At 34.7% G+C, this 144,179-nt stretch overlaps 1 non-coding gene across 1 annotated transcript; it reads right to left on the bottom strand.

Annotated features, from left to right (window-relative positions):
- Positions 1–71,472: 71,472 nt before the first annotated feature.
- LOC124891011 lies at positions 71,473–71,579 on the bottom strand. The gene has a single exon (XR_007049489.1). It is a non-coding gene; the product is annotated as a small nucleolar RNA R71 (small nucleolar RNA).
- Between the last annotated feature and the right edge of the window lie 72,600 nt (positions 71,580–144,179).

Here is a 144,179-nt window from a genome sequence, read left to right on the forward strand (position 1 = left end):
TACAGCATCAAGCCGTCAGCAGGTTGTTGAGTTGGAAAAGAGTAAGGTAAAGGATACCGAAGTGGTGGTTACCATACTTCTAAAACCACCTTCTCTATTTCCTCATCGGTTGAAAAAGAAAGCCAACGACATAAAGTTTGGAAAGTTTATGGCCATGCAGCTGACAATCAAGTTGTCATTGGTAGAGGCATTGGAGCAAATGCCTGGGTACGAAAAGTTCATGAAATACCTTGTTACAAAGAAGCGAACAGTTAGTTATGATATGGTAGACAATCTTCATCATTGTGGTGTTATTTACACAAGGTAATTGGTGCAGAAAAAAGCCAACCCAGGAGTATTTACTATTCTGTGCTTGATTGGGACTCCTGATTTTGCAAATACTTTATGTGATTGGGGAGCCAGTATAAACTTGATGTTGCTTACTGTGCATAAAAAATTGGGTTTGGTAGATCCTACTCCCACAAACATGAGATTATTTATGGTAGAAAGGTCTATAAAGCGGCCCGTGGGGATTTTATATGATGTATTAGTGAAGGTGGCCAGTTTTATTTTTCTAGTTGATTTTTTCATTCTCAATTATGAGGTGGACTTTGAGATTCCCGTAATCTATGGTAGACCGTTCATCACAATCGGGAGAGTACTTCTTGATCTAAAGGCAAATAAGCTACTATTCAGGCTGAAAGATGAAGTCGTTCAATTTGATGTGTGCTAGTCCATGAAACCACATAAAGATATAAGCATATTTTCTATTTTGGATGTGTATTATGAGAAGGAGAAATAAGTATCTATAAAGGAAAAATTTGATGTGGAGACTTTAGCTGCCGTATTAACGAATTTTGATCAAGACGGCATTAAAGATTATAAGGAGACTGTATGTGCCCTGACAGGCATGGGGTCTTATTCCTATGCACCTAAGAAGCTGGGCTGGAATGGAAAAATCATCCAAGTCCACCAGCCAAGGCATCTATTGAAGAGCCACCTACTTTGGAATTGTAGAAGTTGCCTGGTCATTTAAGGTATGTGTTCCTAGGCAGCGGGAATATGCTACCTATAATAATTGTGGCTGGATTAGGTAACCAATAGATGGAAGCCCTCATTTTTTTCCTTAAAAGATATAAGAGGGCTATTGGTTAGATGATTACAAACATTGTCGGCATTCCTCCTGGTATATGCACACATAAAATCTAGCTAGAAGAGGATTGCATCTCGACTATAAAGCATCAGCATCGTCTAAACCTACTTATGCAAGAGGTGGTGAAGAAAGAAATCATCCAATGGCTAGATACAAGAGTTGTGTATCCCATCTCAGTTAGTAAGTGGGTAAGTCCTAATTAGTGCATGCCCAAGAAAGGTGGCATGATAATTGTGGCTAATGAGAAGAATGAGTTGATCCCACTCAGTCCTGTTAATGGGTGAAAGGTATGTATAGATTATAGAAAACTCAACTCCTGGACACTAAAGACTCATTTCCCTATGTCTTTCATAGATCAGATGCTTGATTGGTTAGCGGAAAGAAGTTGGTACTGCTTCTTAGATGGGTATTCTAGTTACAACCAGATTTTTATTACTCCTGAAGATCAGGGAAAGACGATATTTAATTGCCAATATGGCATATTTTCTTTCAAAACAATGTCTTCTGAGTTGTGTAATACACCTGCCACTCTTCAGTGGTGCATGATATCGATACTCTAATATGCTTGAAGATAACTTAGAGGTGTTTATTGATGATTTCTCCATTGTCGGTGATTCATTTGAGTTCTGCCTACTGAATCTTACTAGGACTCTACAGCGGTGTGAGGAGTTTAGTCTTGTTCTTAATTGGGAGAAGTACCATTTCATGGTGAAAAAGGCAATTATTCTCGGACACTAAATTTCAGCGAAGGGGATTGAAGTTGATCGAGATAAAGTTTAGGTTATAGAGAAGCATCCACCTCCTATTTCAGTGAAGGAGGTGCGATGTTTCCTTGGTCATACTGTCTTCTATAGGAGGTTCATAAATGACTTCTTACAGATTTCAAATCCCCTTTGCAAACTTTTGGAGAAGGAAGTCAAATTCTCCTTTGATGATGATTTCTTAAAGGCATTTGAATGCCTTAAAGATAAGATGGTTGATGCTTATATTGTTGCGCCGAATTGGTCAAAACTGATTGAGATCATATGCGTTGCAAGCGGTGTTAAACTTGGAGCTGTGCTGGGACAAAGGAAAGACAAATTGTTTCATCTAATTTATTATGCCAGCAAAGTGCTGAATAGAGTTCCAAAGACCTACACCATCACAGAATAGGAAATTATTACAGTAGGTGGTGGTCAGCACATACCACATAACCTTGATATATTTTACGGAAAAAAAGGATGGAAAATCAAGGTTGATCATATGGGTACTGCTACTTTAAGAATTTGACTTTGTAGTCAAAAATAGAAAGGGTTGCAAAAACAATGTTACGGATCGTTTGTCCAGGCTGGAAAGCGAACAAGCAGTTAGAGATGAATTTGAGATCAATGATGCATTTCCAAATAAGGAAATCTTTGCTGCTGTTATGGAGAAAATACCTTGGTATGCTGATTTCACAAATTATGTGGTGAGTGAGGTGATACCAGAGAATCTTTCCTTTCATCAAAGGAAAAAGTTTCTCCATGATGTCACCCATTACTTCTGCGATGAGCCGTATCTTTTTCTGCAATGTACGGATGGCATTATTAGATAGAGCATACTAGAAATAGATATGTTGAGTATACTGGAAGCGAGCTATGCTTCCCCTGTTAGAGGTCACCAGGCAGGTGATTGGACTATAAGTAAGGTGCTTCAGAGTGGCGACTATTAGCCCTCTTTATTCAAAGATGCCTACAAGTTCACGAGGAGGTGTGACCAATGTCAAAAGCAAGGGTCCATTTCAAAGAACCATGAGATTCTAATATCTAAAATACTAGAGGTAAAATTATTTGATGTCTGGGGGATTAATTTCATGGGATGAAGTACATATTAGAAGTCGTTGACTACGTGTCAAAATGGGTTAAGGCAGTGGCTTTGGTAGATAATGAAGGAAAATAGGTTGTTGCATTCTTAAAGAGAAATATCTTCTCTCGCTTTGGGGTACCACATACCATCAAAATCAACAGAGAATCACACTTGTGTAAAAAGATATTCAGAGCTGCCTTGGCAAAATATAGAGTCAAACATCATAAGATGGCTACCCCATACCACCTACAGACTAGTGTGAAGGTGGAAATCTCTAATTGGGAAATCAAAACTATCCTTGCCAAGACTGTAAATGCTAGCAGGAAAGATTGGTCTAGGAAGCTAGATGATACCATATGGGCATATAGAACAAGTTTGAAGAAACCAATTGGCATGTCACCATACCAATTGGTTTATTGAAAGGCGTGTCATCTACTGATTGAACTGGAGTGTAAAGCACTGTGGGCACTCAAGTGGCTTAATCTAAAAAGGATTGAGATAGCGGATATAAGGCTGGGGCAGCTGAATAAGATGGATAAGTTCCTTATTGGAGCTTATGAAAGAGTTGACTTGTACAAAGAAATAACGAAGAAGTACCATGACCGCAGAATTGAAAAGTGGGATTTCCAGAAAGATGACTTGTTGCTCCTCTTCAACTCCAAATTCAAGCTATTTCTAGGTAAGCTCAAATACAAATGGTTTGTCCCATTAAGAGTTTACCAAGTCTACTCTTCAGGGGTAATGAAACTCAAAAATAAAGATGGAAGTATCTTCAAGGTTAATGGGAAATGAGTCAAATTGTACATTGATCCATTGGACACAATAAGAAGTATTGATACTATCTATCTCGAGGAAGTCTGAGTAATCAAGATAAATGAGTCATGCCGCGATGATAAATCTGGCACTAGTGGGAGGCAACCAACAGTGTTTTGTTGTAAAGCATTAGTTTTAGTTATTTCAATTTTTTGTGAAAGCTAAAGTATTTGTGTGAGTGTACAGGTCTGACTGCACAGGAAAATAGAATTTGAGAAAAATTGGGGTGACCGACGTATCAACGATGACTAGATGGACCATCGCGGTAGCCATTGCAGCATAGTATTGAAACAAGGTTACTGGAAGAGCAATAATGGTTTGACAGACATACCATCACATACTCGATGAATCATCGACTCAACTGTCGCCAGTATGCCTCCGGGTAAATTCACTTAAAAGGGACGATGGTTTGACCAATGAACCATTGCTTGAACTGTCGCAGGAACCGTATTTTAGTAGGTCTGGCAAAATTAATTTAGCTAGTTAAATTTTCATTCTTATCCGACCCAAATGGTTTTAAATTGATAATTTAAGGCAGATAAATAACGCCCCAAATATTCAAGTACCTAAGGCTATTTAGTGTCCCATTATTCAAAACATTTGAGACTTTCCATTAAATCCTTAAACTTCTCATGCTCCCTTCCCCCATCTATTTAAACTTTATCTCCTCTTTAGTCATAAGAACCAAGAACTCTTCTCAAAAGCAAAAGTGTGAACTTATGTCACGTGTTTAGAATGCAAAGGGTGATATTGTTCAAGTATAGCAATACTCAGGTATGATCATTTTGTTGTCTACATTTTATTCATCTCTAAGAACAAAGAAACCATGTGAAATCTATAAATATTGAAATACTTCTTTTGATTTTGATTTGGTACTGTGAGTGGCCTGAGCAAAGCTGACACTTTACAAACATTATCCAGGGTGAAGTCTAAGTAACCTATAGACAAAAGATGGAAAAATATGGTGACATACTATTGATAAAAATTCTATAAAAATTATCCTTAATGGAAGTGTATGCAAGGTATTTGATAAAATGCCAAAATGAGACTTGGAAGTAAAAATAGCAGGCGATGGCCAGCCAGACAGGACGTCGGATACCCGACGACTAGTTGCTGGAAATTGTTGCCACTTTATCTAAATTGGTGTTACTGGAATGACCCTAACGGTTTGGGTTAATAGACCATCATAGGACCAACGGACCGCCGCCTGAGCCGTTGTAGGTTAATAATTTTTCCTGGCATCTGGTTTAAGTCTGTGAACTGATAAACTTATAACTTGCAGGTATCATGGTGAACAAATTACCACCCCTCAAAGGTAGAGGTAGAGGTCAAGGGGCCAGAAAAGGGCTATAACAAGATTTGGACGCACTGCAGGCAACACCTGGTAAAATCACCAGGTGATTTCTTCATCCTCCTAGTCTGAAGATAAGGGTGAAAGAAGTAGCAGCAACAACTCAATTTTAATTCCAACTGAGGAAGGGGTTAAAGTATCAAAACCCCATCAAAGAGCAGAGTCCAGAACAAGAGGAGCCAAATTTGGTTTGACGCAAGAATCCATAAGTGCGGGAAGCTATAAGATAGGAGGTTGAGGGTGCTAGAGAGCATTTCCACAAAGGGTTGGAACCAATAAATAGGGTATCCATAAAAAGGTCTATTTTTGAAGAACATCAGATTATGACAACAAACATGCATGAGTAACCAGAACTTGAATGCCGATTCTATGAATATGAGTTGGCATGGATGAGCAGACCACTAGGATCCTATCGACCAAACTTGGCACGTGAGTTTTTCCCCAATTACTTGGTGTTACTAGAGAAGAATTGTCTCCCTGGAAAGTCAGTTGCTGACATGAACAAGATGGACACAGTTCCTATTTATGAAGTTAAAATAGACATCTTAGAGTGTATGTTTCCCAGACTTGGAGCATCAGTTGTTCATGTAGACTCAATAAAAGCCATGGTTATCTAGAATATCAATAGAAGAAGAAGATCCTGCATGGCTACACAACCCCCGCAAAAAGATATCTAAGTCATCTCTAAGCTTTAGGCCCAAGTTCTTGTGGGCAATTGTGAGGACGAGGTTGATGACAATAGGTTGTGATGACTGCCGAGAACTCACTAGAGTTGTGATTGTTGCTACTTTTATTTAGGGGTTGATAGTGGATTTTGGCCACATCATTGCAAGCTAGTTGTTCTACTGCGCTCATAAGACTCAAACTGCACTGCCATTTTAATACCTTGAGACAGAATTATGCAAGCAGGCGAAGGTACCTTTTATTAGTGGAATAGATAATGAGATCCAGGCAACACATTAGTAAAATATTGAAAATAGTAGGGATGACTCAAAGTTTGACATGCAAGTCCACATACCCGCAGCTCAGCAAACTTAGTCAACGCTAATTCTTGAGTCATTAGAATTCTCTTTAGGTATGTAACTATCTCTTGCTATGTACGTGCCTCTTACCATATCTGCAGGTTCAAATTCGATGCCTATGGGCGGGACCACATATTCTGCATCTGTTCCACCCTAATATTCTAAGTTGAGGCTGAACTAAGAGAACTTTGTAAAAGTTGTCCGAGCACAGAAGAGGTTTGCAAAGTAGTTGGCTATATTGGTGGAAGATTTCAAACCCTTCCTTAAAAGAATTGTGGAGAAAGCAGTGAGATCTTTCAAGAAAATGTATATAAGTATGGACAGTATAGAGGAGCAAATCAACAAGATGTTGGATGCCATCTCCATTTCGGATTTTGCAAAATTAATTGGTAAAGTTAGACAAAGATAGGCTGACATAGACAACATAAATTAGCAGCTGCAGTAGACTATTTTTGATCCAGTCCAGATCAAAAGTTATGAAGATGAAGGTCTTGTTAACTCAATGAGGCGAACCATTAAAGATAAGGGTAAAAAAGTAGCGGAGACTGATGAAAAAGCTGCTTAGAAGGCTAATAAAAGAAATAAACTTAAATCTATGTAGCCAGAGGAGCGAGAGCAACATGACATGATAAAAGAAATAAGAAAATCAAGGAAATATGAAGAGAGAAGAAGGAAGAGAGTATAGGACAAAGCAACTGTAGTGCCTACCAGTTGTGTCCCAGCTAGGAGGGAAACTATAGATCTTGATTGAGATATTGTACCTCCAATTTTGATAAAAGATATTGTAAGCAGCCCTACCACCATGTGGGGTAAACATTGCACTAGGTGAGGATACAGAAGCCTCACTGCGTTTCACAGGTCCCTCAGATGAATATGAGGCACCATAAGTATTTCCCCTCAATTGTATTTAAATTATAGACATTGACAAAAGAACATGATTTTTCTGTGGGGGTGGGATGTCTTGTACCATGGGGGGTTGTGTTTTAGATATTCTTTTCCTCCCATGTCCTATCTAGGAGAATCGGCATGTCTTTGTTGTTATTAAGTTGTTGCAGTTTCATTTTTTGTCTAGGATTAACTGTAGATTTGAAATTTCTCTTTCCCAAATCATATTCAGTTGGTAGTGCTATTCCATCAAATAAAAGTGACATTTATGTTAGTATCAGTTTCTATATGTAAATGATAAGTGACTGCGGCAAAGGATTTGTGTACATTTGTTATACAATTAGTTCTCCTTTTCTTGTTGGTAAAAGTGTTTTGTGACCATTTGTGACTTTGAAACTGGCATACGAATATAAGTAATTATATCCCTATGTTACGAATCCCAAGACTTAACAGAATAGAAATTAACTTAGTGCTTGTGTGTGTGAGTTTTTGTATAGTTATCACATAGATGCTACACCCAAAACTTGCTCGGTTCATTAGTTGTTTTTTTGTCTTTGAATCAATAAGACAGAATAGTACGCCTCCTTTTTTGTTAGTCTATTTAGCAAAAATAATGACACACCAAAAATGTTTTGTTCCAGACGCAACCGTGTTGAGCCATGTTAATGTTTTTCCTACCCAAATAAATAGGCATTTACTCTCTAGAAGGTGTTAGCACTTATCTTTGGACCTGGTCCAATTTTGGACATTTTTTATTTTAACTTGGGAAAATTGCCTAAGTTGAGGGTGGCTACAGTTGGATTATTGGTATCCTGGGAGGTTGTGTTGAAATTGATTTGTAAGGTAGCATCTAGCCCTAATCTAGTTAGCTGTCTAAATAGATATTGTACACCTCAACTTTCTTCATCAACATATGTTGGGGGTTGTTGATTCTATTATTCTTAAAAAAAATCTGAGTTATGATAAGGGCTCAGATGGATAATATTGATTGCGATTGAGTGAAAGAAATTTTAGTTTTGGTGAGTAGCTACAGAAAATCATAAAGAGAGTGAAGTCTTGTACTTTAAGTTACATATCAAAATGAATAACCCTTAACATGCCTAAAACCTTACTACAACACTTAGCAAGTCCTACTTGATCTTTGAGAGTCAATCATAATAGAACATTAGATAATATAGGCAAGACTATGGGTCTGAACTATGTTTAAAATTTCTGTTCAGAGAGTCAGAGTATTATTTTTGTCCATAAATTGATTATATAATGACAGGTAGACTTCACTGCCTATAGGGGCACGACAGTTATCCGTAGACTGCTGATTATTTAGGGTGTTGTATCTGTAGCGATTAATATAATAAGTAGTAGTTGATGCCATTATAGATCCTTATGTGTTAGAGCACTTAGCTGAATAGGCAGTTGAATAATTTTATAGTTGTGCTGATATGCCAGTTAATCCCCCATCATGATGTTGTTTGTATATGCATGTTGGTGTTGAGTTGCTTGAGGAAAAGTAATTGCTTTAAGTTAAGCGTGTTGGTGTTCTGGCTTTTGATGGAATATTTTAGGCCTTTTTATTAGGATAATTGTGTGTTTTCAAGAAACTATTATTGTATTTAACATGTTATTTTAGTGTTTTCAGGTTAAGAACTGATTGTGAAGAATAACTTGGACAAACTGAGCAAATGAAAGGAAAAATGATCAGCGACGGCTTTGGCAATGGACTGTCAACTCTGTAATGAACCATCGGCCTTAACCATCGCCCAACAATAGAAGACAAACTTCCTAGACATCCTGCAATGGTTCAAGTGATGAATCGTTGATTCTGTGATAAACCGTCAGTTTAAACCGTCGCCAAGAAATAGAATGAGGATATACTAGAAGACATACGAAGGATCATGCGATTGACCATTGTTACTGCGATGAACCATCGTCCTACCCATCTCCCAAAAGCAGAACATAGATTCAATGGAGCTCCAGTGATTGCCTAGGCGATGGACCATTGCCTCAGCAATGTACCATTGCTCGACCCGTCGAGCATGAAGCAGAAACACAAAGTTCAAATTTTAAAATTACAGTTCAGGAAACATATAAATACCAAGTATTAGGATTTATTCCGTATCTTTGGTCATTATTTTCATATTTTCTCCTCTATTGAGAGTTATATAACACTATTCATTAAGATTGGAATATAGAGATTGAGATCTGATTATTATTTTTTATATTTACCATTGAAGATTGAGAAGAACAATATTGTGACTATTGTAAGTATTCTCTTTAATCTATTTATGAACATAAATATATCATTGATTTCATATATGGAGATGAGTATTTAATCTCCCATAACCAGGGTTATGGGAACCTTGATGTAGAGAACTGTTTGGGGTTGTGAATCAGTTTTATTTATAATATCTATCAAAATTCCATGAATCTTTCTTCATTATAATGACATCCCTTGGATGCAAACTTGAGAAGTGAGCCCATGAACACCACATGTCTGACAAGAACGTGGATGTTGGGAAAAGAAATGATTCACATGAACTCCATAAGTTTGCCCTTTGGGTTAATTGGTTGATGCCTTAAGAGGATTACCCTTCATGAAAGTGTTATTGAATAATGCATGAATCCTTTAAGTTCGAGAGAAATAAATGGTGAAACACCCATTAGGTTGAGAAACATGTGGGTAATTCTTAAAATTCAATAATTCTTGCAATTGAATACATAAGTTAGAATTCAAGAACATATTCACAACCCTAACTGTTTGAAAATCTTGGTGAGCATAACTCTAGCTAACTCGTTATCATTGAAATTACATCTATATTAAATCTCATTAGCTGGACTTTTGTGTAATACAAATACGAAAGAATATTGTCAATGCATACAAAACCCCTTTTACTCAGGAACCTTAGATCAACAGTCTAATAACAGTGATAATACTTAGTGAACACAGCATTCCATATGGGGTTCGACACCCAACCTAGTTGGGTTCTAAATTTGACAACGACCACATACTCTCTCGTAAGAGAGGTGTAATTCGGGTGTATCACTTACCCAAGTCCATTGTTGTCCATACAAAGCCTCTAAAACAAACTGGAGAGAACCTAGTCAAAATATGGCTCTGACATATCTATAAACCATGTCTTATGAAAGACAAAAGTGCATAAAGTAATCTGTGACATGAAATAGATGCCTTCCAAACTATGGAGGCTCGCCATATCAATCCAATATCTTATCTCAAATTCGATCACTAAGCATTAGAAGTATAATGGACAGTTCCTGCATTTTGTGGGGATATAGTTGCCTAAAGACGATTTTGCCGGTGAATTCTATAATGTATTCAGGATAAGTAAAAAATAATTCCATCTAGTATAACCAAGTAAACCAACCATATGCATACAAACCATACGTATATACATAACTATGTCATAAAGATGATGGGGCTTAGGATGCATTTGAAACCATTAACCTAGTTATGTGTGGCGTAATTGTCATTAACCACCCATAAACTATACAGGTCCAGTGTAACACCCTGAACGGCCCCTGATATGTGTAGCCACTTGAACTGCAGATACCATAAGAGTAAGGGATTCCCAAATACCCTTACCCTCTGCATACATATGTATAGTGTACTTAGATGATTCCTATGTACCTCATAGTGTCATAAAAAGGTTTCCATGCCCGACGCCTCATGTCGACAAATATGAGTTTCAAGTGTGCATTCATTAAACTCCCACTTTCACGGTTATCTATAACACCCCACCTTTATTGCCCAATTAAAATCATTTCCAACCAACCAATCAATTATTCCATTTATTATTTACCAAAGATATTAATAGTGGTATCGTCAATGGATTCAAACCTATAGATCACATTATCCAATTAAATCAGGGGAGTCCTATGTACCCCACAAGTGTTCCATTATTATGATTACTTGGGGGATTCCATTGTATCGCAACAAAATGATTATTAAACCCAAAACAAATCTATTTTGACCATTCCACACCATTTAATCATTAAGGGTTCCATTACCAAGTTCAAACCATGAATAAGTTCCATTAAAATCCCACAAAGTAGTGAAAACATTCTCGTGCCTTATTCACAATGATTTCGGTGAGTAACTTACCTCTTAATCCCATTAAAGAACACATGTATAAACCCTAGTAACCAAACTTTAAGAATGTTTAAAGAATGTATTTAGAGTTTTTCTATTCTTCTACACGTTTTATAAGAGACTATCAAGGGTTATATGCCGTGGAAACATAAGGGTTTTAGGGTAGGAATTTTCTGGACAACGCCCGACTTAAAAGCAAAAAAAGTCATGTAGGAGGGTACGAATCACCCATGCGATGAATACCTTAGGGTACAAGTAGTACCCTAAATCGTACCCTAGACCTCCCCTACACCCTCCATAGAGGTTCTAATATGACTACACAAAACCAACTTGTACCTTAGGGTATGAGAGGTACCCCAAACCATATCCCCAATTCGAATCATGGATAGTTTCCATAAGATCAATCAATCAAGAACCATATGAAAGTCACTATACCCCTCGTATCAAAGCATACAATTCGGACAATTTTGAGTCATATCTTGGACAATAACCAAGCCAACCCTACCACCCAACATATGAGTAAACCATTAAGCCATCCCCCAACACATATTGAAGGGTACAAATGGTATTCTTAAGTTATACGAAGTCCAGAAAGTCCAAAACTCTTGAAATTTTTTAAGGGTTCAAAACTTAGGGTGTTTCACCTAAACCTCAGTTGGCTTTGTTCCCACCCCTAGATTGGCCACCACGCCTACCCTATGGATGAATTCTACTATTTTCTCCATAACCATGACCTGTAAAAACTAGAATAGTAGAAGTTGGTTGCTTTGTCAATTGACATATAGATATGAAACTAGGACAATATCATCCCATGTGACCCAATCCTCCACACTCATGGCACATTATTCTTAAAGCAGGCCTCTGAATAGATAAACATTAATGTGTATAGTTACTAGTTTAAGAAGGTTGATCGCTGACCCCTGACAAGCTCCCTGTAGACACTATCCCCTTTGAGAAAGTACCACTAAACTGACCTGAGGTTCGAACCTTCTTTTTTTGAATCATTACCTCTCCCTATTTTTCAAATGCTTCAGCTTTCTTGGGAAACTCAACTATTTCCTTAAATGAATTCCCAGAAACAACTACTAACAGGGTAGCTAATTAAATAGTAAAGGTCAAATCCTTCCTAAAGTATCTAATTTTCCCCTCTTCTATGGTAATCAGTCGAAGTGGATATTGGGAAAAAGAATGAAACTTGGCCTCATAGGTTGCCATAGATTTGTAACCATACTCCCATCTCAAAAACTTTTCTACTTCTGATCATGATAGGTTTGGAGAACATATTTCTCAATGAATACATTCTAAAATTAAGCATAAGTAAGTGGAGCTATAACAACCATGTACTCTATAATTGACCTCCACCATTACTTGGCCTCATTCAATTGCTCAAACAAAAAAAACTCCACGCCATTTCAATCAACAATACAAATTTTATGCAAACATTCATGAAAATATATAGAGAGAGAGCTCAAATGCATCCTCATACTATGTAGCTTGAAATTCAAGGGATTTAATTTTTATTAACTTTGAGAATAGCCCATATTCATCATCAGTCATCACAAATCCAAGCACCTGTTCGACATAAACCCCTATTAAGGAGCCTGCATCAATCCTTCATGCTCAAATAACATATTTCAACGTTTTAGGAAGAATAGTCAGAATAGCTAGAGTGTAGCTAGTGCCTGCCAAGCTATCCAAGAATCCCAACACTTGTTGAATTAACTATATTGACGAAGGAACCGAAGATGGATCATTTAGTGTTGGATAAACATATTTGGATCTACCATCTCCTATAACTTAACTACCTCTAGATTTGTTTCCTTTAGTATTGGATATACATCTAACTGAGATACTATATCCTCTTCCTTAACTACCTCATCTTTATTTTAAGCATGACATGGGGTGTCCTATTATGAGGGAAGAGACTATGATTTTTATCTTGTTGGACTTCGGGCTACCTGTGTTCTACCCCAAATAGATGTTTCCCTTCATCCTCCTCATCTAGATCTATCCCTAACTCAAGTTCTATCTTAATCGTAGTCCTAATAATTGATATAGCCATTTCTACTAGTATTGTTGTGCGTATGGATATTGCTGATATTCCAGCTCTAGTAGAAAATTATTCACCATTACGGATTAGATTTAATGGATTAGATACCAATTTGTATCGTCAAATACCAATAGGTATCAAGTCATATCATTACACAAAGAAAATAATTAATTTGTAAATTCCTATAGCCTCTAGAAAAATAGTACAGAGCTCTACACCATTCCAGCAGTCTTGACTAGACTTATTCTTGTATGATGTGATGTATAACCAAGTTCTTTGATACGAATTCTGTTATGACCAAAATGGTCATGATTAGCATCTACCCTAAGCTATGGCGGAAGAACCATAATAAACCTGAATTCTCAACTAATCCAAGTGTTATATACTATCCTTATAGAATGAATCCATAGTTTTAAACGAGTTTCCAAAATTGTTCATTCAATAAGTTATTAACTATCAAATCAAAATCAAAAATCAAAATGTAAGATATCTTAAAAACATCTGTTTATTACATCCTCAGGACCTAAAGTCATCATAATGAAACATCTAAGAATAAACCAAGTCTTAAAGAACTAAAAATAGCCAAATAAGAAGGATTCATCTTAGTCTTGAAACAAGGTACATCAACATTAATAGGATGATTTTACGGCTGCCTGGTCTTCGTGCTCACCCTCAGAATAAAGTCTAAACGACTAACTAGAGTCTAGGTCTCATGTCAACCGCTTGAAGATGTTTTACACTCAAAAAAAGAAGACTATAGGTAGTATTAGTACATCAATATGCATTGGTAAGATTCATAGGTCGATCACTTAACAATTTTTAGGTATGTAAGCCAGACAAATATAATAGCAAACATAACTCATAATAAAAGACACCAATATTTAAATACATGTTGTAAAGATGATTCACTATTTTACTTTCACAACAACTTATTACCATAGAGAATAATCATAAAGCTACCAAATGCATATGAATTAATGGATGTATAAAAGATTTGTACATCACGTCTTCTTATTCTAATCATCAACAACAACAACATATTGCACAATTGTGTTACCCAACCCCCTTTCAAAATACATCATATTCATATCAGCATGGAACCCAATGCTCTATCACCCAATATAACCACAATGCATTATAAATAAAATGCAGTCAATAAATCACGTCATTCAAAAACGAAATCATTGATACTTGGTATATAAATAAACACAACGCAAAGAAAGCCTAATTAGTACAAAAAAAACCATAGTTTACCTCAATTCCATCCTCAAGTCACCTGTCATTTTGTTCCCGTTAAACTCATTCTTGATCTATAATAACAAGAATATATACACATTTAAATAATTTACTCCATTTAAATGACTAGGGATCAAAACCCAATAATCTTAGTCATAAATTCACCATATTTCATCAACTTGTGATTTTTCATCACTTAAACCATAAGGATTCTGCTTGAATTAGAATGAAAAATCATAATTTAACCCCATTAATGTTTTCTAGACCCTAGAATCATTCTTACTAAATTTATACATATCCCCACCACTTTTCATCACTTTTTATACTAGGGCTAAACCCCAATTTTCTACCATGAAATTGTTTCTAATTATTTGCTAAGGTTATAAGAAGTGATTTATGTCTAGAATGTAACAGCTCTACTCAATTCTTACAAACTATCAAATTTTATGTGTTACCACTACATCGATTAATTACAACTGTAGCAGTTAAAATTCTGTTACAATAGTTTGCACAGTTTAATGGTGGTCCACTGTTGCAGTACCTATTACCCATGTTGAGGTTACTTTTTACACTACATAGGCCTATAGAAAAAGCTCAGTACCTCCTCACAGTTTCAGTTATTTTAGAACACACACCACAAATCCTAATATTGCAAACCAACACCTCTATGCTAAATTCTATAATTGGAGGTTTGTAGCTTCGTTTTAGATGCCAGAACTTTCTACTACTCCCTAAATTCATTCCTATCAAAATATAACACCAAACACCACTACAAACCATCACATTGGTAGCATATTTTGTTTTACTAACATGCCCTAAAACTTGACCATTCTTAGACTAGCCCAAAATTTTTCAAATTTGTTAAGGGGAGATTATGTGAAAATTTCACCCCCTCTTTCAACATAATGATAATTTAGGTCATTACATTTATAGACACTCTACTTTCCTCCTCTAGGGCATTTAACAAAGTGGCATTAACCTAAAAATCATCTCTATCAAGACAAAGATATGTTGGCTCTTCCATACTATATTACTATTATAGATACCAAGTCAAGGTCCCACTAAAGAAGAAACATCATCCACTACCAATACTAGATTGTATCATAATAATCCTCATAATAGCACTAATATTAACAAAATAGACTAACATAATATTGTAAATTAAACACAAATGGTCCCTCTTAAAAGTTGTAGTATGCTCACATCACAATAATATACTATAGATAATCTCAACAATACTCTAGCCTCCTTCATAAATTATCTAACATTGAGAGTACCATGTATACTATTAGTCTTTCTATGGACTCATATAGTAGTACACTGCACCCGACAAAGTGTGTTGAAGACATCCTGATATGTTTTTCAGTCACAAAGCTCCTTGAAAGATCATGAGGAAAAATTAGTATCCTCACATACTGCAAATCTACTCATCTCAAAAGAGAATTAACATTCCCCTCAATTTGACCTCGTATAGATCCTATATTAGTTACATATTAGCATAAACTCTTAGATGTGGCTAAGGTTGAACTCACCGAGGTTTTCAAAGATGACATACTAGTCTAAATATTGATACTTTATACGTTGATTAGACTTATTTATTGCTACCTCATCTTACTACCTTTTCTTTATAATTTTCTTGAACCACAATTTGTTTCATAACCTAAATATTTAGGACATGATGTTGTCAAATATAACCTACTAGTAGGTAAGCCAGACACCATAGACCAGAATCACAAGTAATAAACATATATGAAAAAAATATAATATATTGTACATAGGACTAATCTAAGAACAAATATAAGTAACAAGGGCCTATATGTATAAAGATAAGTAGTGAAGAAAATAAATATACAAAGCCAACCTAAAGAACTAATATTATTAAGTGTAAGTGTTGCTAATTACAAGAGGAATACTAAAAAAATTCAAATTTACATTATTGCCTCAAATTGTACAAAAGAAAGACATGTCTAATGAAAGGGAGATCATACAACTCTGACCATCAATACATTACCAAAATTATATAATAAGAGTACCTTCATATGACTACGATGTAAGAGGTGATAAATTATAATGCTCTGATTTTCTGAATCGGAAAGCTACACGGTGCTAATGACCCTGACGGACCACAAACTAACCCATGACTGATATCTGTACCTGTATACTACAATTCATGACATAATAATGCAGAAAACATGCACAATACGCCATAAGGTTCAACTGAAATAATATAATTTCCATATGGGCGAAAAATACCCAAAACAACTAAAAATTGAATCTAAAAGCTAAATCTAAGCATAAATCCGAAAGCCTCTAAGTAATGTCTAAAATAAAGAGTTGAAGGAACATGTCTCCAACTAACTCCATAAAACTGAACTGAAGAAATAAATGAATAAATCAAATAATGTCATCCTTGAATGAAGAGGACTCACTGCAACTCTGTATGTTGAATGCGACTACTACTAATGGTCTAGGACTCATGCTTCTGAACCTATAAAGTAACATAAAAAAAAAGCACCATAGCGCAAATGCATCAGTACAACTGAAGTACTGAGCTAGCCAAATATGCCCCTATCACTTCTCATAATAACTCATTCAAGAAAGAATATACAAACATTTGCACAGTCATATCAAATGAAAGGAAATACGAAGGTAATACTAGGTCCAAATGACTATAATATTAGAAATCTCAACACAATCACAATCTGATAACTAGTCTGACAAAGCCTCCACTACTCCATGCACTCGAGAGCCATTGGGATAGGTTCCCATCTAACTAAAAGTAAACTAAAAGTAATAACATAAACACTCGACTACTAAAATATCTGATGATAGGTCCTTGAACCATGAGGACTCACCAATGTATAAATATAGACGAAGGTACTCGAGAATCACTGACGAGGTTGGGACTGAGCACCTGAATGTACATTATAAGATAATGTAGTACATAGATGTATATGTGGGTCAGCAATTGGGAATTTGCTGAGTATATGGGGGTTTATGCATTTACATAAAACAACATCAATACTCTTTAATCATATAATGCATGCATATAGCAATGACATATATGGCTTGAATAAGTCTAAAATGTAAAGCTCATAAATCATGTAGAATGAACATGTAACAAAAATCTCATGAGTCATTATACTTTGGCTTTAAAATTTGTTCTTTCCTCTTATTCTCATTACTCATAGGTTGAAGGAATCTTTAAACAGTACTTTCAACTCATGCATATATCTTATGAAGAGTAAAGCTTCTTTATTGCTCAATAACTTATAACTCTTTTGCACTCAGACACATGTAACTCGGAATTATATTACTTTGGTCTAAAAACAGTGATCAACTCTTATTAGTAGATAAAACTACTTCCTTCGATGGAAAATACTCATAAGTAATTTGTTCGCTTTAGAAAATATCTCACCTCAAAGCTTTAGAGAAAATATTCTATCTCAATGGATAATACTTTAGTTTAGGGAGGTTCTCTTAACCCAAATAAACCATGTAAGCTACACGGAGTCCTATGACTTGTCCTCCTAAGAAAAAAACCTCACGTTAAGGAGGGTCTTCATACTTTTGTCAAGGAATATAACCTCGACTCAGTGATCATTTATCTCTGCCTCGGGCCCAATCATCTTAGCCACAGGCCCAAAATCTCAAACCTACGGTGGCACATAGTTCTGGGATAAGAAACTGTGGTAACTTACCCAACTCGGTGCTAAATACTACTCCCTTTAGTTTATCCCACTCATCTCACAGAAATCCACTTTCAAAAATAATCTTATGGTTCATAAAAATCGAATAATAAAATCAGTAATATCATGTGGTAGAGTGGATTTCAAAAATCTATGACCATTAGGTCAAAACATTTCACATTAAATGTAAAATACTCAAATCACGGATTCTTATAGCACAATAGTTTATAAAATTGCAAGTCTCAAGTAGGGCTTGATGACCCATAATTCAATCTCAAGTTGAAAATCATCATAATGCATAATAGATAGCATATAGATTCATAATTCATGTAGAAATCTAGAAGTTATAGCTATTTGTCTAAAAATATCAACATACTCACTCATATACTTCAATTTCTAGAACATTGAAACTCTTAGATTCTCAAAGAGTAACAACATAGGGTATAAACCAAGCTTCAATTTCTTTAGAAAACATGCAAAATCATGCTATTTGACTTTTTATTCATGGAAAAACTCAAAATATTGCAATCAATAACAATGGGTGAAAAACCCTAATTCAATATTATGAAAAATCTCATAGATTGCAGAAAATTATAGTTTAAATAAGCCTTTGGGCACAAGGGTGAAAGGATTACCCTTATTCAAAACCCCACATACCTTGGATTATGAAATTAGATGAAAAAAATTGCTTCAAACTCTACTTCTTATCTTAAGAGAGGATTCTTGCAACCCTTGAACTTGGGGAACTTAGATCTCAAATCAATTTGTAGAATATATGGTGAGTTTTAGGATTTCTTGGAGAAGGGTTTTAGATTGAGCTTGAGGAAGAAACCCTAGGTCTCATGTGTTTTGGATGATGAATGAAGTCATTTTCTTCATTTGGAATATATCTGAATGATAAAAGAGTCAAAAAACTGAAGAGTCCCTATTTAAAATGATTTATAATACTGAACGGGGGCTGCAAAGGTCGAAGCAACGGTCCGTCGCAGTCTTGATGGTCAGTCATCCTTACTGTTGCACTTGGTCCAGAAAAGGGAGTTACTACCTTGGTTGCGATGGTCCAAGCGACGGTCCATCACACACTCGACGGTCTGTCAACCTGTCCGCTGTACCTGGGCGGTTCCGACAACTCTAGCAAAAACGACAATAACTTCCCACCCCAATACCAAATTTTGATGAAATTGGTATCATTGAAAAGCTATTTAAATTCTCGACACTACAAAAAGTAATTTTCAGGAAAATTCAACAAGACTAAAACACTAATCACTTGGGAAGTCTCTTCTCAATCTTTTAAGCCCAGAATTATACTTCACTTGACACGCTCAAGGCTCAAACTTCAAGGGATCTTTGCGGGGTCTTACACCAAATCAATCCCAACCTATGCAATAGGCTAAGGTAGCTGTCATGAATCCAACTAAGACTAAGGGAGTTTCATATCAAATATTCTTTCTGAAAAGGGCGAGTATGGTTCACTACATAGTATCAATTACCCAACCTAAGGTAGAAAAAACCTAAATCTTGTATCATTCTTTCTAACCCTATCATAAGGTACTACAACCACTCATTATAGTCCTAAAGATTGATAGAACACTATACCAGGGAAGAGCTAGTGTAGATTTTATTGAAAAAGGGTCTAACTAACTAAATAAGATAAAAATGCTAAAATAATACCCACGCCAAAACATTCAACCCAAAACTCACAATAATATGCCTAAATGATAATTAAGATCGATCTAAAATAAGGGTAAGCCTAGCCTACCTAGATGACGCAGAACACTTATTGAATCCTCTATATTGAACTTTCTGTTTTGAATAAACCTTCGAGAACTACCACGTTATCAAAACAATCATCTAAGCATCAAAAATGGAAAATTGATTCCTATATTTTATATAAATCCTCTAGGTTCATAAATCAAACTATAATTTTTACATGGGGCTTGCTTTTGGAATCACAAAATTTAAACTGTCACAACAATCCATGTAGGCCAAGGATTATTTTCAACTTAAATATGAAAAAATGTGAGATAAAATTGTACCAAATCATTCCTAACACAATCATTGAAGAACATTATGGAATTAAATAAAAAATTAACTAAAACTAACAAAGATATAGATGATAAAACACACAAGAATCTTCCTTCAAGCTAATATCATTTTCTCTCACTCAATCCCTCCCAATTCAAATCTTAATATTTCTAATAATAGACATAATTAACATCAAGAATAAGATGAAAAATCAAGAAAATAAATATTTCTCAAGAAATAGCTACTTCAACGGCTAAATGACCGCTAAAATGTCTAGTGCTCGCTAAAGCTACTAGGCTTTGGCTGGTCATACTCTGCTAATATGGTATAAGATCTCTTAATTTTGTGATATTAATGCCATCCCCAGCTGCTAAAGTGTCTACACTAGATAACGTGGAACTAACTAAGTACAACAAGTCCAAATAAACTCCGACTGAGTGCTCGAGATTCGTCTGGATTCTCATACTTGCAAACTAACTATGCAACCCTAATAAATTGAATATTCTAGACACAAAGGTGCCATAAAAATTGTGATCCAGATTCACTTAATAAAAGTGGGTCCCAATCCCCAAGGGTCTATTTTAGCCAAATTACACCCAACAACCTGAAATGTGTTTGAAAGCCTCAAGACCTTAACCAAGTTTCTCCCTAACCTAACATTGATAATTAAAAGTTTTTAAGATTGTTAGAAAGGATATCTAAGGCTATTTATATGTGATTTTTGCTTGAAACCCATTCCCTTACTTCAAAGCTCCAAAATAAGAAAATGACTCTAAAAAAGAAATGAATTGTATGGTAACCAGACTCTCAGTACCAACAAGTCATAAATAAGATGAGTGGCTATAGGAAAGTTATAAATGAAAAAATGCATGAAAATAGAGAATTTGTCCCAGATGATCATTACAACATCAAATACTAAAATGACATTCGTCTGAAAGAGTAAAGGATTTAGAAGTACCTAAAGTCTCAAAAAGTTGGTAAACTAGGTTCGCATGTTACACTTCATCTCCTATGTTTCCTCCTCAATTTAACAACATTGCCACTAAATCTTAACTATAGAAATATATCTGGAGCACCACCATTTGACATATCTATCAAAATAGACACACGATCTTCCATCTAGGTCAACTTCTCAACTAACTAAACTGAGTCCTACCAATGCACATGAGAATCATCAAAAAGATAATGCCACAAAATAGATACATAAAAAAATAGATAGAAGGAAAAAAAGAATGGAAGTAAAGCTAGGTCATATTTTACCTTCCTAATTATCTATAGGATCTCAAATGGTCCAATATAATTGAGCCTGATTTTGCATTTTCTCCAAGATCACATTATGCAATTCTTGGGTGATACTCAAAGAAAGACCCAGTAACAAACTCTAAATTTCAAGTCACCAAGTCTACGGTTAGCATAACTTATTTTCCTACTCTAAGCTTCCCATAGCCTATTTAGAATCACCCAAGCCTGATCTAAGGGCTCATAAAGAAAATTTGTACAACAAGGCCTCAATTTAAAAGTCTAAGATCATTCAACATAAGATTGACAATGCCTACCCTAAAATTCCTTAAATGGTGCCATTTGAAAACTCAAATGTAAGTGGTTATTATAAGAAAACTTTACTAAAGTCAAAAATTGGCTCACTGACCTCTAAAATCCAAAACAAAAACAGAAAGCATATCCTCCAAAACCTCAATAGTACGATCTATCTTCCAATTAGTATAGGGTATAAAGTGGTGCTAAGGTCAAACTGGCTACCCAACTCCCCTTTAAGTGTTCTCCAGAAGTAAGAAGTGAACTATGAGCCTCAATTATAGACAATAGAAATGGATACCCAATGAAGGTGAACCACCTCTGGATTATAGATAGGGGCCAATTTCTAAGCACTAAAGTAAGTTTCAATAGGGATGAAATAGGAAGACGTACTCAATTAATCTTTGATAAACAAATGTTATAAAAGTCATAAGAAGTGCCAGGCAACCTACATATGTAATCTATAGTTACTAATTTCTATTTACTAAGAATAGTGGGTAGCTCCTGAAGTAATCCACCAAGTATTAGATGCTCGGCCTTCACCTACTAAAAACATAGGCACTAAGCACAAAATTTTCTATATATCTTTCCATACCACTCCACTAGTAATACTACCTTAAATCCATATACATCCTCACCATCCTAGTATAAATAAAGTATCTTGAGTAATGAGTCTTGCAAAGTATTAACAAGTTTAATTCCCTGACCATCTAAAATAAATACAACTATGAAATATCATAATACCCTAAAATGGTATCCGTCCTGGACTCATCCCCAACACCTAATCCTTAATTCCCAAAGTTTTTTATCATCCTAGTAAAGAATTAGAATTTACTACTACAAGGCAAATCTAGCCTTATCACTAGTAATAATCCTCATAGGGTAAAATTTACCAAGACAAACAATTATGCTAGATAAGGACTAGATGTCAAAGGCAAAAAACCAATGAGAAAAAATAAAGGCCAAGCTACTTGTACTCACAGTCTACTGACATAAGGCATCTGTTATAAAATTTTCCATGATTGGATGGTATAGAATAGAGATATCATAGCCCTTCAACCAGTTAATCTATTTGTGATACATCAAATTAACCTCCTTCTTAGTCATAATGCACCAAAGACTATGGTAGTTAGTGAAGGACACTCTATAGACACTATTCATGTAATGCATCCATATATTAAGAATAAAAATAATAACTACCAACTTAAAATCATGATGCAGTTGGTTACACTTTTGTACCTTTAACTACCTTGACTCATATGTAATAACACAATAGACTATATCAGAACACACCCCAAACCAACATAAAAAAAATCACAAATAATGTAAAACTCTCACCCTTAACAGGAAGGGTCAGAATGGGAGCAAAAGTGAGCAAGTACCTGAGCGTTAGAAAGATTGCATCACAACTAACAAGCCAGTGAAACAAAACCTCATTCCTTGTTAGTCTCTTTATAAGGACTAGAAAAGTAGCAAAAATCTCAACAAACTGCTTGTGGTAGATTACTAACCCTATGAAATTGTGAACCTTAATAGGATATGTAGGCCTAACCTAATCATGAATATCTGTAATCCTTATCTAGTCTACCATAATAACATCCTTTGACACCACGTGTACAATATCTATAGACTTAGGCCAGAACTCACACTTTGAGAATTTGGTCTAAAGCTTATGATATAATAAAGTGTGAAGTATATTCGTCAAATATTGTTTGTCCTCCTCCGTATTCCACAAATAGATCATGATATCATCTATAAAAAAAATCATGAAAGAGTCAAAATAAGCATAAAAATGTTGTTTATCAAGTCTATAATTGTTGTTGGGGCATTGGTCAACCTAAAAGACTTCCCAAGAACTCATAATACCCATTTCAAGTCGTAAAGGTTATCTTAGGGATTTCCTCCCTTTGATCCTTAATAAATAGTAGCTAGACCTCCAATCAATCTTTAAAAATACTATTTCACCCTAAAGGTAGTCAATTAAATGAAACATCTAGGGTTTTGGTCCATAGAAAATTTCCTGAGTTTTTTTATGCTGGACATCATACGACTAGAGGGTACTAGTCGTATGATGGGGTGTGGTTTTTATGGTCTTGGCCGTATGGTATATAGTGTAGTTTGGATTTATTTACATTAAAGGTACAAATAGAATCTTTATTAGTTATTTATTATGGTACGAGTCATATGTTATAAGGTCTTGTGATGCCTTGTGTCTAGAATAGTGCATTTTGTCCAAGGTATAGGTTGTGGGATACTACACATATGTTGAGATATGGGTTAGTCCATGTGTGGTCATATGTTAGTCAGTATGGGGTCCTAGGTGAGGCCGACGAGTTAGGGTACCACTCGTACCCTAGTGTAAGGTTTGAGGAAAGTGGTCATACCTTCCTATAGGGATTTTATACAGTTTAAGTTTGGGGTAATCTAGACATTTCCCCTTTTACACTATTATGACCCCAAAACTTATATCACTCTTGGGACATAATTTACCATAATATTCTACTCTTAAACACTCAGAAACTCTCTTAAATTCTCTAATGGCTTTTGGGGTCAATAGAGGCTTTGATTTTTTGAATAGGATCAATTTGGGGATTACAAAGGTGATTCCTCTCTATGATCTTTGTGATCTAAGCCATGTAACTCCTCACTCATTGTTAGTTCCAACTAAAGGTATGTTTTATGAATTTTTTTGTGGTTTAAATATTTTATTGATTGGGTTTTCAAATATATGTTGGGAGTTTTTGTTACAGTGGTTGGTTATGGTTTTCCCATGTCTTTTACATATGAATTTCATATTTTTATGATGGTTGGAACATTTGGTTTCATGGGAATGGTTAATTAGGACTTGGTTTTGGCTTTAGAAATATTATGTCCCCAAAATGTTTCATAAATGTCTATGAAAATGGTTTTGATTAAATTGTTAGACATTCATTAAACTATTGGATGGTATAACTTAGTAATGGAACCCTAAATGGTATCAAAAATTTTTAGAATTGTCATATGCTAAGGTTTTGGTGGTTATGATTATTCTAATTTAAAGCCTTATGTGGTACAAGGTAATCCCCCAAGAAAACATAATAATGATCATTTGTGGGGTACATGGGATTCGACCAAGTCAACTTAATAATGTAGTCTATGGGTACATGGGAATCCCTTCTTCTTAAAAAGGATGGCTAAGGACATTCCTTATAAGCTATGTTCAGTATGATAATACCTCTACCTATAGGCTTAGTTAATAAGAAATAGAATGGTAGTTTGTTTTTGTGGTAATGGTTTTAATGGGGAAATAATGGGTGGGTGTGATAGCTAACCGTGAAGGTGTGAGTCCAATGGACGGACATTTGAAACTCATGTTTGCCAATATAAGGATTGGTCATGATGAAAATAAATGATACTTATGGGGTACACAAGTATCTACTAATTACACTTGTACATGTGTATTATAGAGTTCAAAGGTTACTAGAGAATCCCCTACTCCTATGGAATCTTTATTCATAAGGCTACACGTATCAGGGTCCGTTCAAGGGTTTACACTGCACCTATAAAGCCCATGGGTTGTTCTAGGATGGTTAAGCTACACATGCCCAGGTTAATGGTTTTACAGTTATTCTAAACGCGGTTTCCTTTCCCATCATGGTTATATATATGAATATGTATATATGGTTTTGAATACATATGGTTGGTTTACTTGGTTTGAAAGGTTGGAATTTTATCCTTATCTCGTGTACTTGCATGCATTCACCTGTAAAACCATCTTTGAGCGGTTGTATATCTACATGGTGTAGGAACTAACCATCTTACTCCTCTAGCTTAGAGATCGAATTCGGGATCATCTTGGTTGAATTGAAGTGGTGAGCTTCTAGATTCTTGAAGGCTCCATTTTATATCATGGATGTCTTTACACACTTTGGCTATTTCATAAATATTTGTTTTGGCTAAGGTTGAGATGGTAAGGGCGGTGTCGGCATTGGTGTCAGCCTTAGTATTGGCATTGGTATTGGGGTTTATACCTGATTTGAGGTTGATTTATGGGCCTGTGTAATGTTATCCTAGCTTATTTAGCTTTGTTTTAAGGAATTATTGTGTGCTTAATGAGTTAATGTTGATACAATTGAGCGTATATGTGTTTAATTATGTGATTACAATGTTCAAAGGTGTTTCAAACAAGTTTGTACTTAATTTTGTCACTTAGAGTTTCAATGAGAAAACTAGTATTTCTAGCTTGAGTTGGTGTTGTTTTAGTTGATCTCATTGAATTATAATATGTTTCATAAAATTCTAATAGTTTAATTGCGTAATTATATATTTAAAACTTTTTATTATGTTCAATGGTCAATTAAATAAAGACATGAGTAAAAACAATAAGTTAAAGATCAACATGGCCCAGCCCAGTATTAGCTCGAGTTTCTAGTTCACCTTTCTTCGTATTGTGTTGTTTGGAGATCTAACAGGTGGAGTATGATGATATAAGATGCTTTTTCAGTTGATTATGATGATATATAAACAATACAAAAGCTTTAAATCAAGTATAAACAATACCACAATGCGGGGAATGGATCAAGGGAAGCACAAGACATAACTTGACGTAAAATGGATACGTTGGATTTTACCACCACGTGTGGGACAATACAACTGTATATAAGATGATTGATATGCATATAAATATACCAAAGGTACCCAAAATAGTGTTCCCTAGTGATGAGGCCGCGGCACGACCACCATCCCAGTAGAATGACCCCCATGACGCAACATTTATTCCACCAAAGGCAAAAATTGCCTCGTATAAAGAAGACTTTTGTACTTATTGTTATACACTTTGAAGGTATTGTACATTTGGAGGGGGGATTATAAGCAATTTAATTAGGTTTTATTTCTCCTTAATTTATCTTTTTAACGGATCATATCATTTATTTAATAATCTTGATTACGGTTATGTCTATTAGTGGCTAAACACCCAATTTTTGGGGTTAAGGCCAAGAACATACTACTATTGATTCGAATTGAATAAGTTTTTATTGATTATAATATATGGTTTCTTATTTATCCTTTTTATCACTATCTTGAGGATTTTTGACCCTTAGAATGCATATATTCTTGACTTTGTGAACTCTTAAGGGGGAATAGAAAGATAAAACGTGGGGATTGATAGATTAAGGTTCTCATTCTCTTATGAAATAAGGAATTTGAATTAACAAATAGGATAGGGATATATCTAGAATTCTTTCTTGATTCACATGTAGGATTGCATCTTAATACATCTAAATGGATTATTACATCCCCGTTGAATAATGTAGTTATAATGTCCAATTAGGTAAAAGGTTAGAGGTCAAGAGACCATGATCATATGATAAACTGAATGAATAAACAATCAAATGAATGAGATTCAATAGGGTAGTATGATTCTTCATAGTTCTTTTACGTCGGGCTTTCATCCATTAACTATCTAAAGTCTACTTTTCCAAATTATTTTAGTTTACTTTTAATTACATACTATCAAAACTGTTTTGGTTACATTGAACTAGTTAATCTCAATTGTTTGACTAAATCTAGATAGTTCCTTAACACAAATCTCTGAGGGATTTATATTCAGCTTTATTTAAGTGCACTATATTACATGGTGAGAAGACGCACACTTGCATGTGCGCATAGGCATAACAAGTTTTTGGGTTCATTTCCATGGATTTGTAAATGGGCAACTATTTTAGTTTTAGTTTTACTTTTGAGATTTCTTTGGTGATTTACACATGGTGTTGGTATTGAATTTTCCGCAAAGAAGTTTACAAACTAGTTAGCTGGCAAGGGATAGGGAATTGGTTTCACCAAGCCTCAAATCGAAGAAATGCTTTGATCGATCGAGGGAAGAAATAATCCTTCTCCACCATATATTTCAAATTCAAGATGAAAAGGACAATCATGCTCTAATGGCTGAAGATCCACCATTCTGCAGGACAGTTCGTGCAGTGGCAACCCCATTTCCGACAACTTTGACCTACCTTTTTCAAAAACTGGCTGCTGGAGAAAACTTTGAGCTAAAATAGAACATGGTGCAGCTCTTAATCAGTAGTGGACAGTTAATGGGGCTTTCACATGAAGATCCACAAGTCTATCTACAGAACTTCCTTGAGATTAGTAACGTATTCATCCCTACGGGTGTGTCAACTGACTATATTAGGCTGGCACTATTCCCTTTTTCACTATTGGGGGAATCCAATAAGTGGTTGAATGCTGAGATGGAAAGTTTAATCTAAACCTAGGCTGACTTATCCCGAAAATTCCTCATCTGATTCTTTCCATCTAGAAAGACTGTGAGACTATGTAGTGAGATTATGTGCTTCAAATAGAAGCTAGATAAGAACTTTATCATGCATAGGAGAGGTTCAAAGCTCTTCTTCAAGACTATCTAGATTATCAACTGTCCAATGAGGTATTATCTCACACTTTTGTGAGGTACTTGATAACAACATAAAAAATTTTCTAGATTCAGCTGCAGGTGGTCAAGCATTGGAATTTACGTATGAGTAGCCATATACCTTGTTAAACTGGATTGCACAAAGAAATCTTGAGTGGCATTTTGATTAAAGAAGTTCCAAAAAGAATGTTGCAAGTGTGTTAGAGGTTGACCAATTTACATCTATATCTACCAAGATTTTTGCACTGCAAAATATGTTAAATACTCAGTTCAATAATATGAAATTAGGGGTTACACAGTCTGTAACAATCGTTAATACAATTCAGCAGACAAGTTCATGGCACGAGATTTATGGTAACAGTGATCATTTTGTAGCTATGTGTTCAGTAAATCTTGAGTATGTGGGTAATGCTCAAAGGCTAAATCATGGAAATGCCTACAATAAAAAATGAGAGAATCAGCCACCAATTCCATCTTGAAATAACCCACAAAAGTAGTTTTAACAACAATAGGTTTAAGGTAATTAGGCCACGACCCATAGCATTAATATCTAAAAGATGTAGAAGAAAATTATGGCTGCTCAATCAATGTTGGCCACAAATATTATGAGCCAGCGAATGGTCACAAAACAGTTGGAGATCAGATGGGCAAGATAACGTAGATACAAAATGCTCGACCTTAAGGTGGTGTGCCAAGTGATACTGAAAATCCTACATTAGTAATGGTAACAACTTTGAGGAGTGGTAAGGAACTCAATGAATAACCCTCAAGGAAAACCAAGGAGGTGGATGCAGAGGGAATTCCCCCATAGGGATCTAAAAATGTTATTGAAAAGTCAAGGAATCTAAATACTCAAAAACAAAAATTGATGAACAGGAGAAGTAGAGACCACCACTATCCTTCCAACAGAGGCATATAAAAGCAAAGGAGGATGAAAGATTCAAGAAGTTATTTGATATATTCAAAAATATTCATATTAACTTTCATGTTTTAGATATTTTGCACGAAATGTACAAGTACACTAAGAAATAAGAGGACTTGATCACTAAAAAAGTTAGGCTGCAGGATTTAAAGACAGTAGCACTCATTGAGGAGTGTAGTTCTGTGGTGATGTACAAGATGCCCAAAGAGCTCAAAGACCCAAGAAGCTTCACTCTTCCTATTAAAATTGGCAATAGTGAGGTGGTCTATTGTAACACCCCGTATTCAAGTACATGTATTGGCATATTCAAGTACATGTATTGGTCTTATTTATATGGAATTAATTTTTCTTTTTTTATACTAGAATTTGCCCGTCGATGGTTCCATGTGAAGGTTATTGAATAAGCTTTCCAATGATATAAAGATTTCCAAAAATGGATAGGTTTCGCATATAATTGAGCATGTTTAAAACTATAAAATGGTGGCTGGGATATTTGGGAATAGGAAATGTTTAGGAAAATTTCCTGCACACAAACTACTGAGGCCAACTGAATTTTTGTGTCAACTTTGAATGATCATAACTCCCTTAATATAATGAAATGGGAGAGCTTTGACCTATGAAAATAAATATCTTTGAGTCTTCTTTTCAATACAATTGGTTTTATCAAAATCCAACGTCTGAGTAAGGAGTTATACTCATTTTACTTTAGCCTACCAAAATAGATTTTTAGGGTCAACTTCAAATGACCATAAATCCTTGTAAAGGACGAACTGGGTGGTCTACTTTATATAAAATAAAAGCCCTTTGAATTATCATTCCAATCATACCAATTTCACCCAAATCATATATCGGAGCAAAGATTTATGGTCCATCTATTGTAGCTTATCAAAACAGTCCACCAAAGAACAGATTTGATATTATTTAAATTTTAAAGGCATTTTCGTCATTTCCTATTATATTATGGATGGGAATATGTGTATATATACATGTATATGAGTTTAAAAACTCATTTTCATCATGAATCATTGAGGAAGAACAAACCCTAGACAAATTTGACCTTTAAATTGCTTTTGACTCAACCGTAGAAATTCCAAAGTAATCCGATAACTGCGATTGTCATCTCGACAGCTTTGAACGACACCTATTCTTTGTAAAAACAGGATTGCATAATCAAGATGTGAAATCTAAGGTATGAATATTATTTGCCTTTGTTCTTTTCCCTATGTATATATGTGATAGAGGATTATATGTATTGGTTGTTATTGAAAGGTGATCGAAATAGGGTTATATACTATTTTGCATGGTTTGGTTTTATTGAATTGTGGAAGGTGGATTGGTAATTGAGTTATGGATGGTGGATATGGTAATTGAGTTATCGAAGGTGGATTTGGTGATATACTATTGAATTGATGACTATTAATGTCTTTGGCTCAGTTTGGTTTAATGGATTGGTTGGAAGGATAAATGAATCAAAACTTGATATTGGAGGATTTTGTGTGAGTATGCATGGAATGTGAATGTAATTGGAGTATAATAGGGTTAAAGTGACACCCTTTATGGTGTAATTAAGGCTTACTACTTAACAACTAGTTTGGTGAATTCAAAGAATTGAATTATGATGTTTGGTTGCTAATGCTAGATTACTATATATGTTCATTGTAGATAGGTAATCTGAAAAGCCGAGAAGTCCATTTGGGACTAGTATTGAAGGTTGACTGTTAGGTATGTAAAGTATACTCTATACCATATCTTTGGCATGAAAGTGAACAATTGTTCTATTAAGGAGGTTTCCAAAGTTATTCAGTAACATGTGATCCATAATGGTTTTGTATGATGTCCTACGTTACCAATGAACTTGTTTCCACCCTACAAGATGTCAAGACATTCCAATACTTACTTGTTTTCCAAATCTTATATGTTTATTGCACTAATGAATGGCAGAAGTTATCAGGTTAGTCAAACAAGATCTATGTGCTATTAATGACTTCAAAACATTTTATTGATATACCAATAAGTTCCTACTTCATTGTTGTGGCATTGATGACTCCAAAACACTTCATTGATGTTCCAATGAGTTCTTACTTCATTATTATTGCATTGATGGTCTATTTGTATGTCTCTTATATATGTATCATTGATTTATAGTATCAAAAATTTTTTGGCGATCGAAATAACAATCTCAAAGATTAATTAAACTAAGTGATGGAAGTTCTCTCTTATCGGGTGGTATCCTAGGGGTATATGCCTAGCATGGGTCAATCCCTATTTACGTGTTTATGGGTGGTATCCCAGGGGCATAAGCCTATCATGGGTCGATCCCAGTTGATATGTACTGGAGGCAGCCTAATAGTCACAGTACAGTACAGTAATGATTACAAAAATGATAAGAACGAAGGTAAAGTGATTGAATAAATATAATGTACTGGTTGTCACAAGTTCTAGTAAGTGTGGTCCACTCCTATTATGATTTATTCACTTGTTTCTGATTTCTATTAAGCTCCTATATTATATGTGATTATCTATAGCTTTACATACTCAGTACATATTTCGTACTAACGTACCCCATGGGGGACCTGTATTTCATGCTGCAGGCATAGATACCTCAGCTCATAAATAGCACAAGTAGGAGCCAAGATATCCAACTGCTTTTGGTGAGATCCAGTTTGCTTCGGGGCTTTTCGTGTCATATCCAGTCACTTTTGGTATTGTATAGAAGTTACTTATATGGCGGGGTGTATCCCGACCTTAGTTAAACTCTTTGTATTATCTAGAGGCTTTGTAGACCTAATGTACAGTCAAGGTGGTATTTTGTTAATAGACGTGATGGTTCTAACGACCAAGTATTATATATACATATATATGTGTGCTCGAGCTTATACAGCTGATTATTTCCTTTTATATGTGACATGATGCTGTCTGAACTTCAGGTTGTCATAAAGGTATGCATAGGAAGTATAAGGTTATGAGCTCGTTCTCCCGGCCTTGCTCGGTTACGGGTGCCAGTCCACCCCAATAGGATTTGAGGCGTGACAATAGTGATATCAGATAAGTTCATCCTAGTGAGTCTACAAAGCGGTGTCTACGTAGAGTATTGTTTATCGGTGTGTCGTGCACCACATCTATAAATAGGAGGCTATGGACATTTAGGAATTGTTTTTTTTTTCTTCATGTCTTTGATCGTGTGATTGAACCTATATTGTATATGAAGTTAAAGGTTACCGATAAATCCATTTGTTTCTCTTGTTATAGTAATGATGCCGGTTACCAGAAGCAAGAATACCATTTAACAAGTAGATGTGGCTGCCAGAGAGGGGACAAGTAAGTCACCCATTATACTAGCTAATCAAAGTGAGGCTATAGCTGAGCATGCATCAAAAACTTCTTCCACTCCAAAAGAAATAAGGGGGAGGATAACTATATCCCCAGAGCCACCTATTAATGCTGCTAATAATGATCTTAGAAATGCAGTGCAACTTTTAACTCGTATAGTTGCTGGGCAAGATCAAGGGCAAGCCATTCCTACAACGGGTCCTAGTAGTACAGATAGGGTAGCTAGCCTTCGAACATAAGATTTTCTTAAGATGGATCCTCCCACTTTTACTAGATCAAATTTTAATGAGGACCTATAGGACTTTATTGATCGAATTCAAAGGGCCTTAGATGTTATGCATGTAACAGGTAGAGAGATAGTGGAGTTAGTGGTGTATAGATTCAAAGGGAAGGCTATATATTGGTACGAGGACTAAAAATGATCTAGGGGTATTGATGCACCCCCAGCTACTTGGAAAGAGTTCAAAGATGCATTTCTTGATCATTATCTTCCATTCGAGATTCGTCAGGCCCGTGCATAGAAAATGGAAGATCAGAGCTAGAGAAGAAGAGCATAGGAATTAGAAAGAGGATATTCCAAGAGGGCCAGATCTACAGGGCAGTTCATGGCATCCCAAGGAAGGTTCAGACCACAGTTTTCTGCTAGACTACCTAAGCCATTATCTTCTTATTCTTTAGCTAGTGCCCCACCATAGTTCCAAGGGTCCAGAGAAAATCAATTTTGGTATAGAATTAAGAGTTAGAGTTCGCGGACAGTGGGGTACCAAGGGCAAGGGAATATGAGCCAATCAAGACCTCCTTGAAAGCCATGCAATAAATGTGAAAGGTATCATTTGGGTGTATGTCGGCTGGGGACCAATGTTTTCTTTTGTTGCGGTATATCGGGGCATATGATGAAGCAATATCCATGAAGGGGCATAGGGGGTATGGCATAACCTATGGGGTCATTTGTTGCATCATCATTATCAATGCCTTATTCAGGAAGGGGTTCATAATCAATGGGTCATGTTAGAGGTGATAGAGGAGCCATGAGTTCTAGCGAGGCTCAAAATCGTACGTATGCTCTAGCTGATCGACAAAATTTAGAGGCTTCCCCAGATGTGGTTACGGGTACGTTGTCTATCTTTTCATTTGATGTATATGCCTTAATTGATCCCAGTTATACATTATCTTATGTTACTCCATTGGTTGCTATAAAGTTTGAAAGAATACCCGAACTATTAGTTAAGCTATTTGAAGAGTGCACACCGGTTGGGGAATCTATTATAGTTAGAAGGGTTTACTGAAACTGCATAGTAACTGTTTGTGGTCGTAATACAATGGCTGATCTTGTGGAGATAGAAATGGTAGATTTTGATGTTATAATAGGTATGGACTGGTTGACGTCTTATTATGCTACAATTGATTGCTGCATGAAAAAGGTATATTTCTATTTTCCAAATGAATCAGTCCTTGAATGGAAAGGTGAAATTGGCGCACCAAGAGGTACATATATTTCTTATTTTAAGGCAACAAGAATGATTTCCAATGGATACATATATCATTTAGTTAGGGTAAGGGATACAGAAATGGAGCCACTAATTCTTCACGCTATACTGGTGGTAAATGAATTTTCTGATGTATTTGCTGAAGATCTTCCAGGTTTGCCTCCTGAACGAGATGTAGAGTTTGGTATTGATATAATAACAGGAACCCAACCAATCTCCATTTCTTCGTATAGAATGGTCCCAGCAGAATTATGAGAATTGAAAGGGCAATTGAAAGATTTGCTCGAGAAAGAATTTATAAGGCTTAGTAAGTCCCCCTAGGGAGCACCAATGTTATTTGTGCAAAAAAAGGATGGCTCGCTGAGGATGTGTATTGATTATCGACAATTGAATAAGGTGACTAATTAGAATAAATATCCTCTCCCAAGAATTGATGATTTAATTGATCAGTTACAGGGCACCAAGTGCTTTTCTAAGATTGATTTAAGGTCAGGTTACCACCAAGTGAGGGTCAAAGAGAAGGATATACCCTACACAGTTTTCCAAACACGGTATGGTCATTATGAGTTTCTAGTTATGTTATTTGGGCTAAAAAATGCACCCGCAGCTTTTATGGATTTAATAAATAGGGTGTTTAAGCCTCTCCTGAATGTATTTGTGGTAATTTTTATAGATGACATTTTAGTTTATTGTAGATCAGAAGAGGACCATGCCAATTACTTACGACAGGCATTACAGACTCTTCGTGATTGTAAGCGCTATGCAAAGTTCTCTAAATGGGAGTTTTGGTTAAAGTCGGTGGTATTTTTGGGTCATATTATATCTAGTGAAGGGATAAAGGTTGATGCTCGAAAGATAGAAGCTGTGAAGAACTGGCCAAGGCCCATAATACCTACGGAGATTCATAGTTTTCTCTGGTTGGTTGGTTATTATAGAAGGTTTGTTGAAGGATTTTCTTCCATTTTAGCACCCTTAACCAAGCTAACCCATAAAGAATCCAAATTCCAATAGAATGATGCCTGTGAAAAGAGTTTTCAAGATTTAAAGAACAAGTTGATTTATACACCCGTGTTGGTACTTACAAAAGGCATCAAAGGGTATACAGTGTATTGTGATGCTTGCAGAATTAGTTTAGGATGTGTATTGATGCAGCATAGTAAGGTAATAGCATATGCTTCTAGACAATTGTGGCCATATGAGAAAAATTATCCTACACACGATCTTGAGCTGGCAGCAGTTATTTGTGCTTTAAAGATATGGCTCCACTACTTATATGGGGTTCATGTTGATATATATACTGACCATAAGAGTTTGCAATATATTTTTAATCAGAAGGATCTAAATGTAAGGCAGCGGAGATGGCTTAAACTATTAAAGGACTACGATGTTGATATCTTGTACCATCCAAGGAAACCAAATGTTGTAGTTGATGCGTTAAGTTGTAAGGCTATGATGGTGCCTATAGAAAGTCAAGGTATGATTAAAGATATTTACCAGTTAGCTAGTTTGGGAGTTCGCCTTCTTGAAACTCTGGATAAAGATCTTATCGTACATAATGCTGCGGAATCTTCATTAGTAGCTAAAGTGAAAGAGAAGCAATATGCAGATCCTATTTTATTACAACTTAAGGAGAACGTTTAGAGTGGTGCGACCAAGGCATTTTACCTTACGCGAGAAAGAGTACTTCAGTGCCAAAACCGATTGTACTTCGGTGATTGGGTATTTTTGAAGGTATCACCAATGAAAGGGGATATGACATTTGGCAAGAAAGGGAAGTTGAGTCCACGTTATTTAGGCCCCTATAAGATCACTCGAAGGTTTGGACAAGTTGCATATAAATTAGAGCTACCCCAAGAGCTCTTATCAGTATATCTGGTGTTTCATGTGTCAATGCTTTGAAAGTGCATCAGAGATCCATCACATATCTCTTCTACTGAGGATGTGCAAGTTTCGAAAGATCTTACCTATGAGGAAGTGTCTATTGCTATTCTACATCGCCAAATTAAGTAGATGATAAATAAAGAGATAGCATCTGTGAAAGTATGTTGGAGAAATCATCAAAGGGAAGAGATTACTTGGGAAGCTGAGGAAGCAATGAAATCTAAGTACCATCATTTTTTCAAAGATGAAGAGGAAGTTCAAGAAACGGAGTTAGAACATTAACAAGTAAGTTTTTTTTATATATGCATAGTATTATGTGATGATGTGAATATTAATGATGGACTTGAACTTGTTTCGGTTGAATAAATACGCTAACATTCGAGGATGAATGTCCTAAAGGGGGGAAGGATGTAACACTCCATATTCAAGAATGTGTATTCGCTTATTCATGTACGTGTATTGGTCTTAGTTATATGGAATTTTTTTTATTTTATTCATGCCGAAATTTGTCCATCGATGGTTCCATGCGAAGGTTATTGAATAAGCTTTCCAGCAATATAAATATTTCCAAAAACGGATAGGTTTCGGATATAATCGAGCACGTTCAAAACTATAAAATAGTGGCCGGGATATTTGGGAATTGTAAATTTGCAGGAAAATTTCCTGTTTACAAACTACTGAGGCCAGCTGAATTTTTGGATCAAGTTTGAACGATCATAAATCCCTTAATATAATGAAATGGGAGAAATGCGACATATGGAATGAAAGATCTTTGAGTATTCTTTCCAATCAAATTGGTTTCATCCAAATCCAACGTCTGAGTAAGGAGTTATTCATTTTACTTTAGCCTATCAAAATAGATTTTTAGGGTCAACTTCAAACGACCATAACTCCTTGTATAGGACGAACTGGGTGACCTACTTTATATAAAATGAAAGCCCTTTGAATTGTCCTTCCAACAATACCAATTTCACCCATATCCGATATCGACGCAAAGAGTTATGGTCGATCTACTTTATCTTATCAAAACAGTGTACCAAAGGACAGATTTGACATTATTTAAATTTTAAATGCATTCCGGTCATTTTCTATTATATTATGGACAGTAATATGTGTATATATACATGTATATGAGTTCAAAAACTTATTTTCATCATATATCATTGAGGAAGTACAAACCCTAGCCAAATTTGACCTTTAAATTACTTTTGATTCAACCGTTGAAATTCTAAACTAACTCGATAACTGCATTTGTTATCTCGAGATCATCGAACAACACCTATTTTTTGTGCAAACAGGATTGCATAATTAAGAGGTGAATTCTAAGGTACGAATGTTGTTTGTCTTTGTTCTTTTCCATATGTATATGTGTGATAGAGGATTATATGTATTGGTTGTTATTGAAAGGTGACGAAAATAGGGTTATAGACTATTTTGCTTGGTTTGGTTGTATTGATTTGTGGATGGTGGATATGGTAATTGAGTTATGGAAGGTGGATATGGTAATTGATTTATGGAACGTGTATAAGGTGATATACTATTGAATTGATGATTATTTATGTTTATGGCTCAATTTAGTTCAATGGATTGGTTGGAAGGATAAATGAATCCAAACTTGATATTGGAGAATGTTGTATGAATATTCATGGCATGTGAATGTAATTGGAGTATAAGTGGGTTAAAGTGACACTCTTTATGGTGTAATTAAGGCTTACTACTTAACCACTAGTTTGACGAATTCAAATAATTGAATTGTGATGTTTGGTTGCTAATACTAGATTGCTATATATTATCATTGAAGATAAGTAATCTAAAAAGACGAGAAGTCCATTAGGGACTAGTATTGAAGGTTAAAAGTAAGGTATGTGAAGAAAACTCTATACCATATCTTTTGCATGAAAGTGAACAATCGTTCTATTAAGAAAGTTTCCAATGTTATTCAGTAACATGTGATCCATAATGGTTTTGTATGATGTCCTACGTTACCAATGAACTTGTTTCAATCCTACAAGATGTCAAGACATTCTAATACTTACTTGTTTTCCAAATATTACATGTTTATTACACTAATGAATGTCAGAAGGTAGCCGGTTACTCAAACAATCTCTAAGATTAATTGAACTATGTGATGGAAGTTCTCTCTTATCGGGTGGTATCCCAGGGGCATAAGCCTATCATTGGTCAATCCCTATTTATGTGTTTATGGGTTGTATCCCAGGGGCATAAGCCTATCACGGGTCGATCCCAGTTGATATGTGCTGGAGGTAGCCTAATGGTCACAGTACAGAACAGTAATGATTAGAAAGATGATAAGAATGAAGGTAAAGTGATTGAATAAATACAATGTACAGGTTGTCACAAGTTCTAGTAACTGTGGTCCACTCCTATTATGATTTATTCACTTATTTTTTATTTTTATTGAGCTCCTATATCATATGTGATTATCTACAGCTTTACATACTCAGTAGATATTTCGTACTGACGTTCCCCATGGAGGACCTGTATTTTATGCTGCAGGCATAGGCACCTTAGCTCATATACCGCATAAGTAGGAGCCAGGATATCTAGCTGGTTTTGGTGAGCTCTAGTTTGCTTTAGCACTTTTCGTGTCATATGCAGTAACTTTTGGTATTGTATAGAGGTTGGTTATATGGCGGGGTGTGTCCCGACCTTAGTTACAGTCTAGGTGGTGCTTTGTTAATAGACGTGATGGCTCCAATGGCCAATTATTGTATATACATATATATGTGTGGTCGAGCTTATACAGGTGATTATTTTCTTTTATATGCAATATGATGTTGTCTGAATTTTGGGTTGTCATAGAGGTATGCATGGGAAGTATAAGGTTATGAGTTGGTTCTCCTGGGACTCCTTATTTACGGGTTCCAGTCTGCCCCAATAGGATTTGATGCGTGACATCTATGCACTGAGTGGATTTAGGGGCAAGTATCAGGTTGATGCCTCTCTCCTTATTTAACACTAGGGGCTTAGGAAAGTTGAGACCTAGCATAATTATTCTGCAATTGGAAGATCAGACCATAGTCCATCCTGAAGAAATTATAGAGGATGTTCTCATCAAGGTTCATAAGTTTTTTATTCTTATTAATTTTATTTTTCTGTATTTTAAGATAGATGAAAGAGTGCCAGTTTTCTTGGGATGCCACTTTTTGGCGACGGGAAGCAGTGACAGATGTGAGAGAGGGAACGCTTACAATAAGGTTGGATGATGAATAGGGGGTATTTAAAGTATACAAACTACTCAAAACACTATCCCACTACAGTGATTTATGCATTGATACTATGACTGAAGGGGATAAGTATGGGGTGTAGAGTTAATTCCCCGAAGACATCTTCAGACTTCTTCATTGAGCATCCCAAGACACAACCACCCGAGCCTAAGATGATGCAGATTGATGAACTTGAAAAGGCTATTTTAAAGAGAATTGTTGACCTTAAGAGTTCATACTAAAGAGGTACAAAATGAATAATAAGATGATGTCTGAGTGTGAGGAAGAGGATAAAGGAAAACAAATGAGTTAAAGATTGGGTCCTATCACATCACTAAATCAGGCACATCTTAGGAGTCAACCCATGTCAAAATAGGTCTTCATTGTAGTATTTTAGTGTTTACTTTGCAAGTATTTGTTTTTGTTGAGTCACAAGTTGATGGGAAGTATGAGTATAAAAAAAAAAGAGCTAAAAAGCATGGCGAACACTGAGTATGGGGTCCTCGGGACCCATTGATGTGTAAAAGATGCTAATAGTTAGGCCTGTAGGACTCACGGAGTGTTTCTATCTGTACTTTAAACTATACTTTTTGGACAGAGTAGATTTTTAAATATGGGGTGGGGAAAATATGATTTTTATTGTAATTTTAAAAAATTTTGTGTTAGGAAAAGTGAGATGTTGTTGTTCGAGCTATATTTGACTAAATGATGTATGTGTTTTTGTTGTAAAACCATGTTGGTTGTGTGTATTAATACTTTTGAGTCTCTTAAGCTTATGATTATGCCCTTTCAACTTGTTTGGTCAATGCTGAATTCATGTGATTGTTTGGTTAAGAGTCTATAATGATCTTACTTAAGTTAAACACGTGCCATGTGTGTATAAGTTTATTGTTTATTCCTTGTTGTATATGATGTCTAGAACATTCCCGGGTGTGTATGCAAAATAAAATAAAGAGTGTAGGTTTATGAGATGATATAGGCATTTTATTGATATACAAGTTTATAACATTTTTATACCTACCCTTGTGCAAAATCATAGTAAACCCAATCAAGACTTTAGCCTTTTCTTTGGCAGCGACACATGTATCCTAATCACTTTTTTGATTGACCATAATTTTATCCAAGGATGTTAAGTTCTTTAGTGTGAAATATAATGAAGTTTAGTCTTTGTAAATTCAAGAAGAAAAAGGTAAAGTTGAAGTCCCTAAGTAATAGTTTTTGCTGTTCAAAGTTGATATGCATTGTGGTTGGGAGTTGAGTAATGAAAAGAATAAAAATTTCATTGAATAAGTTGTGTATTGAGAATACTGCACTATGTGTTATGTGAAAGAGATTAATGAGATGGACTAAAATAATACAATGGCAGATTAGAGTGGTTTAAATTGGTTTTTAAAGGTGAATTACTTTATAATTCTCATGTATTAAAGCGCTTAGGAAAGATAGTCACTATTACTGGCCCAAATAGTTCTTACCTTTCCATTAGCCTACATTAAGACCCATAAAGAACTATTTGAACCTAAGCTTTAACATTCTATTAAGGGAAAGCCTATGGTTCATCATATGTAACTTGAAAATTCCTAGGGAGAGCGAGAATCATTAGATTCTTGTACCCATTATATTATAAAATTGTATTTATGTGAGTGGTATGGGTAACTCTATTATTATGAGGGCATATATTTTATGATATTTGGGTAAATTATGTGATGTCTTTGATTGGGAAATATACATGAATTTACAAACTAGGTTACTCAATGCTTGAGGCTAGGATGCTTTGAAGTAGTATTCTTAAACTTTCAATTCTGTATATAACAAGCTTAGTGTAGAAACATATGTTCTGTGTAGTCATTTGTAGTACTAGATTGAGTGTCTTGATTGTAGTAGAAGGTTAGATTCACTTTATCTCATGATGATTCAAGTAAGGAGTTGTTCGAGGATGAACAAGGATTTAAGTGTGGGTGATGATCTAAGGTGGATTTATGCACTTACGTAATGTTATCCTAGCTTATTTAGCCTTTTTTTGAGGACTTCTTGTGTGTTTAGTATTTCAATGATGCTGTAATTGAGCATATAAATGTTTAAGTACGTTATTAAAATGATTAAAGGTGTTTTCAAACAAGTTTGTACTTTATTTGGTCACTTAGAGTTTAGAAAACTATTGTTACTATCTTGAGCTAGATGTTTTTTTAGTTGATCTCGATAAATTCTACTGTGTTTAATTATTTCATAATTATTTTATTGAGTAATTATGTGTGGATAAGCTTTTTTCTAGTATTAAAGGGTCAATCGAATCAATCCAAAGGTCAAAACAATAAGTTAGAGATCAACATGGGCAAACCTAGTCTTAGCTCGAGTTTCTAGTTCATCGTTCTTCATATTGTGATGTTTTGAGCTATAATTAGTGGTGTATTATGATATATAATTCTTTATTATTTGATTATGATGATATATGAAGGATATAAAGTTTGTAAATCCAATGGAAACAACACAATAATGCTGGGAATGGATCAATGGAAGCACAAGACACGAATTGACTTAAAATAGACATGTTTGATGTCACTAGCGCATGTAGGAAATTACCAATGGATGTGGGATATTTAATATCAATATTCAGATTACTATGCGACCAAAATCTATATTCCCTAATGATGAGACCATGGTGCAACCTCCATCCCAGCAGAATGACCCCCACAACGCGACCCTTGTTCCACCGATGGAAAAAATCGCATCCTATAAATAGGAGTCTTGTATTTGTTGTTATACACTTTGTACGTCAAGGATATTTTGATTGGGGCTTCCAAACACTTTAATTTGGGTTTATATCTCTTTAGTTTAGCATTTTAAAGGATTATATCATGTATTCAATAATCATGATTATGGTTATGTCTATTAGTGGCTAAACGTCCCATTTCTGGGGTTATATCAAAGAACATGCTTCTATTTCTTTGAATCGAATTAGTTTGGATTGCCTATCATATAGGGTTTTTTATTTATCCTTGTTATGATTATTTTTAGGATTCACAACCCTTAGAAGATATAGAATGTCGACCTTGTAAAGTCGAGAGTGCGAATAGAAAGATAGAATGTGGGGATAGATGGAGTAAGGTTCTCATTATTTTATTAAATAAAGAATTTGAAATTAGCTACTATAATAGGGATATATATTGAAGCCTTTCTTGGTTCATATGTAGGATCACATCTTAATGTATCTAAAATGATTATTATATCCCCACTCAATGATGTAGTTTGGATGTCCAATTAGGTAGAAGGTTTGAGGCCGGGAGACCATAATCATATGATAAACCCTATGAATCAACAACCAAGATAAGTAATCTAACGAATGAGGTTCAATAGTATAGTATGATTATTTATAGTCCTTTAACCCCAGGCGTTCATCCATTTATTGTCCAATGTCTTTATTTTTCTGCATTGTTTTAGTTTACTTTTAATTACAAACTTTCAAAACTATTTTGGTTATGTTGTAGTGGTTAATCTCAATTGTTAAACTAGAATTGGATATTTTCTTAACACAAATCTCTGAGAAATTGATATTTGGCTTTATTTAAAGCCACTATATTACTTCGTGAGACCACGTACACTTGCGTGTGCTCTTGGGCATAACACTACCACTTGACTATATTTATCATTGTTCCATAATTTTATGTTTTGGGATTATATATATATTTATTTTGGAACTCATTTGTTATGGGATATATACATTGGTTTACGGTTTTGTTTTGGATTTGGGTATTGATTGGATAATGGATGGTTGGAATTGTTTGGTTAGGACATGGTCATGGACCTATCCTAGAGTCTAAAACTGTAAGAAATGCTATCTTTTTTAGGTTTGAAATTCATTTGAATTATGGTATGAGTAATTGGAGGTTGGGTTAGCTAATAGGGGTGGTCCCTGGTCTTGTTTGGACTTAGGATGCCAATTATGACAAGGCCCTAGTTTGGGTATTGTTAAGTTCGTATCAGATCTTTAGGTTAATGGTAAATTGGAAGTCCACAAAGTCGTGTCGAGTAGAGTCTCATTTAAGGGTGTGTTGCATGCCACACTCATAAGAGAGAGGCTATAAGACATTTAGGAAATATTTTTTTTATTTTTGTTCTATTTTCAAGCTTCGGGTTAAGCCCTGGAATCATCTCTTATTTCAATTTATTTGTTTTTCATATCTTGCCTTGACGATTTGATGTACACGAAAAGTCTTCTATCCCATATGAGGATGATGTTCATAGGACACACTTCTCTCATGGGATCCATACTCGGTCTAGGGGTATGGTCCATGACTCTTCTATAGTTCTACTAATTCCTTCTATTCTTCTTCAGGCTTCTAAGTTTAATGTGAAAAATACAAAGTTTTATTAGTCGATTTATATAATTGCTCAGTTGGTAGCTTCTCAGGTTGAGTGTGATGTATCTGGTACTCCAACTTTGGATGCCACAAAGGTTGGCTAGATCATAAGGTTGAATCCTCCAAATTTTAATGGTATTACATTAGAGGAGGATCCTCAGGGTTCTATGGATAAGATGGAAAAGATCTTCAGGGTCATGCAGGCCATGAATGTGGAATGGGTGAATTTTGTAGCCTATAAACTAAAGAATATGGCGTCCAAAATTGTACGAAGAATGGTATCAGGCAGGGGTGAGGTTGATGAGTCGGCTTTATGGGAGACTTTCTCTAATACTTTCCTAGAACGCCTCTTTCCTTGGTAGTTAAGTAATGTTAAGGTAAAGAAATTTGTTAATCTAAAATCGGGGAAGATATCAGGCAATGAATTTGCCTTGAAATTTTACCAGCTGTCTAGGTATGCTATGAAATTGGTAGTGGATATACGGTCTGAGAAGAGAAAGTTCCCTTTAGGGATATCTCATGATTTTATTCTTACTTTATCTTATGATTTGATCATGGAAAGCAAGACTGCATCGCTATTCAAGGATATGGATTTTTCTACGTTGGTTCTTACTATGCAACAGGTGGAGGAGCAAAAAAAAGTAGGATCAGATAGGGGAAAGGTAGGGTAGGAAGTTCTGGTTCACAGAGTAGAGTGACAACAACAAAGTGGTTGGGATGGTGTTAAATTGCCAATGAAAAAGTTGGGGAGTTCTGGTTTATTCTCCATAGTTAGTGCTCCATACCTAAAGTAGTCAGGTGATAGTCGTCAGTAAGGTGGCAATATCCTTAGGGAATAGGGTGCCAAATCTTAGGCTAGTGGGCCCTATTAATCTTAATCGTGTCCTTCATGTAGGTTCTGTGGTGGTTGTATTAGGGTTTCTAGAATTAGGGGAGGGGGAAGTGTTTCATATGTTGTCAGCCAGGCCATATGCTTTTAAATTGTATAATTAGTAAGGTTTATTTGGGAGTGAACTTAGTCCCGATTGCCTCTTCATCTGCTTCTTCACAAAAGGGTGGTGCTACTACATCTTTATCTGCTTCTGTTACCAGCACAGGCCAGAACTAGTTATATGTGCTCACAACCTTACAGGAGTCTGAGGCATCACCTGATGTCATGACGTGTATGTTGAAACTCTTTTCTCAGGATGTTTATTGTTTACTTGATCTAGGGTCTTATCTTTCTTATGTGACCCCATTTGTGGCTGTGTATTTTTTCTTGATCCTGAGGTTATTTTGTATCCTTTTTCTACCTCTATATTGGTAGGTTACTCAAGGGGTTTGTACAATAGCCTATAGGGGTGGTGTGGTATCTATTTGTAGTAAGGATATTTTGGTGAATTTGTTTGAACTAGATGTGGTGGATTTTGATGTCATTCTAAGGATGGATGTCATGACCCAAGTTACCCCGTAGTAGCGACAATTGTTCTTACGGTCACAAGTGACCACAAATTAAAGCATTATCTTGTATCTACTGTGAGCACTGAGTAATGTAGTGCTAATATATATGAGTAGAAGATACATTGGTATGGTACTGTAAAACTAAATACTGGAAATATGTATCAAAACATGTCTGAAATATCTAATAAAATACTAGAAACCAAAATGTCTATCTGAAACATCTGGTAATACTAAAATAACTATCAAACTGTCTAACTAATTATCTAAAAGCCACAAAACAACATGAGGAGTTCATTGGAAAAAACCCCAACTAACTTCGACTCACTAAACATAAAGAAGTACTGAAATAACTGAAATAAACATATCATGTCCTTGATGGATGGGGACTCACCAATGTTACTGAGAAACGCTGAGCTGTCTAAGAACTATCGGGAAACTGGGCGTCTGAACCTTTGGTATAAGACAACATAGTGAAAAAAATAGTAAGCGGTCAGTACTTTGAAAGTACTGGTATATGAGATAAGGACTGTCTAAATTGCATGGAATAAGTGAGCATGAATGTTTGTACATGTAATATTTCAGAATGTAAGACTAAGCATAATCATGCTACTGAAATATTCTAAAATTTGAAAAAATGAAATCTATATAACTGAATGACTGAAAATTTGTACACTTGGTCAAGCAAACCTGATCTAGGATATGTTGTAATACTGATTGAAACTATGGGAGGGATCATGTAACCAATATTCCAAAATCTTAGGTAATTAGGGTCAAACCTGTAACCCCATTTGGAACAGTGTCAGTACCATGTCATGGGTAATAACACATTGATAACGATGTGGATCCATAAGGCTAATGTCCTGAAGGACTAGGGAGTCACCCTCTACTAGAAGGTGCTCTCATGAGATATGCGTCAACCCTCAACTGGAAGAAAGATATCTCAAACCTACACTGGCTACGTATTTTTGGAATTCAAGGACTGCTTCAAAAGATCACACCCTCTACTGGAAGGTTAACCCCCATCCCTGGGTTCGCTCGGTGCTAAATCCTACTCCCAATTGAACTGACACTAGTATTGGACTGAATTAAATTTAACTAAACATAACAACTGACATTGCTCATCATAGTCATAACAACTGAGTAAATGGTAATATTTATGGTTTAACTGAAATTAGTACTTGAAAGGTCTGAATCATGTAAAACAAATAGGTATGTAGTGTTCATAACCCACCAACACCGTATAATTATAAAATACAATATAAAGGCTTCAGAGTATAGTATCTAATCATGGTTCAAAGACTCAAAATATAGACATTTCATCAAACATGTACGAGTAATAAACATGAACATGAGAATGTGTGTTAAGTATGAGGAAAAACCACCTGATTACATGGATAAATTTACAATTCAATACTGTAACATGAAATTTACTTGGATATTGACATAAGAAACTAGAACTTGAAGCATGAGATAACTTTTCGTGGAACCATACATTGGCATGAATTGAGTTCAATTACTAAAGAAAGATGTGAAATTAATTCATCTTATACATACAAATACTCCATAGTAAGAGAAAAATCCAAACATAAATTGAAACAAAAGTTTTTGGGCTCCATGGGTTAAAAGGACCAATGGATGAACATCCCACATAACATAATAACTATAACCCTAAAAATTCCTTGAACTTAGAAGCTTGAACCATTGATTTCTTGAGAATGAAGCTTGGGTTTGTTCTTGGTGAAGGAGGAGGGTTTCTTGAGAGCAATTTGGGGTGATAGGGGCAAATAATGCCCTTTTGGAAGTGCCAATTCGTGTTAGGGCGAAATAGGATAATGGAAATGACTCAAATACCCCTAGGAAAAATGAACCATAACAATGTATGGGAAAAATCCAAGTGCCACGCCTCTCTCTCCACGAGACTGGTCAACACTCCGCATAACTTACTCCTAGGGAGAAAGCATGCGTTGTGAAGCACCTCACCATGGGAGAGAGCGATAGGTTGCAGCCTTATTGCATTGCTTCACTATTTTGGCTTTCCAAACACGTCCTGATTCTCATCAAAAAAAATCTCAAACTCAGCCGAGACATACTTTTAACCTCCCTAACAATGAATCAACTTAAAAACCAAAATTTCGGGTTCAAGAAGTCCAAACTAAAACTCCATAAAGTCTATGAATTTTGAAAATGACTAAGACCTCAACACATAGTTAAATTGTAAGGCATTGGACCCCTTAAGAATGCAACTAATAGCTGAACTGAGAATGGAATATTATGGGGTATTAAAATATCTCCCCCTTGGGAACATTGGCCCTTGAATGAGATAGTTAAACTATGAAACAAAGGCAACAAAGGCAACAAAGATCATATACTGAACATGAATGACTTGGAACATGATTACATAACAGAGCCTAAAGCATGATAAAAGAAACATACTGAACATGAATGACTTGGAACATGATTACATAACAGAGACTAAAGCAAGATAAAAGAAACAAACTCATTTTGTTAATGAATGCAATTACATGAGAACGATTACATAGCTTAATGAGAATAAAATTAAGTCAATTTAAGGAAGACTATTACCTGAAGCTGAATTTGAGTTTGCATTGAAAAGATGAGGGTACTTGGTTTGGATATGTTCTTCTTTTACCCAAGTTTCTCCCTCAAGGAACTGATTCAGCCAAGGAACTTTGACCAAGGGAACCTCTTCATTCCATAGCCAAGAATCTTATGATTAAGGATCTCAACCTGGACTTATTCATCGGAAAGGCTATCCTAAACATCCATACTTTCCAAAGGAAAAACAATATATGAATCACCGATGTATTTCCTTAACAAGGAAACATGGAACACAAGATGTGTTGATGCCAAGTATACAGGCAACTAAAGCTCATAAGCTACCCTTCAAAAATGGTTCAAGATTCTGTAATGACCAACATAGCGGGGACTGAGTTTTCACTTCTTCCCAAATCTATTGACTTACTTCATAGGCAAAATCTACAAATAGAGCAAATTACCAACCTCAAGCACAAGATCTTTTCTGCTCACATTTGTATAAGATATTTAAGGCTTTGGGTTGTCTTTAGCCTCTCTCAAATCAGCTGAACTTTCTCTATAGCCTCAAATACTAAATGTGGACCTATCAATGCAGCCTCACCTCCTTCAAACCAACTAATAAGAGATCTACATCTCCTTCCATATAGAGCTTTAAATTAGGCCATTTGGATACTAGATTGACAGATATTGTTATATGCAAACTCCATTAAATTAGGCCATTTGGTTGAAATAAAATTCCTTTATAGATATGGTAAGATAGAGATAGAAACAAGAAATAGAAGGAAATCCTGTTATAGTCTTTCAACAAAAGCTTAAAAACTAAAGTTGCCTTAACCAAATGGATTAAGAAGAAGTTTGGTAATAGGTTTCAAGAGATTGCAACATTAGAGGAGATGTTAAATATAAGAGAGAAGTAGTTTGATAAGGAGCCTTAACCAATTAACAGAACTAGCTTCCAAAAGACTCAAGCTGAACTCAACAAACAACTTACAAGGGAGAAGGAATTTTTTAGACAAAAAGTTGGTTTTGAATGGTTCAAAGATGCTGAGAGAAATACAAAGTTCTTTCATACTATAGTGAAAGGTAGAAGGAATAGATTCAAGATTCTAGAATTCAAAATGATGAAGAAGTATGGTTGGAAGAACAATATGAAATTGTAGAAGCTGCATAGAGTTTTTACAAAAAATAGTTTACTAATCAAGAAGATGAAGTTAATTTCTCAATGTTAGAGGTACTAGCATCAATAGTTTCTCAAGAACAGAACAAGCAATTGAAGGAACCACCAGAGATGGATGAAGTGAAAAATATTGCAATGGGACAAAATAGAGATAGCACAGGGGGACCAGATAGTTTGATTGGAGAATTCGATCAAGATACATATGAGATAATAGGTATGAATATTAATAGAATGATAACAACATTCTTTTGTGTCTTTGAGTTGCCAAGGTTATTTACATATACTAATTTGGTACTTCTACCAAAGAAGTTGGTAGTGAATACCTTTTTTTATATGAGACCTATTTTCCTTAGTAATTTTGTGAATAAGGTCTTTTCAAGAATAATTCATGAAAGAATTAAGGCATTTATTCCTAATATAATCTTTGAAGAGCAAGTTGAATTTGTTCAAGCTAGAAATATTTCAGAAAATATATTGGCGGTTCATGAGATAGTGTCCAAAATAAGGAAAAGGGGAAAGCCTCCTAAAATAGTTATAAAGTTGGATAGGATGAAAATATATGATAGGGTGAACTGGTTGTTTATCACAAAACTCCTAAGAAAGATACGTTCTTATGAATAAGTAATTGATAAGGTGTATAGATTGGTTGACAATAATTAGTATTCTATCTTATTAAATGGTCAACATAAAAGATTTTTTAAATTAGTAAGACGGTTGAAACAAGGGGACCCATTATTTCCCACAATGTTTATATTAACAGCAGAGGTGTTGACTAGAAGCATGAAATCCTTGCTTAACCAGAAGCAGTTTAAGATATTTGGGATTCCAAGAGGAAGTCAAAGAATTAATCATCTTGCTTTTGTAAATGATATGATTATATTTGGATTCCTAAAGAGGGAACATTAAAGACGATCATAGACACTCTAGAGAATTATGAACATGTTTCTAGTAAGAAGATAAATAGAGATAAAATCGCTCTTTATTTCTATAATGGGGTATCTAATGGAACAATTATTATGGTTGAGGTAGTAAGAGGAATCCTGAGGAAAGAGTTTCTATTGACCTACTTGGGTAGCCCAATGTTTTACATGAGAAAGAAGAAGGACCACTATCAATCCTTAATGAATAAGATAACTAGCAAGTTACAAAGCTAGAAAGGTAAGTTATTGTCTTATGGAGGAGGAGCTGTCCTAATCAAACATGTCCTCCAAAGCATTCTTATTCATTGTCTCTCTGTTATGAATCCTCCCCTAAATGTTATAAACATAATTCATAGATATTTTGCTTAGTTATTTTGAGTAATACAATAGGGGAAAAGGTAGATAGTGGGTCAAATAGAATAGCTTATGTCTGCCTGAGGATGAAGGAGGTTTAGGATTCAAAATGATACATGATATTTCTAATGCACTATTTTGTAAAATATGGTGGAAATTTATAATAGAAGAACCAATTTAGAGTAAGTACATACATAATAAGTACTGTAAAAAAGAATATCCCATAGAGATAATATGGAAAGTTTATGGAGGTGGGTCTCGAATATCAAAGAAAATGTTGATTGCTAGAGACCTTATTAACTATAATATTTTGTGGTATATTAAAAGGGGGAACAAACATTTGGTTTAATAATTGGATTGGAGTAGGAGATTTGGACTCTTTTGAAAATGTGGATGAGGATGATATATGTCAAAAAGTGAAGGACTTGGCTATCGATGGACAGTGGAATAAGAAATTGTTATATTTTTTATTTCCAAAAGAAATTGTCCATTACATTCTTCAAAAGGTACTTCTAACTAACCAGGGAAATAAAGAAGATAAATCAATTTGTAGCATTGAGCCTAAAGGTCTTTTACTGTTAAAACAACTTGGTCGTATGTTAGGAAATAAAAAAAGTTAATATTACTTATTAAGATATTTTGTTGAAAGGTTTACCTTTTAAATATCTTTTATTATATGGAGAGATTATGGAAAGGAAAGATTCTAGAGGATGATAATATTAGGAGGTGGGGTGTTGAAGGTCCATCAAGGTGTTGGTGTTTTATTTGTCCAGCACAAGAGACATTGTCTCAAGTGTTACAGAGATCAAATTTTGCTAATAGGAGTTGGTCCTACTTTTCTAATTTTATAGGTATTCATATTTAGGGATTAAGCTTAAGAGAAATTATTCTAAAATAGTGGACAATTGAAGTAAAAACCAGGGAGAAAGTGTATTTTAAAGCTTCACCAGGGTTTATCATTTGGGAGTTGCGGATGAGCAGGAATAGGAAGAAATATGATGGAAGGGAAGTAAGTGTTCAAAGAATGATTTTGAATATTACAATGAATATGAGTATGCTATTGAGGGTAAGAAAACCCAAGATGGTTATCTCACTGGATTGGACAGGGATGTTGATAGATTTTGCATTACTAAAACCTACAATAAGAGTTATAACAATTTTGTGGGAACTACCTAAGAATGGATGGGTGAAATACAATACAGGTGGAGCTTCAAGAGTTAATCCCAAAAAAAGTTTACATGCCTTCTGATTGAAGGATAAAAGAGGCGATTAAACTTATTCTGAGGTGGCCGTGATTGAGGAAACTAATAGTATTAAAGCAGATGCAGTTGCTATTCTAAATGCAGAAAAATATTGAAATCATATGAGGTATGAAAAGGTGATAATGCAGACAGATTTAGTGCTAATGCAAAGGATTCTAACAAGGGGTTGGGACTATACAGTGAGTGTAGCAGAGCATATACAAAAAATATGGCAATTGTTTTCAAGCAAACAAATCCAATTTTAGCATATTCATAGTTAAGGAAATTAGTTAGCTGACTTCTTTTCTAATTGAATCTTGATAATGGCAAACACCTTCACATCAGTCCAATAAATACATGGAACAAAAAAGATAATTGTTGACAGTGATAAACTACAATGGCCTTCCTTGAGATTGTCACCAATAAAGGAATGAAGGGGATAAGAATGCATAAGCTAATTTTTCACTTGAAGTTGTATTTATATATCAATAGCCGAACAAAAATAGTGAAACAGTTAATTAGCCTACCCTGAAACAACCAACAAAAAAGGACTATTAGTAAACAAAGGTGATTTAATGGTAGAAACAACTTAAAGAACCTAAGGAATAATGTACTTTCAAAACAATTATGGTTTGAGCAACCCATTATCTCTCTCTTAACCATGTTTGTAGAGTAGAAGAGAGTTTAGTACATCACATTTCTGGGATATTACAAAGAAGATTGGAGAATGTTACTTACTTGGAAGAGATAGAATTATTCCTCTGACTAGATCTCTCAATCTATTTCAAAAAAGTATGGCAACGCCCCATCCACTAGTCAACACAACTGAACAAGAAGAAGGTCATGCGGTTAGAGCTAATCCAAGAAGCATAATCAACTAATATAGAGCAAAATGATAATAAACAAAAAATCTTACTTGTCCAAGCAGCAATATTTCTCATGCAAAGGAGGCCATAGAACCTCATCAATCACCAAAACCTGAAGCAAAGTAAGTTAAGGGTGGATAAATAGATACATATCTATAATGGCACATGCGGCAGAAGTAACATAAGGGAAACAATAGCTTAATTTAGCAACCCTACTAGGATTATTTATGGTAAAATTTATTTCCTTTTTTTCTTATTTTTTAAAGTGAACAGGGTAGGGAATTTACATTTGGAGCTATTATGGAATGGTTTGGTCGATTTTTGTACAAAACTTAATTAATTTTGATTAATAAAATATCAAAAATTTGTCCAAAAAAGGATAAATTAAAAGTTTAAGAATGAGATAACTTGTGTTTTAATGGAACCATACATGGACATAAATTGTGTTTAATTACTAATGACATCATGAAATTAATTCATCTTGAACATGAAAAAGCACCATAATAAGAGAAAAATCCATACTTTAGTTAAAAAGAGAGTTTTCAGGATCCATGGGTGAAAGGGACCCCTGGATAAATATCCCACATACCTTAATAACTATAATCCTAGAGATTGCTTGTACTTGGAAGATTGAACCCTTGATTCTTTAGAATGAAGCTTGGGTTTGCTCTTTGGGAAGGAGGAGGGTTTCTTGAGAGCAATTTAGGGTGAAGGGGGCAAATAATTCCATTTTAGAAGTGCCAATTTATGTCAAGAATGAAATAGGATAAGGGAAATGACTCAAAATTACCTTGGGCAGTTAAACCATAACACTGTGTAGGATAGAGCCACATATCATTCCTCTCTCTCCCTATGGGAGAGAGTAATGCTCTGTGCAGCTTACTCTTTGGGAGAAAACCCAACATTGCAAAAAACCTCACCACGGGAGAGAAAAGTGCGTCATACCCTTATCGTGTTACTTTACAATTTTGGCTATCCAAACCCATCCTAATTCTCATCCAAAATATCCCAAAACTTATTTGAGACATGCTATTAACCTCCCTAACAATGAATAAACATAAAAACCAACATTTTGGGGTCAGGAATATCAAACTAAAAATCCTTGAAGTTTAGGGATTTTGAAAATAACTGAGTCCTCAACACTTAATGAAATTTTCAAGACTTGGACCCCTTAAACATGAAACTAAGAGCTGAATCAAGATTTGAATATTATAGGGGATTACAAAGGATTTGTTATACTCTTATTACATGTAAATAGATAGTCAGACTCATAAGGTTGTCTTTAGCTTCTCTAGTGAGCTGGTAATTAATTAGTATGGTAGTTTCCTAGCTCTAAAGGTGAGTTTTATATCATATCTTAGAGCTCGAAGGTTAATCTATAAAGGGTTTCTCTATCATGTAGTGCAGTTTAAATACTCTAACTTGAAAGATCATACTTTCATTTGGTTCTGATGGTGAATGAATTTATAGCGGTCTTTCCATATGACCTTCCTGGTGTTCCTCTGAATAGGGAGATTGAGTTTTAGATTAATTTGGTTTTGGAAACTCACGCAATATCTATTCCTCCTTATAAAATAGTTTTGGCTGAGATAATGTAACTCAAGGAGCCATATAAGGATTTCTTGGATAAGGGTTTCATCTATCCTATTGTATCCCCAAGGGGCCCATTAGTGTTATTTGAGTGCAAAAAAGATGGTTCCATTTGAATGTGTATTGACTATCATTAGTTAAATAAGGTGACTGCTAAGAAAAAGTATACTCTTCTGAGGATAAATGACTTATTTGATCAGTTGAAAGGTGCCAAGTTCTTTTCTAAGATAGATCTTTGGTCTGGCTATTATCAGCTTAAGATTAGGGTGGTGGATATCCCTAATAGATCTTTCCATAAGCGGTATGCGTACTTTGAGTTATTGGTTATGTTATTTGGTTTGACAAATTCCTCAGCTGCATTCATAGACTTGATGAATAGGGTCTTCCATTAGTTTCTTAATCTTTTCATCATTAAAAACATTGATGAATTTCAGGAATACTCTAACAGTGAGGTGGATCATACCAATCACCTTCATGTGGTGTTGCAGACCTTGAATGAGCAACAATTATATGCCAAATTCTCAAAATATGAATTCTACTTGAACACTATCACCTTTTTGGTTCATATTATTTCTAGTTAGGGGATCATGATAGATCTGCAATAGGTGGCAATGGTTAATAAGTGGTCTAGACCCATGACTTTAGCAAACATTCAGAGCTTTTTAGGTTTAGTTTGGTATTATATGAGATTTATGGAGAGTTTTTCAATGATAGCTATCCTATTAACTAAGTTAACTTAGATGAAGGTAATGTTCTCTTAGTCACATTTTTGTGAGGGTAATTTTGAGAAGTTGAAGGATAAGTTAACATCGTCTCTAGTTTTGACTTTTCCAAAAGGCAATAAGAGGTTTGTGTTTTACTGTGATACATCTCTGGTGGGACTTTGTTGTCTTTTGATGCGTCATAGTAAGGTGATTTCCTATGCTTCTCGGTAATTGAAAGTACTAGAGAGGAAATATCCTTTCTATGATTTAAAGTTTTTAATAGTGATGTTTGTATTTTAAATCTTGTAGCACAATTTTGTATGGAGTTCACATGGACATCTTTTCTGATCATAAGAGTCTACAGTATGCGTTCACTCTGAAAGTGCTTAATCTTAGGTAGAGGAGATGGCTTGAGATTCTCAAGAATAATAACATGAGTCTTCACTACCATCCAGGAAAGGCAAATATTATTGTTGATACACTTAGCAGGTTGTCCATGGGTAGTTTAGCTCACGTGGATAAGAAGAGGTGAGAGTTAGTGAAGGATATTCATTATTTGGCTAATCTTAGAGTTTACTTGTTGGACTTTTAAAATGGTGGTGTATTGGTATAGGAAGTGGTTTGGTCATCTCTTGGTGTAGAGATTTGGGAAAAATAAATGCTATATCCTATCTTGATTAAAATCAAGAGTGATGTAGATGAAAAAAAGGTAATGGTATTTGAGATTAGTAGTGATTGTACCTAGAGAGGTTATGTGTTCCTGACGTCGATGGTTTATGTGAAAGGGTATTGGATGAGGCACATGAATCACAATATATTTTTCATCCCAGTTCGACAAAAATGTATCATGATCATAAGGAAATGTATTGTTTGATTGGCATGAAGAAGGATATGGCCAATTTTGTGGCGAAGTGTCTAGTGTGCCAACAAGTGAAAGTTGAGCATATAAGTCTTGGGGGTTTTATTAGGAGATTGATTTATCCAAATGAAAAATGGAGATAATCAATATAGATTTCATTACTAGTCTTTCTCGATCTTGAAATTAATTTGATTCTATTTGGGTCATCGTAGATAGGATGACAAACTCGTCTTACTTTTTGATAGTGAGGACTAACTTTTTGGTTGAGCATTATGTGAGGTTATTTCTTCATGAGCTGGTGAAGCTTCATGGGGTACCTAGTTAGATTGCCTCTGATCATGTTCACATTTTTCATCTCATTTTTGGTAGTTGGTTCTGAAGGGGTTGGGTACTACGATTAGTCTGAGTACTTCTTTTTACCCATAGATAGATCGGTAAGAAGAGAAGACTATTCAAATATTGGAAGATATGTTTTGTGCATGTAGGATTGATTATGGTATTAATTAGGTTAAGTATCTACCTCTTGTAGAGTTTGCTTACAATAATAGCTACCCTTCTAGGATTGGGATAGATCCTTTTGAGGCATTGTATTGCAGGAGGTGTAGATCTCCTATTGGGTGGTTCTATATTTTTGAGGAAGATATTATTGGCCGGAATTTTGTTTATTAGGTTATGGAGATGTTGAAGGTGATTTGGATAGGCTTAAGGCTACCCAAAGTTGCCAAAAGTCCTATGCGAATGGAACGCATAAGGACTTAGAGTTTGAGGTTTGGGATAGGGTTCTATTAATGGTTTCTCCATGAAGGAAGTAATAAATTTTAGGAAAAAATAAAAGCTCAGTCCCCGGTATATTGGTCTTTATGTGGTTTTGAGGAGGGTTGGTAATATGACATATGAATTAGAGTTGCCTTCTAGCTTGAGCTCCATTAATCCAGAATATTAGGTCTCTATGAATAGGTGATACTTCATCGGTTGTACCTTTGGAGGGATTGGGTATCTTTGATTCTTTTTCTTATGATGATATTCCAATTGAAGTCTTAGATTGGTAGGTTTATCGGTTATGAACCATGAGGTGGAAAAGAACTTGGGAAGCAGAAGAGGAGTTAAAGTCCAAGTATCCGCACTTGTTTCTTTCTCTAGATATTCTTGTAGAAGGTATATGTTCTTTATCACATCTTAATTTTCTAACATGATTAAAGAAAGGTTGATTTCCTTGCATATTTTTTTTCTAACATTGTTAAAGGTTGGAATGGTTGTGATTGAGTGTGATTCTTACTTGTACTTTATTGTTCATCATTCAAGGAAAATTATCCTTGTAGGTGAGACTAAAATAATCTTGATTTTTGTCCACAGAAAATTTCTTGAGTTCTTAGCTTCTGGACATTATACGGCTAGGGGGTACTAGTCGCATGATGGGGTACTGTTGGTAGGGTCTCTGGCATATGGTAACCAGTGTGGTTTTGATTGGTTTCTATCTAAGGTATGAAAGGACTCCTTACTAGTCATTCATTAAGGTATGAGTTGTATGTTGTTAGGTCATAGGATGCCTTGTATCTAGTCTAGTGCATTCTATCTAAGATATGTGTTATGGGGTACTACTCATATGTTAAGATACAAGTTGGTTCATATGTTGTTATATGTTGGTCAGTATGGGGGTCTAAGGTGATTATTAAGGTACAAGGTAGGGTACCACTAGTACTCTAGGGTTCGGTTTGGGGAGGGTGGTCATACCTTCCTACGAGGACTTTCTACAGTTTAAGTTGGGGGTAATCTGGACATTTCCCCTATTACCCTAGTATAACCCGATGATTTATATTACTCTTGGGATGTCATTTACCCTAATATTCTAATCTTAAACACTTAGAAATTCTCCCAAGGCTTTTGGGGTCAACAAAGGCTAGGGGTTCTTCAATTGGATCATTTTGGGGCTTACTGGGGTGATTTGTCTTCATCGTCTTAGTAATCTAAGGAATATTACTCCTTCCTCGTTGTTATTTCAACCTAAACACATGTTTTATGAATTTTTTTCATGGAATAAATGTTGTATTATTTGGGTTTTCAAATATATTTTGTGTGTTTTGGTTACAATGGTTGGTTATGCTTTTCCCATGTCTTTTACGTATGAATTTCATTTTGTTATAGTTGTTTGAACATTTGGTATCATGGAAATGCTTAATTGGTACTTGGTTTTGGCTTTAGAAATACTATGTCCCCAATATGTTGGATAAAATGCCTACGAGAATGTTTTTTGTTAAATTATTAGACTTTCATTGTACAATTGCACGGTAAAACTTCATAATAGAACCCTAAATGGTCTAAATTATTTGGAATTGTTAAATGGTAAGGCTTTGGTGGTTATGATTGGTCTAATTGAAATCTTTATGGGTTCAAGGAAATATCCCAAGCAAACATAATAATGATCACTTATGGGTACAAGGAATTACCCCAAGTCAACTTAATAATGTAATCTATGGGTAAATGGAAATACCTTCTTCTTAAAAAGGTTGTCTAAGGACATTACTTGCAAGCTATAGTCGGTATGAAGACAACACTACTTATATCCTTTGTTAAATTAGAATGGTGGTTCGATTGCGTGGAAATGATTTTAATTGGGCAATAATGGTAGGTTGAGATAGCTAACCATGAAGGTGTGAATCCAATGGACGTACACTGAAAAATCATGTTTGCCGATGTGAGGATTGGTCGTGACGACTACATATTATACTTATGGGGTACATCGGAATCCCCTATGTACTCGTGTACTTATGTATCATGGAGAGCGAAGGGTACACGAGAATACCATACTCCTATGGTATCTCCGATTCATGTGGCTATACGGATTGGGGCTCGTTCAGGGGGTTACACAGTACCTATATAGCCCATGGGTGGTTCTAGTATAGTTAATCTACACATACTCAGGTTAATGGTTTTACAGGCATACTAAACCCTGTTCCCTTTCCCAACATGGTTATATATATATGTATGTATGGTTGTGAATGCGTATGGTTGGTTTACTTGGTTTTAAAGGTTGAAATTATTTTATCATTATCCTGAGTACTTGCTATCGTTCACCTACTAACTTGTCCTTCGGTGGTTTTATCCCTACACGATGGAAGAACCAACCATTCTACTCCTCTTGCTAGGTGATCAAATTTGGGATCAGCTCGATTAGATAGAAGTGGAGAGCTTCAATATTCTCGAAGGCTCAATTTCATATCATTAATGTATATACACACTTTTCATATCCAGATATTGTATTACTTTCGGTTAGAAGCTTTGTGGAACTACTATAGGTTTACATGGGAGTTGTCAACAGTGGTGTCAGCCTTAGTTTTAGCATTTGTATCGGGGCAGCTACCGTTTGGCTGTATTATTGATTCTGCCGTCCTTTTATGTTTTGGGATATAAATATATATATATATATATATATATTTGAACTCATTTGTTATATGAAGTATGGACTGATTTACGATTTTTTTTCAATTTTTGTTATTGGTTGGATACTGGATGGTTCGACTTATTTTTGTTGGCTAAGGTCATGAACCTATACCAGAGTATGGAATTGTAATAAATGTTATATTTTTATGCATTTGGAATTCATCTGACTCAGTATATGCCTATTTAGATATTAGAATGCGTAACGGGGGTGGTCCCCAGTCCTCGTAGGACTTGGGATGCCCATTACGACAAGGCCCTGGTTTGGGTCATGTCAATAAATCGTCAATACAATGCATCAAAAATATTTATTCTTATCTTCAACCCTACTCAGCTACTTGTAGTCCATACACATAAACATAGGACCATTGTTATTCTTCATAAATAGAATTGAGCACCCAAAGGCGATACATTTGGTCTTATAAAACCCTTATTGAGAAAATCTTAAAGTTGAATATTTAGTTATTTAGTTAGGCATGAGTTACATGGTAAGGAGCCATAAAAATATGTCAGGTACCCATCTCGTGGTCAATATAAAACTCTATGTCACGCCCTATAGGAAGGACTAGTTGGTCGGTAGGAAAAACATCAAGGAAATCTTGAATAATAATAATGAGGTCAATCAAAAAAATCACAACACTAATGTCCAAAACAGAAGAAAGAAATGACTTACAATCGACCAATATAAGTCTCGTTGCGTGAATATAAGAAATAATCTCTATCAATATGTGGCTAACCTTACCATACAACAGGGTGTATTCTAGACATGGCTAAGGTAATGGTTCTTGCAAAGCAATCCAAGACTGCATCGTAGGTGGATAACTAGCCCATGCCCAGAATCATACTGAAATCTACCACATCTAACACAATGAGATCAACCTAAGTATACTACTATCAAATAATCACCAAACATATTATATATATCTGATCCACTACTAATGAAACACCTATCAGAGTAGATACACATAATGTCACATATAATTACACTGAAGACAGCCTTAACCACTATGCATAGTAATAAATAAATATGAAAATATAGGTCCTAGATCATATAAAGCTAAAGCTAGATAATGGGAATATTGAAATCGTACCTATGATTACCACATCCAATGCCCCAGCCTCCGACCTGCTATGTTTAACATACAAATGACCATGTTAGCAACAAGACTGGGTACCTACTCAACCACATATTCTACCTACCTTAGGACTACCTTTAGAACCTTGGGTACCACTCTTACGACCGTATGTAACACCTCTGGCTAGAGGAGATACTGATCGGATTAGATGAACACTATAAATGGAAGTCTCAATCATCCCACATCGGTGACACTCATAATTTAACTGACCAACAATCTCAAAATCTATATATGTCCCTTGAGCTCTACTCTATGGAGAATGTTTGGCTGACAAGAAATGGCTAACTCTACTTAATAACCATGACTGAACACCCCTTAATAGCTGACCAATACTTTGACAAGCAAAACTATCATAGCGGGTTAACCCTCATACAAAATCTAAAGCATTTCCTTAATAGTCCTACTAGGCTAACCTAGGTGCTGATAGGTCTAACATTGGGGATACTTAACCTAAAATCCTCGACCTATAAACTATGAGCCATTGTGGTTCCCCTTTCAACAACCTTTATAATGGGCCTTTTATTATTCTCCCTGGGTCTACATGATGCATCTCTTATATAGTATAGATATGATCAACCATAATAGTAAAATGACTTCCCTTAATTCAAAAAACATGGAGTAGCCTTGCATAGCGATAGTTTCATCCCTATGAGGAAACATTGACTCCCATCATACTTTGTAGGTAGAATCATGAAGGAATGCCTAGATAGCTGGTGAAACTTTGACTCATCATCGTCCGAAGTTATAGAACCATTCATCATTCAAGATAACTCATTCCTTAGGTGCTCACACATGTTTCAAGGAATATACTTCCCTAAAAATACTCAAAGAAGTAAGTCTAAGTAACAGATGGAGATCTAGTTCGACTAGAATCAAGAGAACCTCTTCATCACTGTCTCACTACTCTATCTAGTTGATAAGTAGTATAATCTACCCTGCATGAGTCAACATACTCTAATCAGGTAACCTCACCTCACAATTGGTAAGAAACTTATAAGCATTCTCTCCTCGGGCCCAGAAAAATTCAAGTAGAGTTAATCGCAAAAATTAGTCCAACATTTAATGCTTCTCTACAGTCATAACCGGATGGGCTACTACTAGATTTTGAACTACTGGTACTGGATGAACCTCTAACCTATGATCCATAATTTTAGGCTACATCCCAAAAAAATACCACCATAGGATACTATTTGAGCCCCATCTATTAGCGGACCACCAACTAGCCCTAATAACTAAGCCAATGTATCATGGAGAATCGAAGAAGATATAAACATGAACCATGGCCCACCTACTTCTATGCAGAAAAATATATGGTGCTGTCTCTAAGTTAAGATCAATAATAAGTCTAGCAATGGCTCCTTACCTGATCTAAAGCTAGGGATATAAATCAAGCCTACTCTCGACCTCTGCCTCTAGTTGGTGCCCTAGAAATAAGATTAGGGTCTGAATCCCTAAATATCATACCCTATATCGTAACTATCTATGAAAGAGTGAAACAAATAAGAACTTAAATCCAAGATAGACAAAACACACAAAAGTGAACAAAAAGATGAGATTTTCCTAAAAATATCTTATAGCCCCTAAGAGATAGGATACAAACGTCTCTGTACCCATCTACAAGACTCTACTAAAAATAAATTCTCTTACCAACTATACTAAAAAACCTAAGCTCTAATAATAAGATGTCACACCCTAGTTTCTTAGGTTATGATGGCAACTACTTCAACCCACCAGTAGATAAGTAAAGTCATAGCTCAGAACTGCAAGTAATGGGCTAATATGTGAACAGTTAAGGGAAAAAAGAATGGAACCAATATTAACAATATCATAATCAAAAGTTGAAGAGATATACATATATAACATATTACACAAAATAGGGAATAGGATAAGATAAACTAAATAAATCCCTCCCAAGACCTGTTATGGTGGGTACAAGTGTACATATAACCAAAAATAAGTGAAACGGGTTGAATCCAAAATATATATATATACACAATAGTCTTAGAAATACACAAGGCTACAACTGAATTTGATAATGAAGGATGAACTTTGGATTTGAGAAAGCTCATCCACCGTTGGTTCAATAGCAAAGCGTAACAACAACGCCATCTATAGTAGAACATACTCATATCTGCATACAAAAAAATATGCAGAAGTGTAGTATAAGTACCATATTAATGGATACTTAGAAGGAATCATTGACCAACTAAGGTCAAATTTAGTAAAAGCATAAATAAGGTGCAAGAATGTATGCTAAAGACAATAGTAAAGGGTGTTAAAATTTAAATATCAACTATGTTAGGCAAATGTAATTAAGGAAATAAGTAAATCAAAAATTAACTGAAAGGGATAATGATAATGTAACTGGGCCCCTATAAGCATAGAAGTCACACAAAAGGAAATAATTAACTTGACCGAGCCCCGATAATCTCGGTATGTGCAAATAAAAGGAAATCTTAGGTAAGAAGCTTAAATAACCTTTAACTATAGAAATCTCAGATGACCTTCCCATCTCAAATCCGTGAAGAAAATTTATACATGTTCCAATAAATAATAACAACAGGCAAGACATCGGTCTTAAACATAAAATTAATGATAGTAACAAGTGGCTTAATGATCCATATACAATTGATAAAATACCTATCTATGGAACCAAGTACAAGAGTCAGAACTCCAAGTAATAGCCATAATCTACACCAATACACCCAAATCATACTCATAAACTAATGATTAACTCAAATCAAAACTAATAAGTAATAATTCATAACTGTAACATATGATCCAATCAGGAGAAAAGCATAGCCATAAATCAATTTTGAAATCATACCAAGATTAATCTAGATAGCAATAGAGCTCATACCGAGCTTAAATTGAAATTAATATATATAAATATATAAGAGTTGAATAGGTAGAAGAATTATAGGAAATTTAATCCTATCACTAGCCTATTTTTTCACAAAGAACAATTCTTAGGCTGCTAAATCTACAAAGGACTGATGGTTCCTATTTCTAAGTCAAGGAGCAAAGGACAAGGGTTAAATATTATCCTACATGGGAATGAAGGATAATAAGTTAAGTAATTGAGTGTAAGTCAACCAAAATTTATAGCCTATGATACCCATCATAAATGCAACTAAGCCTAAAAGGAGTTTCATATCCAATAGGGCAATGGGGACCATTATAGGGTCTTAATAACCCAACCTAAGGTAAACAAATTGGAATCTAGTATAAGGTTTCCTAATTCCATCATAAGGTAGTATAAGCACTCATTTAAGTCCTAAAGAATGATAATACAGAATACTAGGAAAGAACGAGCCAAGATTACACCAAAAAAGGGCCTAATCAGCTAAATAACATGAAAAATGCTAATACAATATTTAGGAAAAAAATACCCATCCAAAACCTGCATAATTATATTATAATATAATACTTAAGCTTAATCTAAAAAAGGGAAATCCTAATCTACCTAGACGCCATTAAACACTTATTGAATCCTATATGTTGAAGCTTTTTTCCTCCTAGAATGCTTTGAAATATGCCATGCAATGAAAGTAAACTTCTACGTATCAAGACGTCAAACTTTATACCCTTATTGCATATAAGTTATCTAGGTTAGAAATTAGGCTAAAAGTACCTCATGGGGCCTACTTGTGAAATCACTAAATTAAAAATGTCACAATATCCCACAGAGCTCAATAATTATTTGCCACACATATATAAAAAATTTTGAGCTCAAATAGTACAAAATTAGTCCCACCATAATTTAGAATTTAAGAAGAAAACCGTTGAATAAATTAGTAATTAAGCAAAAATTTTGGAGATATTAAAGATAAAATTCTCAAGAATAAGCCCATAAGCTAATCCCAGTATCACACACTTAATCTCTAACAATTTAGAACTTAATAGTAAGCACCCAAGTTAATCCTAACATCACATACTCAATCCATCATAATTCAAAACGTAATATGGTCTATAATCATAATCTAGAAAAAGATGGAGATAGTATTAATATTTCCAACGATGCCATCTTTAGTGGGTAAATTAATTCTAAAGACCTACACTAACGTAGTCTAGGATGCTTAAGCAATTATTTTTAAAATTATGCCAAATGTCAAAAGTGAATACTTCCAAAGTTGTACCTAGGCAACTAAAGAGGCTGCCCAAGATAACTTGGAATAAACCAAGTTGAACAAGTCTCAACATACTTTAGGCGGGTGATTGAGATTTTTTTGGAATTTTGTGCTCTCAAATTTTAATGATCCTCAATCTAATTTTAGGTATTTATACTCATTTTTATTACTTAGAGATTTCCTCTAAATTCCTGATGTTATTTATGACTTACTAGAATTGTTAGTTTGGTTTTTGAGCAGTTCATTTTGTTTTTAGAGCAAATTACTTATTTTTGAGCCTTCACTTGTTCAAATTGGATACTAGGAAAAATTTTTAGTCAAACAACCATGATAGATAATTTTGATATTTCCAAAAATTTTGGAACATTTAGTTTAGGCTAGGTGGACCGTTGGTTTGGGTTTTGAGGATTCTAGACATATTTCGCGCTATTGGTTGGAAATTCCAAAAAATGGCACATGGGCGTGGAACAAGTTTTTTACCAAAATAACCTAAGATGGAAATTTTGATTATGATATTGAGTCCAGAACATTGAATTTAATATGGTGGTATGGTTTGTTTACATATATGGGATTTTCCATGAATCCCGACGGGTCAATTAATGTCCTAAATAATTATTGCGCTTCAATTGGTGCACTCAGTTAGTGCACCACTTAAGTTACCGGTAAGGAATCTCTTAAATGGTTCCCTTATATCTTAAACGACAATGGAATCAATTAAGCGGTACCCGTAAAGATGTTACATGCCGTTTAGGTGACACTAGGTCACTGAAGCGAAGAGTGCTTAATTGGCCTAATATTTACTTCAGCGAAACACACATACATTGGGGGGCTTATAAAAACCATACTTAGCATGATTATGTCCATTTTTCATCCATTATAAAGATTATTGAACCCTAAAAGCGTGATAACATAGGAGAATCATTTTTGGTGACTTTGGAGCATTGGTAAAGTTCATTTATGCATTTCATCTTTGAAGTTGTGGCAAGCTTCAATAAATTTTCTTGATTTAACTATCCATCTTTTTCTAAGATCCCTAAAAACTTGGTGCTTGATTATAGCACCATTAGAGCTCAAAATTTACCTATTTTTTTAGGATAAATAATCCTTGAACATGGTAGGGCATTGTGTTAGTTTCAAAAGTGTGATTCCATAATGGACCTTGCATGGGATTTTTTTGTCATTTTGGATCCAAATAATAACAGTGCAATATAGTTATTTTTTCTCTCATTTTGATGAATAGATTATTATTTTTAGAGCATAGCATCTTGTTGAAGCTTCTAGGAAGCAAAAAACAGTGGTTTAGTGAATTCTTTGGGCTTTTCTTTGGCATCTAGGTAGGATAGGTTTACCTTCTTCATAGATTGATCTGATTCATAGTATACTTATGATATTATGCTACATATGAGATGGGAATTAGGTATTTTAAGCATGATTTGTATGATTAGTCTTCTGTGGACTATTTAGGCTATAATGGAAATATAATCTAGGTTGAATTAACTGAGTCACTCATGTATTAGGTGGAATTAGATTTGTTGCTCCTATTTTAGGAATAATTGTTATCATAGGGCTAATTATGTCTTGTTTAATATCAAGAAAAGAATTTAGATACCTTAGCTTTGTTCAGGGTAGAATTTGCCTAAAAAAAGGATTTTGGGGATTAAAAATGTGCCCTTCCAGCCCACCGCAGTCCATGACTTACACTAGCTTTTGGAGACTTATATATGAATATTATACTCTTATAAATTTTTATTTTGGGATGGTAAGGAGAACATCATTATGCTAGTTTATACTTAGAAGTTGGTTGTAATTATGGGTAACACATAGTGGTTTACTGGTATTGTTTATTACCATGGTATATTGATATGATTTATTGGTATGGTTTATTGGTATAATTATTCATATGAGTTCAGTTAAATTTAGATAATTAATGATGATATTGATAATATAAATTCTAATTTAAGTCTAGCAATTAATTCTATAAGTTTTGGTTCAAGTCTGGCGAATTATGTTATGATGGGTATTTTAGTTATGATAATGATGATATGAGTTCTAGATTGACTCAGAAATTTAGATCTAGGTATGATATGATACGGTAAGGATATATTGTTTGTTATAGCTAATATTAAATAATGTTATAGGTTTTTAGTTATTTACTTTCTCTTAATGTACCCCCTGAACTTATGGGGGACCACATTGGGTTATTTATTTTTTGCACTTTCTATCTTATAGGGGCTAGTTTTGTAGTGTTATTTATTCTTTCTTTCATATTATATCTATTTTGGTTATTTATTTATAGCATTGAAGCATATTATCCGATTTGCCCATTTACCTTGATTTAGCTTATTTATCTTGTATCTTATCATTTATTTAGCTCAGTTGGTCGATGATGACTATTAGTACCCATGATTTTGGTACTCATACTATATTTCTATACCTTTTTGGTATAGATTCGAGTAGCAGTAGCTACTGTTGATGTGATGGTCCTGCTGAGTTTATTTTAGAGATTAGGTGAGCTCTAGAAGTTGGAGTTTCAATTTTCCTTCCATTATCTATGTCTAGTCATTATATTTTTGAGAAATAATGTCTTTGATTATTTCCATACTTATGTTCCATTTATAGTATCTCTCATACCAACACTACAAGGTTGTGGGGTGGTTGTTCATGCCTTATCCATCCATTTGACTATTGTGATTGTCTTATTGTTATTATAAATCTTTAATGGTTAATTTCTAGGTTTTAGGCTATGTTCCACAAAATTAGCCCATTACTTATAGCTCAAGGCTATGATATGGCTTTCTTGTAGGATAATGTAGGTCCTATCATGACTCGTAATTTAGGTCATGATAAATTGGTTATAGAGCCTCGGTTCACTAGTATGGTTAGAGAAGAGAAAGTGTCTAGTAGAGTGACACTGATTAAAATTATAATGTATGTCTCTTATCTTCAAGAGGATATAGGACATTCTTAGGAGTTACACACTTTTTTCGACTTTTTATTCTAAGAGTTTGAGTTGGTTTCTAAAGAATTCCTTTAGTTTCATTCTTTCATTGATATCAAGGTCATGTGCTACTGCTACAAGAGCTAAAGGTCCCAAATCCGAGCCTAGGGATCACATCATTGTTCATGAATTACCTAAAGTTCGTGGACATCCTTGAAATGTCTCCACATCTAGGAGCCAGGGTAGGGGCCTTCACTAGATTCTATTCCTACTTCTAATCAAGAGATTTATTTGCACCAATTGGTGGTAGGCTAGGGACCAGAACAACCTCTATCAATATTTTTATTTTCATATGTGCCTAGTAATTCTTTGATTAAACTCTTAGGATTGGTTGGTGGTACACTATCTAATGGTGGACAGTCTTGGGATCACAGTGTTATTGAGATGGGAAGCCAACCTATAGATGTCGCTTTTATAATTAAGGTCCCTCCTACATCGCTAGTTGTTCAATCGGTGGTTGCCCAGTGTGCTATGTCTATTAAGGATTAGAAGATGTTTTGCAAATTCTTGAGATTGGCTTTTCCTAGGTTTTTAGGTGCATTGGGTGAGGATGTATATGATTTCTTGATTGTTTAAAAGGATAGGCTTCGTAATTTGGACATAGTTTAGACTCATTATATGGATTACTCTAATTTTTAGTTGGACTTGTAATCTCGACAATAGTGGAGAGTTTATCTTTATTCCAGGTCAGCTGGATCTACCCCTTTGATATGGACTCCATTCTAAAATATTTTGTTAGTGAAGTATGTCTCGTAGCCTTAGGGATTATTTAATGGATCAGTTCTCAAGGTTAGAGTAGAGATCCATGATTATTTTAATGTATGAGGCTCAATTTCATGAGTTGGCTACGCATGTTACTTCTATTCTGACTATTGAGTATGAAAGAGTTTGTTATTTTATTCACAGATTGAGACTTCTTCTTTGCATGTATACATAGAGTTTGGCTACTATAGTTAGATCTATTACTAATGTTTCTAATCATTCTCAGGTTATAGAGAAGATATATTGTGAGGGCCATGGGCAAAGCGATAAGAGGCCATGATACTAGGGTAGTTTCAATAGGAGCCATAGTTTCTCTCCGTTTAAAGGTACAAGCTATCAGTGTAGGTACCTTTTGCACCAGCCGTATCAACATCAAGGTCAGTCTAGTAGGCCTATTTAGGCTGCACTTTGGATTTTTAATGGTAGTCAATCTAGATTTTGTATTTATATTAGCTAGGATAGTGGTTAGACTTCTAGGGGATTTTTTTGTTATTCTAGTCATGGTGGTTATTCTAGGTCAGTCGGATCTTCTAGTTTTGGTACAGCGCTTGGGGTATATTATGGTTGTAGAGGATTTGGTACTCTAATATAAGAGTGCCCCATCCATGGAGTGATTGTTCCTTTAGTTTAGAGTGTTCCACTTAATCAGGCAGTTCTTCCCCCAGCTAGAGGTTGTATTTCTTATCATAGGGGTAGTCCCTAACGTGATTGTGGAGGTTTATAGAAAGGAAGCATAGACGATCCATCATAAGCTTATCCAGGTTGTGAGCATGATCAGTTGTATCTTGTATCTATTCAACCTGAGGCTGAGTCTTTGAATGTTGTTCTCATAGGTACAATCTTGGTGTGCATCAGTCAGTTCTTGCCTTATTTTATTTGAGATCTACATGTTTATGTGTGATTGCTTATCATGCCCTGCCTTTAGACATATCTTGGGATTCTTTATCTATGTTATTATGTTTATCTACTCCCATGGGTGATCCTTTAGTAGTGGATCAGGTTTATAGATCATGTGTAGTAACTGCTCGAGAGTTTGATATTTATGTTGATCTTATTATATTAGAAAATGTATATTTTGATGTAATTCTTGTCAAGGATTGTTTATCCCATTATCATGTTGTTCTAGACTGTTTTTCCAAGATCATTACCTTCTCTATGCCTGGCACACCTCTAGTTTTATGGTAGAGAGAAGTTATCCACAAGCCGATGGGGATTATTTCTTATATATGGGTTAGGAGAAATATTTCAAGGGGTTGAAAGTCTTATCTAGTTTATATTTGTGATGTTAATGTGGAAAGTATGTTTCTTGACTTAGTTCCTATTATTTGTGAGTTTCATGATGTTTTCCCTACTGATCTACCTGGTCTTAGTCCAGAGCGTGATATAGAGTTTCTTATTGATCATGAGCCAATCCCCCGACCTATTTCTATGGCACATTACCTATGGCTCATACGGACCTTAAGGTGTTGAATTCTCATCTTTATGATCTTTTTGGTAAGGGTTTCATTAGACAGAGTTGTCTCCTTAGGAGCTCCTGTGTTGTTTGTAAAGAAGAAAGATGGCTCCTTTCGCATTAGTAATGATTATAGGTAGCTTAATAAGGTGACGATGAAAAATTGACATCCTATGCCTTACATGGATGAATTTTATACCAGGTTCAGGGAGAAGTGGTGTTCTCTAAGTTTGATTTGACGTTCGGTTACCATCAATTAAGGATTTGGGCTGAAGATATCATAAAGACAATCTTTAGGACCTGTTATGCTAATTATAAGTTCCTAGTGATATCATTTAGCTTTACCAATGTCCCAGAAGAGTTTATGAATTTGATAAACCATATGTTATAGCTTTTATGGATTCTTTGTCATTTAATTCATCGATGACATACTTGGGTATTTGAGGAGTAGAGAAGAGTTTATGTAGCTGATCTTGGGTGTATTTACATGTCCAATCACCAAATTTGGACATGTTCTGAGAGATAAAATGTGCTATTCTTATTGCATTTGAACCTTAATTACATTCCTTATATAATGGACATGATAAGTTATGCATGGTGAAATTTTGATGTAACTAAAAGTGATTGGAAGCATGAACAAGAAGTTAAGGCTGAAGGAAACAATGAGGGTGTTGGAACATGGCATAGGAAGGATTTGAGAAAGAAAAAGGTGAGAAACCAAAAATCTATATTGCCACCATATCTCGGTGGATGATTCATCTCCAATGATCGATTTCAGAATTCCATAAGCGAGACCACCATATCATAGTGAAGGAGCAAAGTGCGAATGATGATTTCCAGTAGCTTACCGTGATAACATTACTTCATGGTGAGGGTCCAATTCACTAGTATCTCACCGTGATAAGGGCATTCCATGGTGAGAATAGCAATGGGAGGAAGAGCGCATCATGGTGATAGGCAAAAATGATGAAAGTAGATCAAGCTATACAAGGTATTAGTCATTTTAATTGTAAATACTTTGGAAAGTACAGAAGCGACGGAAAAACAACAAAATCTCTCTTTTATCTTTCTTAGAATTTCTTTGAACTTATTTACTTCAAGATTAATTCTTGGTATGATTAATTATTTGTTTTTGAATTTGAATTTAGACATGAGTGGATAAACAACTATGTTCTGGGGTTAAGGCCAAGAACATGATTACTCTTTGATATTCTTCATCATAGTTACTTTTGATTATCATCTCGGTTGCTCTTAATTTCTTGTGCTTACTATTTTGATGAGTTGCCACTATTATAATAAATCTTTATTTCTATGTGAATTCGGGAGGAGAATCGTAAGACAGAACAAAGAGATTAAGGAGCCAGATTCTCCTCCTTTTATAAAATAGAGGATTTGAATTAGCATCTAGAATAGATATATACCTAGAAACCTTGTTTGGTTCAATTGCAGGAAGATAGCCATATACATCTAAATTGATTATTGCACCCTCTCTCAATGATGTAGTTAGAAACTTCAGATAGGTAGAAGATTATAGGGTGGGAGACCATGATTGCATTATAAACCTTGTGAATCAACAACCAAAAAACCAACTAGACAGTGATAAGAATATTGATTTGTATGGTTGTTGGAAGTGCCTCAACCCTTGAATTCTCATCATTATTGTTTACAACCTTTGCTTGATTTGCTATTGTCATAAATTGTTATTTCTTATTTATTTACACTTTTACTCAAAACTTCAAAATCATCTTGACACATTACAACACTTAATACCTCCTTGTCTAAAACAAAATTTGATTGAATTGCTAGTTGGATAGTCTTCATAGTTATGATATCCGACTATCTAAGCCACTATATTACTTGTATGATCGCGTACACTTGCATGTGCATTTAAAAAGTTGTTGGCACCGTTGCTGGGGACTAGTATAATTAGTAATTTGATAAATTTTTTGTTTTGGCTAGTAAGTTTAAGTGTTAATGACTAGATCTTAGTGGCTGACTATTTGCCAGATTAGATGAAAACAGGAGTAGCGAGAGATAGAGATTTGGTAAAGCCTTATTCGAAAGAAAAATTTGTATTCCAACAGAGGCAAAGAATTCAATATCCAATCTAGCAGGTTTAAATGCCTGAACACAGAGATCTTAATCTACTTGATACAAATGTAAGGCATGTTCCAGCTCCGGTTATTCCAGTTTCTTTTGCTCAAGAAGTTGCTAGACTATTTCTTGAGGTAGTAATCCCTCTCATGAACCATGCTAACAATATTTTTCAAAAGCCAGAGCTAGGTGGTCAATTTGAATTAAAGCATAATATGGTGTAGCTGCTGAATTTGGCAAGGCAATTTTCTGGATTCTTACATGAAGACCCACGCCAGCACATACAGATGTGTCTGGAAATTAACGATACCTACATTCTTCAAGGGTAGTTACTGATTATGTCAGATTGCCTTTCTTCCCTTTTTGTTTTATTGGGGAAGAAAAAAGGTGATTGAATGCTGAACCACGACTCTCCCTCACTTCCTGAGATAATTTTGCTAAAAACTTCCTTATTAGATTCTTTCCACCAGGGAAGATAGCATGGTTGAGAAGTGAGATTCTGAGTTTCAGGCAGAAAGAAAGAGAAAATCTTTACCAAGATTGGGAAATATTTAAGAGCATTCTCAAAAATTTTCCTCATCAACACCAATCATTGGAGGTATTAGTTCAAACATTCATAGAGGGTCTTGACCCAAACGCCAAGATTCTCTTTGATTCAGTAGCAGGTGGGCAAGATTTTGAGAAGACTTATGATTAATTGAATACACTACTAAATTAGATTTCACAAGGGAATCCCGAATGGAATGCTGACTTGAAGAGTGCTTGTAAGAAGGTCGCGTGTGTATTATATGTAGAGAAGTTCACCACCTTATCAGCTCAACTTACTGCACTACAAAATTAGATTACTAATCAGTTCAGCAGTATGAAATTAGGGGTTTTCCCAGTCGGCAACAACAATAAATGCAGTTCGACAGGTAAATATGTTGTCTGAAGTTTATGGTAGTAGTGAGCATGCAGCAAATTCTTGTGCAGTTAATCCAGATTCTATAATTATGTGGGGAAGTCCAGTCATCAATGGCAGCAGAATTATGGTAACACTTACAATCCTAGTTGGATGAACCATCCCAATTTCTCATGGGGTGGAAATCAGGCACAGAGCAATATTCAGTATAAGGGGGCCAATGCAATAGAATCATCAATAAAGTTAATGTAATCAATCCACTACTCAAATGAGAAATATAGAGAAGGTATTTAAGCAACTTCTAGCTTCTCTAGAACAAATGGCATAATATTTGAAGATTCAACAGGTATATATTAAGACTCAATAGTTGATTACAAGGAATTCGGAGTTGCAACTCGGTCAAATTGCGGGAGAGAACACCACAAGACCTCAAGGAGGCTGACCTATTGATACAGAGGAAAATCCAATACAGGTAAATACAGTCACAACTAGGAGTGGTTTGCATTTAAAGGAGGTGGAACCGGCATAGGTTGGTCCCACATCTACTGATTATTAATCTCAAAAGAATAAAGAGAAAGGGGTCAAAGAAAAAGTTGCAAGTGATGACATTAAAGAGGAGTAGGATACTATACCTTTACCCTTTCCTCAAGGGCACGGAAAGCACCAAAAGGAGACAAATTACAAGAAGTTTTTTGATCTTCTGAAGAAAGATCATGTAAAGCTTTCTCTTGTAGATATTCTACAGAATGTTATAAAATATGCAAAGTTTTTGAAAGAAATAGTGGAAAACAAGAATCAATTGATAGAGTATGCTACTGTTGCACTTTATTGGCAGTGAACAACTAAGAAATAGAACAATTGACCACAAAGAAGAAGGATCCAAGAAGTTTTAATTTGCAGGTCACTATTAGGCAGGCCATCAGAGCTCTTGGATTGTGTGACTTCAGGGAGAGCATCAATATTATGCCTATATCTTGGTTTCAAAAGATAGGTCTTAGCATTCCCAAGCCCATGACCATTTTTTTGCAGTTAGATAAAAGGACCCTTGCTCGGCTGGATGAAAATATCAAAAATGTATTGGTTCAAGTGAAATCACTGCTATTTCCAATAGACTTTGTGATTCTTGATTCTAAAGCTGATCCGATTGTTCCAATTTATTAGTTCACACATTCATAGAGGGTCTTAACCCAAACACCAAGATTCTTTTGGATTCAGTAGCAGGTGGACAAGCTTTTGAGTAGACTTATGATGAATTGAATACACTACTAAATCAAATTTCACAAGGGAATCCCGAATGGCATTCTAACATGATGAGTGCTCCTAAGAAGGTCGCGTGTGTATTATAAATAGAATAGTTCACCACCTTATCTTCTTAACTTGATGCACTACAAAATTAGATTACTAAGTGGTTCAGCAGTATGAAGTTAGGGGTTGCACAGTCGGCCACAATAATAAACACAGTTCAATAGGCAAATGTATGGTGTTAAGTTTATGTGTGGTGCAAAAGATTCTTGTGTGGTTAATCTAGATTCTATCAATTAAGTGGGGAATACTAACCATCAACAGCAGTAGAAATATGGTAACGCTTACAATCCAAGATAGAGGAACCATCCTAATTTCTAACGGGGTGTCAATCAGGCTTAGAACAATATTCAGTATAAGAGGGACAATGCAATAAAATCAACAACAAATTCAATGTAATCAAGACACTACTCAAATAAGAAATATTGAGGAGATGTTTAAGCAAGTTCTAGTTTCTCAAGAATAGATGGTAGCATATTTGAATTGTCACCAAGTAGATATTAAGATTCAATAGTGATCACGAAAAATTTGGAGTTGCAACTTAGTTAGATTGCAGGAGCGCAAACACAAGACCTCAAGGAGGCTTACATAGTAATACAGAGGCAAATCCAAAGTAGGTAAAGACATTCACAATTAGGAGTGGTTTTCATTTAAAAGAGGTGAAACCGTAGTAGGTTGGTCCCACAGCTACTGATGATTAATCTAAAAAAAATAAGGAGAAAGGGGTTAAAGAAAAAGTTCCAAGTGATGACATTCAAGTGGAGTAGAAGACTTTACCTCTAACCTTCCCTCAAAGGTAGAAAAAGCACCCAAATGAGACAAATTACATAAAGTTTTTGGATCTTCTAATGCAGGTTCATGTAAATCTTTCTCTTGTTGATATTCTACAGAATGTTCCCAAATATGCAAAGTTTTTGAAAGACATAGTGTCAAACAAGAATTGATTGATAGAGTACGTTATAGTTTAACTTACTTAGGAGTGAACATCTAAGATATAGAACAAATTGACCTCGAAGATGAAGGATCCAGGTAGTTTTACTTTGCAGATCATTAATGGGAAGGTCATCAGTGCTTGTGGATTGTGTGATTTTCGAGAAAGCATCAATAATATACCAATATCTTGGTTTCAAATAATGGGTTTTGGGAGTCCCAAATCTATGACCATTGTTTTGCAGTTGGATAAAAGGACCCTTGCTAGGCTGGATGGAACTATCGAAAACATACTGGTGGAAGTGGGATCACTAATATATCTAGTAAACTTTGTCATTCATGATTTTAAAGCTGATCTGGTTGTTCCATTTATTTTGGGATGCCCATTTCTAAAAATAGGGAAGTCACTTATTAATGTAGCAGTTGGGAAGATGACTATGAGAGCATTTGACAAAGTGGGATTTTTTTATGTATACAAAGCACCGAACTTGCTGGCTATATATGAGGAATTGTCTTCTATATCAGTTATAGACCTTGAGTCTTAATTTAGCATATTATTTTTTGGCAATACATTAGAGATAGCTTTGATGGGTCATGATCTTTATTTTTACAACCCGAGCCGAGGCCCTGGTTGGGATAAACATCCCAAACCATGAAGGCTCAAAAGCCCTTGTAACTGGAAGTCATATGCATAATTTATATACTTATAAAGAAATATGGAAAAATATAATAAGACAGAAACACAGTCACCTTATTTCAACTAATAATATGATTATGAAATTCATAAAACATTAAACAATATCTACCACCAGTCAGTGAAATCTATAACAATTATGAAACCAACATCTGTCTAAAACTAGATCAAGGACCCCAGTCGGACCATAAACCAAAATTAAATAACAATGTTCCAAAATAGGTATGCCTTCCGAAATAAGGGAGGCTCACTAACTACAACTTCTGACCGAAATGATCTACTACTTAGCGGAACCCCGAGACTAAGCCCCAGATCTTAAAATATTGGGGTCAATACAGATGAATTGTTACATAGATAAAACAAAAATAATTTAGTTTAATACAACATAAGTGAGAGCAATTAATAAAACAGTTTATAGACCATACATGAAAAACACATGGGCATACTTGAAATGACTTTGAAACATTTCTTTGAAATTATGAACCACTTTTTATGTTACATTTAAGCTAGATGGTACACCCTACAATATGTAATTCCATGGGATATATGAAATCCTCCCTTGACTTGGCGGCCAAGCCTCTTATCCAGGTTTTCCACAAGGATTGGAATATCTGTAAGGGGAGATATGCAAGGCCAAACAACAAGGTGCCATGAATCCCAATCAAATCAACATTTCATGGTAGTGCACAAGACCAAAAAGCATGTTTCCTAACCATAGTCCAAAATTGGGACAACATAAACCAAGGTACATAAGACCACACAACATGGTACCATAACCCCGTATCGGCAAATCACAGTTTTTAACGTTGATTTTTTCAACTCGTACTTTCATTACATAACCACCTAACTCTGTTTAAGCCCATTTTTATACTTTTCTCGACATGCATCTTTCTAATTTCAAAATCTAAGAAAAATCTTTATTTTAGTCTATTCTGAATATGCTATGGCATTAGTCAATTTGGTATTATTGTACCACGACTTACAAGTTATATCTCTATGCCATACATTATCATATTACAACTCTTTCATTCAAATAATGTTTAGACTACCAAGTCATTTAAATAGTACAATAGGATTCATATTTTCAAAAAATATATCAAACCATTCACAGATTCTCTTTTTCAACATTTCATGAAATGGTTGTCAATTTCACAAAAAATCATGCAATTCCTTTGATTATCACCTTTAGAATTTAAAAACAACAAATTTTCCCTCTCTTCAATTCACACTCAATATAAAATCCATATACGTTAGTAAACCCTTGGTTCATGCTTTAAGATATGTAATTGAATAACCCTTAAATTGTAAATCAAGAAATAACATAGTGAGAGAGGGAAATTTGTTCTTCATGCCCTCAATTCATATTTTCAAACTTCAAAAAACATACATACTTATCATATATATATATGATAAAAAATATATTTTTAAGGGGCTTCAAGACCAAAACATTATATCATTAAAAAGGATTCATAATGAATAACTTTTAAATTGTTCTCAAAATCCTTCATGAGTATATGATTTCATAATTTTTGAAACTTACTAAAATGATTTCCACATGCCCATTTAGTTTAGAAAAACAACACATACCTTAGATTACTTAGTTTAAAGAGTAGAACCCGAGTCTTGATTTGTTTCTTGGGAATCTTGCATTAAAAGTCTTGAATTCTTGCCATGGAGAAAAACCTTAGTTTTTTTCTTGTTCTTGAGAGTGGAGAGGATTTGAGATGTTCAAAACTCATAGAATATGGAATAAAATACTTACGATAAGATTTTTATTTATGGGGTAGGTTTTAGGATTAGGAATAGACTAAAATACCCCTATAGAAACCAAAGAAGTCGCAAAAATTCTTAAGTTGATGACCAAGATTGACGGCCCGCCACTCAAGTGACGGCTCATCACCTAGGTCGTCACTTTTGGGCTAGATTTTACCCATTACTGCCCTAGGTTGATGACAAGGGCTGATGCGTGATCACTTAGGTGACGGCTCGTCAACTTAGTCATCACCTAGTTGACAAGTCGTCAACTTTGTCATCACTTTTTTGCAGTCAAACACTCCGAAGTAAAATGAGCATAACTTGATACACCAATATACGATTAAGATGAAAACAATTTTGTTGGAAATAGGACTCTAAGATCTTTATTTTGGTATATGGTAAGACATGTAACTCCTTATATACTAGGAGTAATGGTCATTAAAATTTAACCCAAGCTGAAACATTCAATAAAACTTAATCTATAGAAATATTCTAAACCTGTCTTTAAGTTACGAGATATTTGTGAACTTAGTTCATATCCAAATGTATTCTCACGCTATAAAATTTATCAAAACGCATATATTAAGAAGGAATCATTTGATTAGGGTCAATACGCATAGGAACGACGATTTAAATTCTAGCCCGAAGGAGTGTGGTGTTACATTTTCTCCCCCTTAGGATCAATAATCCTCGAATGGTGGGTAGGGACATGTTGAATCTCTAAAAGTGTGGAATATAGAGCGTAACCTCGCACTGTACTTTTTTCTTTAACAAATTATGCAAAGGCATCAAACGAACTTCATGACCACCCCTAGTAAAACGCGTAAGGACAACGCATGAGGTATGGAAACTTTACATAGGGATGACCTGGCACATGAGTTATATGAATCATTACCATCACAACATAAGGCATGTGTTTATTTGGTGATCATATGCCTGATTTACATCGGAACTTATCGTGAAATGATATTTCACAAGAGTTAGGATTTGGAAGCATTCTCCACATTAGAAAATAAAGGGAATGAACCATAAACATAGATATATTATTCATCTATGCCCCAACATTAATCAACACAGTTCATAATTTCCAACTTAAAATTCTCCAGTAACATATCTAACCACAAGAATTTTTGTCCAACCGTATAATACTTTATGTTGAAGCCCAACTCACAAAAAAGAGGTGCTAACTTAAACTAAGGGATCTTCTACTCTACATCACACTAAAAAATCACCTCACTTCATCACTATAATCCAACAACCTTAAGTATTAATTCAAGGAATACTAACCACATGCCACATTTGTTTGTGTTTTCATCAATCACAAAATTTAAGCCTATCATTTCTACACCCTACTTCAAGGATCTCCTACTAAGACGAACAATTTCATTCACTCATGTAAACTTTCACCATTGATCTCCTTCCTAAATATTTCATGTAACAAAAGGTCATCTTTTTCTTATTCCTTCTCCTGTAACCTTAGTTAAATAAATCACATCCAACATTCTCACCTTTAAGAACATATACTCCCCTACCTAAAATATCACCGCCATTATACTAACGTACAAAGGGTCATTGACGGACCCGAGCAGAAGCTTCATTAATAGGTGAAAATTTAATAACTACTTTAATTCACCATCTCCCCCATAGGTCAAAGTCACTATCCTAGACTTGCGGACATATCCCCTAATCAAATCAATATCTATAACTCTCAACACATTGGGGTGTAATTAAACACATCATCACTATTTATTACAGAAAAATGCACTCTCCACAACTTAATATTCTAACAGTAGACCACTATTAACATAACCTACAACATAATAAATTTGTAAGACTATGCTAAAGACACATACCATCTACTTATATTTCCTTAATTTATCTCTAAAGAACATCACACAACAACTTCTTAGTCTTACCCATACTAAAAAATTGAAGAACAAGAACTAGGTACAAAAACACTTATATGCATAAAACTTTATCTAACAATATCCTACCTGGGGTTTCAACTTATTCTCCTTTACCCACGCTCTTATCCGCTTAATGACTCAACCACAATTCATTTTTATAACACTAGTATCATGTGTATTCCTATATAAATATATATCATACTTATTAACTCATTATTTTGCAAGTTTCTAACCTAGGTTCATTCAAATATAGCATTAAGCTACTATTTTCACCACTATACTTCATATCTTATTGCCTAACAACACCAATAATATAAATCATGCCAATACATACATATTATGGGAGAAAATCTATAATGTACCCATAAGAACATATAGCGAGGTCTCTGCATCCTGGTGGTTAGATAAGGTATATAACTGGTTGCGACCACCACCAGAAGTTGAAGTTCTACCCTTAAGAAGAGGTGTTGTAGAGATAGCTTGGGACTTAGATCCCCCTATATTCACTTTAGCTGAGGGACAGTCCTTCTGCGTACGGCCCACTTGGCCATAACAATAATGCATCTGAATCTTGGAATAACATTTCCCCAAAATATTTCTCCCACAGTTGCTACAATGAGGTTGTGACCTAAAAGGATGGGTTACATTTCCATAGGACTGGGTTCCATGAACTCTAGGCCTATCTCTTGACTGGAATTGCTATTCACCCAAAGGTCTAGGCGCATGTGCACTTGCAGATGACAGAGCATTGTATAAAAACTTCTTTTTAGATTACCTATCTCTCAAATTATCACCTTAATACTAACCATTATTATGATATGTGTAACTAGTTCCCTAATCTTTGCTTTCTCTTCCCTTACCTCCTCCAGCCTCTTCTTTTGATCTTGTACCTACTCCATATGAATGGACAACTTGGAGAAATTTATGTCTCTATTTAATATTTCTCCTTTTCATTCCAATACCAAATCATCTAAAAGGCCAAATGAAAACTTCCTTATGCACACTCACATATTATCTTCTAAGTCTGGAGCATAATAGGATAGCCAAGTGAACTTCAAAGCATACTCTTTCACACTTATCTTCCCCTACTTTCGGTTCACAAATTCTTTAGCCTTAGGTTCCCTCAATTTTTGAGGAAAAAATGATCTAGAAAAGCTCCCATAAATTACCCTTCAAATCCTCTAATTCATTATACCAGTGATTGGACACATCCTTTAACTGATATGTCGTCTCTTCAACTGCTTCAACTTTTTTGCCATGCATAACCTAGAAATTTTTCTCTAGTTTATCAATGAAACCTTGTGGGTCTTTCTCCACCTTCGTACCCATAAACATGGGTAGGATCAATCTTTTGAATTTACCAACTTGTGTAATCTTTGATGAACTGGACACAAATTCTTCATCTTTAGATCGACGGGCTTGAGAAGCCACTAACTGAAATATCTTATATGTTAACTGTCGGAACTCTACATATGATACCTATCACTGGGTGTTCAGAGTATGATTGACTGTGGATTGAGGAGCCTAAGGTGGCCTAGTCTAACTAGGAAAAAATCCTGAAGTAGAAGTAAACTCTAGAGTGCGAGCCCTATTATGAGTCTATATCCGAAGTGTAGGGTAGACATCCTCTGCTTGGGAATTCTATTCATTGGTTCTATAAGAAAGTATAATAACTTTCTAAATATATAGGAATTTAATTATTAGAGGATATTCAGACCCTACAGCATGAACTAAATCATGAAAAGAAGATAGACTTTTCTAAACGCCTTGTAGTCTCCTAATTATAAGTATGGCGCTCTACACACACATAAACAGGATTCTACCTGATGTGACTTTGTAGATACCCTGGGAACATGAACTATTATCTAATACCAAGTTTTTCATGACTTGAGCTGAGGTCCTGGTCGCGATGAGTATCCCAAACCATGAAGGCCTGAGAGCCCTTCAAATTAGAAGTCAAATGCATAATTCATATACTTATAAAGAAATGCAAAAAACATAACAAAACGAAAATATGGTCATCTTATTTCAACTAAAAATATGATTATGAAATCCATAAAAGATGTAACAACATCTACCACCAGTATGTGAAATCTCTAATAATTATGAAACCAAAATCTTTCTAAAATTGGGACAAAGACCCTAGTCAGATGATAAACCAAATATAATAACAATGTTCCAAAATAGGACTTTCGAAATAAGGGAGGATCACAACTACAACTTCTGACTGAATTGATCTAGTGCTTAGAGGGACCCAGGGACTGAGCCTCAAATCCTGAAATATAGTGGTCAATATAGATGTACTAGTACGTAGTGAAATCCAAAATAATGTACTTTTATACCACATAATTGAGAGCAATTAATTAAATAGTTTACATCCCATATATGAAAAACGCATGGGCATATTTTAAATGTCTTTCAATTATTTCTATGAAATCGTGAACCACTCTTTATGTTACTTATGAGAAAGATTGTATACCCTAAAATCTCTAATTCCAAGGGCTATATAGAATTCGCCCTTAAATCAGTGTCCAAGCCTCAAATCCAAGTTTACCGCAAGGATTTGAGTATTAGTAAGGGTAGGCACACAAGACCACATAGCATAGTGCCATGATCACCAATCAAATTAATATGTCATGGTAGTGCCCAAGACCACAAAGCATGGATCCTAACCATAGTCCCAAATTGGGATGACATAAATGAAAGTACACAAGACCACACACCAAGGTACCATAACACCATGTTGGTAAATCACAGTTTCTAGCATTGAGTTTTTCAAGTCATACCTTCTTTGCTCTCTTTAAGCCTATTTTTAACATTTTCTGAAAATGCATCTTTCTGAATTCAAAAACTGAGAAAAAATTATACTTTAGTCTATTCTAAACCTGCTTTGGCATTTGTCTGTATTATTATACCAAGACTTGCAAGTCATATCTTTATGAAATACATTATCAAATTATATCTCTCTCACTCAAATAATGTTTATACTACCAATTCATTAAAATAGTACAATAGGATTCATGTTTTCAAAACATATGTCAAACCATGCAAAGATTCTCTTTTCAATACTTTAACAAATGGTGTCCATTTCTCACACAATCATGCAATTTCTTTGATAATCACCTTTAGTATTTAAGAATAAGAAAGTATCCCTCTCTTTAATTCACAATCAACATAAAATCCATATAAGTTGGTAAACCCTTGGTTCATGCTTTAAGACATGCAATTAAATAACCCTTAACTTGTAAGTCAAGAAATAATATACCGAGAGACGGAAAGTCATTCTTTATGACCTTAATTCATATTTTCAAACTTCAAAAGAATACATACATATCATATTTATATGATCAAAAATCAATTTTTAAGGTAAGGCCTCAAGACCAAAACATTATATCATTTAAAAGGATTCATATTGCATAACCTTTAAATTATTCTCAAAATCCTTCATGAGTATATGATTTCATAATTTTTGAAACTTAATAAAATGATTTCAACATGCTCATGTAGTTTAGGAAAAACCCAGATACCATGTATTACTTAGTTTAAAGAGTAGAACCTAAATCTGGATTTGTTTCTTGGGAATCTTGGATTGAAAGGTTTGAATTCTTGCCTTGGAGAAAAACTTTAATCTTACACTTATTTTTGAGAGTGGAGAGGATTAGAGATGTTCAAAACTAATAGAATATGGATTATAACACTTAAGATATGATTTATATTCTGAGGGTAGGTTTTAGGGTGAGGAAAAGACCAAAAGTCCCCTATAGAAACAAAAGAAGTCAATGAAATTCTTCAGTTGATGACCAAGGTTTATGGCCTGTCACTTAGGTGATGCTTCATCACCTATGTCATCACTTTTTGGCTGGATTTTACCCCTTACTTCCTTAGGCTGACGACTAGGGCTCATGGGTCATCACTCAATTGATGGTACGTTGCTTAGTCATCACCTAGTTGACAAGTCGTCAACTTTATCATCACTTTTTGGTAGTCAGACAATCCATAGTAAAATAAACATAACTTTCTATTTTGATATTTGATTAAGGTGAAACCATCTATGTTGAAAATAGGACTCAATGATATTTCTTTTGGTATATGGTAATACATGTAACTCATTATATACTAGGAGTAATGATCGTCGAGAGTTCACCCAGGCTGAATTATTTAATAAAACTTAATTGATAGAAATGTTCTCAACTCGTCTTTGAGTTAGAAGGTATTTTGGACCTTAATTCATATCCAAAAGTATTCCCATGTTATAGAATTTATCACAACACATATATTAAAAAGGAATAATTTGATTCGGGTCTACATGCGTAGGAATGATGGTTTAAATTCTAGCTTAAAAGAGCAAGGTGTTACATTTATGGTGATATAGAGGAACTTGAATTGGTTCAAGTTATGAATTTGGTGGTTATTAGCATGAGAAAGCTGCCTTTTGATCAATTGAACAAGTCTATTGGCCCATCTCTTAATGGTTCAATTGATGAAGCTCCAAAATTGGAGCTTAAGGCTCTTTCTCCATACTTAAAATATGTTTTTCTTAGTGACCATGATATCTTTCCCATAATTTTGTCTTCAAATTTAACTAATGTGTAGGTAATGGAAGCAATGGTGGTTTTTAAAAGAAAGAAGAAGGCAATTGGCTGGCAGATGTCAGATATTATGGGAATCAATCCAACTTTTTTATACATAATATATACATGGAAAAAGGTTGCAAAAAAAGTGTGCATCAACAACGGACATTGAATCTAGTGATGAAGAAAATGGTACTAAAAGATGTCATCAAGTGTCTTGATAATAAGATTGTGTATCCCGTTTTCAATAGCAAGTGGGTCTACCCTATGCACTACGTCCCAAAAATAGGTGGAATGACTGTGGTAACCAATAAAGATAATGAGTTGATTCCCACTCGTATGGTAGCTGGTTGAAGGATCTATATGGACTATTGAAAGTTGAATAAAGCCACCAGGAAGGACCACTATCCCATCTCATTCATTGATAAATTATTAGATAGGTTGGTAGGGAAGTAATACTATTGCTTTTAGGATGAATAGTCAGCGTATAATTTGATCACAATAGCACTAGAAGATCAGGAAAAAACCACCATTGCTTACCCATATGGAACATATACATTTAGACGTATGCCTTTTGTCCTTTAGAATATAACTACAACATTTTAGAGATACATGATGACAATTTTCTACAACATGGTTGAAGAATTTGTCAAGGTATTCATTGATGACTTCTCTTTTTATGGTAATTCTTTTGATATATGCTTATAGAATCTAGATCGAGTCCTGGCTTATTGTGAGGAGACAAAGTTTATACTAAATTGGGAAAAATTACATTTTCTGGTCAAGGAAGGAATAGTACTTGGTCATAAAGTGTAATGCAAAGGAATTGAAGTGGATAAAGCAAAGGTTAAAGTGATTAAAAAGCTGCAATATTCGGTAATAGGGAAGGGATTAAGAAGTTTTCTAGGGCATATAGGGTCTTACAACTGATTTATCCAACATTTTTCAAAGATTGAAAGTCCTATGTGTAAGTTTTTGGAAAAAGAATAAAATTTTATTTTGGGGTTGATTGTAAGTAGTATTTTGAGAGGCAGAAAAAGAAACTGACAGAAGCACCCATCTTGATTTCTCCTGACTAGGCGTTACTATTCAAGTTGATGTGTGATGCCAGTGATGTGGCTATGCGAGCAATTTTAGGCAGCAAAAATACAAGGTTTTTCATTCTATTTATTATGCAAGTAAAGCTTTAAATTATGCCAAGATGAATTATGCAGTCACAGAAAAGGAGATGTTAGTGCTTGTCTATGCATTCGACAAATTCATATCATATTTAGTGGGCACTAAGGTAATTGTTCACACAGACCATGCTTGCATCAAGTATTTGCTCATCAAGAAAGATGCCAAGTGACAGTTGATCAGGTAGATTCTATTGCTTCAGGAAATTGACCTCGAAGTGCATGTTTTGAAAAGAGTCGAGAATTAAGTTACTAATCATCTATCAAGGCTAGAGAATTGTAATCATATTGCTGGTGATACAATTCCTATTCTGGATGGGTTTTCCGACGAGAAATTATTAGCAATTGATGTGTGTGAGTTTCCTTGGTATGCAGACATTAAGAATTTGATAGCGTCTAGGTTTTACCCTCTCAAAGCTTCCAATTAAAAGAGGAAGAAGCTGCTATATGATTCTCGTTCATACATATGGAATGACCCTTATATTTTTAATAGGTTCCTAATGGAATTATTCACAGATATGTTTTTGAAGGAGAATCTACAAAATTGCTGCAAAAGTGCCATTCATCTCCTTATAGTGACCATCATGGGGGTGAACGAATAGCTAGAAAGGTGCTAAACTCATGTTTTATTTGGCCAACATTTTTTAAAGATACATTAACTTTTGTGAAGGGGTGTTATCAATGTCAGCGATTAGGTATAATTAAAAGGCGTCAAGAGATACCCCTTAGAAACATTCTTGAGGTTGAGGTATTTCATGTTTAGGGGATAAATTTAAGGGGACCATTCTCATCTTCTAATAGCAACTTTATATCCTAGTGGCATCGATTATGTATCTAAGTAGGTGAAAGCTACTGCCTTCCCCACAAATAATGGAAGAGTCGTGTTGAAGTTTGTAAGAAAGCACATGTTCTCTCGATTTGGAACACTTAGAAGTCTTATTAGTGATGTTGGCTAGAATTTTATTAAATCTTGATTTAAAATTATTTTGGATAAATATGGTGTTAAGAAAGAAGTGGAAACTATATATCACAAACAAACGAGTGGTCAAGTAGAGGCATCTAATCGGGAGATCAAGAAAATATTGCAAAACATGGTAAATGGTCTGTGAAAGATTGGGCTACAAATTTGGATGATGCACTATGGGTGTATAGGACAGCCTATAAAATTCCCATAGGTACCTCTCCATATAGCTTGGTTTATGGGAAAGCCTGTCATTTCCCAATAGAGGTTGAGCATCAAGCTTATTAGGCAGTAAAAAGTTAAATCTTGATATGAAGGCCACAGGTGAGAAGAGATTGTTGAAGTTGATTGAACTTGATGAGTTTCATCTCCATTCTAATGATAATTCCAAAATTTTAAAAGAAATGACAAAGAAATGGCATGACAAGTATATTCTGGACATAGTTTTTAAACCTAGACAACTTATTTTGTTGTTTAATTCAAGGTTGAAGGTTTTTCTAAGTAACTTGTATTCTAAGTGGTCTGGGTCATTCTAATTGGTGAGAATGACTTCTCATGGAGCTATAGTGCTATGGAACAAAGACAAGATAGAGATATTCTTGGTAAATGAATAGCGGGTGAAGCATTATTGGGAAGATCATGAAGATCATCACATTGTGTCCATCACCTTTGCGGATGAGTAAAACTGAGTTGAATTGTGCCATGACCTAAACTAAGGCACTAATTGGGAGGATACCCACTAATGTAGAGTTGTTAGAAAAGGAAAAGAAAAGTGAAAAATAGAAAAGAAAGAAAAAATATGAAGAAAATTAGTCGTGCCATGTCAAAAACTAAGGCGCTGAGTAGGAGGAAACCCATTTTTTATTATATCCTTTGATTGTTTTTCTTTAGTGTACAGGAAAGGGAGATGTTGAGTCAAAATGATCATACTAAAAATGAGGCGAATATAATGTTAGAAAGGGTAATCAAGTTTGTCAAAGATGTATGCAAGTGAGGTACCAAAAAAGGGTAAGTAATAGGGGTTGAAATTCTCAAAATTCAACTTCAAGTGGCTTGAAGCGATAGCATCGCATCGCGTGAGTTAGAATTTATCAAAATTTAACTTCCAGTGTTTCTCCATGATTGCACCGCATTGCAGTGAGGTGACAAAAAATGATGGGAAATTTCTAGTGGGTTACCACAATTCCACTACATCGCGGTGTGTAATCAATCTGCAAATGTGTGATTCCAGTATCTCAGTACGATATCACCACATCGCATTTAATGCCATTTAAAAAAATGAATTAATGTATTGGGCTCAACCCGACCTACCCTTAATTTCTCAATTCCTCTATAAATTATCCTCATTCTCGCTCGTTCCCACCTATTCCCCTCCACTACTTTTCTCTTACTTTGTGAGGATCAAAGCTTAGATCAAAATTCATCCTTTATCTCTTTTAATTTTCATTAGGTTAGTACTTTTTGTTTATTCTTTTTATTTTGATAGCAATATTGGAAATCGTGTAGTGCTCGTTTGTGGCTAAGTGAATTGATTCATATGTATTTCAATGTTCTAGCATAGGTGTAGTATTTGTTTTGCATTATTCAGCATTTGCATTATGTGTGTACTTGAACACTCTATTATTGGATGAACTAGATAGTTATTGTGATGCATCAATGTGAATGTTAAATTGTTAGAAAATGGGAAGTTGAATGGATTGATAGTAATATTGTATACGTTGTTTAAACTTGTTTAGTGTTGGGGTTGTGCATCAATAATAAGGGAAGACTTATTACCTTACTTGGCAATGATGCACCCTGTAGTAACTGACTAAGTTTGGGGTGATCCCAACCTGTAATTACGCTAAGTGACTGTTGATTTCCCATTATAAGAGTGTGTGTGAATTTTCCAAGACGGTGTGCATTTTGTAAAATCTGTGTAACTATGTATTACTAGTGATGTTTTATGATATGATTTTACTTAATGTAACCTGATGCGTGCGTAATTAGGAGCATAATTGTGAATAGACATTATTTGAACTTGCATTGAGTTACTGCTATAAATTATGGTATGTCTACCATTGAAATAATTCCATGTTTGTCATTGTCCTTGAACATGTGTAATGATGTCGAGTTGGGCATATGTATGAGTTAATATTAGTTTGTTTTAACTTAAATTAGGGGAAGTCTGAGTACCCTAGTCCACTACTTATATAGCGTCGCTAGCAATTGAGGGGTGTCCTTGACACCAGTCCATACCTAGTTTGGGATAGCACATTAAAGGACTCCTATCTTACTAGTTTGTTGCATCTACTGACTAAGAAGTACCATGGATCATAGATAATAGAAAAGAAAGGATAAAGCTGGGTCCTATGAGACATTAAAGAAAAGAGTCAGGTAGACGAATAGGGTGCCAAGAGCTAGTGCACCACTTAACTTCCAAAATAGGTCACTTAAGTTGAGGCCCACTTAAGCACCAAGCCTATCGCTAAAAAAGTCAGGTTGTCCCAGCGTGGCATTGCTTAAGAGACACCCTTAACTCTTAAGCATCAGTCTTACCACTTAAGCGATACCTATGAAGACACTAAGTTACTTAACTGGTGACCGCTTAGGTAGCCCAGTATCTGCTTAAGTAGCCCCCTTATACCTGGGTGGGGGAAGTATATAGAACGCTAGAAAGTAATAAAACTTGGTAGAAATATTTGTGGGTGAATTTAGAGCTTTGGTGAAGTTAATTTACGCATTTCTTCTTTGAATTTATGGTAATCTTCCATCAAATTTTTAATTTAATTCTCTATCTTTTTCTAAAATCTCTAAATTACTGGTGGCTAGATTATAGAACCATTAGATCTTCAAATTCATCCATTTTTTAGGGTAAATATTCCTTGACAATAGAGGGAAGTTGTGTTGGTTTCAAAAGTGCGATTCCATAAATGGGCTACATATGGGTTTTTTATGAAATTTTGGATTGGAAGTAAAGTATTTCAAATATGGGTATCATGGTTCTCATTTTCTTGAGTAGATTGTGATTTGCATATCATGGCATCTTGCGAAAGCTTCTCGAATAGAGGATTTGGTGGTTTAGCAAATTCTTTCGGTTTTTCTTCGATGTTCTAGTAGACCAGGTTTACCTTCTTCAAAGATTGAGTTAATTCATAGTATACTTATTATATTATGCTATATATGGAATTGGATTTTAGTTTTCAAATCATGATTGGTATGGTGCATCTTATTTGGAATTGTTAGGCTATCTTTGATCAGTAATCTAGGTGAAATTAACTTACTCACTCATGTTTTACATGGAATTATCTAGTTGATCATGTTTTAGTAAGAATTGTTTTCTTAAACATAATTACATCTTAATAATTTTATCTACTTTAGTCTAGTCCGAGGTAGAATCTGCCTCAAAAAAATTCAGGGATTTAAAGTGGGCCCTTCCGATCCACCTTCGGCCAAGACTTGGCCTAGTTTTTCTAGACTTATATACATATGTTATACCATTTTAACTACTTATTTTGGGACTTCGAGAAGATAAAATACTTCGAGATTATGTTAGTTGCTATTTTGGAGTTGGTGCTAATTATGTCTAAGAAGTTTATCCATATGGTTTATTAGCATGGTTTATTGATATGGTTTATTGGTTAGGTTTGTTGATAAGAGTTCTAGTTCAAGGCTGACAATTATTTATGATATTGATAGTATGAATTCCAATTTAAGTCTAGAAATTAATAATGAAATTAATAATATAAGTTTTGGTTTAAGTCTAGTGAATGATGTTATGATATTGATTCTATTAAGGATGTTATGATAATGATGATATGAGTTCCAGTTTAAGTACAACATTAAGAGTTAGGTATGATATGTAATGGTAAGGATGGATTGATAATTATAGTTGATATTCAGGATAGTTAGGGGTCTTGATTATTTACTTTCTCAAATTACATCCTCCGGTCTTATAAGAAGCTACATTTTATTTTTTACTTTTTCGCACTTCCTAGCTTATGGGCGCCCATTTTGTAGTATTATCTATGCTTTTTTTATATTATGTCTATTTGGTTATTTATTTCTAATATTGGAACGTGTTTTTAGGTTTGCCATTTTACATTCACTTAGCTTGTTTTATATTTTATCTTATTGTATTTATAACATGATTTAACTAAGTCAGGCAATGATGCCTGCTGAGTACCCATAGTTTTTATACTCATACTATACTTCTACTTCTTTTTAGTGAAGATCCGAGTCCTAGTAGCCATCGTTGACATGATGATCATCCTGAGTTGATTTTGCACAGTGGGTGAACTCTTGCAGTCAAAATTGCCTTTTTTCTTCCATTATCTATCTCTAGTCTCTTTGTTTTCGACATAAATTGTATTTGACTATATTAGTATTTATGTTCTATTTTTAGTAGCTCTCGTACCAACACTTCTAGGTTGCGGGATGGGTGTTTATGCTTTATCTAACAATTTGACTATTGTGACTGTCTTATTGTTATTATAAATCTTTAATGGTTGATTTCCATTTTTTAGGCCATGTTCTACCAAATTAGCCTATTGATTATCGCTCTAGGCTATGGTTTTGCTTAGCTACCGGTGGGATATAGTAGGTGAAATCATAAGTCATAAATTGGATCATGACACAAACAAACTATGCTATCCAACAAAATCCAACATTCCAGACAGTAACGCCATTATAATTTCCATCTAGGGTTATTTCGATAAAAATCATGTTCAACACCCTATAGGATCATTTTAGCCAAATTTTACCGAATAGTCCAAAATAACTCTGAAAGCCCAAGACCTTGACCATGGCTCTTCCTAGACTAAAATTGACATTATGGAGTTGCTGAGACAGTTAGAAATGGAATCCAAGGCCATTTACCTATGGGTTTAGCTTGAGGCCCATTCCGTAACTTCAAAAGCTATTAAAATAGAGAAATGACTTTAAAAATAAAATGTACTACCCAACACCTGAAGTGTCAATTCCAGCTAGCCATAAATAATATGGGATGGTTGTATAAAGTAGTAAATCGGGAAAAGCATTAAAATGACATAAATAAACAGGAGGATATTTAAGTAGCTCGCAAGAGAAGTAGCCATTGGTGAGTTGAAATATTCATTTACATTTCCCACACTCGAACTGGGACTTTAATAAGAACCAATCATAATATATATATTTTTGACACAAACCAAAAGTAACTATAGGTATGTCAGGCGCCTAAACTCTAATAGGGCTAAAGTGGTCCATATTTCCCTTTTTTAAAAACTATGTCTAAGTAAAACTTCACCAAGCTCTTTTTTATTTTAAAAAATAAAATAGTCTTTTCAACCCAAAAAAACACCGACCATGAGTATGCAAGAACAACAGGCATAAAAAACATTAGGAAATAAACCAATCCCACGAAAAATAGCTAGTACTATAGTTAAGCAGGCAAATCACACCATAAACAAACATTATGCCAACACAGATAGGTTGTTCTTTGATTCAACGATATAGATAATTTTTTACCTCATCTCAAAAAATATTTTTACCAATAAAGAATTTTAAGTTTTTGTACGTGGTGATGTCCTATGACAATACAAATTGATGTTGTTTTGTGTATCACAAAGAAACTTTACAGCAAAAATAAATCCCTTGGTAATTTCAAATCCAACTTTACTAGATCCTCTACCACCAGAGAAGTGTCCTTGGCAATGGTGTCAGTGTAGCCAATAACGGTGGATTTAAGGCTAACATGGGATATGTCAAGGTTGGAAAATTTTATATTGATACAAAGACCAACCTAAATGGGTGTTGGCATTGGAAAACTCAAGGGTTATGGATTATGGGAGGTCTTAGTGTAAAAATAAGTATAGAAGAAAAGACAATATGTGAAATAATCACTTTGTGTATTCTTGAATGATTAATAGTTGTACAAATACCTTTATTTATACAAGTGGTTAAACCATAAGCATAAAAAATTAAAGGAAACAAAATATTACATTCACTTTAAAATAGGAAATTAATCTCTAGTGTACTAATAAAATATATTTTGTAGAATAAAAAAGATAATTTGTATACTTAAGAGAATATTCACCTAAATTAGAAAATTCCAACACCCCTTCAAGTTGGAGGGGGGAAAGAAACACCCAAATTTACCAAGTAGTTGGTGATGTACAGGACGTCAATGATTTGGTGAAAATATCATCTAGTTGTAAAGATGAATTCACAAATGAAAAGGAAATTAACCCTGGAAGATACTATTGAAGAACAAAGTGACAATAAATTTTGATATGCTTCATTCGTTCGTGAAAAATGGGATTCTTTGTGATATGGATGGTGGCTATATTATCAGTGTGAAAAGGTACCAGCAAGGAGAATAGAACAGAAATATCTTTGAATAAATGCACCAACTAAGTGAGTTCCACTACTACTCGTCTCATCAATCTATACTCAGCTTAAGCTAAACTGAGTGAGATTGAAGCTTGTTTGTTTGATTTACATGAGATAGATGAAGAGCCTAGAGAGATATAAAATCCATTAATTTATTTTTAAGAATCCAGAAATGTACTCCAATCAAAATCACAAAAATAAAGTAGTTAAAATAATAGAGAACTGGATATAAAAAGACCAAGACCAGGATCCTTCAATAAATAGTGAAGAACTTTCAAATTCATATTAAAATGGGGAACTTATGGATCTTGTATATATTGACTAAGATCTGTATGGTAAATGAAAGATATGGCCTTGTGTGAGTCAAGTAATTTAGTTTTTCAAGTAAATGTCAGTACAATGTTGAATTTTTTATTGGAATACCCTCACCCACCATTAATTTGATAGTAGGGTCCAATAGCATAGAAATGGGTAAAAGATGTAAAGAATCAAATTCTATTAACTAATCCTTTAAAAACTTACACTGAGATAGAATCAGTCCATGTGATTCTTTGATGACTTCAAAACCCAGAAAAAAATGAAAATTTCAAAAATCTTTAATCTTGAACTCATCATCTAAGAAGATTTTTAAAGCACGTAATTTTGCTTCATCATTTTCAATTAATAGTATGTCATCCACATAAACTGCAAAAATAGAAATTGAGTAATTTGATATCTTAAAAACTTATGAGTAGTCATTTAAAGAGTTACTGAATCCTTTGAAGTTAAGTTATGCAGTAAACCTTGAGTACATCTATCTAGATGCGTTTTAAGTTCATAAATAGACTTTTGCAACAAACAAACATGGTTAAGTGAAGGTGGAGTAATACCAGGAAGGAATTTTATATATACTTCTTTATTAATATCGCCTTGTAAAAAAGTGTTATTAACATCCTACTAAAAAAGGCCCCATCATTTTTTCATATCAATAGCAAGTATACATCTCACAGTAGTGATTTTTACCACTGGTGAAAACATTTCATTGTAATCTACTCCCTCTTTTTGTATATCACCTCTATTAACAAATCAGGCTTTGTAGCTTTCAATACTCTAATATAAATATTTTTTTTATCATGAAAACCGATTTATAAGGCAATGCTTTCTTTCCTTGAGGTAAAATAACAACACTCCAAGTCTTATTCAATTCTAGAGCTACTATTTCCTTATGCATAGCTTCTTCCCATGCTGTAATCTGCACTGCCTACTCATAGTTAATAGGTTCATAATTACTAGAAACAAAGTTGAACATAACTTGGTATGAGGAAGACAATTCAATAAAAGGAGAAGGAATAGGTGTCACTAGACTAAGAAAACATGTTGAACTCACATTTGTGAAATAAAGAGCATTGCAAACATAATATTGAAGATAAGATGGTGTTGTAGTTATACTAGAAGACTTTTTAAGCATGAAGTCCAAGATTTGATTTGGATGAGGAGAAGTGCAACCTTCAGTAGAAGTAGGTGAAGGAGATAAAACAGAGACTAGAGAATGAGGAACTTACTTAATGGAATCAAAAGTTGGCATAGTAGGATCAATAAGTGGAAATGTTGAAGGTAAAGTAAGATAATTAGATTCTGATGAATATAATGGAAAATTGGAGTTGTACGTGCATGAGGAATATCAAAATTTGATGAAGAAGAAATAGTAATAGGAAATTATTTTTGTGAATAATTTGACTTATATAAAAAGGAAAAATATTCTTTATGAAAAATAACATCTTTAGAAATAAAAATATTCTTTTATATTGAGATTCATTACCTTATATCCCTTTTCCCATAAGGATATCCTAAGAATACTTAAGGCAAAGCCATTGGATAAAACTTTGTTCTATGATTAGATAAGGTAGAAACAAAACATAAACAACCAAAGCATTTGAGATTTGACTAAATAGGTTTAGATTTGAAATAAACTTCAAAAGGATACTTATATTGTAAGATTGAGAAAGGAAATACATTAATAAGGTAATTTACTATTAAAAAGAATTTTCCCTAATAAATAAAAGGTAAATGAGATTGATATAGTAAAGCCCTTGATGTTTCTAGAAAGTTTTTGTGTTTTCTCACTACTATTCTATTTTGTCGTAAAGTGTAAACACCATTAATTTGGTGAATGTTTTATTTAAGAAAAAAACATATTGTATTTTACCACTTCCTAATTCAAAAGCATTGTTTGTTCAAATTATTTTATCCTTGGTACTGAATTGTCTTTCAACCATGGAAAGAAAAGATTTTAAATTAGAAAAAAATTGATTTAGTGCTAAGAAGATGAGTCCAAGTGGCTCTACTAAAATTATCAACAATTGTTAAAAAATACTAAAAACCATCAAGTGTGGTGGTTTTATAAGGTCCCAAGGTATCCACATGCATTTGATCAAAAATTACTTTAGTGGAAATAACACATTTATAAAAAAGTAACTTTGATTGTCTAGTCATTGGATAGATAGCACAAAGAGATGAAAATTTTGAACAAGATAAAGAAATTGAAACAATTTTCTTGATATTACTCAATGGCATATGACCTAAACTATAATTCCATAGTATTTCTTTTACATTGTAATCAAAGAAACTCAAATAAGAAGTAAAGGCATTAGCAACTGAATTTGAAAAGGACAAACTATTAGAGCAAAAACTAGATAATTTTTTTGTAGACACGGTTGGTTGACATGTTGTGGAAACTGTAGATTGAATATGAAGGAAACTATTTTTTCTCATTTTGGAAATTCATGCTTAAGATATTTGTATTCCTTTTGATCTTTGTTTTCTGTCTTTGTTAAAGACAACCGTAAATTCCTTGGTATTTTTATTTGTTGTTTTAAGTATAAGAGTAGTGATGTTTAGGGTCTAATCATAGTATTAAATGTGTTGTTTAATCATTTGAGAATAAATTATACAAGTGGGGGAGAATCTAAAACCCCTAGATTTTTGGTCCTTCAAAATTTCTAGAGCCTTGAGCTCACTACTTTGGTTACAAATGAACCCTAGGGGTCATAGGGTGTCTTGATTCCTCATTGGGACGGGCCATAACCAAATCATGTAAGTTTGTGGAATAATTCTTCTCTGAATACGAATGGCTCACTAACAGCCGTAATGGGATGTTATGAGTCATTATGTTTTATCATAGGGTGTCCAGTGTATGCCCCAAATAGATTCTATTTTTATATTTAATAGGACTTACGAGTTGTAGTGTCCCATTATGAGTAGGTTAGTTGAGTGGTAACGTTAGTAGTAGGTGGTTTCCTAGAGACTATCCTAGTTACTACTCATTGTGATGAGTCGTAAGGAGTTGTTACTAGTCGATGGTTGACACGTAGTCAAAGATGACTTTTCTTTTAAGCTTTTATGTAAGGGTATTCTAAATAATTCCCCTCTTACCTAACTTGAAACCCATATATCATAACCACTTTAGCGTATCATTAGCACACAGAAACTTATCAAAGTAGCTACTTAGATACTCTCAAATACCCAAGGTCAAGAACACTTAGAGTTTTCAAGATCTTCATCAATTTGGTCTTTCAAGGTAATTTCTCTCTATAGATATTACTATTTAATGCATATAACTCCTCCCTAATTGTTAATTTGTTAAAAATCATATGTATTTAAATATTATTCACACGGTATTGTTTGTCTTCGAAAACATAGTTTGTGGGTTTTGAATGCTTCTTGTTGAACAATGTTTTCCCATGATTTAATTATGATTAGTGATGCTTTAAATATGGTTTTGCACTTGTGGGTGCATGGGTATGGTGGACAAATTAGGGAATTTTGATTTTCCAAAACTTGTGATGCTGAAATTATTATGACCCCATCCTCATAATGTGAAATTAGTTTTGAGTTATGAGAAAGGTAGGAATTTGTTAAATTGTCGGTGTTCCCCATCATGTATTAATGAATAGGGGGTGCTATTTTCTTTAAGTCTTGGAATATTGTTGTTACCTTGTAAGTGTAGTTAGTATGACGATACCAATAATATATTCCTTAATATGGAATGTGTTTCATGAATAGGAATGTGTGACACTTGTTTTAATTGGACACTAACAAAGGTTATGTAGTTGAGTCATGAAAGTAGAGGTTTGGATGACCGACATTAGAAACCACGTTTGCCGATGTAGTGGTCAAAGTGAATAGTCAGGTTCGAGTGCCGCTTATTATTACTTCGTGATTATGGAGGTTTGAGTCCCCCATAAATCATTATATGATCGGGTGATTAAGTTACATTTGTATTAGTTGGAGGTTTGAGTATGAGATTATTCTCTGGTTTGTACGGCTTAATGTACTGAGGCCCAACCATGGGGTAAGAGCTAGGGCCCATATAACCCTTGGGTTCTATGTTAAGATAGTTAAGTGTTATAATACTGGCTAAAGTTTCAAGAGTATGATAAACCTTGTTCCATATCCCAGAATGTAGTATATATATATATGCATATGCATTTAATTATGTGCATTGGTTTTGGATTTTATTAAATTATTGATCATGAAATTATGTTAACTTTTTCCCTGCGTTACATGTTAACGTTTACCCTAGTAACTATCTCCAGACGTTATATCCCTATACAATGCAGGATTTGGCCATACTTCTACATCTCCTGCTCATTGACTTAAATTCAATATCTACTATCGAGTATTGAAGTTATGAGCTCCCATAATTCGAAAGACCCCATTTCATGATTATAGTTTCCTTTACACTTCACTATTTCTTTTGATTTTGGTTTTTGTCTATAGTCTGGTGTATATCCTAACGGTTTATTGATATTCAGTCTTGGATCTTATTAGAAGGCTTTGTTTGGACTACTGTGATTATTGGGTGGTTTTAGTTGGTTGGAAGTTTAGCCGGTCGATGGTTATTAGTCATGAACTTGAAATTAAAATTTCTTAAGCTATTGCCCGCTATCTTGTTATATGTTAAGAATGTATCCAACTTTTGGGTGTGTTGTGTTTCGGTTGTTAGGTGTAGAGGGTGATCTCTGGTCTACGTTGTACTTAAGATACCTATCAAGGCCAGGCCCTAATTTTGGTCTTGACAATTAGGTATGATGGAATTGGTTGAAATTTTTAAACATCAAGGATGGCTCCATCTTAAGGAAGAACTAATACCCACAATCTTTGATGAGGTAGTCAGGGAATTCTATTCTATATTGGACTTTTTTGAGGACAAATTGAGCATAACTGTTGAATTTCAATGAAAGAAGTTTAATCTTGATTTTGCATTATGTGAAAGAATTCAAGATATTTTTATAAGTGGTGTGAGGACTTTCTCAAAGAAATAACCTTCAATAGAGTTTTTAAAAAATTCATCAAAAGTAATAGGATAATCTATTGTTGAGGTGAATTGGAAATCACTCATGACTGAGTTGTAATTACTCTTTGATTTCTTTAAGAAAGTAATTCTACCTAGATATCAAAAATAAGAACATTTCATCAGCTAATGATTTGTATATGATGGAATGCCATACCAGTTTTGAATTCATTAGCATACCTGCACTAATAATGGAACACATTCATAAAGTTGTTCTTAGAAAACATAGAAAACATGGCATGCCTCTAATGGATATTTGTTGAACAAAATGTTTGATCATATTTTTATTGTCTGTATTGAACTCCATGAACTGCATCTCAAATATTTGGTATGAAAAAACTAGTCAAAACTGATTGTGAAGAAGAAATCAGGTAACATTTCCCAAGGGGAGATCAACAAGAAAATAGAAGACCGAAGGTCAACTCAGCTGTGAAAGATGAAGAAATTATTAAACTCCAAGTGACAATTCAGCATCTTTCCAAAAGGAAACCATGTGTCTCTGAATTTCTTAGAATTGAGAATGTTGAATTAAAGAAGATAGTTTCAACCTTAACTGAAGAAGTCCTTAACTTAAATGTAGAGATAAGGAATATAACCAAGGAATTATTGCATTTTCATGCTACAGAGAACAATAACATGGCTCTGCTTGTCCAAACCCTCTTTCTAAATCCTTTACTTCTAATCTTTCTTTATTCCTATGGGTTTTTCTATGGAACATGTAAATGATGCAGTGTAATTATACTTAACTTTTGAATATGAACGAACCTTAGTTTGCGTATTTTTTCTGCCTATTCCTTAGATTTAAAGTTGTTCTTCATGGTAGTATTTCTCTAGTGGCCATGAGTTCACTAACTTGTGCCTATATTATTTTTGTTTACTATTTGTACTTTCAATAATGAAAAAAAAAGGAATACTATTTGATATTGTAGGGACATGTGGTAAGGACTAAGGTGTGTATAGTGCATAATGTGTTAGGACAAGGTACAAAGTAGATGCATATGTGTTGAAGGCAATTAAAATGATGGTGAAGTAATGGTGCCTTATTGACTGAGGGAAGAATGCTAAAATGACATGGGGAAGAATGCTCAAATGTACATTGATGAGTGCAAGTATATTGAAAGGGGGAACAATGTGTTGCTTTTTTTTATGCCTATTTATAACAAAGGACCAGATCCTTAGGTTGTATTTTATATTTACAGGGGGAAGAAAAGTGCAAAGTAATAGAGGAAACATTCACTAACACTAGCGGTAATCACTTTGACTGAACAAGGTGAATCAGTTTAATACTCCAAAGATCAGTGGTAACGTTTGTGGTTTGTCATCATCAAAAATGGGGAAATTCCTATATCTTTCTTTGGTAATGAGTAGCTGACTACAAAGGACCAAGTCCCTTGGTTATCAAGGATAAATCCAGTTGTCGCATAGACTACACAGTTTTTTCTTCTAGTGTAACAAATTGTGCATGTAATCTTGTACCTTTTAGGACACATGGCCTAATCAGATTTCTACCTTAATCATTATTCCACTATATAAGGAAAAAATGCTTCTAAATTAGGTGTCTTTTTTTTGCAATATGACTATTCAAGCAATAAATTGGTAAAAACTCAACTTTGCAATAGTTCTCAAGTGCTTGATTTCTTATCTTCTCAAAGATTGTGTGAGTTCATGAGTCAAGTCTATATTGGTAATTGAATTAATCAAGTATTAAGAGTAATGTCACATTATGTTCTTGAGAGTTCTTAGGTATAGTTACATGAGTTCAATATTGGTTTTAGTTAATCAATATCGAGGAGCATTCTTTGTAGAGTTGTGAAGGTAGTCTTGCAATATAGTTATTATATACAGATGAAGCCTAGAGTTAGGTGTGTTTTTGGCAGAGTTGTCAAGTTAAGCGTGTGTTAGAGTTATTATAAGATAGTAGATCCTAGATTTAGATTCAATTTGTAACCAAAAGGTTGATTATAGTGAATTGTTGAAGTTTGGGTGTGGGAAAGATGTGGTATTTCCTCACTTGTGAAAGGTTGATTCAATATTAAATCCTTGAGTTTTTAATTTACTGCAAAGCTTTAGCTTTCTTGTATCTTTTCTGTGTTATTGCCTGTAACTGATTTAACAAAATGAGATTTAACCTCAACCCAACATGTTTAAATGGTTTTGAAGACATGGATATATGAATAATTTCACATACTCTTGAAACCATACATGGCAATAAAGGTTAGTGGAACATAAATGTAATGCCCCGCAAAATCCTCTTCCAGTCTGAAACTTAGAGCATATTTGGTAAAGCAAAAAAAATCCAAGTCTAAATGTTTCAGAAATATCTTCCCAAGTATGAAATTCTTTGAATTTTGTGGGAATATATTTGAGCATGAATTAAGATCATAGAGGTCCCCTAACTCAAGGACAAGTTAAGAGCTTTCCTATCGTTCATCTTTTAGGGAGCGTCTAAAATTTGTTCAACTTTAATCGATCATAACTCTTTCTATATATCGAATTAGAGGACCTACTATATATCAAATGACATCTCTTTGAATTATGTTTCCAACGATACCAATTTTGTCAAAAACTAATATTGGAATAAAGAGTTATGCTCATTTTACTTCAGCATGTCAGGCTGAGAAACTGAGGGACGACATTCGTGATAAGCTGTCACAAGTGTAACGACCTATCACTAATGTCATCATCCCTGGGCAGTTTCTACCTCTAGTGATTACATTTTATGACAAGCCGTCACACCCGTGACAGTCTATCATCAATGTCGTCAACCTTAACCAGAAACTCAAAATTTCACCCTTTTGTGACGACATTTCGTGATAACTTATCACCAATTTGACGGCTCATCACGTATGTCATTAGCTATTTTTTTCATCAATTTAAGGAGGTTTTGGCAAGGGTATTTTAGTCTTTTTTTCACCTTTTGGAGGTCTCTATAAATATGAGGAACCCCATCCAAACCCCTAATTCCTTTATCTACTCTTCTAATTCTCTTAAGAGAGAATATCTAGGATTTTAATTCAAGAACCCTAATCTTCCAAATATTGATCCATAATTATTCAAGAATTCTTTAAGAATCAAGTTCCTCATAGTGTGGGATTCGACAATTATTTATTACAAGTGCAGATAAAGTCAGAAGCATTCGAATACATCCAATTTCAAAGATTAAGGTATGTAGATGTTGATTCTTGGGTCAATTTCATCCAAGAATCTTTAAGAACCCTTTTCAAAAATGAAAGTTTTTTACGTTTATGAGTTTTTAATGATTTGTATTATTTGAAATTGATGTTACATGTGTTTTTGAGTTTTGATTCATATTTGTTTGCAAGGTTTATGAGCCTTGACCCTAGTAGGTGGAATCCATGTGATATTTGTGATGAATCTTCCTTATGTTGCTTTCTATGTGATGTGTTCATGTCAAACGGGTGTACAAATGGTTGAATAAGCAAAGGATATTCCCCCTAGGTTTGATAAAGTTCTTAGGTGAAGCATAAGGGCCATTGTAGCATGTTGAAAATGAAATCCCAAATTTTGAGTTAGTTTATGCATGTCTAGTGTTTGATAAAATACCCAAGTGAATGAATTATTCCATGGTAGTAGGAAATCCCCAAATAAGTGTGAACTTGTACATGCCTAGTGTTTGGTGAAAGACCTTAGTGAATAAGTGGAGATGTGATAGTAGTAAATTCCCCAATTATGTGCTCTTAATATATGCTAAGTTTTTAATACATGCCAAGTGGTTAGCAAGTAAGTTATGACATGATAGTATGAAGTTTCCCCAAGCCTTGTGATGTCCCAACACATGTCAAAACTAATTTAGGTATCAATTATTTGAGGTAAAACTTTGTTGAATGGAGTATGATCTAGTAGAATATTTCCCCTACGTTATTATATGATTGTGATTCAGAGATGCGTAAAGTAACACCTTGGAGATGGTGATAATGAATAGATATTTGTCATCCTTAAATTCTTGAGGTGATGTCTTAATCACTATGAGATGCTTGATGATTGTGATGATAAACGAATGCTTGTGATGATGAATGAATGATTGTGGTGATGACTAGTCAAGAATGATTATGCTTTACATTTATGTTATCGACTCCTGGGGGTATTTATAATTGATAATACAGCTATTGTCTAGAGCTCGTGCCAATTTCCTGATAGTTTTACTCATTCCATGATTCTCAGAACTTAGTGAATAGTAGAAATCTGTATCCTGAGATAAGTGCAAAGCTTAACAAAGCTCAGTAATCTCAGTTATCTCTGTAATATTTGTATCGCTAGTATTCTTACATAAGTCCTGTAATCAGCTTAGAGCTAATAGTATTCTAGTAATTCAATTCTAATCTCAGAAGTGATTAGACTAATCTATTCAAGCTCTGTATCGTCAATTAGATACCATGATTCGATACCCTTTTGGTCAGATATGGAACTAAGTAATATTAGTATAACTCAGTCAGATCTTTTGAGAAACATGATCAGTATTAGATTCAGTTTAGTTGTGTTCTGTTAAGCTTTTTGTACAGAGTCTTTTAGTTGGAAGTAGAATAGCACTAAGCGAGGAAAGAGATGGTAGCTCCCCGTTAAAGAGGTTAAGTTGTTAGGAGTAATCCCTGAACTCCAAAACTGGGCATCCAGTGCAGGATGCAGGAGTCCCCGTTAGTAGATGTTATCCCCGTTAGAGAGGTTTGACTATTATATTTCCTAAGGCCGACTTTCTGCGAGGTTTATCTCATTATAGAGGATCGACCAGAGAGGTCATTACCCGTGGCAAGATATTGACAACCTTTCAGTTAAGGTTATACGTTAGATCCCACCTGTGGTAGGTTGGGGTACGTTGATTAAGTAACTACTTCCCACAATTGCAGTTTTAGTATCAATCTTCAAAAATCAAGACTGTGTGGTAAAGTCATCTATCTCAGTGAGGAACTCAGATAGCTCCATTGATTCATGACCATCCCGTCAGATAGGCTTGGTCTCATATACAAATTCTTATTATCATAGCTAGAGATCTCCCGTCAGAGAGGCTTCATCTCAGTCTAAGACCATGTTGAGTATTCTTATTATCATATCTAGAGATCTCCCATCAGATAGGCTTGATCTCCATCTTAGATTCTGTTGAGTATTTTTGTTGTCAAATTCGCACATGATCATACTTTGTATCATTGATAATTGCTTCTAGAATAATCTATTAGAAAAGTTGATCTCTAATTTTGTCAGTCAAAAGCAGTAAGCTCAAAATTTAGTCCTTGATGTAAGTACATCCAGACTATCAGTTATCAATATCAGATGAGTCAATGCTTTAGTATCTCAGTGTCAGTAGTATGTTCAGTCTGCAGTAATGTGGTATCCGAGTTTCAGTATCTAGAGTTGCGGTGATTGTGTTCATGGTCTGTGCATTCATGTATTTGTTCTCATGTGGCATCTTTATGATTATTCTGTTTAGATACTATGCATGCATAAGCCCTTGCATTAGCCTACCTCTTCTACATTCTTGGTACATTCCTGTACTAACGCCATTGCACTATGGTGTTTCATTTGACACCAAAGGTTCAGAGACACATGATCTAGAGTATCCTCAGTTATTTAGTCCCAGTCGGTAGCAGTAGTAGTGAGTCCTCATCTTTGGAGGATGAATTTTAGTTTACTATTACTGCTGCAGTCTTTGTTTATTTTCAGTTGATGGAGTTAGTTGGGGACCAGTACCATTAACTCCGCAGTTCAGATAGTTTAGAGACTTTTCAAATGGATGTATTAGTATTCAGTTTTACGTAGTTTGAGTATTCTTAGATGTGTTGAACCTTATGGCTAGTTTCCGTATTTATTTTAGATATTATGTAGTGTACAGGTAGAGATATCAATAAAGGGTTATATTGTGGTCCTTTGGGGTCATAGGAACCATGTGAAGTCTTAGGATGGGATCTCGGGGTGTTAAAAAACTTGGTATCAGAGCCTAAGGCTCAAGAGTATCCTAGGGATTTTGAAAAGTCGCATTTAGTAGAGTCTTGTGCATGGGTGTGTAGTGCGCCACATTTATGTACAAGAGTCTACAGGATGTTCATAGGAGTATTTTCCCTTCTTTCAGTGATTATATTGTGCGAGTGATCATAAGTTTAAGTTGATTCTCAGTCTAATGCACTTGTTTCTTCCAATTACAGAGTATGCCTCCTCGTAGAGATTTTGTACGTAGGGTTGATTATCAGCCCCCACAGCCAGTAAATCCTTAGAATGAGAGTGTTACATGTAGAGTTTTAGGTAGCTTTTTAGGTGCTAGCCTAAGCTGTGACTAGTTTTCAGGGCAATCGTCAAGCTACAACCCTACCTCAGTAAGATGGGATCTCAGCCGCAGCCAGAACTAAAAGTTTCATGAAAATGAACCAGCCCAAATTCATTTGGTCAGTAGTATCTAGAGGAGGTAAAGAAGATCACCCAGATTATATATGTTTCTTAGAATGAGAGTGTGAGTTAGCATCTTATAGGTTAAAGAATGCTGCTCCTGATTGGGTAGTGACATGGGAAAAGAGTAGAGGGAAGAATTCAATTCCTGTACCTTGGCTAGAGCTTCAGAGTGCCTTTCTAGATAGGTTTTTCCCTTTGGAGATAAGAGAGGATAAGGTAGAAGAGTTCATGAACCTAAGGCAAGGTTCCATGACTGTGAAAGAGTATTCTCTTATGTTTAACCAATTAGATAAGTATGCTCCTAACTTGATAGCAAACCTTAGAGCAAGTATGAGTAAGTTTGTGACTGGTGTATCCGGGATAGTGTTGAAAGAGTGTAGGAATACTATGCTTCGTAGAGATATGGTGCTTGTTAGACTGATGATGCATGCGCAACAAATTGAGGCTGATAAGATGAAGGAGAGTGAAAGAGTGAGTAAGAGAGCCAAGATAGGTACTCGTGGTTTCTCACAGTCAGGGTATCAAGGTTATAGTAGTTCTTAGTATGGCTGGAGATTTTTAGTTCAGGCTCCATCGTCAGCTAGTGTACGTGCACCTGTGTTTAGGGGTGTCAGATCTGAGGGAGCGCTAAGCTCCAAAGCCTATTGTAGTACTAGTGGTGGTCGTACCCATCCACGTTTTAGAGAGTGTGGCAAGCACCACTATGGTGTATGTGGAGCTGGTAGTGATGTATACTTAGAGTGTGGTGATCCGGGCCATAGAATTCAAGAATGTAGAGTGCTGACTCAAAGGGGTAGACTCCATGCATTTCAGGCTCGCCTTGATCGGGAAAGATCCCCTGAAATAGACCCGGGTATGTTATGATCCCTTCACCTTTATTACGTGTATTGATAGATCGTTTGCTCCCATTTTGAGCTTATACGTTAGCATGAGTCATGTATAAGTTTCAGATATTGATCGGTCAATTATGACCCAGACTGTAGGTGCCCCACGCACCATCGCAGTATTTCAGCAAAGTATGTTTAGAAGGACATAGAGTCCCAAGGGGGAGATACCTCACAGTATTATGATGTTGCATGCCATTAGATTCATCTCGATACATGTTCAGATTTTCTCTAAGAAGCTAGCATCAGTCATTATTGTATTTTTAAGTCGTGCTTTCAAAAGTCAACTTAGCCGATCATTCATGCATTACATATGCACATTTAGTAGAAATGAGGTCATCTTGTCAGTGTGTGATCAGTCATGCATTTTTGAGATAAGCCCAGTTATGAGTCAATGCATCAGATATGCATGATTGCTATGAGAATTCAGCTATGAGTAGATTCAGTCAAGTATTACATGCACCAGATATGAATCATGCCTAGCGTGAGAACTCTTTATGTCAGTGGTTCCAGTTGCGTGAGCATGCCTTGAAATATTTCCATTTCTTGAGTAGGTTCTATTGATCCATATTTTCAATCTATCAAGCGACATTCGAGGATGAATGTTCCAAAGTGGGAGATAATGTAATGCCCCGAAAAGTCCTATTCCAGTCTAAGACTTTGAGCGTATTTGGTAAAGCAAAAAAAATTTGAGTCTAAATGTTTCAAAAATATTTTTCCAAGTATGAAATACCTTGAATAATGTGGGAATCTATTTGATCATGAGTTAATATCATATAGGTCCCCTAACTGAAGGACGAGTTGAAAGCTTTCCTATCATTCAAGTTTTAGTGAGCATCAAAACTTTGGTCAACTTCAATTGACCATAACTCTTTGTATTTATCTAATTAGAGTAACTACTATATATCAAATGAAATCTCTTTGAATTATCCTTCCAAAGATACTAATTTCATCAAAAACTGATATTGGAGCTAAGAGTTATCCCCATTTTACTCTATTACGTTAGGCTGAGAAACTAAGTGACAACATTTGTGATAAGCTTTCACGAGCGTGATGACCTATAACCAATGTCGTCCTCCCTGCACAGATTTCTAACTCTGGTGATGACATTTTGTGACAATCCTTCATACCCATGATGGCCTATCACCAATATCGTCAACCTTAAACAGAAACTCAAAATTTCACCCTTTTATGATGATATTTCGTGACGACTTATCACCAACTTGACGGCTTGTCACGGATTTTGTCAGTTATTTTTTTCAGCAATTAAGGACGTTTTTTCAAGGTATTTTGGACTTTTCCCACCTTTTAGAGGTCTCTATAAATATAAGAAACCCCATCCAAACCCTAATTCCTTCATCTACTCTTCCAATTCTCTTAAGAGAAAATATCTTGGGTTTCAATTCAGGAACCCTAATCTTCCAAAAATTCATCCATAATTCTTCCAGATTTCTTCAAGAATCAAGTTCCTCATACTGTGGGATTTGTTAATTATTTAATACAAGTGCGGATAGAGTCTCAAGCATTAGAATTCATCCAATTTAAAAGATTAAGGTATGCAGATGTTGATTCTTGGGTCTCTTTCATCCAAGAAATACAATAACCCTTTTCAAAATTCAAAGATTTTTTATGTTATTTGTTGATAATGATTTATATGTGTTGAAATTGATGTTATATGTGTTTTTAACTTTTGATTCATGCTTTTTTACAAGATTCATTAGCCTTGACCCTAGTAGCTGGAATCCATGTGATAATTGTGATGAATCTTGCTTATGTTGCTTTCTATGTGATGTGTTCATGTCAAATAGGTGTAGAAATGGATGAATAAGCGAAGCATGTTCCCCCTAGGTTTGATAAAGAGCTTAGGTGAAGCATAAGGGCCATTGTAGCATGTTCAAGATGAAACCCCAAATTGTGAGTTAGTTTATGCATGCCTAGTGTTTGATAAAATGTGCAAGTGAATAAATTATTTCATGGTAGTAGGAAATCCTCAAATAAGTGTGAACCCGTCCATGTCAAGCGTTGGTTGAAGGACCTTAGTGAATAAGTGGAGTTCTGATAGTAGTAAATTCCCCAATTATGTGCTCTTGATATATCCTAAGTTTTTAATACATGTCAAGTAGTTAGCAAGTAAGTTATAACATAATAGTATGAATTTTCCCCAAGCCATGTGATATCCAAACACATGTCAAAACTGATTTAAGTATGAAATAGTTGTGGTTAAACCTTGTTGAATGGAGTACGATCTAGTGGCATATTTTCCCAACGTTATTATGTGATTATGATTGAGAGATGTTTAAACTGAGCCCTTAGCAATTGTGATAATTAATAGATGTTTGTGATCTTTAAATGCTTGAGGTAATGTCTTAATCAGTGTGAGATGCTTTAATGATTGTGATGATAAACGAATGCTTGTGATGATGAATGAATGATTGTGGTGATAACTAGTCAAGAATGATTATGCTTTACTTTTATGGTATCTAGTCCTGGGGGTATTTATACCCGACAATAGAGTTATTTTCTAGAGCCCATGTCAGTTTCTCGATAATTTCATTCGATCCATGATTCTCAGAACTCAGTGAACTATAGAACTCTGTATCCTTAGACAAGTGCATAACTTAAGAAAGCTCAGTAATCTAAATTATCTCTGTAATATCTATATTGCTAGTAATCTAGCCTAAGTCCTGTAATCAGCTCAGATCTAATAGTTTTCATGTGATTCAGTTCTAATCTCATAAGCGATTTGAGTAATCTATTCAAGCTTTGTATCGTCAATCAGATATTATGATTCGTTACCTTTTCCCTCAGATACACAACTAAGTAATCTCAGCAAACTCAGTCAGATCTTTTGAGAAACATAATCAGTATCAAATTCAGTTCAGTTGTGTTCAGTTAAGATTTTAGTTTAGAGTCTTTCAGTTGGGAGTAAGAACTAGCACCAATCGGGGGAAGGGATGGTGGCTCCCCATTAGAGAGGCCGAGTTGTTAGCATCAATCCTTGAACTCTAAAACTGCACAGCCAGCACAGGATACAGGAGTCCCCATCAGAGAAGATTAACTATTATAATACCTCAGGCCAACATCCTACGAGGGTCATCCGATCTGAAAGGCTCGACCAGAGAGGTCTTTAATCGTGGCACAGTATTGACACCCTTCCAGTTTGGGTTACAGGTTGGACCCTACCAATGGTAGTTTGGGACATGTCGGTTAAGTAAATATTTCCTACAGTTCCAGTTTCAGTATCAATCTTTAGAAATTAAGACTGTGTCGTACAGTCATCCACCTCAGTGAGGAACTCATATAGTTCTATTAGTTTATGGACCATCCCTCAGATATGCTTGGTCTCATATACAGATTCTTTTTATCATATCTAGAGATCTCTCGTTAGAGAGGCTTGATCTCAGTCTCAGATAATGTTGAGTATTCTTAATATCATATCTATTGATCTCCCGCCAGATAGGATCAATCTCCATCTTATATTCTATTGAGTATTCTTGTTGTCAGATTTGGACATGATCATACTTCTTATCATTCATAATCGCTTCCAAAATAATCTGTTAGAAAACTTAGATATCTAATTCTGTCAGTCGAAAGCAGTAAGCTCACAAATTAATCATTTATGTAAGTACATCCAGAGTCTTAGTTACCAGTATAAGATAAGTCAGTGATTCAGTATCTCAGTGTCAGTAGTGAGTTTAGTCTGCAGTAAAGCGGTATTTGAGTTTCAGTATCTAGAGTTGCGGTGATTATTTACATGGTCTATGAATTCATGTATGTGTTCTAATGTGGCATCTTCATGATTATTCAGTTTAGATATTATGCATGCATGAGCCCTTGCATTAGCCTACCTTGTCTACATACTCGGTATATTCCTATACTGACGCATTTTCTCTATAGTGTTATATTAGACACCATAGCTTCTGAGGCATAGGATCTAGTATATCCTCTACAGTTCAGTCCCAGTCAATAGCAGTAGCAGGGAGTCCTATTTTTTCAAGGATGAATTTTAGTTTACTATTATTGCTTTAGTCTTCGTTTGTTTTCAGTTAATGGAGTTAGTTGGGAACCTATCCCATCAACTCCGAAGTTCAGATATTTTAGAGGCTTTCAAGATGGATGTATTAGTATTCTATTTTCTATATTATGAGTATCATCGATGTGTTGAACCTTATGACTAGTTTCAACATTTATTTCAGATGATATGCAGTGTACAGGTATAGATACCCGTAAAGGGTTAGCTTATCCTCATTTAATGAGTTTCCAGAGGTCTTTCTAGATGATCTTCCTGGTGTTTCTCTGGATAGGGAAGTTGAATTTGATACTGATTTGCTTGCGGACATTCGTCCAATTTCTATTCCTCCATTTAGAATGGCTCCATCTGAGATAAGGGAACTAAAGGAGCAACTTAAGGATCTTCTGGATAAGGGTTTTATTCATCCTAGTGTATCTCCTTGGGGTGTACCGGTGTTGTTTGTTTGCAAGAAGGACGGTTTTCTTTGGATGTGCATTGACTACAGTCATTTGAATAAGGTGTCAATAAAGAACAAGTACCCTCTTCCAAGGATAGATTAGAGGGTTGGATATCCCTATGAAAGTTTTTCTAGGGAGGTGGATATCCCTAAAAAAGTCTTTCGTACTCGGTATGGGCACTTTAAGTTTTTGGTTATGATATTTGGGATAACTAATGCTCTGATAGTATTTGTATCTTTTCATCATTGTGTTCATTGATGAAATTCTATTTTATTTGAAGAGTCAAGTAGATTATGTTAATCACCTCTATGTGCTGTTGGAGAAATTAAAGGAATAATAGTTGCATGCCAAGTTCTCTAAGTTTGAGTTTCTATTAAAAGTTATAACTTTATTAGGTGATATTATTTCTAGTGAAGGGATTATAGTGAATCCATACAATATTTTTATGGTGAAGAGGTGGCCTTGACCTATGACTCTATCAAATATTCAGAGCTTCTTGGGTTTAGCCGAGTATTATAGGTGGTTTGTAGAAGGCTTATCATCGATAGCTGCTCCTTTAACAAAGTAAACTCAGAAAAAGGTCAAGTTTTCTTTACCAGATGCTTATAAAGGGAGTTTTAAGAAGATAATGGATAAGTTAACTTCGGCTCCAGTTTTGACTTTGCCAGAAGGCAATGATGGATTTGTGGTTTATTATAATGCATCTCGAGTAGGGATTTTATGTGAGTTGATGCAACATGGGAAGGTTATTGACTATGCTTCTAGGCAGTTGAAGGTACATTAGAGAAATTATCCTACTAATTATTTGGAGCTGTTGACGGTTGTGTTTGCTTTGAAAATATGGCAGCATTATTGGTATGCTGTTCACATGAATATCTTTTTTATCATAAGAGTCTACAGTATGTGTTTACCCAAAAAAAGCTTAATCTCAGGTAGAAAAATTGCCTTGAGCTTCTGAAGTATTATGTTATGAGTCTTTACTACCACCAAGGTAAGGCTATTTGGTTGGTGATACTCATAGCAGGTCATCTTTGGGGAGTTTGGATCATGTAGATGAAGAAAAGCAGGAATTAGTGAAGGATATTCACTGATTGGCTAATCTTGGATTTCGTCTCTTGGACTCCAAGGATGATGGCGTGGTGGTGCAAGAAGTACTTTGATCGTCTCTTGGTGTAGAGATTTAGGAGAAACAAGGGTTGGATCCCATCTTGATGAAAATCAAAAGAAATGTTGTTGGGAAAAAGGTAGTGGTGTGATAGATCATTGGTGATGGTACTTCATGGTACCAAGGGAGGTTGTGTGTTCCTGATGTTGACGGGTTGTGGTAAAGGGTTTTAGCTAACGTGCATGAGTCGCTCTATGTTGTTTATCCCAGCTCGATGAAGATGTATTATGATCTCAAGGAAATATATTGGTGGAATGGCATGAACAGGGATGTGGCTGATTTTGTGGCCAAATGCATGGTGTGTCAACAAGTTTAGGTTGTTTACATGAGTCCAATAGGGTTGTATAAAGGAATTGATTTTCCCAAATATAAATGGGAAGTGATCAATATTGACTTTGTTACCAGTATTCCTCGGTCTTAGAGTGAATATTATTTGAGTTGGGTCAATATGCATAGAATGACTAAGTCTACAGACTTTTTACCAGTGCAGACTACCTTTTCGATGGAGGATTATGTAAAGTTGTATCTTCAGGAGATTGTGAAGCTACATGGGGTGCCTATTTTGATATCGTAGCATGCAATTTACATCTCACTACTGGCAGTATTTCCAGAAAGTATTGGGAAATAAGGTAAGTATGAGTACTGCATCTTATCCGCAGATGAATATGAAAGCGGAGAGAATTATCCAGACATTGGAGAATATGCTTTGAGCCTGTGTAATTGATTATGGTGGAAATTGGTTGAGCATCTACCTTTGGTGGAATTTGATTAAAACAATAACCATCATTCTAGTATTAGTATTGCCTTTTTTAAGGCATTATATGCTAGGAGGTGTAGCTCTCCTATTGGTTGGTTTGAGCTTGGAGAGAAAGACATGTTTGGTCTCGATTTGGTGTACCAAGATATAGAGAAGGAGAAGGTAATTTGGGATAGGCTCAAGGCTGCCCAAAATTGCTAAAAGGCCTATGTGGATGTTAGGCATAGACACTTGGAGTTTGAGGTGGGGTATAAGGTTTTCCTTAAGGCATTTCTCATGATGGGAGTAGTGCGGTTTAGCATGAAGTGAAAGCATGTGGGTCCTTATGAAATTTTGCTGAAAGTGGGCAATGTTGCTAACGAGTTGGAGTTTTCTTCTAGCTTGAGTTTGGTTCATCCGGTTTTTTATGTTTCCATGTTGAGAAAGTGCATTGGTGATCCTTCTTCTGTTGTTCATTTGGAAGGGTTAGGTCTCACAAATTCTTTGTTTTACGAAGAACTCCCAGTTGAAATCTTGGATAGTAAACTTTGTTAGTTTAGGACAAAGGTTGTGGCTTCGTTTAAGGTTCTTTGGTGGAACCATAAGGTGGAATAATCTACTTGGGAAGAAAAAGAGGACATGAAATCCAAATACCTATATTTGTTTTCTGTTCATAGGATTCGTGCGGAAGGTATGTGTTTTCAACACATCTTTATTTTCTTAGTTTGTTAAAGGAAATATTAATATCTTTACCTCTATGTTTTTCAACTTTATTAGAGATTAGGAATATGTTTGATAATGCAAATAACTCTACCGTGTGGTTACCCTACCTTGTCCGTCATTTGGGAATGAAAGTTCCTTGGGGGAGACAGAAACACCATGGTTTTTGGACCTTAGAATATTTCTAGGAATTTTGATCTCTGGAACCAATACGACAAATGGGTAAGAATTGTATGATAGGGTACAGATGGTATGGTCTGGTTGTATTATTACCAGTGCTGGTTGGTAGGATGGATTTCTGTTACTGGATAGGATACGACTTAGGTGTACGAATTGTATTGGTGGCTATGGGTCGTTTGGTTCCTTAACTTAATATTATACCTGGTTACTTAGGTTAAACCTGAGTATGAGTTGCTCATTATGAGCCATAAGCCAGGGTAAGAATTGTTCGAAGGACTCATATGGTAAAAATTATTTGATTCCCTAGTTATTTTTTTCTTCCAAGAATACAGGTCATAGATACAGATCATATGCTATGGTTAAGACTTGTTTCGATTAATCGTATACTGGACGGTGTTTGATCCAAGGGTTGAGCCTTTTATATGAGTGGTGGATACCAATCGTATTGGAAGGGTATGACTCATGAGGGCCGGTTGTATCCCTGTGATAGGATTTTTGTGCTACTTATGTGGGGAATTCTGGACAATTCCCTACTTATTCTAATAGGGCACCATGACTTCTAACCTACTTGGGAGGATATCTACCCTAATATTTTATTCATTAACACTTAGAAGCTCTTCCGAAATACATCATAATTCTCTTAACAGCTATTGGGAAAGGGGAGCTAGGGTTTCAACTAAGGAATCAATTTGGGGCTTTTCTTGGTGATTTGTTTCGGCATCATATTTGATTAAGAAATGTTTCACTTCCCTCATTGTTAAATTAATTAAAGGCATGGTTTATATGAATGTTTTCATGGTTTTACTGTTGCATTGTTTTGCTTTCAAGTATGACTTGGTGGTTTTGAGGTTAATTTCATTTTCATGATTTCCCATGGTTTTAATTATGTTTTTATATGCATTAATGTTTGTTTTGGATAACTGGATTGAATAGGAATGGTTTGATGTTCTTGGAATTGGTCTAAAGATAATCCAAAATTATGAAAATAAATCGATGCGATTTCTGAAAACATAAAGAAAGTAGTTAAATGTCAAGCCTTCCAGAAGGTGGAGGCTCACCACTTCAAATTAACCAACGGGCTAACTAGAACTACCTATCTCAGAATAAAGTAGCCAAAGAATCCCTAGGACCTTACAGCATGAAATGGTATAGTATCCGGGGACAGTTAGTGGGATGAGCACTAACATGTAACTCGAGGTTAGTGCTAAAATAATGCCATTTAAAAACAATCCAAAACACCATGTACATATTTACATACATAAATATATATAAAATTTCAGGATAGGGTACGAGTTTAAGAAAAAGATTTAAGACCACTAACCTAGATTATTTAGCTCTATAAGTATTAAGGGCACCTACAACCAATATGCGTTCATATCCCCCTACTAAAAGGTACTCAGTACTTATTAGCCACATGAAAGGGACCTAGTGCTTACTCATGGACACCGAGGAAACACTATCATGAAGAACACACAAATGAAGGTTCGCTCATATTCAAAAGTTATATATAATTATAGTGCATCATTTACATGTTCCATAGAAAAACCCATAGGAATCAAGAAAGATTAACAAGAAAAGTATTTAGGAAGAGGGTTTGGAGAAGCAGAGCCATGTTATTGTTCTCTGTAGTATGACAATGCAATAATTCCTTGGTTAGATGCCTTATCGCTACATTTAAGCTAATGATTTCTTCAGTTAAGGTTGACACTCTATTCTTTAATTCAACATTCTTAGTTCTAAGCACTTCAGAGACACATGGGTTCATTTTGTAAAGATGTTGAATTGTCACTTGGAGTTTTTAATTCCTTCATCCTTCACAGCTGAGTTGACCTTCAAATCTTCTATTTTCTTGTTGAGCTGCCATTGTGAAATCTTACCTGATTTCTTCTTAACAATCAGTTTTGACCAGTGTTTTCATACCAAACATTTTTGACGCAGTTTGAGGACTCCAATACAAACAATAAAAAAATGATCAAATACTTTGTTCAACAAGTATCCATGAGAGGCATGCCATGTTTTCCATGTTTTCCAAGAACAACTTTATGAATGTGTTCCATCATTAATGTAGGTGCGCCAATGAACTAAAAAACTACTAAGGCATTCCATCATATACAAATCAGCAGCTAATGTAATGTTTCTCTTTTGAGATCTAGGTAGAATTACTTTCATAACAAAATCAAAGGGTAATTGCAACTAACTCTTGAGTGATTTCCGATTCACCGCAGCAACAAATTTTCCTATTACTTTTGACGCATTTGCTAAAAACTCTATTGAAGGTTGTTTTTTTTAGAAAGTCCTGACACCACTTATAGGAACGTCTTGAATCCTTCCAAGTAATGCAATATCAAGATTCAACTTCTTTCCTTGAACTTCAGCAGTTATGCTCAATTTGTCATCAGAAAAGTCCTACATGGAATAGAATTCCCTAACTAACTCATCAACGACTGTGTGAATTAGTCCTTCTATAAGATGGACTAATCCTTGATGTTTAACAAATTCAACCAATTCCATCATACCTGATTGTCATGACACAAATTAGGGATTGGCCATGACGAGTATATGAAGTACCACATGGACCAGAGATCACCCTCTACACCTAACAAACCCAAACACAACACACCCCAAAGTCGAATGAATTCTTAACATATAACATGATAGCAGTCAATAGCTTAATAAAATTTCATTTTAAGTTCATTACTAACCACCATTGAATGGATAAACTACCAACCGACTGAAACCACCCAATAATCACAGTAGTCCAAAAAAATCTTTCGAACATGATCCAAGACTGACTATCAATGAACTACATGGACATGCACTCGACAATAGCTAAAAACAAAAATCTAAAAGAGTAGTAAAGGGTAACGCAAACTATAATCATGAAATGGGGTCTTTAGAAGTATGGAAGCTCACAACTTCAATATGACTCACTAGCTGATGTCAAATCTGAGTTAGTGAGCAGGTGATTTTGAAATATGGCCAAATCCTACATTGAATGCGGATATAACGTCTGGAGATGGTTATCTTGGTGATAATTTAATAAATCCAAAACTAATGGACATAATTAAATGCATATACATATATATATATCACATGTCAGGATATGGAACAATGTTTAGCATGCTCTTAAAACTTTAGCCGGTATTATACAGCTCAACCATCTTAACATAGAACCCAAGGGTTATATGGGCCTTATTTCTCACCCCTGGTTGGGCCCCAGTGCATGAAGCCATACAAACCAGAGAATAATCTCATACTCAAACCTCCAAACTTATACTGAGGTAACTTAATCACCCGATCATAAAATAATTTATGGTGGACTCAAACCTCCATAATCATGAAATAATAATAAGCGGGACTCTAACCTTACTAGTCACTTTGACCCCTTAATCGGAAAACGTGGTTTCTAGTATCCGTCATCCGAACCTCCATTTTCATGACTTAATTACACAACCCTTGTTAGAGCCCAATTAAAAAAAGTGTCACACCTTTCCATTCTTGAAACACATTCTACATTAAGGTATATATTGTTGGTATTGTCCTACCAACTATACTTGCAAGGTAACAACAACATGCCAAGACTTAAAGAAAATAACACCCTCTATTCATTAATACACGGTGGGGAAAACCAACTCCTTTTGTTCATTAAATTTGACCATTGTGTTTCAAATACCTTTTTATACCATGTAATAGTTTAAGACTTAATTCAATTTCATAAATTCCCACCTTTCTCATAACTCAAAACCAATTTCACATTCTAAGGTTGGGGTAGTAATAATTTAAAAGTCACCAGTTTTGGAAAATAAAAATTCCCTAACTCATTCACTATACACATGAACCCACAAGTTCAAAAGCACATTTAAAGCATGACTAATAATAATGAAATCTTGGGAAAACATTGTTCAGCAAAAGGAATTCAAAACACACAAACTATGTTTTTGAAGCCAAACAATTCCTTGTGAATAATACTTCAATACACATGCTTTTTAACAAATTAACAATGAGGGAACAGTAACATACCTTAAATAGTAAGATCTACGGAGATAAATCACCTTGAAAGCCCAAATTGATCAAGTTCTTAGAAACCATAAGTGTTCTTGACCTTGGGGATTTGAGAGTATTTGAAAAGTTACTTTGATAAGTTTATGTGTGCTAATAATACGCTAAAGTGGTTATGAGAGGTTGGTTTCAAGTTGGGTAAGAGGGGAATTATCTAGAATACCCTTACTTAAAATCTTAAAAAAAAGTCATCTTTGACTACACGTCAACCATCGACTCTAACAACTCCTTATGACTCATCAAAATGGGTCATAACTAGGAAACCACCCACTACTAACCTTATGAATCAACCAACCTACTCGTAATGGCACAGTACAACTTATAAGTCCCACTCCTAATCTTAATATAACCAATTTGGGGCATACACTGGACACCCTACCATAAAACCTAATGACTCGTAACATCCCATTACGATTCTCAGTAAGCCACTCATATTCATAGAAGAATCATGCAACAAACTTACATGATTTGGTTATGACTCATCCCAACGAGTCAATAAGACACCCTACAATTTTGGGGGCATAGTCGTAACCAAAGCAGCAAGCTCAAGGCTCAAGAAATTTCCAAGAGCCAAAAATCTAGGGGTTTTAGATTCTCCCCCACTTGGATATATCATTCAAAAATAATCAGACAATGCACTAACCAGTGTGATTAGACCCTAAAAATCAATACTCTTATCCTTAAGAAAAAAAATAAAAAAACCAAAGAATTTATGATTCCTTTTAACTAAGACAAAAAACAAAGATTTAAAGGAATACAAATATCTTAAGCATGACTTTTCCAAATGAGAAACAACAGTTTCCTTCATATTCAATCAATAGTTTCCACAACGAGTCAATGGACAATGTCTACAAAAAATTTATCTAGTTTTAGCTCTAATAGTTTGTCCTTTTCTAATTCAGTAACTAGTGTGTTTACTTCTTAATCGAGTTTATTTGATTTATAATGAAAAAGAAATACTATGGAATTATAGATTAGGTCTTATGTCATTAATTAATATGAAGAAGATTGTTTCAGTTTTTTTATCTTGTTCAAAATTTTCTTCTCCTTGTGCTATCTGTCAAATGGCTAGACAATCGAAGTTACCTTTTTTGAAAACTGTTATTTCCACTAAAGTAATTTTTGATCTAATGCATGTGGATACCTTGGGACCTTATTAAACCACCAAACATGATCGTTTTAGGAATTTTTCAACAATTGCTGATGATTTTAGTAGAGCCACTTGGACACATCTTCATAACTCTAAATCAAATGTTTTTCCAATTTAAAATCTTTTCTTTCCATGGTCGAAAGGCAATTCAATACTAAGGTTTAAATAATCCGAACAGACAATGCTTTTTAATTAGAAAGTGGTAAAATAAAATCTGATTTTTTCTTAAAGAGAAATGATTCACCAAACTACTTGTGTTTACACTCTACAACAAAATAGAATAGTAGAGAGAAAACATAAAAATTTTCTAGAAATATCAAGGGCTTTACTATATCAATCTCATTTACCTAGTATTTCTTAGGGAGCATTCTTGTTAACATCAACTTACCTTATAAATAGACTTCCTTCCTCAATCTTACAACATTAGTCACCTTTTGAAGTTCATTCCGGATCTAAACCTATTTAGTCAAATCTCCAATGCTTTGGTTATCTATGTTTTACTTCAACCTTATCTAATCATAGAACAAAGTTTTATCCATGGGATTTGCCTTATGTATTCTTAGGATACAGTTATGGGAAAATGGATATAAGGTAATGAATCTCAAAAAAAGAATATTTTTATTTCTATAGATGTGATTTTTCAAGAAGAATATTTTGCTTTTCTATATAAATCAAATATTTCTCAAATTTTATTTTTTGTTACTATTTTTGTTCATCAAATTTTGATATTCCTGATGCACCTAAAACTTTAATTTTCCTTTATATTTATTAGAATCAGAATTGGATTATCTTACTTCACCATCAACATTTCCATTTACTGATCCTATAATGACAATTTCTGATTCCACTAAGTCAGTTCCTCATTCTCTAGTGTCTGTTTTATCTCTTTTTCCAACTTCTACTGAATATTGTACTTCTCATCCAAGTCAAATCTTGGACACTATGCTTAAGATGTCTTCTAGTATAACTACAACACCATATTATCTTTAACATTATCTTTGCAATGTAGTTCAATTCACAAATGTGTGTTCTACATGTTTTTTTAGTCCCATGACACTTATTGCTTTTCTTTTTAATGAATTATCTTCCTCTAACCAAGTCATGCTCAACTCTATTTCTACTTTCATGGACCTATTAACTTTGAGTAGGCAGTGCAGATTCCAGTATGGCAAGAAGCTATGGATAAGGAAATAGCAGCTCTAAAATTGAATAAGACTTGGAGTGCAGTAGTTTTAACTCAAGGAAAGAAAGCATTGCCCTGTTAATGGTTTTTTTATGATAAAGAAACATTTAGATGGGAGTATAGAAAGGTACAAGGCATGATTTATTAATAGAGGTGATAAACAAAAAGTGGGAGTAGATTACAATGATACATTTTCACCGCAGTAAAAATCACCACTATGAGATACATACTTGCAAAGGATAGGGCATTTTTCAGTTGGAAGTCTATAATGCTTTATTTACTGGGCGATCTTAATGAAGAAGTATATATCAAATTCCTTGTTGGTATTCTTACTCCACCTTCATTGAACCATGTTTGTTTGTTGCAAAAGTCTATTTATGAACTTAAACAAGCATCCAGACAGTGGTACTCCAGGTTTACTGTACCACTTAACTTCAAAGGATTCGGTTATTCTTTAAATGGCTACTCTTTAGTTTTTAAGATATCAAATAATTCCATTTCTATTTTTGCAATTTTTTTCGATGACATACTAATAATAGGAAGTGATGAAGCAAAATTACATGCTTTGAAAATCTTCTTAGATGCTGAGTTCAACATTAAAGATCTTTGAAATTTTCATTTTTTCCTTGGTTTGGAAGTCATCAGAGAATCACATGGACTATTTCTATATCAATGTAATTTTATAATGGATAATTGATAGAATTTGATTCTTTACATATTTCTCCTATTTCTACGCCATTGGACCCTTCTTTCAAGTTAAAGGTGGATGAGGGAATTCTAATCAAAGAACCAACGTTGTAGAGACATTTACTTCTAAAACTTAATTACTTTACTTAGACAAGGCCATATATTTCATTCACCATCCAGATCTTAGTCAATATTTGCATGATCCATGAGTTCCCCATTTTAATGCGGCTTTACAAGTTCTTCTCTATTTATTGAAGGATCCTGGTCTCGAACTTTTATGTCCAGTTATCCAGAATCTAAATCACTTTTTTCATTTGATTCTGATTGGAGTACTTTTCCTAATTCTAAAAATAAATTGGTGGATTTTATATCTCTCTTGGATATTCTCTTATCTCGTGGAAATCATAGAACAAAGCTTCAATGTCACTCAATTTAACTGAAGCTGACTATAGATTGTTGAGATGAGCAGTAGTGGAACTCACAAAGTTGGTGTGTTTATTCAAAGATCTTTCTATTCCATTTTCCTTGCTGGTACCTCTTCATATTGATAGTCTAGCCGCCAAAAATATCGCAAAGAATCCAATTTTTCATGAACGAATGAAGTATGTAAAATTTGATTGTCACTTCATTCGTTAACAATATCTTGCAACGTTAATTTCCTTGTTAATTTGGAATTCATCTTTACAACTAGTTGATATTTTTATGAAATCATTGATGTTTCCTATGAATCACCAACTACTTGGTAATGTTAGGTGTTTCTTCCCCACCTCCAACTTAAGGGGGTATTGGAATTTTCTAATTTATGGTTATGGGAGGGTTGGACTCAATTGGGTTGGTCATGGTTTTTATCTATTCCCAGATTCTTTGTGTGAGTTGATACACTATTTTGTTTCATGCTCGGACTTCATCAAACTTAGGGTAGGCGATTGGAGGTTGGATTGGGTAATGGGGGAGGTCTCCGGTCTTTGTAGGACTTGGGATGCCCATTACGATAAGGCCCCAAGGTGGGTCATGTCAGTCAATTTAACTCAAATGGAAAAAAAAAGTTAAAACTAATGACCAACCCACAATATGGCCACAAAATCCTCTATATAGATATACCAAGTTAGGTTGGGTCATGCCCCCGACCATGGCTTAAGGATAATCCAATATTATGAAATAAACTGATAGGATTGCTAAAAACATAGAGAAAGTAGTAAAATTTCTAGTCTTTCAGAAGATAAAGGCTCATCACTTCAAACTAACTAATGGCAAAACTATAACTACCTCTCTCTGAATAAAGTTTCAAAAGAATCCCTAGGACCTTAATACATGAAATGATATAGTGTATAGGAACAGTTAGTGGAATGAGTCCTAGCATGTAAATACAGGTGAGGGCAAAAATAATGCCATTCCAAAACAATCCAAAACACCATCTACATGTTCATATACATATATATATATATATAAAGTATTAGGATAGGGTACATGTTTAAGAAAGAGATTTAAGACGATTAACCTAGACTATATAGTTTAATAAGTCCTAAGAGCACCTACAAGCTATTTAGGTTCAGCTCCCCCAGCTAAAAGTGCCTCTGTGCTTGTTAGCCACGTGAATCGAAGAAATTTATAGAAAGGCCAGGGAATCCATGACCCCAGCATTCCAAAATTTATATACAAAGAGTGAACTATGGACATGGTCACCAAGACCCCCACAGTGACTAATGTGGTTTCCAGTATCGATGTCCTCAGGACTTCTACTGTCTACGATGAGCTACATAACCCCCTTTATGCCCAAATTAAAACAATTCAAACATATTCCCATCCATTAACCAAGGAGTCTTTTAATTTGGAATTTACCGTTGATATTGTCATAAAAATTAAAAGAGCTCACAAGCCAATTCAAATTGTCATTCAAATACCATTTTGCCAAATTGAATCCCAAGTTCCAATTTAAAATCATCCATAGCCTTCAAGGCGTTCCAAACCATTTTAAACCAAAACCATGGCCATTAAGGCCTTTCGAAACCATTTTATTGTAACACCCTGAGATCCTATACCAATACATCACATGGTGCTTATGACCATCTTTAACCAAGCAAGGGATAAAGACAAACTCTCTAGATTAACCTTTGAGCTCTACTGTAAGAAATAAACTACCCCCTAGGAGCTAAAGAAACACCCTCCCATTCTATAACCGGCTCATAAGGGAACATAATCCTATGGGTTCGACAATCCAAAGATGTATACCAAGAGTGTAACTTGTCCATATACAAAATAACATTAAAATCCACCATATCCAATTTAAATAGATACACCAAGTTCTTCTTGCCACCAAAAGATACCACACATCCCCCTATATCCTTTCTTAGCAATAACCAAGTCACTTACCAGGGCAAAAATAGGGAATGAAACCAAAATAACTTCAGTATTGAAACCAAAAGATATAGCCATAGAAGGAGTCATAGAGGAGAGAGTAGACTCCATATAAAGAAAATAATATATGTCATGAGAGAAAAGCTATAATGTACATGTAACGATATTAGGTGATGCCTCGAATTAATGTCGAGGTACCAAAGCATAAAACGTGTTTGTCCAACATTTGAACCAAGGGAAATAGAAGAAGCAGATGCCATACCATTAGGTATAGGAGTAGAAGATGAAACAATAGAAATCTTATTCACTCCATAGCAACCTTATTAAATTGATAATCCCTGAGCCGATGTCCTATCTGGACATACTTGAAGTATTTGTCCTCTTTTTTATCGCAATAATACTAATGAGGATGATTAAATAATTTATAGGTAGAACATGAAAAAATCGACTAAGCTCTGCTCGCCTAAGATAGGACACGTTGTGCCCAAGAATTGTCACCACCATGATATCATTTGTCACTCGACTGATAAAGAGTACCATAAGAAGAGTAGGAACCAGAGCTGCCCCACTTTTTTCCTCCTATTTTTCACCATCTCTACCACCTTAAGACTAAGTACCTATCTAATCAAAAAACCTGCTCCTCTTTCCCTACCTATCTTCTACCTCCACTTGCCTCCTCTTCTTATCCTCTACTTATTGTATATGAATAGTCAACCTAGAGATGTCCATATATTTAATTAGCAAGGTAGTGTTGCTCTCAAAAATCAGATCCCGATTCAATCCAGAGGTGAACATCCATATTCTTATCTGCATGTTAGCCACTAAATCAATAACATACCTTGACAATTGGTAAAACTTCAAGGCATATTTTTTGATAGATATCCTACCATATTCGGGGTTCACAAACTCCTCCCTCTTTTCTTTACTGAATACTTCAGGAAAGAAACAATCAAAAAAAGCACTAGAGAAGGCATCCCAAAAAGATGACTCCTCCATATCGCCTATATCCCTACACCACTCTCCTTACCACTGATAAGCAACATCTTTGAGCTGATTACCTACAAAGTTTACCCTCTCCACATTTATATCCTATATCATCCAAAATATATTTTCCATCATATCCAAGAAGCCTTGTGGATCCTCCTACACCTTCACTCAAAAAAAGTGTGACGACCTATCTTTATAAATTAGCCAACCTTTGTGGCCTCAGTATACAAAGCACCAGTCGCACCCCACTCAGCCTGAGCAACAACAAATTTAGCAATAGTATGAATTAACTAACAGAATTCTTAATTAGTCACATCACCTTAATGAGGACTAGTAGCAACTAGTAAAAGTTCAGAATTATCCATGATAGGAACGAGAAATCAAAGATAAACCCCAAAAGTAGGATGTACCCCTTCAGCATTACCTCCAAATAGGATAGATAAATTTTCCTATGTTCCAAATCTATGAGGCCCCATTTGAATGACAAAAAAAAGGATTAGACCAAATTCCAGGACTGAGAATTTAAGATTGAATATAGAATACAAAGAAAGTAAAACATTCCTAAAATTCTTGTAGCCTCTACCTTAAGAGTGTGATACACTACACACTTCTAAAAGAGACTCTACTCGACACTACTTTGTGGACTCTAAATTAACCATTAACCTAGGATCTAATATAAACTTGATATAACCCATTCTGGGGCCTTCTCATAATGGGCATCCTATGTCCGACCATAATCGGAGACCACCCACATTACCCAACCCAACCTCCAACCGCCTGCCTTGACAATTCTCAATTCAAAGCAAAAAACATAATAGTGTAACATCTCACATAATGGCCCTATGAATAGATCAAAATTGTGACTAACCTAACCGAGTCCAACCATCCCATATCCATAATTCAACCTTACCAAAACACACCCAAAAAGTCCATAAACTAGTTCATAACCAAAGATATTCCAAACCATAATATAACTAAACAAAAAATGAAATATGATAAAATAGTAAGAAATTATGTTCGATGATGCAAACATCCCATCCTATTTCAATGCCATGCCTGCCCATACTAACCCATAGAAGTACCACAATTCCTTTATCCAAAAGTGTAATAAAATCTGGTTAGGCCAAGCCCCAACTATAGCCAAAACCAATATACAAAATAAAACCAAAATGTCTAAAAATATCCATATCTTGAAATAAAGCCTCCCAAAATGATAGAAGCTCACCACTTTATTCCAAATGTTGTCTAGAGTCAGTGACTATGCAGAAGAAGTAGAATGGCAGGTTCTTACATGGTATGGGTATACAACCGCCAGTAGACAGGGTTAGCGAGTGACTGCTTGTATGATCTCAGCGTAAGGATAGAATAATGCCACTTATAAATACAAGTAAAACCATTAATATTCACACAACTATATATATATATAAACAATATAGTATAAGGGACCAGGTTTACCATGCCTTTAAAACCTTTACCTGGGTTGTATAGATTTTCCTTCCTAAACTACCCACGGGCTATATAGGTTCAGCTCCTCAAGCTGAAAAGGCCTTAATAAATATAGCCACATAACCAGGGAAGTATCCCATAGAATGAATAGTATATCCCCAAAATAAAGTGTGACATCATGCACATAGTAACCAAGACCAACCTCATATTGACAAATATGATTTTTATGTTTTGGTTTCCTTGGGAACTCCACCTTCTATGACTTTGCTACACATCCTGCCATTATTGACTAATTAAAACCTATTTTAAAATAACCAAACCATTATGCATTATTAACAAAGGAAATTGATATTTGTATCGTCATACCAACCTTTACTTGCAAGTATCATCCATAGACAACCATTTATAGTCTTATGGGGACTTTCAAGTGCCCTTCCATATACCATATTAAACCACTTAGGAGACTTTTATGTTCCCCGAAGCATAACCAATTAGCCTTTATCCTTTTCAAACTATTTAAACAATGCATTATTCCTTTACTAATTATAATACATGAAAGATTTTCATTAAAATAAGTCAATGAAAAGAACATATCCTTATAAGCATTTTTGTCAAACATATATGGGGCATATTATGACCAAAACTAATTTCATGTACCATTAAACAATTCCCATTCAATTGAATTTTCTAAAATCACCAGTAAGGCATATAAAAGCATAATTAAAACCATGGTAAACCATAACTAAGAAATTAACATCAAAACCCCCAAATCATATGTCAAAGACAAAACCATGCAATAGTAAAACTATGAAAACATTCATATAAACCATTTCTTTAATTAAATTAACAATGCGAGACGAGAAACCTGACTTTATAAAAGATGATATCGGAATGAAATTACTAAGAAAATCTGCAAATTGATCCCCTAGTTGATACCTGAGCTTTCCTTGCTCAATAGCTATTAAGAAAAGCTTAGGAAGAGTTTCTATGAAGTATTGAATAGAATATTAGTGTAAATATCCTCCCAAGTAGGTTAGAAGTCATTGGACATTATTAAATTAAGCAGGGAAATGCCCAGAATACACCTAATTAAGTTGCATAAAAATCACATCGCAAGGATACGAAAAGACCTCACTAGTCATACCCTCGCAATACGATTGGTATCCACTATTCATATTCAAGAATAAAACCTTGGATCATACACAATTAAGTATATGACTCATTCAACCGAGTTGGAACCACAACGTAGATCTGTATCCATAGCTCGTATACCTGGCAGAATTAAATTCCTAGGGAATCGAATATTGTTTACATATGTATCCCTGGTATAATTCGTACCTAGGTTACTACTCATGGTGATCCACTCATACTTATATCCAATCTATGTAAAAATGTCTATGATTAATTTAAGGAACCAAAAGACCCATAACCACCAATACAACTCATACCCCTAAGTCGTAATCATTCCAGTAACAAAAATCCATCCGACCAACCAACACTGGTCACCATACCACCAGACCATACCATCCATAACCCATCATATGAATCATACCCGTAAGTCATATTGGGTTAAGAGATCAGAACTCTAGGAAATTTTCTAAGGTCCAGAAACTAGGGTGTTTCATCAAATACCTTTTCTTTATTCTCGTTATTTTCTGTTATGTATTTTTCTTATTTCCTATTGGCTATGCTAAAGTTGTAGTATCTATCCTTCGATGGTCTTGAGATACCCATGACGACTAGGCCCTAGTTTTCGTTGTGACAAGTTTTGCCTCAGAGCATAAGTTCAGATTCTTTGGGTGTCCATAAGGCCGCATTGAGTATAGTCTCTTTTATGGTTGTATAGTATGTCATAGTTATAATGGAGAGACTATAAAGAATTTATGTATTTGTCCCTTTCATGGGTTTTATTTTGGGCTATAGAATCTGGTGTCACAAAATTCCATAAATCTTAATTTTCTCATACTTCAAATCATACCTTCACAAAGATCTGATATTTGTAGGAACTTTGTTTTGACCTCTATCCTACTGAAGGATAATATGAATGGAACTCACCCTATCTATTGAGTGAATACCCTATCTAGGGTCCCTAATATCTATTATACTGCCCCATATAAAGTTCTATTGGTTCACACTAATCCCCCAGGCTTTCTGGGCTGACGATGCTCTTACCATGATACCTCAGGATGACATTTTTAATTAATGTAAGAATGTATGCCTTCAAATTTTATCAGTTATCTCGCTATGCTCCAGTGTTGGTGTCTAGCTAGAGGCCTAAGATGAGAAAGTTTTCTTCTAGGTTTTTCATGACTTAGGATTGTAATGCAAGACTGAAATTTTGAACAATGACATAGATATCTCAAGACTTGTGGTTTATTTGTAATAGGTAGAGGATTGAAAGAATAGATAGGTAGAGATATGTGACAGAAAGAATAAGAAGTTTAGGTATTTAAAGCATAGTAGTGGTAAGCTAGTTAGTAGGATAGATGGTAGACAATGGACCAAGAAGAAGAGTTGGGGAACGTTTAGTTCGTATTTTTTTAGCTTGTGCTCCTTATCCAAAGCTATCTACTAATTTTCGTTTTCAGGAAAATAGTGGTCCTAAGGCATACGATGCCTAGTCTCAGGATAGTGGATCATAGTTAGCCCCACCTTATCCTCCATAGAGATTTTATGGTTATCTTTACAGTGGTTATTGTGATGAGGTAAGATATTGGTACTTTACTTATAGATATCTTGGCTATATGAAGAGAGACTGACTTATAAATTAGGTAGAAACTAGGGCTGATAAGGTTTTAGTTGCCATTTCTTCAGTTTCTACACTAAAGTGTGATATTTTAGGTATCAACACTAGCTGAAATTATCTCAATAATCTTACCACCTATCAGGAATTTGAGGTATCTCCTAATGTTATTATTGGTATGTTAAAACTAGTCTCTCGTGATGTGTATTATTTTCTTAATCCAGGGTCTACCCTCTTTTATGTGACCCCATATGAGGTTGTACATCAGGTCTTGGTCTTGACGATCTTTTCGACCTCTTTTCTGTTTCTACCTCAATGGGTGATGCTATAGTTGCTAGAAAGGTATATAGGGGTTGTGTAGTGTCCATCTTTTATAGAAAGACAGTGGTAGATTTGATAGAGTTAGATATGGTGGGTTTTATTTTTATCTTAGGGATGGATTGGCTTTATTCATGCTATGCTTCTCTATATTATAGGATCTTAAAGGTCAGTTTCCCATTTCCTAACGAGCTAAAATTCGATTAGGAGGGAAGTTCCTCAGTACCCAAAGAGGGGTTTTATTTCCTATCTTGGAGATTAGAAGATAATTTCTACAGTATGATTGTATCAGATAGTATAGATTACGAATTCTGTATCAAAGGGTCTCTCTTTGGATTATGTCCATATGGTTAATTAGTTTCCTGAAATATTCCTCAATGGTCATTTTGGACTCCTAATAGGGAAATAGATTTTTGGGTTGATATTCCAAGGAATACCCATCCTATTTCCCTTCCAACTTATAGGATAGCACTGGTGGAGTTAAAAGAGCAGAAGTAGTTAAAAGATCTTAATAAGGGCTTCATCCGAGCCAATGTTTCTCCATAAGGTATTCTTTTGCTTTTCATGTGTGAAAAGGATGGGCCCCTCTGGATATGTATAGACTATCTTTATCTTAATAAGTTCACAATAAAGAATTTGTTCCACTTTCTAGGATTGATGATCTCTCTTTGATCAACTTCAGAGGTGCCACATACTTCTCAAAGATTGATATTCATTTAGGGTATCATTAGGTGAACATTAGTGAGGCTGATGTTCCCAATACTATTTTTTATTCTTTCGATGATTATTATGAGTTCTTATTATCTCATTTGGGTGGACTAATGCTCTTCCTACATTTATGGATCTAATGAACAAGGTGTTTAGACAATTTCAAGATCTTTTTGTGATTGTTTTCATTCATGATATCTTTGTGAATTCTAATAGTAAGTTGGATCATTACAATCACCTCTGAATTATGTTGCAGACTAATAAGGATTAGTGGTTTTATGCAAATTTTCTAAATGTGAGTTGTGGTTTAACGTTGTGAGTTTTCTTAGGCATGTTATTTCATGGGAGGGGATAATGGTGGATCCACAGAAGGTTGAGGCTGTCAAGAGGTGGCCTAGACCCATGACTCGAATTGACATTAGAATCTTCTAGGGCTTTGCTGGGTATTATAGGAGGTTTGTGGGGAGTTTTTCTTCTATTACTGCTTTGCTGACTATGTCAACCCATGATATATGATGTTTTGATCATAAGCAGGTAACATCAAGGGATCTGGCCCCTAGATATGAAAGGTATAGTACAGCTAGCATGCGTTGTCTGCACAATTTTTTCCACTTATATAACAAACTTGTGGGTGGTATTTTGTACTAATTAGGATAGCTAGTCCATGATCTTTCAACCCCAATCATCACATAAATATAAAAGGAAATAGATGCCTCTTCATCAAATGGTTTTTGCAATTACAACACTACTCAAGTTCTTAACTTTATGAGTGCTTAAACTAAAATAGTTGTTAAGTGAGTTCTGATTTGTAAATGAATTACTCATGTTATTAAAGTAATAAATTTTTCTCTTTGAGTAAAGATTGCTTAGGTAGAGTTGCCTAAGTATGAGGCTAATTAGAGTTAATCATTGTAGAGAGAGTCATTGGTAGAGTTACTAATATGAGCTTATAGAAGAGTTTCTTGTAGTGAAAGGAACCTAAAAGTAGGCTGATCAAGAGGTTGAATATAGTGGATTTCTTTTTTTTTTCTAAGGGAAAGCCATGGTTTTTCCCTTCTAAGGTTTCCATGTTAAAATTCTTATGCTTTTACTTTTCCGGCACTGTCTCTTACTTCCTAGTTATTTTTGTATACTTTGCCTATGATTAATTTTGAGGGACCTGATCCCTCACTCTGTGGTGGAACTCTTCAAGGTTTCTAAAATTAATATCAGAGGAAGGTCACTCTAAAATGTTTAAACCTATAATGTCTTGGCTAGCATGATTGCTCCACCTAATCTAAAAGAAGGGCACTCTACCATTAGACAACCCCGATTAAATGGACAGTATTATGCGTAGTGGAAAACCAGGATGTTTGACTTAATTAAAGCTAAAAATGGTGAACTGATGGACATAAACTTTTATGGACCTCATGTTTCTATTAAAGAAGTCAAAGAAGGAGAAATAACTAGAATGGTTGTTTAAAGTAGCGGATAGTATGATAATAATGATACAAAAAAAATTAGAAGAACTACAAGGCCAAGAAATCGCTAATTTGTGGTATACGTCCTGATGAAAAAAATAGGATCTTAGCTTATGAAAATTCCGAAGAGATTTGGGATTCCTTGAGGACTTCACATAAAGGTACTACTAATATGATGGATTTTAAAGTAGAAATACTGACTACTCAGCATGAATCCTTCATGTGAAAGGCAGGCACCCAATCCAAGAAATGCGTACAAGATTCACTTCCATCACTAATGAGCTTCACTGCCTGAGAGAAGTGACTTCATTATATAAGTAAGTGAGAAAAAATCTTGTTGTTCTTCCAAAGTCTTGGGACAGAAAAGTAAATGCCATAACTAAAGCAAAGAATCTGAAGACCCTAACCACGGATGAATTTATTCAAAATTTAAAGACTTCTGAACTCAAGAAGTAGTAAGTACAAGAGAAACAAGAAGGAAAAGGAAATAATATCTAGCACTGAGGGCACTAAAATAATACTCTAATTAAGAAGACACTGATGTTGCCTATTTGTTAAAAAAAAATTGTGAGAGCTTTAAGGAAAAGTGACTAGGTTCAAAGAAGTGGAAGTAGCAACAAAAAGGGAGGAACTTTAGAGGTTTGTGAGAAATGTAGAAGTCCTGGGCACTTTATTAAGTATTGTCCAATTCACAAAAATGGACTGTCATAGTTATCACAACATTGGAGGTGACAATAGAAGAAATAGGGATTGGGTCCTTGTAAAATCAAGAAGAAAAGTTATAGCTAATGTTGTAGTTAAACACCCCTTAACTTTTTGGGATGACTCCTCTTGTAAATATGATGAAGTAGAGAAGTCAACTAATGTTTCCATTTTTTGTGAGGAGGATGAGAAGGTGTCCTTTTATTCCTTGATTGACTTTATGGTAAATACTGAAGATGAAGAAGTAAGTAAGGTAACACTTTCGGACCTTAAAGAAGGCTTAGATAACTATTCTTTAACAGAGTTAAAAAAACTTGCGTATATACTGATTGACTACATGTGTGAAATGACTATGAAAAAATTTTCTGTAGAATAAAATGTGGAAAGTCAAGAGCTTGAGTTAATTGTTCTAATTCTCAAAATTTCTTAAACTAAAAAGCAGGTTACTAAGTTTAAATCTAAAAATTTAAGATTAGTTAATCAACTAGAGAAAGCTAATTGTGTAGCTGAGAAATAAGAAAATAATGCTCTAGAAGAAAAGATAGAAGATCAGGATCTTGAGTTGATAGCTTTGACTCTCCAGATATCAGAAACTGAGCAACCGATTGCTTAGCTGAAACCCACAAGTCTAAGTTTGGTAAGTTAACTAGATATAGTAGATGCTTCTAAGCGTAAAAATAAGAAGTAAATCTCAAAGGTTTATGTTTAGCTTGAATAAAAAATAAAGGATTCTCAAAGGCTTCTCATGACTTCTCAAAGGATTTTCATGACTTCACTTTAAAAGAATAAGAAGTTAGAAAAGGACCTAGTCTGTCTAAGGGAAGAACAAAAAAAATCCCTACAATGGACTATATCTTCTAAGATCCTTTCTAACTTAACGAATCAAAGTGTCAAAAACAAAGCATGTAAATCCTTGTTTGTTCAAATGTGCTAACAAAACCTGGTATGATTAAATTAGGTTAGCTGGTTAAACATCAAGGGTTGATGCATCTTATAGAAAGACCTATTACAAAAAACAATTTATGAGATAGCCAGGGAATTCTACTTGACTTTGGAATTCTCAGAAGATAGGATGAATTTCACTACATGGGTGCAAAGAAAGAAAACTAAGTTGAACAAGGAAACACTGGAAAGGATTTTTGAAGTCCCTATATATGGGGTAAGAATTATCTCTAAGTAGTTCCCTTCAATCAAAATCGTAGAAAATGCATCTAAAATCAAAGGAAAATTTGTAGCTGCGGTGAATAGGAAATCACGAAAGAGTAAGTCTCAATTAGTCTTCGACTTTGTGAACAAGGTAATTCTTCCTAGGTCACAAAAGAAAAGCATTTATTTATCCCCTGGTTTGTATTTAATGGAGTTCCTGAGTAGCTTTAATTTCATAAATCTACGTACATTGATCATAGAACATATTCACAAAGTGGATCTTCGGAAGAACGGAAAACATGGCATGCCTTATGGTTTTTGTTTAAACACGATATTTTCCTAATTTAGTATTGTCTGTGAGAATGAAACCCAAGGTACTGTGCTTCAAATGCTTGGCATGAAGACATTAGTCCAGACTAAATATATTATATCAAGCAACAATTATCAAAGGGAGATTAACAATAAAATAGAGGAACTAAAGGGAAATATAGCTGCCAAGAATGAAGAAATTAGGAAACTTGAAGAGAAAATTCAGCATATCTCTAAAGGAATCCCATATGATAATGAAATTCTTAGAAATAAAGAAAACGGTTTCAATCTTAGCTGATGAGGTACTTAGGTCAAATGTAGAGATAAAGAATCTAAAAAATAACCTGACCGTACTCCTTCAAACTCTTCTTCCTAGTTCTTCACTTGTTAATTCATTTTGATTCCTGTGGCATTTTAGCTAAAAACATTTAAAATATGTACTGCTATGATACGTATCCTCTACTTATGAATAAATCTTTGCTTTGTGTGTTACATTTGTTTTTTGTAAATTGCAAAGTTAATCTTTATGTTACTGTTGCCCTTGTGTCCATGAGTTAACTAATTTGTAATAAGTTTACTTTTAGTTTACAATTATCACTTTTTGAAGATGCCAAAAGAGGGAATATTGATTTAATATATTACGGACCAGGTACCAAGAAGTAATTTGAGTTGTAGATTTGAATGGCATGCTAATAGGGGGGAGTATGTGATGTGCTGAATAGATGAATAAATAGAGTCATGCTAATACGGGAAGTGTAAAAATGCACAAAATTAAGGTGAATGATGAAAAAGGAAAGAAACTAGAGGTTTTTGCTGCAAATGAAAACAATAGACCAGGTCCCGTGTTATGTCATAGAGGAAGCATGATGATAGGGGGAACATTCATCTTCATGGTGTAATCATACTGATTAAATGTGATGAATGTACATTGATGCTCAAAACTGTGTGGTTAGTTTGTCATCATCAAAAACGGTGAAAATTTCTATTTGACGTTTTGTTGATTAGCAGCTAATTACAAGGGATAGGTCCCTTGATGTGCAAGGTACAATACAGCTGACACGCATTTTTTGCATAGTCTTATCCTCTTGTGGAACAAAGTTGTAAGTGCTTATTTGTATTTATTAGGACAACTTGTCGAATGATCTTTCTACCCTACTCATAACTCATATACAAAAGAAAAGAGATGCCTCTTCATCAAATGGTTTTTCTCAATTACAAAGAGTGAAGAGAGGCAGCAAAAACCCCATTTCAGCACTGCTCAAGTTCTTAACTTTATGCGTGCTTAAGTAGAAATAATTCTAAACTGAATTCTGATTTTCAAATGAATTTCTCTTGCAATAAGAGTAATGACTTTTTCTCTTTGAGTAGATTTTTCTTAAGTAGAGTTATCTAAGCGTGAGACTAATTAGAGTTAATCAGCACAGAGATAGTCCTTGGTAGATTTACCAAGATGAGCTTGTAGTAGAGTTACGACTAGCAAAAGGAGCTGAGATATAGGTTGAAATCTAGACTGTAATCTAGAGGTTAATTTTAGTGGATTTCTTTGGTACTTGTGAGGGTAAGCAATGGTTTTTCCCTTCCTTGGTTTCCACATAAAAATCCTTGTATTTTTACTCTTCTTGCATTGTTTCTTACTTCTTGGTTATTTTTGTGTACTTTTTCTATGATTGATTTTGATGGATGAAGTCCCTGACTATGTGGTGCAGCCCCTCAGGGTTTCTACATCCCAAAAAAGGTAAATTTCTTTTGGTGTGATGCTTTTGATAGTATTTTTCAAAAGTTGACAGATAAGTTAACTTTAACATTAGTTTTGACCCTACTCAAGGGTACTAATAGTTTTGTTGTTTATTTTGATGCATTTCGTGTGAAACCAGGTTACATATTGATGCAGCATGGTAGGGTTATGGCCTATTCTTAAAGGCATCTTAAGATTCATGAAAGGATATGGTTTTTACATTGAATATTTGGCTCCATTATTTGTATGATGTTCATATGGACATTTATTCAGATCATAACAACTTGTAGTATGTGTTTACTCATAAGTAGTTGAATCTCTGGAAGAGTAGGTGGCTTGACATACTCAAGGATTATGATCTGAGTCTCCACTATCATTTATGCTATGCTAATGTTGTTATTGATGCTATTAGAAGATTGTCGATTGGGAGCTTATCATATGTGGACGAGGAAATGAGAGAATTGGTGGAGGATATTCACGTTAGCTTACTTAGGAGTTCATCTTTAGAACTCTGAGAATATAAGAGTTATTGTTCAAGAAATGGTTAAATCATCTCATGGTTCTAAGGTAAAAGAGAAGTAGGTTTTCGATCCCATACTTATAAAGATTAAGGATGATGTAGGTCAACAAAATGTATAGATTTTGAGGTTGCTGGTGATGGCATCCTGAAGTATCAAGGTATGTTATGTCTTTATTATGTTGATGGGATGTGAGAAAGGATTTTGTTGAGGGTCATGAGTTGAGGTGTAACATTCATCCAGGTTCATCTATGATGTATCATAAGATAAAGGTAATTTAATATTGGAATAATATGAAAAGAGATGTTGAAAATTGTGTTGCCAAGTGTATGGTTTACCAATAAGTAAATGTAGAACACTTGAGGCCTTTTGGCATGCCTCAAGAGATTGAGTTTTCCATGGGGAAGTGGGAGGTCATTAATGTGGACTTTATTACGGGCCTTCTGCGGTCTCAGAAGTAGTGTGATTCAATTTAGGTTATTATGTATCGGATGACTAAGTCTTCTCATTTCTTTCCTACGAGGACTAACTATTATGAAGAGGTTTATGAAAAGTTATTTATTCAGATAATTGTTTAGTTTCATGGGGCTTCAGTTTTCGTAATTGCAGTTTACTTCTCTCTTTTGACATTTCTTTAAGAGAGGATTGGGGACTAAGGTAAATCTTTGCACTACTTTCCTCCAACAAATGGATGGACCAGTTCTTTAAGACATAGGGTGTGACTTGTGACCACAATATTAAAAGGCCAAGGTTTGGGGTCTCATTCTACGAGTTTTGGTGATTACTCGTGAGTAGTGACCATGAGTAATTATCTAACCCGTAGCGACTAAGTTCTATGTTTTCTACCTATTTTCATTAAGGACATTATGGTCTTTTTATCTTACACCATGGTTTCCCATGATTTATAATCCCTCTTTTGAGTCTTTTACCATAAATGCGTCTAGTCATAAACTACTATCTCCCCTTAAGCTTTTAAGTCAAGAATAAGCCAGTCTTTTAAGCGATTGATCATCTAAGCTTCAATTGGTGACTTCTCTTCAAAAGTTCTAGGTGTCTTCAAGAATGTATCTCTTCCCTAAATTGATTTTATGCAAACATGTATTTAATTACTATCCATGTGAATAGAATTATGGGATTTGAATATGGGTTGAGGGATATGGAACAGTTACTATATGATTTGATTTCTCAAGTTTTTTAATTGGTTATTCACACTTTATTTTATGGTTTTGAATTGAATAAATGCATAGGTATGGGAATTGAAATGTGGAACATGGGGTTGCCTAAATTTTATGGTTTAATTTATTGAAATTGTCTTTAACCTCAACCCAACTTGTTTAATTATTTTTGAAAACATGGATATATGCATAATTTCACTTACTTTTGGAACCTTATATTGCATAAAAGGTTAATGGAATATAAAATTGATACAAATGGCCTTGGTTGCCATGGTTTTGCAAAAATGGTTTGGAAAGCCCTGGTGACTACGGATTATTTTAAATTGGAACTCGGGAGTCAAATTGACCAAATGGTTTTGGAATGGCATAATTGGAATCGGCTTGCAAGCTCTTTTATTTGGAATGATGATACCAATGATAAATGCCTAATTAAAAGACTTCATTATTAACCGATAGGAATCTGTGTATATGGTTTTTATTTTGTCTTAAAAAGATTTGTGTAGCTCACCATGAATTGTGGAGGTCCCAGATTAACTGATATTAGAAACCGCATTTGTTGGCGTGGAGGTCTTTGTGATTGTGTACGTACTTTACACTTTATATATATATATATTAGAATAGTTAAGGTCAAGGATTCTCTGGCCATTTCTTGGAATTCTTCGATTCATAAGGCTGACATACACTATAGCCCTTTCAACAGTGGGAGCTGAACCCATATAGCATGTGGGGTTCCCTTAGTATGGACAGAACTGCGCAATCCATGTTAATGGTTTTAAATTTCATGCTTAAACCCCATATATTATCCCGACATTATATTTATATATAGGTATGTTTGTTAACATGGACATAGAGTTTTGGATTGTTTTGAAATGTTAATATTATATCCCTTGCCCTGAGTTAGATGTTAGTGCTCATCCTAGTAACTATCCCAGCATGTTGCATCATTTCATGATGTGGGGTCCTAGGGGTTCTTCATTTACTTTGTCCAGGGTTAGGTGGTTCTGCTTTACCCATAGGTCAACTTTTAAGTGGTAATCCTCCATCTTCCAGAAGGCGGAACATTTCACTGCTTTCTTAATGTATTAATAAATCCCATAATTTCTTTCATACTTTGGGATTGTCTTTTGTCCATAGTTGGAGGTATGTCCCAAACTAACTTGATATTTAGGTATAGAGGATTTTCTAGATGTATTATGGTTTTGTTGTTGTTTTAAACTCTTAGTTCCATTTGAGTTGCATTAATATCTTATATTTATTCTTTGGTTGTCTTCCTCTATGTAATTTGGTTATGTCTATTGGCTACGCTAAGGGGGTGGTCTCAGACCCTCGCTGGGCTTGATATACCCATCATGACTAGGCCCGGGTTCAGGTAGTAACATCAATTTAGTTGTACAACCAGATAGTAGCATGATATGATGATGTATATGTTTCTTGATGACAAGTAAATGTTCTAACTTAAGGGTGTTGATGTTCTGACTACAGACAACACATTTTGAAATTTTAACTAAAAATGGTGCAAGCATTCAAGAAAGCATTTGGTTTTTCAATGAGTTTTGCATATATTTTGAGGGAATAATCCTAATGATAGAAAAGATGGAAAATCATGTTATTAATGAGTCTGCTGTCTCCTCTAACTGACCATCAAGTCTATGATGACCTGCCACACCACTCCTCATGCCAAAGAAAAATTTTTAGGAAATCAAATATAGGTGACCACTCAACTAATAGGACGTCAGAGCCTCAGCAAATTGCCACCTCATTTGTCATGTATTAAATTGAATGATCCAATAAATGATGTCACGTGATGTCTTACCTGTGTGAACTCTAGGGATGTGATGAACTGTTACCCTATCCATCATGCCTTAAATAGGTATATTGATGAGTGGCACAATGTGACACTTCAACCATCGAATAGTCACCCCTTCGAAGAGCCATAAGGTGACCCATCAAAGTGAATTTAGCAGCCAAAATTAAAATTTTAATTTCCCACATCTTTGAGGCCTATAAATACCTAGTACAGGGCATAGAAATAGTATCTTCCATATTTAGAATATTTTTGTAATGCTTATTTACCTATAGAATAGATATTCTAGGGTGGAAAATACAACTTCTTAGTTCTCTCCAAATACTGGAATTCTGAGTTTCTCCTTTGTAATGTTTTCTCTTAACATTATTAAACATAATTCTTCCTACTCTTTTATCACCATGAGTGGCTAAAAACCCTATAACTAGGGTCGTGGAACCCACGGTGGAGAGTCACTTTTAGTGTTAATGTGTTGTTGAATTTGAATTAATTTTGTAGTTATATCTCTAATACTTTAATTTTAATGGATTTATAATTGTTTAAAATATTGGAACACACCCTAAGTTTAAATTTCTTGAATAAAGATATTTAAAACAAGATAATAAATTAGCTACATAAATTTATAATTTCTATCCTCTGTCTGAAGATTAATACTTTGATGAGATTAATCAGTTGGGGCTTAAATTAGATTATAATCCCATTACTTTAACTTTGAAGGAACAACTGTGAAAGTAATCTAGTTAGGTTTGAAAAAACATACAAGAATATTTTGAATTGTGTGCTTTATAATTTTTTGTGTTGAGGTATGCTTATATTCTACTTACCCTAGGTAATTGGAAGCCAAAGTTGAACACAATTCTAGTTTGTCTTCTCTCCATTTATTAAAACACTAGATTTTTAACCATCATAATTTGATACAAGCGAAACTTGCTATATGTTTTTTGATGATGAGCAGATGACTACAAAGGATCAAGTCTCTAGATGTTCAATGCAATAGTATAGCTGGCAACCGTCTACACAGCATGGTCTGTTTGTGTATCAAACTGCCAAGTTCTACTTGTACTAATTAGGACACGTGATCCAATGAAATTTCAGCCCTAATAATCACTCATCTATAAAATGAAAAAGATTATTCTTCATCAAATGGTTTTTGCAAATCCTAAGAGAGAAGAAAAGAAAAAGGCAAAAAGTCCATATTCAATACTACTCAAGTTTTTAGCTGTATATGTGTAATAATAGAAATTGTTTTTGTGTGAAGCTTGATTTGTATATGATTTCCTCATGTTATAAAAGTAATGAATTTTTTTTGTTTATTTAGAGAGAGCTTAGGTAGAGTTACCTAAGGAGGATATTGGTTAGATTTAATCAATATCAAGGTATGTCCTTGGCAGAGTATTAAAGATGAGCTTGTAGTAGAGTTATTATAAGTGAAAGGAATTTAGAGTTAGGTTCATTGAAGGTTGTAATTAAAAGTTTCATTATAGTGGATTTTGGAGAGGTTGTGTTAAAAAGACATGGTTTATCCTTCTTTGTGCAAGGGGGTTTCCATGTTAAAATCTTTTGTTTTATTTTTCCTACACTATCTTTTTTTTCCTGGTTGCTTTGTTGGTTTTTTCTTGTAATTGACTTTTAGGGACCTGGTCCCTCATTGTGTGGTGCAACCCCCAAAGTCTCAACAAATTATAGAAGATCAAGTTAACTCTAAATTGGTCACACCTAGAGTGTCTCGGTTAGCATGGCTGCTATACCTAATCTAGAAGAAGGGTAATCTACTACTAGACAACCAAGATTCAATGGCCAGTATTATCAGTGGTGGAAAACTAGGATGTTTGACTTCATTATGGCCGAGGATAATGAACTTATGGATAAAATTCTTAATGGTCTGATGTTCCAGTAAAAGAAGTCAAAGAAGGAGAAATGACAAGAATGGTAGCAAAAATCAAGCGAGAATATTATGAAGAATATAAGAGGAAGATTGAGAAAAACTACAAGGACAAAAAATTGTTTGTATGTGGTATAACGCCTGATAAATAAATCATGATCTCAGCTTGTTAAATTCAAAAGAGATATAGGATTATTTGAGGACAACACATAAAGGCACTATTAATGTGAAGGATTCTAAAGTAGACATATTGACTACTATTTATGAAACCTTCACCATAAAAGAAGGAGAAACAATCAAAAAATGTAAACAAGATTCATTTTTATCATTATTGATCTTCACTTCCTGCATGAAGTGATTCCATTGTATAAGCAACTGATAAAAATTCTTGGTGTTCTTCTTAAGTCGTAGGAAACAAAAAATATATGCCATATCTGAACATATAAACCTAAAGACCCTCAACATTGAGGAATTGATTGGAAATTTAAAAACCCATGATCTTAAGAAGCAGCAAGAGATGGAGAAGAATGATGCAAGAAAGGTAAAATCCCTGGCATTAAAACCTTCAAAACTTATTTTAGTAGAAGTGGACACTGATGTTGCCTTTTTGGAAAATAGGATTGTTGGTTCCAAGAAGAAAAAGAGCAGTCAGTTCCAAAGAAGAGGAAGCTGTAGTAAAACGGAAAAAAATGTTGAGGTGTGTCACACATATATGAGTCCTAAGTATTTCCAATGAATAAATTTTTTTATCAGGAGTATCTCAGGACGGTAGGTGATAAGGGAAGAAACTAGGACCAGGTCCCTAAAAATTGAAGAAGTAAGGTAGTAACTGAGTATGCTGTAAAGCGGGCTTTGGTCGTATATGGAGACTCTTCTAGTTATTTAGGTGAAGATAAGAAGAATGGAGATGGTTCCATGCTTCCTATGGAAGATAGTTCAGTTGTCTATTGTTCCTTGTTTTCAATTATGGCAAACACAAAGGATGAAGAAGAAAAGGAGGTAACACTCTTTGGTCACAAGGAAAACCTAGGTAACTACACTAATAGGAATATAAAAAGCTTTCTAGTGTGTTGATAGACTCTGTATTTTAATTAAATGCTGAGAATAATTCCTTGTAGAGGAAAGTATATAATTTAGAGCATGAGTTGATTTCCTTACCTCTTTAAATACCTGAGACTGAAGAAATGGTCACTAAATTGAACTATGAAAATCTGAATTGCATGAGTCAACTAAAAAAAGAAAATGATTTAGATGGTAAAGGAAAGAAGGAAACCTCAATTCATTAGACTAATCTTGAAGTGAAATTGAAAGATTCAAAAAAACACCTTATGTATGCACTTCACAAGAATGAAGAGTTCAAAAGGGACCTAGTTCATATGAGAGAAGAGCTCAACTAGTCTCTTAAATGGACTTCTTCTTCACTGATCCTTTCTAATTTAATTAGTTAAGGTGTTAATAATGGTATAATCCTGTTATTTGAAGGAGAATTCCAACCTAATGTGTGTCAAAGGAAGATTTCCAATAATGTTATAAACAAAGAAAGCAAACTCCTATGCACTCACTATGGAAAAGATGGGCAAACTAAAAAAATTTGTCAGAGTTGGATTACAGCTAATACAAATGGTTGAAGATATGTTTATCAAGGGAAAACACTTCCTAAGGGTTTCAAGCCTTCTAAAATTGTAAAGAGGAAGCTATCTCTACCTAGATGGGCTAACAAGAATTTGACCACACCATTATCCTCCTAAAGTAAACTTAAACTTAAGTAGGTTCCCAATCCTACTTGTGATCATGATTTTAGGTATGAAAAAAGGGATGGTAGTATGGAATGGTTTATTGATAGTATATGCTCGAAGTTAAATATTGGAAGATCTGTCTGGATTCTCTCTCTCAACATACTTCAAAGTGGAAGTGTTTTATTTTAAAAGAGATTATTTCGAGGGACATGGTCCCAAAGGAATTCATCCTAAAAAAAGAAACATAAGGCAGTATGAGTTAATTAATGTATCAAACCTGGTCCACAAACCTATTATAATAAGCAAATTGAGTTTAAGCTTGATCAAAATACTATCACCTAATATCTGAGTAAGTGTCACTCCACATAATTTGTTATGTCATGGAAAGAGTTATCCATTATAGAGCGGGTGCATGTTAATTTAACTCAGTATCATACCTTTGTAGGTACACCTATTAGGAAAACTTTGGAGGTAAACAATTGAAGCAAACACACATTAAAAATTCACTCAAGGAAGAGAGAGACCTGGTCCTATCTCTCAGGTGAGTACCAAAATAATGTTCCCTAATTTATTTTATAATTTTTTTGTTTAAAAAGGTCGCATGTCCTATCCCATCTGAACAAAAGATGTTTATTTTATTCAAATTTAAAAATTCACACTGTTTTCATCACACACATTTATTCAAAAAGGTATCTCTTAACTGTCAAATGGTCATATCTTTAACTATAACTTAAAAATCCTTTTATTCTATTCTCAATCAACTAAAAACATTATTTTCTCCCAAAACTAAAATGTCCTTTCCTTTCCCTTCTCAAAAGTTCAAAATAGCTGAAATTCCATCTTCTTTAAACTCTATGTAAGAGTTATCATCTAATCATCCTCAAGAGACATAAAGTAATTTACCCATCATTTCTACACATGAAATTTTTGAAACCCTAATTTAACAAAATCCTATTGACAATCTTTCTTCCATTAAAGTTCATGCTAAGTTAGCCTTGGAACATTTGAATTAAAGCCTCAATTCTCCAATTGAATAAGAGCTCTCTCAACAAGAAATTTCCCTCTCCTCAAAAGAACTAGGGTCCTCTAATGTCCCATAAGTTCCCATTTATATTAAAGAATCGGTAGGTTCAGAAAAATTAGAATACCAGTCAGTGCCTGGTTCCTCTAATGGCTCTGAATCAATATCTATCTTTTCCTAATTGTGTGACAGTGAAATTTTTATAAAGAAATTTGATCCTCTTAGTAGCATAAACTTAGGATCCGAGAATCTTCTTTTAATTGATTGTGATCAAAACGAACGTTCTTTAAGTATTGAGAAGCAATCTATAAGGGAAATATGAAGAAGTAGTATTACCTTAAATTAAGGAAGATGAAGAGAATGAGGATGAACAACCTCTAATTTTTAAAATAAATAAACTAATGGATAGTAAAAGAAAGGGAAAATAGTTAACACTAGCGTACAAGACATTAGACCCTATTCCACTAGGGGATCAAAACGAAAATTGCTAGTAGATGCTTGGAAGGAAAGTAAGTCTTCTACCACTATAAGAAGATTACTTCAGAAAGTTTTCATAGTAGAAAAGGTAAATATTTAAGTAGTGGAGGATTGAGAAGATGGGGATACTGATAATGATATTGTTATTGCAAATAAGAAGAAAATATAAAATGTTTATGTTGTTGAGAGGACCAGAGAAGTCTGGCAATCCTATTGTAAGCAAAAACAAGCATATTGTTGTCCAAACAAAAGAAATTTTCAAAGGGACCTGGTCCCATGAAGATAAAAACTAATGTACAGGATGAACTAAGTAACGAATCAATGAGGAAAAAAAGAGGCAGAAAAGAAAGTTGTCCCTAGAGAAGTAAATAATATTTTCTTGAATGGGATAGTGTTTTATCCAATGATCTATGATAAATTAGGGATTATGAAATTGGTAGAATATGTGAAACACCAAGGTTGTATTCGCCTACATGAAGATCAGCTCCCATGTTGTTTGAAAATAATGTTAAAGAGTTTTCGTTACCATGGACTTCTCAAAATATGGGCTAAGATTAACTGCCCCAGTGCAAGGAAAGTCATTTTATCTAGATGAAGAAAAACTAGGAAGGATTTTAGATATACCTATGGGAGTAAAAGTTGTTGTGATGGAGCACCCTACTACTGAATTTTTTATTGAAGACTCAAAATTCCATGGAAATTCAATAGCTTCTTTGAAAAAAAAGTTTTTTAATTAGTGAGTTTGAGATAGTAATTGTGTTCTTCAACAAGGTTTTGTTACCAAGATCTGAGAAAAACACCATTACCTCTACTGTTGGCCTATTCTTCATTGAATGTTTGAGTAAGTTTGAGTTGATAAGCTTACCTGTTCTAAATATAGAGCACATGAAAAAAGTAATCTATGATAAATAAGGAAGGTATGGGATGTCGTATGGGTATTACCTAAAAAATGTGCTTGATTACTATGAAATAATAGGGACAAATAGAACCCAGGAAAAGTCAAACAAAAGTTCAGTCTAGCAACTCTAATGGAGAATGCGTGCATTGATGGAAAAGTGGGAACTGTATCCTAAGTATCACAATTATTGGATACTAAAGAATGCCTGAAAAACAAATGAAGGAGTTGAGGATTAAGTTAGTAGCAAAGGACATTAAAATAGTGCACCTAAAACTGCAACAAATTTGTCCTTAGAGAGAGTTGGTACCTCTAAAAATATATAGTTGAAAATAAAAAACTCAAGGCCAAAATTGTAGATTTAACTGGTGAGGTGCAAGGACTGAATGATGAAGTAAAAATTCTAACCAAAGTGTTTTTGGATGCCCATCTTGCTAAAAATTGAAGACTAGAAGTGCTAATTAAATCCTACTCCTCCAAACCCCTTTCCACCTGAATCTTGTTGTTTTTGTCTTTTGAGTCGGCTTTAAGTTCCTATTCATATAGTTGCCTTTGGAAATAATTATTTTATTTGTTTTTTGGTACATTTTACTGGTACTGATCATAGTTGACAATGAATGAATTTCTACTTGAGTGCCTCATATGTTTCCTTTATTTTAAAGTTATTCTTTATGTTAAGTGTTTCCCAAGTGGCCATGAGTTAATTATCTTGTACTTATCTTTAATCTTCGTTTACTATTAATCCTTTTTAATGATGCCAAAAAGGGAATACTTACTTCATGTTTAAGGACCCAATGTGATAAGTGTGATATGTAGGGACCAGGTTCCACGAAATGTGCTAAGAAGAAGGTATAGTATGTAATGTGCTATGAAGAAGGAGTGGATATGTGGCATTTTGATAGGGGGAAGTCTGAAATGCACTAAATAAATAATGGTGCATAGTAAAAGGGGAAGCTACTAGGCTTAGAGGATTCATTTACTACAAATGATAACAAGGGACCAGGTCTCGGTGTTTCTTAATAGCGGAAGGATGCTGATAGGGGGAACATTCATCTTCAAAGTGGTACTCATAATGATTAAATGTGATGAATGCGGATTAATGCTCAAGGATTTTTGGTTGGTTTGTCATCATAAAAAATGGGGAAATCGCTATATGTATTTTTAATGATGAGTAGATGACTACAAGGGACCAAGTCCTTTGATGTTCAGACAAACAGTATAGCTGGCATTCATCAGCACAACTTTATTTATATCTGTAACAAACAAGTAGGTGCTGCTTATACTAATTCGGACACCTAGTCAAATGATTACTCATATATAAATGGAAAAAAATGCTTCTTCATCAAATAGTTTTTGCAAATACAAAGATTGAAGTGGTGAGAAGGGAAAAAACTCTATATCCAACAATACTCAAGTTCTTTGTTGTAATTGCGTGCTTAAAAATAAATAGTTCTTTAGTGAAGCTTTATTTTTTTTATGAATTACTCATGTTATAAGAGTAATGAACTTTTCTCCAATTTTAGAAAGAGCTTAGGTAGAGTTACCTGAGGTGGATATTGGTTGGCGTTGCTTGTTGTAGATTTATTACAAGTGAAAGCAACCTAGAATTGGTTCATTGAAGGATTTAATCAAGAGTTTTATTATCGTATATTTTGGATAGCTTGTGAGGGTAGGCCATGGTTTTCTTTCCTTGAGCAAGGGGGTTTCTATGTTAAAATCTTCTATTTTTATTTTTCCTACACCGTCTCTTACTTCCTGGTTGCTTTATTATGTTATGCTTCTGATTTACTTTAACGGAGATGGTCCCTCATTGTGTGTTGCAAACCCCCAGGGTTTTAATAAAAATATTAGATAAATATTCAATTCAATCCCCCTATTTCATGGAAACTATAGACTAATCATTATTAAAAATACATATAACCTAGTTAACACCCTATTCTTTATGGGATTCAACCCCAACCATTGTTGGGTTCTCTATTTGACAAAAAACACTTACACTTCCTTGTGGTAGTTGTAGTTTTGATGTATCATATTTTGTGTCACTGTTGGGGAATACAGTAGTCAATCAAGTGTATGTGTTTTATATGTCTTTTAGTCTTATTTCCTGATTTTACATGTTTATTATTTTGGTATTTAAAGTTTATTAGCTGTCTGTGCCAAGTAGTTGTCGTTTAGGAAAGCCATTATTGCTCTACAATCTAGAACTCAATAGACCCTCAAGAAGGAATAAGGATGCATAACATGAAGCAGAAAGATTGGCTACACTTG

The sequence above is a fragment of the Capsicum annuum genome, unplaced genomic scaffold (assembly GCF_002878395.1).
Source record: "Capsicum annuum cultivar UCD-10X-F1 unplaced genomic scaffold, UCD10Xv1.1 ctg2888, whole genome shotgun sequence".
In the NCBI taxonomy this organism is placed as follows: Eukaryota; Viridiplantae; Streptophyta; class Magnoliopsida; order Solanales; family Solanaceae; genus Capsicum; species Capsicum annuum.